A 118,937-nucleotide genomic window follows, 5' to 3' on the forward strand; every position below is an offset into this window, starting at 1 on the left:
ACTTTTATAGATTAGCTTTCACTCCCAATCAAATATTTTAGTATATATATTTTTCCTAATTTTTGTTTTCTTTTGAAATGTCTTCTGCTGTATATTTTATTTGTTGTTGTAAAGCACTTTGTAATGAAAATTTGAAAAGGTGCTATATAAATAAAGTTGTATTATTATTATTACTTCTCTCTGATTAAAAACAAATGTGCCGTGGCCTCAAGGCCTTCTTTATGGGGAACTATGAGACTCACTATATGAGACTTGAGACTCACTATACACCCAGTGAAAATGTCAGTCACTTGAATATTTTAAACTTAATTCAATTTATTTAAGAAATCTATGATGTCTTTCAGGAAAGAAGGCACATTTGATACCGGCGGCTTTGATATGTAAATAATATATCGTTGGAGGAAACCACCTACCGGTAACTCCATTTTTGGGGTTTTACCCCAAACACCCTTTACGTGTGTGTGTTGTTTCGTAAATATTGAACCAATGGAAAGAAGTAAAAACGCATTGGACAAAACCTCTTAACGCCATTGGAGCCTCAAACTGCCTGCTAAAACAGCTAACTCCACCACCTCTCTCCTTCTAAAACAGCTAACTCCACCACCTCTCTCCTTCTCATGCAAGTAATAGAGCGTCGCAGTCCCGCCCCCTTTCATGACGACGCCAGGCCCAGGAAATAATTCCCAATGCATTTTTCCCATAGACATTTCAAAAAGTATTTATTTAAAGACCTTTTAAGCGTCTTACTCGAGTCGTGACAAATCATGACAATAAACACAATATTTTGGACCAAACAAATAATTACAAAGAGAAAAAAAAGTGTTGTAACCTGCCGTTTTCTTCTTCTTTCTAATTGTTCGGCCCGAAAAATTGTGTTTGTTGTCATGAACAACTCGAGTTGGCTTTGTACGACGCTTAAAAGGTCTTGAACGGGGAATCATTTCCTGGGCCCTGGTAGGGGGCGGGACTGCGACGCTCTATTGACAATATCTAATGTCACAACACCAACTTTGATGAGGCAGTATTGCATCGTTTAAAAAATATAAGGTTTTATTAATTTCCTGAAAAATGAACATTTTGGAGTTATGAGGTTTCCTACGGACAGCAGAGATATATTAAAAAGGGTATCTTTGAAAAACAAAGACCTACTGTCTTCACTTATAGGCCTAGCAGTGGTTTATTAGGCTATTGGAGTTAGCTACGTTTGGGTCTATTACGACCTTCATCAGGTATATCTGGGTTACAAAAGCAACAGGTAGGCTTATAGTATGCACGCCATTACACGCCAGTCTGTTACCATGGAGAGAGGACAGCCCATACAGGTAGTAAGGGTGGTAATTTTTCGAAACTAAATAATAATAAAAATAAATGACAAAAAAATAGATATTAGAAAATACATTGAAAAATGTTAAATATGTAACAACTTCTACAAACTTCTTAAAAGTTACAATAATCAACAGTACCATGTCAATTCTCCAAATAAAAAAGAATTGAAATATCAGCCTGTAGACCTATTTCCAAAATAATTAATTGTGTTATTTTGTTTATGGGCAATTGTATTAGCCTTGACAGAAATGTGAACCTCTATGGGGACCTACAACAGGTCACAGACAATTTCAGAGAGAGAAGGATGACTCTGGCAGGGCACTGCGTCAGGCACCCAGAACTTGAGGCAAGTAAATTGAGCCAACCCAGGGCAAAGCCAGGAGGGGAAAGAAACGCGCCACCTACGCAGACGCACTGTGGCGCGACAGTTTAGCTAACAACACTGTAGAGCTCAAGGGGAGTCCAGGAGTCCCGAGTTGGTGTTGGCTAGACCTCACTCTCAGTATTGACAGACAACATCAATGTGGTGCACAATTTGACAACTATTGCAGGATATTTGACATGCATTGATGATTGTATACATAACTTGACTGAGAAGCCATAACTCACCTGAAGACGAGGAAAAGGAGACCTGATGATCAGACAATCACCTGATCGTGGTGGTCGTGGTCCTTCAACTCTGTTTGGATTGCAGGGAGAAGCTATCAGTGGATAGAAGTGTGATAAGCAATTTAGTGCGTAATAGTAACAACAACTCACATTTAGGTTTCATTAAAGGACTAGACTTCCAGACTAGAAGGCTTTCTTACCTTTAGTGAGTAATAGTAATAACATTTAGGTTTCATTAAAGGACTAGACTTCCATACTAGAAGGCTTTCTTACCTTTAGTGAGTAATAGTAATAACATTTAGGTTTCATTAAAGGACTAGACTTCCATACTAGAAGGCTTTCTTACCTTTAGTGAGTAATAGTAATAACATTTAGGTTTCATTAAAGGACTAGACTTCCAGACTAGAAGGCTTTCTTACCTTTAGTGAGTAATAGTAATAACATTTAGGTTTCATTAAAGGACTAGACTTCCATACTAGAAGGCTTTCTTACCTTTCTTACCTTTACTTGTAGTCTGAAGACCCACCTTTTCAGACTCCATCATGGCCCACAGCACTTATCCTACCCCCTTAGATAGCACTTTTTAGACTTAGATAGCATTTGAAACAGACTTATAGCATGTCATGTAGACAGCACAATAATTGCATTGTATGTAGTCATAGCACATCATAGTACATATGTATAGCATAGTATAGTATATATGTATAGTTAATATGTATAGTGTCATTATATAGATATGTTCTAGTTACGTTCTTAGCTTACGCATGTTTCTTGATAAATGCATTTTATATATGTGATGTATTCCCATACTTTTGTTCTTGCCTAATGTAAGTCGCTCTGGATTAAGAGCGTCTGCTAAATGCCTAAATTGTAAATTGTAAATTGTAGTTGTTACTGTACTTCCCCACCAAAGAGGTCCAGGTGTTATTTTGTGCAAAAGTGCATTATTGGCTATTTCCCCTATACCATAAGCCCTCAATGAGGGTTGGGTTTTTGTGCTAATTCGCTTATTTCCATCAAAATAAGTAGTAAAGTGTGCTGCTTGGGATACTATTTACATTATGAAGAGAGGATATATAAAAGAAAATAACACCCCATAGCCCCATTCAATTCAATGCAATGCAATTCATTGAGGGCTTATGGTAGGGGAAATAGCCAATAATGCGCTTTTGCACAAAATAACACCATGGACCTCTTTGGTGGGGACGTAACCACTACAAATAAAGGTAAGAAAGCCTTCTAGTATGGAATTCTACTTTAAGGCAGCACCATCGGATTGTTTTTTTGTGGAAATAAATATCTATCTTGTGTTTGGAATAGTTATTTACTGGGTGTCTACTATGGACAATACCTGAACAGAGTACAACTACATCACATGGGTTCCCACATTTTTAATAATATAGAATATCTTTGATTATTATTGTTCCCGCCCTTTTTAGTATAATGGCCTATCTCAAGAGTGTGACTTAGGCCATTTGTTTTGTCCTAACTCACATTGGTCTTGTGACTTAGGTACAAAACAACTGCCTACGTCTGGAGTAAGTTTACTCTACAAATTATTTTAAAGTCGGGTTTATAATTACCTCAAAATAGAAATTGGCCTAATATGTAAATTTTAATCTTATGTTACATAACTGAGTGAATAGTAATCTATTGTTGGGCTATAAACCTTTTGGGTGAAATGATTAAGAAATATATAGTTTTTTTTCTGTTTTCTGAAAAACATTATTTTTAGAAGTTGATGATACATTGGTTGTCATATAGCATTGATAGCAATCAAAGTAATGGTTGAATTCGGGAACCCCTTTTGGTGTTTTAAACATTATGTTGTAATTTAGCTATTGAAAAATAGCAGATCTACAAGCTCATAGTGCGCCACCGAGTGGCGCGCTATGAGCTTGTAGGTCTGCTATTTTTGAAAAATCGTGAAAATATTTATTTCAGAAAACTGGAGGATTTAGAAGATTTTTTTAAGATTTTGAGGTCAGGCCTAAATGGGTTAAAACGGTTTTCGTCCCAAGGAGCCCTACCGGTGTGGGCTTTAGGTCAGTACCATGCAGCTCTAAAATATCTATAGATGTGTGATCTAATCATTATTTCTATAAGAAGGCAAAGTTAAGTAAAGCATAGGAATTTTACCACACAGGTGATACAACACACCCATGTCTACATTTGTCCCTAGTCTGTAGGATGTGAGTTTTCTTTCCTCTCCACAAAAGCAATGTGTGGACAAATGAAATTAGATCATTTAATTTAGATACGTGTAACAGTAACTTAGTCAGCAAACATTTTAAGGGACTAATTAATCAAATCATTGTCAATATATCAGTGAAAATAAAGACATTACAAATTCAAGACAATACATTTTTCAAACATTTCAGGCAAAGTTATTTTACACTTCCAAACTGAAGCTCTGTCTATAATGCATATACATAATACATATGATATATAATCTGTTTATAACGCTATACTGGAAGTATTAGCACTCATAAACACTTTATAAAGCATTTAGTGTTATGTCATAATTGCAGGACACTATATATATATTATATATATATATATATATATATATTTTTTTAAGGCACCCATCCACCACTTATAGAGACTTGTAATCTGCAAAGCATTATAAGCGTGAATATAATGCATTGTGCAATCATTATTACAGCTATGATAATAATTATAATACACTATATCGTCCAAAGGAAAAAGTCTGTAAGTGCAGGTCAGTAATTAATTATGAAGTATTATGGTACTATATGTGACATTCTAAATGATGTGTTATGTTATTATTGTTAGAAAGCATTATAAGTATTTCTTACTAGTAGTTCTTGTACAGTGTCATAAGCATATAAATATATTATAAAGTATGTTTACTGTATAAGGTATTATAGACATTAGGTTCAAATGAAGTGAAGAGTCACCGCCGGTTAGGTCACACTTCGCCATCTACAAGTCACCAGTGGTGGTAAAGTACTCAATTGTTTTACTTAAGTAAAAGTATCAATACTGCAATGTGACCTACTTCGTTACAAGTAGAAGTACGGAATTGAAAATGTACTTGAGTAAAAGTACAAAAGTATCAGCATCAAAATGTACTTAAAGTACTAAAAGTAAAAGTACTCATATTGCAGAATGTCCCATTTCTCAAGTTCAAAATGTGTACAAAATCTATTGAAAATAGCCGATCTACAAGCTCACAATGCTCTAGAGACCCAAAAGGTCTCTAGAGCAGACCTGGGCATTACACGACCCGGGGGCCAAATACGGCCCTTTGGGAAATGGAAAATAAAACCTACTTTCTAATTTTGCCTTATGCATGGACTAAAACGGCATTGCTTATCAGAGGTAATAATAACATCTTACCATCTTGTCAAAACAATGTAATTTACTGCTTTTTATATAGAAATACAATTAATATTATGCAGAATTGAGTTCAGCCTTTTGGTCTGGTCCCTCCACAATATTTTTTGTTTCTCATTTGGCCCCTACCCTTGGGAAAATTAATTGCCCACCCAGTTTCTTATGGAGTGCATCTGGGTCACTTTCTATTAGGTGGTTGATCATTTTATTTAGGCTAAATTATCTCTTTTTTACTTTGATTATGAGCGGGTATTGTCCTAATTCTGCCCAGTTTGGTGTTTATCCCCTTTTTCAAGATCGTTGGTTCGCTAATGGTCCCCAGATCTCACAACCATAGAGTGCAATTGGTTCTATTACGTCCAGCATTTTAAGCCAGGTTTTAATTGGGATGACTATTTTGATGTTTCTTTCGATGGCATAGAAGGCACTTCTTGCCTTGTCTCTCTCAGGCCCTTTACAGCTTGGGTGAAATGTCCTGTGCTGCTGATGTTTGGGCTGAGATGTTCTTTTTTTTTTTTTTTTTTTTTTCTAATAGGATTGTATTTAGGAAGAATTTCTGGTTTTGGCGGCTGGATCTTTTTTTTTAAATACATGCACGTCTATCTATCTCTATTATTTATAGGAACTCAGGAAGTGATATGAGACCATTCATATAAATGCTGTGAAGTGATCATGTGACCTGATTAAGCAAAGTTCCATCTGCACCACAGAGAGAAGACGGCAACAGCAGGAAAGGAGAGATATCTGCTACAGAGGAATAACACAATCAATGATTGATCTAATCAATGTTAGGATTTAACTACCTTCATCATTCCATTTGTTTGGAATCATTAATTAATAGGTTCTTTTTTATATAATAGTAGGCCTAGGTCTATGTTTCATGGTAAAATTCTATAGTCAATAATAACAAGTAATGTATTTTAATTGTATTGCACTTTTCATTCACAGGGAATCTCAGAGTGATAAGGTAAAACATTATAATCAATCATAAGGGTTAAAAGCAGGGTTCATAAAAGTCAGGCACAAGCCGCACAAAGGGATATTGCTGACAGTAGCTATAGTAGCTACACAACAATTTAAAATTAAAAGGCCTTCCTGAACAACAACAACAACATATCTCATAACAACAACAGCTAACTCCAAAATGTAAATTTGTCAGGAATTTAAAAATCAGATTTTTCAGGAAATGAAGAAACCTCCTTTATTGTTTTTTTATGTTGGGCATCACAGTTCATTACGTAATTGTTACACACTAATTGTTGCATTTCAACTACTTACACTCATTATGTTACAGATCATACAGTCCTAAGAGAGTAAGGGTCCCATATTAGGGTGGTTTCAGTCTGTTCACTCCAAATGGCAGAGTCCATTTTTGGTTTCGTTTTTAAACGGCAACAACAATACAAACGTATGTATAAGTAATAAGTATGTATTGTAAATATTGTCAGATACTTGCATGAGAGGGGGAGAGGTAGCCTGGCTCCATGCAGCCCTGAATCGCTAGCCACGTTCATTCAAATATATGTTCTGGCGAGATAATAAGCCTAGAACCTTGGCAGAGTACTTATCAATAGTCTGTGGAAGTGTGGAGGCAAGTGGAGTGCTGGTCGAGCTCGACCCTAGCAACCAGACACCACCACGTCGACCCTATTCTGATTCTGGTAGTGGGATTTAATAAAATGCTCTGAACCCAGCAAGTGGCAGTGTGCGGGTGTCCCTCCTTTCACATTGTATATGCCTCGTCGTCATCATCGCACCTGCTCCAAACCTACCGGGTGTGCAGAAGTCATCTCTCTATAGGTAGTGGGATTTATGAAAGAATTACAAAACCTGAAAAATGGAGTTGGCTGGTTTCTGTCGGACAGCGACGACATTTCATTTAACTCATTGTATACTGCATTGCCCATCACGGCGCAGTCGTTCTAGAAGCTCTCTTAAGCGAGCCTCTCCTTCTTCCATCTCTCTCCGTCTCTCTTCCGTCTCTCTAGCTTCCAGAGCCTCTCTCGTATAGTCAGTTTGTCTTTTCATTTCTTCTATCTCACGTCTCATGTCGTCATTCTCTTTAGCAATTCGTGCTTGTTGTTCCCGTCGTTCTTTCATCATTTCCCTCTCTGCTTTTTGCAGAGCCTCTCTCTCGATTCTTCTCTGCAGTTGTTCCATCTCTTTACGTCTCTTCTCTCGATTCTCTTTAAGAACTCTCTGTTTGTCTTCCTCTATGGCTCTCTTTGCTGCCTGCAACATCGCAGTGGTGTAGTGCCTTCCTCCATTCATCTCCACCATCGACATGATTTTCGCCAGCAGCTCAGTGACCTGAGAGGGATCCTGTTTTTTGTTGTTGAAGACGTGATAGCGACCATCACATGTGTTGATTACTCCTTGCAGTACTGGATCATCGTTCAACATTTCTTCAATTGTTTCATCCTCAAGTCGGTCACCATGAGTGAACAGAATCATGGAGTATGCATGTGACCTTTGGCCAAACATTTCCTGAATCATTTCCACAGATCTCTGCTCCTCTTCTGTGAATCTATCCAGTTTGATCACAATCAGGAACACATGTGGACCAGGAGAAGCAAAACTAACACACTGTGTGATCTCTCTAGTGGTTTCTTCTTTGCTAAACCTGGTGTCGAACAAGCCTGGCGTGTCAACAACGGCAACCTTTCTACCAGCCATTACACCTCTGACTTTCTGACAGTTGACTGTCACAGATCTACATCTAGATCTAGAGTCAAAAGCTTTAAACCCCAGGATGGTGTTTCCAGTGGCGCTCTTTCCAGCTCCAGTCTTCCCAACCATCACAATGCGAAGTTCTTCGTCATTTCTGACGAGATCTGGTGGATTAAATTGATACTGGTTAATGATGCTAAACATCTGAGGTTTCCAAAAACATTGTTTAATAACTCTATGATGACAATTAGTTTTCATTAGAGAACTTATTTTTGCTTGTCTTGTTTAACCACCTAAACACTATAGTCCTATAGCCTTTCACTATTTTAAATTCTTTATCATTTATGATGAGAGCTGGTGAAATACAATCAAAATGGTTATGCTAAACATTTGATGTTTCCAAAAACGTTTAATGACTATTTGCTTTGCTTGTATTGATTAACAACTTGCCCTGAGTCCCTCTCTATAGGCACCCTATTTTTTGACCACCAAAAATAACTTCTAAGCTCACAGAAAAATAAGTTGTGAGTTTGTAGTTCTGCCCAGAATAGGGCCGCTATAGGGCTGTAAAAAAAAACCTGTATCATAACAACATTCTGTGCTTACCATTTCCCTTCTGTCGTATCGAAGCTGCACTCATGTCTGTTTTGAGGATGGTGTCTAGAGGGAGAGAGAGAGAGAGAGTGTGTCATTATAACAGATGAGGCTCGGTCACAAGTTCATAACACAATTTTCAGCAACTGTTTTACATTACATAACACGGGAAATGTGTTCTCTGCAGAACACATATATCTCCACCCAGGGGCGCTGACTTCTTATCACTTCTTTTCTTTGCTGGGTACTTTTATTTTTTACAGTTTGCTAACAGCACAGACAGTGGTACGATTTTGCAACACAATAGCATGTGCTGCATGTCTGACTTATTTTCCACCTGGCGAAATAACTTATTTTTGTACGATTTATTTATTTTTGTTACATATTTTTTGGTCAAATTGGTCAAAGGTTTTTTATTGAGAACAGATTATAAATTGTTACACAAACATTATGATATGAAATAATTTATTTTATAGAAACAAAAAAAAAAGGAAAGAAAAAAGAGAGAAAACCCTGCTCAGTGACACTGCATACTATAGAATAGTAAGATGATGAAATGCTCATGGAAAACATCTGAAAAGAAAATGGCGTACAGTCAACCATATCAGTGGTATCCTGTCTTAATTGTTTCTATTCAAGTAATAGACAAGGGGCAGCCAAACCTTATCAAATTGTCTCTCTTTGTTTCTCAGGAAATACCTTATTCTCTCAAGATGAAGTGTACTAGTCATTTAATTTAGCCAATGCTTAAATGCAGGAGCCTCCTCCTTTTTCCAAAGCGACAAAATTTGTTATTTTTGCTGTAATCAGACCATATGAGAAGAGTTGTTTCTGTGCTCTCATCAACATACGCATGGAGTCTGACAAACCCAGAATAATTAGTACAGGATCGGGGTCAATATGAATATTCAAAATATCATAAAGATATTTGGAGTTTAGAGTGTCTCAAATATCTTAATCCAATATCTTTGTATCCGAGGGCAAAGGGCGAAGCTGTGAAGAAGATTTGCATCTATTGCATTACATTTGTCACAGTGCGAAGAAATATCTGGGAATATGTTATGTAATTTTAATTTGGAATAAAGTCCAAGTCTATATAACTCGAAACTGGATAAGGCAATGTCTGGAGTTGATAGCACGCATTAACTTCAACTAAGGCTGTCTTCCCAGAGCTAGTCTGAAATTGAAGTCCCCAGCTCATTTTCCCATGCCAACTTAGTAGCTGATGTAGTAGGTAGCTTTGCCACTTGAAATGATTCATAAAGATGTGACACCCTCACGTCTGGTTTTAGTTACATATTTTAATAAATATTTTAGAATCCTGTTACAGACAGACATGCCTACTTGATTTAACTGTATGTAAGTCCAGTATACATGTCTTTGGTAAGGTGGAAAAGAAAGTCTATTGAAGGGGTGGGAAGTAATATTGGACCAAGGAGTATACTGTAGATACTGTGAATGACTCAAGTGTGGTTGAGTACACTGCAGATTAGTATATCACAAGTATACAGTATACAACACGCAGGTGATTATTTCAATTTTAGAGGGTCTAATGGAGGGTACAATTCATTTTCCTTTCAATATAGTGGGGACACATCCTTCACACAGTACACCTATGTCTACAAATTTGTCCCCAGGCTGCTGATTTCTATTCCTTTTCACAAAAAAAAAAAATTAGATAATTTAACTTAGACACAGATCTGAGAGCAACAAAATTATAGATTATTATTATTTGTATTATATTTAAGTTCAATATTTGTTCTTTTTTGTTTTCTTTTCAACAGTTTAATATTAATTTCATTTGGAAAATTACTACAAAAAAAATGTCAGCTGCTGAAAAATGAATCAATAGAGGTTAAACTTAAATCACACTTGCAGCATGCATCTATTCTCTTCATGTCACTAAAAGACAAGCCGTCTCAGGGTCTTACCTGCTTCAGTGTTGAAATCTCCGTCCGAGATCAACAAGGACCAAGTTCACACAGAGAGAGTTCTCGGGTTTTCTCCCTTACACAGTCTGAAATGGCTTCAATAGGGGGCGCCAGAGATCTGTCTCTCTCGTTTACAATAAGCGGGACCATTTCTTGTAAATGGGGTAGGGGGGGGGGGGGGGATAACACACAGCACCCTAGAGTAGTAGGACGCAGAACGGAAATATGTGTCTAGCTCCTAATGTAGACTGTGGGGGACTCCAGTCAACAAAGTATAGGGTTTAAGACTTAAACCCTATACTTTATGTATATTGATGTGATTATATAATTAGTTAATAAATCAAACTGTCATGCAATCAGAATCTATTAAATATCCCATTGCCAGGCTTGGCAGCACAAACCTGTTTGATACTTCCAACTGTTCTGAGGCATAGAAACAGTGTTGCAGACAGAGGCCCAACTACCGATGGAAATTAATGATTAACCACTTTGTTGTTGGTTGCCAGTTCCACTGCCGATGAGAGAGCAGGGTGCAGACAGTGGACACATTTACCCAAACAGGACCCGTACGGGCACACTCTCTACGGGTACACTCTGAGTTAAATTAATTAATCTATAGCCTATTGAATATTGAACCGAGAAACGTGTTAATGTCAATATCATTCTAATGAAAATGATGTTGTCACAGTGAGTCAAAGGGTAGGACCCTAATGCAGGACAAGAGCAGGAATGTTCAAATTCAATTATTTGTTAAAGCAGAATGCCGTCAAGCTATACAAACAAAACAAATGAGTAGGAGCAGCATGCAGAAAATGCCAAAAATGCAAAGGTTATTCAAAGCACAATGCAGTAAACCGAAAGTTCAAACATGCAAACCTTTCGAAGCAGTAAAGTCCAAAAATGCAGCCTTTCAGAATTGCTAAAACAGAGAACCAGAAACTCGGGTACAACACAGGCCTGGAGGCCGAAACGAGGGAGAGGACACCAAAGCCAGGAAAACCGCAGGCGGAGGCAGGGGAGCCGCAGGGTATGCTAGGGAAGCCATCAGCGGAGGCGATGCCAGGGTAGCTACAGGCAGAGGCGATGCCAGGGTAGCTACAGGCAGAGGCGGGGCCAGAAGAGCTGCAGGTAGAGGCGGCGAGCTACAGGCAGAGGCGGGGCCAGGAGAGCTGCAGGTAGAGGCGGCGCCAGGGGAGCTGCAGGTAGAGGCGGCACCAGGGGAGCTGCAGGTAGAGGCGGCACCAGGGGAGCTGCAGGTAGAGGCGGCACCAGGGGAGCTGCAGGTAGAGGCGGCGCCAGGGGAGCTGCAGGTAGAGGCGGCGCCAGGGGAGCTGCAGGTAGAGGCGGGGCCAGGAGAGCTGCAGGTAGAGGCGGCACCAGGGGAGCTGCAGGTAGAGGCGGCGCCAGGAGAGCTGCAGGTAGAGGCGGCGCCAGGGGAGCTGCAGGTAGAGGCGGCGCCAGGGGAGCTGCAGGTAGAGGCGGCGCCAGGAGAGCTGCAGGTAGAGGCGGCGCCAGGGGAGCTGCAGGTAGAGGCGGGGCCAGGGGAGCTGCAGGTAGAGGCGGCGCCAGGGGAGCTGCAGGTAGAGGCGGCGCCAGGAGAGCTGCAGGTAGAGGCGGCGCCAGGGGAGCTGCAGGTAGAGGCGGCACCAGGGGAGCTGCAGGTAGAGGCGGCGCCAGGGGAGCTGCAGGTAGAGGCGGCGCCAGGGGAGCTGCAGGTAGAGGCGGCGCCAGGGGAGCCGCAAGCACAGCAGGCCGGTCTGCAGGCGGAACTGCAGTCACAGGAGGCGGGTCTGCAGGCAGAACTGCAGTCACAGGAGGCAGGTCTGCAGGCGGAACTGCAGGAGGATCTCTCTGGACGCCAGGCAGGCTGGGCAGCGAAGAGCTGGACAGGCTAGGCAGCAGAGAGCTGGACAGGCTAGGCAGCGGAGGGCTGGGCAGGCTGGGCAGCAGAGAGCTGGACAGGCAGGCAGTGGAGAGCTGGGCTGGAGAACTGGTGAGGAAGTGGGCTGAAGGGCAGGAGTGACCGGAGCGACCTCTTCAGAAGGTAACTGAGGAAAAGGTGCACCCCTACTCTCCCACCGGAAGAAAGCCACATACTGAGCAAATTCAGGATCCTGCCTCCAATATTTTGCCAGTTGCTCCAAGAAATGGGGATCTTCATTAAAGACATCCCTGGTAACTCCAAAGTCTTTAAACGATAGGCTGGGCTAGTGGCTACTGGCCATGTTTAACAGCCTCAGCAGCTCACTGACTCAACACTGGCAAAAAAAATCCAAAATAAAAAAATAAAAAAAATAAAAAAAACTTGTCCGCTGGGTCCAGAAGGGTCAGAACATTCTGTCACTGTGAGTCAAAGGGTAGGACCCAAATGCAGGACAAGAGCAGGAATGTTCAAATTAAATGATTTGTTAAAGCAGAATGCCGTCAAGCTAGAAACAAAACAAATGAGTAGGAGCAGCATGCAGAAAATGCCAAAAATGCAAAGGTTCTTCAAAGCACAATGCAGTAAATCGAAAGTTCAAACATGCAAACCTTTCGAAGCAGTAAAGTCCAAAAATGCAGCCTTTCAGAATTGCAAAAACAGAGAACAAGAAACTCAGGTACAACACAGGGGACAAGGAAGTATGTTCTTCTGACAGTGGGAGTCTTATAGGGAGCAGGGTAATTGCCGAAGTGTTCACAGGTGTGGAAGGGGCACTGTTTAGTCCATGGGCCAGACCAGAAGTGAGGGACATTTTTGGTGGCAAAATCTATTTGCTATCATTTTGTTTGTTGGGTCCATATTAGTACTTTGAGACATAGCATTTTCAAATGAGTAGCTTTAATACTTTTTTGGAACAATCATTGTTTCCCCATTAACTCCCATTATATGCAGAGTAGGATTTTGTGCAGTTTACTGTTGATGTTATGTTACAATTAAGTTTATTCACACTTATAATTATACACACACACAAATGCTATGACATATAAAAGTATGTTATAAAAGTATATAAACATGTAGGCCTATAGTAGTAATACATTAGCATTGGCTAAATATTCCCCAACACAAGAAATTACTATAACTTTGCTTTACTTAACTTAGAAAGGTGAGAATATGTTTGATGTATAGAAATTCATCTGTTACCATGGTGCAATCATGCCACCTTTTTAATTTGCATAATTTGCAAAAGTCGAAATAAGGACATTTCTACATTTTTTACATTGAGTCAATGATTATTTTAGTCTCTCTTAGACTCTGAGTCTATACATGTCCTGAAATTCGTATCTTGCCATGACTAAATTATTCAACCTTTTGTCATTTAGCATATTTGCATAAATGATGAAATAATTAGGCTGAAACCCATAAATAGCTATTATGTTTTGCTTTACATTTATTGAGAAGGATCTTACAGTCTAAAGTCTGTTTTGATGTCCGTAAAATAATGTCTTGTCATAATTAAGTTAAATGTAACCGTGATGACTTTAATCCTGGGGCAAGCCTTGGTTTGGCTACTTTCAATAATAATAATAATGAATTGCATTTTTATAGCGCTTTTCCAAGTGCTCAAAGTGCTTTACAATGGTAAAGCTTACGTATTTCCTGTAGGCGGACTCGACATAGCTGCAGGGTTTAAACCCTCACCAGGCGCACCTCTTCTACTACAGTGAACGGTAGAGTGACTGATGTTAATCTGCCTCAAGTCAAACGTTACTCTTTTACCTGCTTTTTACTAACACTAACATTACAAAGATGCCCAGAACATCGAGATGAACCTGTTTAGTTTATGGCTGCTCCAACAGTAGTGGCAACTGGCAACATTCCAAAAAAAAAACAACGGAATGTCAAAATATCCACCACGGGGTCTGAGACCAGAGCCATTGAGTAATGGTTGAGATGAAGCAGTGAAAGGTCCTGAAAGATACATAACGTCAGTCTTACCCAATACCCAATCTTTCTGTTTTATGAACACATGGCTGCTGTACTTTATACCTCATACTAAGCATTTAAAGTAACCACTTGCACCATCATTCTCTAACCGTCACCCATTTTCAACCTATGTTCTCACTAATGCTCATTATAATATGGACGGTATCATTTTTGTCTACTCTGTCTGTGTCTCAGAGGAGGACTGTGGACAGTTCAGAAACTCGCCTACCACCAGTGACATCATCAATAAAAAGGGCAGGCTTTCTATTCCTGGAAATGCCAGGAAGTATATATGCTTATCTCTGTACAAGCCGTTGGTGGTTGGTTTGTACTTAGACATGCATGGCTTCATCTTTGAGACAAGCATATAATATGCTACTGGCAAATGCTATAATGGAAGCCATTGTTCTCGTGTTAACTAAAATAAAATAAAAAAACATTAAATAACTGCCTAACGATGCACTAGAAGGCGGGTTTCCATAGTGTCCATAGCCTTCTTACGCCAAAGATCCACCCACTGTGTTGCGTTGCGTTGCATTCTGCGTGCAAATGGATAAACTGGTACTTTAACAAAAGTGGCCTTTCGAGCACATATTGATGATGGTGATAATATCATAATCACAATTATGTTGGAAATGTTCATATCGTCCCTGCCATCCCCTAATTTAGACAAGCTTTTATCGGCCTGTTTCCATTGTAGCCTCCCAGACCCATGCAAGGCAGATGGCTGCATGTGAACACCTGTTGTTGGAAGACAGTGTGGACAAGATTTACAGCTGTATTTTATTTTTCCTTCGCACCACCAAACCTTCCTGCCCTCTATGGGGTCAACCTGGCTGTTGTCCCATTACAACAGTGGTTCTGAAACCTTTACATGTCAAATACGTCCTAAATAATAATTACATGGCAACATACCCCCATCTGAAAATCCTTTGTACAATATAAATTAGGGTCTCAGAGATAGAAATGCCATTAAATGGGGGTCCGTAGACTAAGATTCAGCACAAACGAGGGACTACATTAATTTCGCTCCTATGCCACCAAAATGTGGAACGCCTACCAACAGTCATTAAGACATCCTTCAAAACTGCTCTCAAAGGGCACCTACGGACGGCTGCAATTTGAAACTGGCTCCCGTAAAATCTGAATCCCCCACCCACCCCTTTCCCCCCTCACTGTATATTTTTCTTTTCCCTTTTTACCTCTATGATGATTTCCTGTTTTGACTATATAGCTGTGTATATTCGTACGTCTCTAAATGTTTTGATGAATTGAAAATGGTGGGCCCTATTGTAAACAAGTGTAATGCTTTATGGTGTCATCCACTCAAAGTTAACAGTTTTTGTATTGAGTTGTACTTGAAATGTACTGTAATTCTGCAAACTGTTAATAAATCAATCAATCAATCAATCAATCAATCAATCAATCAATGCAGGTCAAACTGGGGGTCCTTGAAATTAAACAGGTTTAAAATCACTGCTAGAGCCGTAATAATCTTCGGGGTCCCTGGCATACCTTTTTCACATGGGAGTCCGTGGGCTAATAAGTGTCAATTTAGGGGTCCCTTTGAAGGACCCCCTATGATATGGGGACCCCAAGTTAGCTCTTGAAATCGACCCCAGAGTCTTAAGGCAGCCCCTGCCTGGTGTACACAGTTTAATGTGCCAGTGTATAGGAACGCATGTGAAAGAGGCTGCTGGTATTCCCCCAACCTGAGAACTGTCAGATCTAACGTTGTCAGTACAGAGCTGGGTTTGGGCATTCTGGGTGAGGAAAGGCAAAAGGAAAGGAATTCACATTGGGCCTCATGCGCCAACCGTTCTTAAGAAGTTCTTAAGAGGAAATTTGTTCTTAGACCCACTTAGGAAGTTTTTAAGAAGGTTTTGGGATCCCTCAATCTTTTCTTAGCTGTGATTTGTTCGTAGGTAAGAACAGAATCTACGCACACTGTGGAGCACTCTTAGGGTGCCTTTTTCGTTCTTAAGTGCAATCTGAAAACATAAAGGGAAAACAGCGCCATCTGCATGATGCTCAAAGTTTGGTCTGAGGACCTCAAGGGGTCCTTGAGGAAGTTCCAGGCAGTCCACAGAAAAATATGGAATATTTTACCACTTTAATCCCATTTTATACTTTGAAAATAGCCAATATACAAGCTCACAAACGCGTCCCATTACTGCCCATTTTGAGCTTGTAGATCGGCTATTTTCAAAACATTTTGATAAATCTTCAAAACATTACCCTAGCAGAAAATATTTTCATATGGGGGTCTGCAGAATGCATGTCAATTTGGGGGTCCTTGACATGAAAATGTTTGAGAACCACTGGTTTAGAGTTCACAACCCAACCCAAACAAACGCACCATACCCACCACATAACCCCCCCGCCATCAACCCCCCCCCCCCCCCCCTCCACAGTATTATTGAGTTTTGGAGTCTGGTGTTCCACCATATTTAGACTTTAGTTTAGGGATTCTTGACTTCACTCAACTTTATTTCTATGTGTGAGGTCCTGTGAGCTGCAATCACACACAGGTGTGACTGCAGGCAAGGCCATGGAGTCATGCAAAACTACACCCACCTGGGTGAACACAGGTAGGAAAGTGAATTCCCAATGCCTTATATGGGATTGGTGGGGCGGTTCCCTATGGTAATTAGGATGCTAATTAGGATATGTGGGGCGTCTACCTATGATAATTTGAATGAACTGGCACACCCCTTCAAGTTACGAGGATTTGGATTCATGATCATAAGAACATGCTTACGAACAATTCTGCCTACTTAAGAACGTTTCATGAATCTGACTGGACTTCTCTTAGGAATTCACTTAGGAAGAAATGTAAGAGGAAAAGTTAGGAACTTATTGGCGCATGAGGCCCAGTGACTTTAAGTAAAGCATCCTCTAATTGCTAACTGGTGAGACCCAACTGAAATTATGAATAACATAAAAAAGGTTATTTTTACTTTATTAGGGCGCACGCACGGCACGCGCACACAGACAAAGCATGTGGCAGGTGAGGTAGCATGCCAATCTATATATCTAATTATGAGACATTGAGAGGTTTGAGGAGTCAGTGTCATGGCTTCTTATACAATACAATTGATACATGAATTGATATAAATCTATTGATACATGTTCACATATCATCTGTTTTTTGGCATCAAAACATGTTTGATCATTAGCTGGCGAGTATAATAATAATCTTTATTGTCCCGAAGGATATTCGGGATGGATGGTCATCAATATTGAGATCAACACCTAGATTGTAAACAAAAGTAATTTGTATAATTAGTTTACATAATATTGACTGTTATATCACATTTTCTTACATTACATTATTTTATTTTGACATTCACACAAATTGATGAACAATCATGCATGGGTTTAAAATACATGACTCCAAAAGCACAGCTGCAGTGGTCAAACCTTTCATTACATTTTATTACACAATTACAGTAGAAGTCATTTTTAGCTTGATCTTGAACAAATATAATTTGTGTTTTTAAAATATACAAATCGTGAAAAATCGTATCGTGAACCTAATATCGTGATTCAAATCATATTGTGAGTTGAGTGAATCGTTACATGCCTAGTAGGGTCCTTTTAATTATCTAATATGTGAGGGATGCATGTACTTTTTTATTATATTTTTTGTTTTGTTTTTTTTGTCGAAAATGAAAGCATTCAAATAAAATAATAAAATAGAATAAACTAGATGAAAAAAGCCATTGGAAAAACACGCCCCCTTCACAAAATTACAAGGGGTTTGTATAGGATCAAATTAATATCTAAATACTAAATCAACCAACTTAAAAACTGTCTGGGGCGCTCACAAAAGCTAAACCTTTTTTAGTGAAATATCCCGTTGTCTTAACCGTTGTAATAGCTAATAATAATAATAGCTCAAATTTATATAGCACTTTTCTAAATACCCAAAGCGCTTTACATAAGAACACTAGGAACAGACTTTATTAGGAAAAAAACAAAGCAAAACATAGCAGATACAACAACAGTACAAGGTTAAAAAGATAAAAGGATAAACGAGGGAAGGGGGGGATATCCTAACCAGACCTCAGCTGGGGAAAACTATCCTGAAGAGGTGAGTTTTGATTGAGGTTTTGAATGAGAGGAGAGAGGGAGCAACTCTGAGATGGTTCGGGAGTTCATTCCAGAGTTTGGGGGCCGAAACGTAGAAGGCCCTGTCCCCCCAGGCGAGGTACTTGGCCTTGCGGACCTTCAGGAGGTTGGCTTCACTGGACCTGAGGGAGCGGAGGGGGACATATGGTTCAAGAAGATCGGAGAGGTAGGGGGAGCCAGGTTATTGAGAGCTTTGTAGGTGGTGAGCAGGATTTTGTAGTGAATTCTTTGTTTGACGGGGAGCCAGTGTAGGTCGTGGAGGACGGGTGTAATGTGGTCTCTGGAGCGTGTACTGGTGAGCAGGAGTCTCTGGAGTGTGTACTGGTGAGCAGGCGGGCAGCTGAGTTTTGAACTTGTTGTAGTTTATTGAGGACTTTGGAGGTGGTGCCGTTGAGGATGCTGTTGCAGTAGTCAATCCGGGATGTGATGAATGCGTGGATGAGGGTTTCGGCAGCAGGGAAAGTCAGAGAGGGCCGGAGGCGGGCGATATTCCTGAGGTGGAAGAAGGCGGTTTTGGTGATCTGGTTTATGTGGGGGAGGAATGAGAGGGTTGAGTCAAATGTGACACCAAGGTTACGGATGTGGGGGGAGGTTGTAACAGTGGAGCCATCGATGTTGAGGGTGAAGTTCTGGGTGGAGCTAGTGAGAGAGTTAGGGCCGATGAGAAGGATTTCTGATTTGTTGCAGTTGAGTTTTAAAAAGTTCTTTTGCATCCATATTTTAATATCAGTGAGGCAGGTGGTGAGGGTGGAGTGGGTGGCAGCAGTGATGGTCTTGGTGGAGAGGTACAGTTGTGTGTCATCGGCGTAGCAGTGGAACTGGAGGTTGTGGTGACGGAGGATCTACCCAAGTGGTAGAATGTAGATAATGAAGAGGAGAGGACCAAGTACAGAGTTGGGGGACGCCGTGGGTGACTGGGGCACTGGAGGAGTGACAATTGTTGATGGAGATGAACTGGTGGCAGTCAGAAAGGTATGATTTCAGCCAGGAGAGGGCAGTGTGTGTTATTCCAAGGGAGGACTGAAGGCGTGAGATGAGGGTGGAGTGATTGATGGTGTCAAAAGCGGCAGAGAGGTCGAGGAGGATGAGGATGGAGAGGGAACCAGAGTCAGCGGAGAGTAAGATGTCGTTGGTGACTTTGAGGAGGGCTGTTTCTGTGCTGTGCATTGAGCGGAAACCAGATTGGAATGTTTCATAGAGGTTGTTTAAGTCCAGGTGGGATTTAAGTTGGGAGGCGACTGCTCTTTCTAGGATTTTGGAGATGAAAGGGAGATTGGAGATTGGGCGGTAGTTGTCCGGGGTGTCAGGGTCAGGGTCCGGGTTTTTTGAGAATGGGGGTGACAGCAGCCAGTTTAAGGGCAGGTGGGATGAAACCAGTGATGTTGGTGATGGTTGGGGAGAGAGCAGGGAGGCAAGCCATAACTAGGGAGGAGGGCATGGGGTCCAGGATGCAAGTGGATGCCTTCATGCCAGAGGTTATGGTGGATAGGTCAGATATGGTGATCTCGGTGAAGATAGTGAGTGGTTGACCAGAGAACGGAGGTTCAGGATCCGGGGGGGGGGTGGTGGAGGAGGGGATGGCTAGTTCAGAGTGAATGTTGTCTATTTTGGTTTGAAAAAAATGTGAGAAATGATTTGCATTTAGTGGTAGTGAAGGAGGAGGTGGTGGTGTCCATGGGTTTGAGCAGGTTGCTGACAGTGGAGAAGAGCGTTTTGGGGTTATTGCTGCCAGATTGGATAATGGAGGAGTAGTGGGAGGTGCGTGCACTGTTGAGGGCATTCCTTGTATTGCTGCTGGTGTGAGTTGTAGGCCTCAGAGTGAACAGTTAGACCGGTTCTTTTGACTAACCGTTCGAGCTTGCGGCCCTCAGCCTTAAGGTGGCAGAGGTGGTCTGTGTACCAGGGGGCAGAGTGGGTGTAAGAGACAGGTTTTGTTTTTGTAGGAGCAAGCTGATTTAGGCAGGTGGAGAGGGCATTATTGTAGTTGTTAACTAGTTCAGTCGGGGAGGCATTCTGGGTGAGTGAGTGGTCAGAAATTGTGTCAGTCAGGAGGGAGGAGAGAACGGGGGGCTGGATGGATTTGAGGTTTGCGAAATGTGATGAGGCGTTTGTGCTTGATGGCAGGGGTGGGGATGTCAATGTCCACGGTGAGGGCCAGGTGGTCAGAGAAGGTGGAGAGGGCATGGAGCCGGAGTTGGAAAGGTTGCTGATGGAGGTTCCGGTAGTGCAGATCAGGTCTGTCACGTCTGTGTGACCTTTTCTGTGTGTGGGAAATCTACATGCTGGGTGATATTAAAACAGTTTAGAATGTCCAGGAATTCAATGGCAGGTGGGGAGTTGAGTGAGTCCACGTGAAAGTTGAGATCACCAAGTAGTAAGACAGATGGAGAGATGGCACAGAGCTGAGTGAGGAATGTGGAAAAGTCAGAGGTAAATGAAGGGTTGGGTTTGGGGGGATGACTGCAGTAACCAGGGGTTTGGGGCCAGGTAGTTTAAAAAACAGGTGTTCAAATGAGGAGGAGGTTGGAATTGTGACTGGGCTGTTTTTTATTTGTTGTCGGTGTATTATGGCTAAACCATGCACCTTCATTGGATACTGCAGTTGTCTTTAACAGTTGATACAACGGTATCAACTGTGTCCCCTATAGCGGCCCCTATTTTTGCACCAGTTTCTCCTGCAAGTTTCTCTCCGAAATTACGTCCAATTTTCGTGAACGTTCTCTCCGCAGTATCTCTTGCTTCTCTCTGGTGTCGATCTTGCATCTCCTTCATTTCTTTTTCGTGAGCCTCTCTCTGTTCTTCCATCTCTTTACGTTTCCTCTCTTCCATCTCTCTGGCAATTCTTGCTTGTTCTTCCAGTTGTTCTTTCTTATATTTCTCTTCTTTTTCCAGAGCCTCTCTGTCATATTGTCTCTTCAGTTCTTCTGCCTCTTTGCGTCTCGTCTCTTCGTCCTCCTTAGCTTTCAGAGCCTCTCTCATGAGGTCATAATTTCTCTTGATTTCTTCCATCTCTTTGCGTCTCCTCTCCTCATTCTCTCTAGCAGCTTTTTCTGCTTGTTTTTGTTGTTCTTTCATCATTTTCTCTGCTTTTTTCTTAGCCTCTTTTTCATATTTCTGCTCCAGTTCTGCCATCTCTTTGTGTCTCTTCTCTTCATTCTCTCTGAGAATTCTCTGTTTCTCCTCCTCCAGTGCTCTCTCCGCTGCCTGGAACATTGCAGTGGTGTAGTGGCTTCCTCCATTCATCTGCACCATCGAATTGATTTTCGCCAGCAGCTCAGTGACCTGAGAGGGGTCCTGTTTTTTGTTGTCGAAGACGTGATAGCGACCATCACATGTGTAGGTTATTCCTTGTAGTACTGGATCATCGTTCAACATTTCTTCAATCGTTTCATCCTCAAGTCGATCACCATAAGTGAACAGAATCATGGAGTATGCATGTGACCTTTGGCCAAACATTTCCTGAATCATTTGCACAGATCTCTGCTCCTCTTCTGTGAATCTATCCAGTTTGATCACAATCAGGAACACATGTGGACCAGGAGAAGCAAAACTAATACACTGTGTGATCTCTCTAATGGTATCTGCTTTGCTAAACGTGGTGTCGAACAAGCCTGGCGTGTCAATAACGGCGACCTTTCTACCAGCCATTACACCTCTGACTTTCTGACAGTTGACTGTCACAGATCTAGTTTTAAACTTGGAGTCAAAAGCTTTAAAACCCAGCATGGTGTTTCCAGTGGCGCTCTTTCCATTTCCAGTCTTCCCAACCATCACAATGCGAAGTTCTTCATCATTTATGATATCTGGTGGATTAAAAGGATCTGGTTAATGAGGCTAAACATTTGTGGTTTCCAAAACTGCTTTTTGCTTGTCTTCATTAACCACCTAAACACTATAGCCTATTTGACAGGAGTCCAGCTAGGGGCCTCTTTCCTTTCTCTTTCTAAAATAGATCTAGCGCAACACTTTGTGAGCTTGTAGATGGTTTTGCCAAATGTTCCCCCAGAGTAGAGATGCTACGGTTCATGTGGTTAAAGATGGAGTGACGTGATTTTTTCTGTTTTGTATGTGTCTATTGAGTTAACATTACTCTAATAGACCCCCAGGTGTGGTTAGAATATTGAAATATGTCTTCCCTGTGTATTTTTGTTTTCTTCGATTTGAAAGCTGAAAGCCTTGAGTGAAAAGGTTCAATCGAAATACAGATATAGTGACATCACAATATCATTATTTATCATCCCCTCCCCTAACCCCTCCCCCTTTATCAAACAACAACAGCTGTGGGTGTGGCTTCAGTTCAGGTGGATCACCAACCATCACCATAAAAACATAATTTTAACACTTTCTCTAATAATAGTACCTGATGACCATGTTTTAGGGGTTAAAAGATCACGGCATTCCCTCTTTCAAAAATAGAACAAAATGCATCTCCTGCCAGGATACATACCATCAAGTCCCCTGTTGCTCCCTGAAGCCATGTCTGTTTTGAGGGTGTTTTTCTTACTAGAGAGAGAGAGAGAGAGAGAGAGAGAGACACAGAGACATTTGTACCATTAGCCCCTTTCTCATATGAACACTGGCACATGTCCGGGGAATCAGGTTGGGTCGGACATTGTCTGATGTTGCCCTTTCACTATAGCATGCAATGTAGAATGTCCATTTCAGATGCATTCACACAAAAAGGTAAATAGCCAGTTTGATAAGGTGGAGTGAAGAACACATTCATTACTCCCACTGAAATATAACGCACGCACGCACGCACGCACGCACGCACGCACGCGACAGCATGTGGCAGGTGAAGTAGTATGCCAATCTATAAGGGTTTGATGAGTCAGTGTCATGGCTTCTTATGAATACAATTGATTAATGAATTGATATAAATCTATTGATAAATTATATCATCTGTCTTTAGGCATCAAAACATGTTTGATCATTAGCTGGTGAGTGGTCATCAATACGCACGCACGCACGCACGCACGCACACACACACACACACACACACACACACACACACACACACACACACACACACACACACACACACAACGTTTGAGCTTGTAGATCAGCTATCTTGCTTTTTGAATTGAAATCCTGAAGTAACATTTTTATTTAATTTCAAATGCCTTCAATTATAGTTATGTTATAACTTTATAAACTAGATATATACATTGGACATAAAAAAAGACAACATTTTATTACTACTCATTAAACTACTAATTTAGACGTAATTAAAGCGGGTCATGTTTTAACCCGAGGGCCACATTAAGTGAAGGTGGGGGCCGCATGTGGCCCCCGTGCCACCAGTTGCCCATGTATGGTCTAACTCTAAAGAGTTGGTTAACAGTGGCTGGTGGATTCATGAACTAATTATATTACAGGTGACATTTGCAAGGTAAATGCTGAATATGCATAATTATGACTGACAACACTATAAAGTTTCGCCATTAAGCAAGTGAATAGAATAGAATACAATTTGAAAAATAGAGTATATTGTGGGTTAATAAATAGGCCTACATTAAAGAGGTTATTTCAATCGGTGATCACTCCGCTGCACGTGCACGCGAAATAATAAAATAAATACAAAATATTAAAAACCTCAAAAATGGAGTTATGAGGTTTCCTCCGGACAGCAACATGTTGCCTGAGATGCTGTCACTCACCTGAAGACGGGGAAACGAGACCCAAGGTGACGAGGCGTTCCCCTGGATCTGGACCTTGTGGTGGTTCTTTGACTGTGTTCTGAGAGCAGAGAAGGGGAATAAGTAAGGAAGTTAGTAATACATAGATAAATAGATAAATACACCAACACACAGACATAAGTGTTCAATAGCGTTGATTGATCTATGAAGAAATATACAAAAGATTTAAAAAAAATTGTTATCTGGTTTCTGCCTGACAGCATCGATATATTAATTATTCTAATATGATATTATCATTAACTGAAATGACATCACGCTAAACACATAATACAACTTCACTGCAGGAAATTATGCTATTGTTTATTACCACACAAAAATCATCATCATTATTTATTTTTTAATACATACATGAATCGTTGCTTTATTATTACCGTGAAATATTTGGATTTCTGCTAAATTACTCCTGTGGATATTATTTTCTATTTCTGCTACTTTTTGGTACTTCGTACTCATTTGTATGACTTTCACTCCACTATACATTTCAAATTTGACTTTTGACTCCAATTAATTTCTAGGATGCGAAAAAGTACAATTTGAAGCCCCATTTCAAATATAGCAGATGTAAGCTCACAACACGTCTTGTATGTAGACTATTATCGATATTTACTTTATGGAAAGCCTTTGATTTTTGTGGGGTAAAATGCACTTTTGAATAATCGGGTACTAAAAAAAGCATGTTCATGTTTGAATACGTAGCCTACTTTAACTCAAGTGAGAATGTGACAGAGCAACCTTCACTTGTAGTTGAGTAATAATATTTGACCTGGAGTATCTATACTAAAGTTCTGGGGTTGTTTGTCCACCAGTGCAGAATAGTAAAATAAACAAGTGAGTAAACTGCAGAGGGTCTAATGTATAGGGAATTCGGGGACCCGTCCTCCACACACCTATGTGTATGTCTACATTTGTCCCCATTGTATGACACACAATTCTCCAAACATGCAATTATCATTTCATGTAGACAGAGGTGTGACCAAAACTTGGTCAGCAAACCTTTAAGTGACTAAATTAATCAAATTATATTCATGAACAGTTTCAGATTAATTAAAAATCTCCTTTGGAATTGGAAAATGATTGCAAAATGTTTGTTGCTGAATAGCCTACTGATCAAGGCTGTCATTAACATCCATGTAAAGAGGTTAAGTGTCTTACCTGCTTCGATGCTGAAAATTTGAAATCCTTATGTACAACAGTGTAGGTCTGCAGGATATAAGCCGAGGAAGTATAAAGTAAAGCTATGAAGCTCCTTCAACAAGGACGACCAGCTCACTGACACATCTCTGGTTGTCTCTGTTATTTTATAACCTCACGTCCCCTTCAGGTGGGGGGAGTCAGAGATCTGCCGTTTATAAGAAGAGGGCCATTTATTGTAAATGCTGCGGCGGGATCTTTTCTTTTTTTTTGTTCTTTATTTATCCAGGGCAGCTGAGGACAAGTGCTCACAGCAACGCCCTGCATGCATGCATGCGTGTGTGTGTACACGCGCGCGCGCACACACACGCACGCACGCACGCACGCACGCACACGCGCGCGCGCGCGGTGGCCGAACGGATTGCAGAGCGGTCTTGATACCGGAAGGTCGCCAGTTCGAATCAGCGGTCCGACACTTTACAATTACCACCGCTGAAGTGCCCTTGAACAAGGCATTGAACCACTACGATGAAATGTTCTATGAGCAGGGCCTGGCTGGAAACAAGTTCTTGAGCTTAGCCCAGATACCCTGGGTAAATATAGTAATCATTTCACACACACACACACACACACACACACACACACACACACATGGCTCGGCAAGGCTACTTACTACTACTACCATGGGCCATACTGTACACTGTACAAAATAAAATTAACAAAAAACGAACATTCAAAAGAGCACATTGCTGTCCAGAGGGCAAAAGGGCAGGTGCTCTAGCACCACCTAGTGTCTATGTGCACGCCACTTCCTGTCGGTTAACAGCATTTATGTTCAGATGGGTTCAATTTCTCTAAAGATGCTGCCCACCCAATCAGAACTGATAAATGGTACTGATATTTTGTGGTATGTTGTATATGGGCTACAAATAAATATTCTCCATAACTTTTGATTGGGTGGGCAGGACAGGACACAGCGTCACGCCCATTTGGGTGGGGTCTGCACACACCCGTCCCCTTAGAACCATCCCTGGTGGAGGTGGAGAGACTGGGAAGCCCCTGCTACTGAAATAAACACACTATGGAAATGATTACCGGAATATTGGAATACAGAGATATTTAGCATTGATTAAATTAAAGTAAGAAATCATAAATGAATGGAGAAAAAAGAAGAAAAAGGAAAGAATATACTGTGTATGAATTGAATTGTGAGTCTGTCCAGCGGCTCAGTGAGGTGCATAAAGTTAATGCGAGGCCAAAACAAATGTATTATGGAATACTGTAATCAAGTAATTGTTCATTTGTATTGACTGTCCACGTCAAACGGTGAATATCAGCAGTCAAAGGGCTTTTATTGCAGATGATTAAAGTACAGTGTCCTTTGTCCTTTTGATAATTATGCTTGTATATTGTTTATGCAGTATCTGTCCAACAGCAACACAGTTACCTAAAAGATGATGGTCCGTGCCAACTTCATTCCATTCACTGCAATAAAAGTCTTGCTTCACTGCCGTCCTTTGACCATGCACTGATATTCAGTTTGACGTAGGACAGTTAATAAAATTAACAATTACTTAAGTTTGGCCATATATACACACACACACACGCACGCACGCACGCACGCACGCACGCGCGCGGTGGCTCAGGGGTAGAGTGGCTGGATGGTAACCGTAAGGTTGCCAGTTCGAACCCGGACTCCCCCAGAGTTAGTGTCGAAGTGTCCTTGAGCAAGTCACTGAACCCCTAAATGCTTCCGATGTGCTGGTTGGTGCCTTGCATGGTTTCCGCTGCCATCAGTGTATAAATGTGTGTGTGTGAATGGGTGAATGTAATGCATGTAAAGCGCCTTGGATAAAGGCGCTATATAAATGCACCATTTACCATTTAACCTTTGATTGGGTGGGCAGGACGCACGTTTGGGTGGACTATGCCAACCCTTGCCCCCCCTTAGAACATTTAAGGAAAGAAACATGCGCAGTTGAGACCAGGAAGTTGTACATGCCCAAATTTGTGCATGTACAACTTCCTGGTCTCAACTGCGCATGTTTCTTTCCTTCCATGGAGCACCATGGAGCAACATGGCGTCGCCCGTACGGTCTTCGCGTCTCGTCCTCTTTAGACAGTCCTTGGGAAATGCCAGGAAGTATGCTTATCTCGGTACAAGCCATTTGTACTTAGACATGCATGGCTTAATCTTTGAGACAAGCATATATGCTACTGGCAAATGCTATAATGGAAGCCATTGTTCTCGTGTTAACTAAAATAAAATAAAAAAACATTAAATAACTGCCTAACGATGCACTAGAAGGCGGGTTTCCATAGTGTCCATAGCCTTCTTACGCCAAAGATCCACCCACTGTGTTGCGTTGCGTTGCATTCTGCGTGCAAATGGATAAACTGGTACTTTAACAAAAGTGGCCTTTCGAGCACATATTGATGATGGTGATAATATCATAATCACAATTATGTTGGAAATGTTCATATCGTCCCTGCCATCCCCTAATTTAGACAAGCTTTTATCGGCCTGTTTCCATTGTAGCCTCCCAGACCCATGCAAGGCAGATGGCTGCATGTGAACACCTGTTGTTGGAAGACAGTGTGGACAAGATTTACAGCTGTATTTTATTTTTCCTTCGCACCACCAAACCTTCCTGCCCTCTATGGGGTCAACCTGGCTGTTGTCCCATTACAACAGTGGTTCTGAAACCTTTACATGTCAAATACGTCCTAAATAATAATTACATGGCAACATACCCCCATCTGAAAATCCTTTGTACAATATAAATTAGGGTCTCAGAGATAGAAATGCCATTAAATGGGGGTCCGTAGACTAAGATTCAGCACAAACGAGGGACTACATTAATTTCGCTCCTATGCCACCAAAATGTGGAACGCCCTACCAACAGTCATTAAGACATCCTTCAAAACTGCTCTCAAAGGGCACCTACGGACGGCTGCAATTTGAAACTGGCTCCCGTAAAATCTGAATCCCCCACCCACCCCTTTCCCCCCCTCACTGTATATTTTTCTTTTCCCTTTTTACCTATATGATGATTTCCTGTTTTGACTATATAGCTGTGTATATTCGTACGTCTCTAAATGTTTTGATGAATTGAAAATGGTGGGCCCTATTGTAAACAAGTGTAATGCTTTATGGTGTCATCCACTCAAAGTTAACAGTTTTTGTATTAAGTTGTACTTGAAATGTACTGTAATTCTGAAAACTGTTAATAAATCAATCAATCAATCAATCAATCAATGCAGGTCAAACTGGGGGTCCTTGAAATTAAACAGGTTTAAAATCACTGCTAGAGCCGTAATAATCTTCGGGGTCCCTGGCATACCTTTTTCACATGGGGGTCCGTGGGCTAATAAGTGTCAATTTAGGGGTCCCTTTGAAGGACCCCCTATGATATGGGGACCCCAAGTTAGCTCTTGAAATCGACCCCAGAGTCTTAAGGCAGCCCCTGCCTGGTGTACACAGTTTAATGTGCCAGTGTATAGGAACGCATGTGAAAGAGGCTGCTGGTATTCCCCCAACCTGAGAACTGTCAGATCTAACGTTGTCAGTACAGAGCTGGGTTTGGGCATTCTGGGTGAGGAAAGGCAAAAGGAAAGGAATTCACATTGACTTTAAGTAAAGCATCCTCTAATTGCTAACTGGTGAGACCCAACTGAAATTATGAATAACATAAAAAAGGTTATTTTTACTTTATTAGGGCGCACGCACGGCACGCGCACACAGACAAAGCATGTGGCAGGTGAGGTAGCATGCCAATCTATATATCTAATTATGAGACATTGAGAGGTTTGAGGAGTCAGTGTCATGGCTTCTTATACAATACAATTGATACATTAATTGATATAAATCTATTGATACATGTTCACATATCATCTGTTTTTTGGCATCAAAACATGTTTGATCATTAGCTGGCGAGTATAATAATAATCTTTATTGTCCCGAAGGATATTCGGGATGGATGGTCATCAATATTGAGATCAACACCTAGATTGTAAACAAAAGTAATTTGTATAATTAGTTTACATAATATTGACTGTTATATCACATTTTCTTACATTACATTATTTTATTTTGACATTCACACAAATTGATGAACAATCATGCATGGGTTTAAAATACATGACTCCAAAAGCACAGCTGCAGTGGTCAAACCTTTCATTACATTTTATTACACAATTACAGTAGAAGTCATTTTTAGCTTGATCTTGAACAAATATAATTTGTGTTTTTAAAATATACAAATCGTGAAAAATCGTATCGTGAACCTAATATCGTGATTCAAATCATATTGTGAGTTGAGTGAATCGTTACATGCCTAGTAGGGTCCTTTTAATTATCTAATATGTGAGGGAGGCATGTACTTTTTTATTATATTTTTTGTTTTGGTTTTTTTGTCGAAAATGAAAGCATTCAAATAAAATAATAAAATAGAATAAACTAGATGAAAAAAGCCATTGAAAAAACACGCCCCCTTCACGAAATTACAAGGGGTTTGTATAGGATCAAATTAATATATATCTAAATACTAAATCAACCAACTTAAAAACTGTCTGGGGCGCTCACAAAAGCTAAACCTTTGTAATATTGTCTTAACCGTTGTAATAGCTAATAATAATAATAGCTCAAATTTATATTGCGCTTTTCTAAATACCCAAAGCGCTTTACATAAGAACACTAGGAACAGACTTTATTAGGAAAAAAACAAAGCAAAACATAGCAGATACAACAACAGTACAAGGTTAAAAAGATAAAAGGATAAACGAGGGAAGGGGGGGATATCCTAACCAGACCTTAGCTGGGGAAAGCTATCCTGAAGAGGTGGGTTTTGATTGAGGTTTTGAATGAGAGGAGAGAGAGAGCAACTCTGAGATGGTTCGGGAGTTCATTCCAGAGTTTGGTTGCCGAAACGTAGAAGGCCCTGTCCCCCCAGGCGCGGTACTTGGCCTTGCGGACCTTCAGGAGGTTGGCTTCACTGGACCTGAGGGAGCGGAGGGGGACATATGGTTCAAGAAGATCGGAGAGGTAGGGGGGAGCCAGGTTATTGAGAGCTTTGTAGGTGGTGAGCAGGATTTTGTAGTGAATTCTTTGTTTGACGGGGAGCCAGTGTAGGTCGTGGAAGACGGGTGTAATGTGGTCTCTGGACTTTGGAGGTGGTGCCGTTGAGGATGCTGTTGCAGTAGTCAATCCGGGATGTGATGAATGCGTGGATGAGGGTTTCGGCAGCAGGGAAAGTCAGAGAGGGCCGGAGGCGGGCGATATTCCTGAGGTGGAAGAAGGCGGTTTTGGTGATCTGGTTTATGTGGGGGAGGAATGAGAGGGTTGAGTCAAATGTGACACCAAGGTTACGGATGTGGGGGGAGGTTGTAACAGTGGAGCCATCGATGTTGAGGGTGAAGTTCTGGGTGGAGCTAGTGAGAGAGTTAGGGCCGATGAGAAGGATTTCTGATTTGTTGCAGTTGAGTTTTAAAAGGTTATTTTGCATCCATATTTTAATATCAGTGAGGCAGGTGGTGAGGGTGGAGTGGGTGGCAGCAGTGATTGTCTTGGTGGAGAGGTACAGTTGTGTGTCATCGGCGTAGCAGTGGAACTGGAGGTTGTGGTGACGGAGGATCTGCCCAAGTGGTAGAATGTAGATAATGAAGAGGAGAGGACCAAGTACAGAGTTGGGGGACGCCGTGGGTGACTGGGGCAGTGGAGGAGTGACAATTGTTGATGGAGATGAACTGGTGGCGGTCGAAAAGGTATGATTTCAGCCAAGAGAGGGCAGTGTGTGTTATTCCAAGGGAGGACTGAAGGCGTGAGATGAGGGTGGAGTGATTGATGGTGTCAAAAGCGGCAGAGAGGTCGATGAGGATGGAGAGGGAACCAGAGTCAGCGGAGAGTAAGATGTCATTGGTGACTTTGAAAAGGGCTGTTTCTGTGCTGTGCATTGAGCGGAAACCAGATTGGAATGTTTCATAGAGGTTGTTTAAGTCCAGGTGTGATTTAAGTTGGGAGGCGACTAGGATTTTGGAGATGAAAGGGAGATTGGAGATGGGGCGGTAGTTGTTGGGGGTGTCAGGGTCTAGTCCGGGTTTTTTGAGAATGGTGGTGACAGCAGCCAGTTTAAGGGCAGGTGGGATGAAACCAGTGGACAAGGAGGTGTTAATGATGTTGGTGATGTTTGGGGAGAGAGCTGGTAGGCAGGCCATAACTAGGGAGGAGGGCATGGGGTCCAGGATGCAAGTGGATGCCTTCATGCCAGAGGTTATGGCGGATAGGTCAGATATGGTGATCTCGGTGAAGATAGTGGTTGACCAGAGAATGGAGGGGTCCAGGATCCGGGGTGGTGGTGAAGGAGGGGATGGCTAGTTCAGAGTGAATGTTTGTCTATTTTGGTTTGAAAAAAATGTGAGAAATGATTCACATTTAGTGGTAGTGAAGGAGGAGGTGGTGGTGTCCATGGGTTTGAGCAGGTTGCTGACAGTGGAGAAGAGCGTTTTGGGGTTATTGCTGCCAGATTGGATAATGGAGGAGTAGTGGGAGGTGTGTGCACTGTTGAGGGCTTCCTTGTATTGCTGCTGGTGTGAGTTGTAGACCTCAGAGTGAACAGTTAGACCGGTTCTTTTGACTAGCCGTTCGAGCTTGCGGCCCTCAGCCTTAAGGTGGCGGAGGTGGTCTGTGTACCAGGGGGCAGAGTGGGTGTAAGAGACAGGTTTTGTTTTAGTAGGAGCAAGCTGATTTAGGCAGGTGGAGAGGGCATTATTGTAGTTGTTAACTAGTTCAGTCGGGGAGGCATTCTGGGTGAGTGAGTGGTCAGAAATTGTGTCAGTCAGGAGGGAGGAGAGAGCGGGGGGCTGGATGGATTTGAGGTTGCGAAATGTGATGAGGCGTTTGTGCTTGATGGCAGGGGTGGGGATGTCAATGTCCACGGTGAGGGCCAGGTGGTCAGAGAAGGTGGAGAGGGCATGGAGCCGGAGTTGGAAAGGTTGCTGATGGAGGTTCCGGTAGTGCAGATCAGGTCTGTCACGTCTGTGTGACCTTTTCTGTGTGTGGGAAAACTACATGCTGGGTGATATTAAAACAGTTTAGAATGTCCAGGAATTCAATGGCAGGTGGGGAGTTGAGTGAGTCCACGTGACAGTTGAGATCACCAAGTAGTAAGACAGATGGAGAGATGGCACAGAGCTGGGTGAGGAATGTGTAAAAGTCAGAGGTAAATGAAGGGTTGGGTTTGGGGGGGCGGTAGATGACTGCAGTAACCAGGGGTTTGGGGCCAGGTAGTTTAAAAAATCACACCCGTGTGAACTGAGTGGTGTAAGGTCTTATATAGCCTGTCTGACGTAATGAAATCATGTCTGACGTAATGAAATCACACCCGGGGTGAACAGGGTGAACATAGCAACCATGCTCATTTTTTCTGCACAGACTAACAAAGCCAGTTGTAGGAGTGGTTTACACCACTCAAAAACAGGTGTTCAAATGAGGAGGAGGTTGGAATTGTGACTGGGCTGGTTTTTATTTTTTGTCGATGTATTATGGCTAAACCATGCACCTTCATTGGATACTGCAGTTGTCTTTAACTTTGTCAATAGCTTTGTCAACAAGCTCTAAAACAGCAACAATAGGCGCTACAACGGTATCAACTGTTTCTCCTATAGCGGCCCCTATTTTTGCACCAGTTTCTCCTGCAATTTGCTCTCCGAGATTACGTCCAATTTTCGTGAACGTTCTCTCCGCAGTATCTCTTGCTTCTCTCTGGTGTCGATCTTGCATCTCTTTCATTTCTCTTTCGTGAGCCTCTCTCTGTTCTTCCATCTCCTTACGTTTCCTCTCTTCCATCTCTCTGGCAATTCTTGCTTGTTCTTCCAGTTGTTCTTTCTTAAATTGCTCTTCTTTTTCCAGAGCCTTTCTGTCATATTGTCTCTTCAGTTCTTCTGCCTCTTTGCGTCTCGTCTCTTCGTCCTCCTTAGCTTTCAGAGCCTCTCTCATGAGGTCATAATTTCTCTTAATTTCTTCCATCTCTTTGCGTCTCCTCTCCTCATTCTCTCTAGCAGCTCGGTCTGCTTGTTTTTGTTGTTCTTTCATCATTTTCTCTGCTTTTTTCTTAGCCTCTTTTTCATATTTCCTCTCCAGTTCTGCCATCTCTTTGTGTCTCTTCTCTTCATTCTCTCTGAGAATTCTCTGTTTCTCCTCCTCCAGTGCTCTCTCCGCTGCCTGGAACATTGCAGTGGTGTAGTGGCTTCCTCCATTCATCTCCACCATCGACATGATTTTCGCCAGCAGCTCAGTGACCTGAGAGGGGTCCGTTTTTTTGTTGTCGAGGACGTGATAGCGACCATCACATGTGTTGGTTATTCCTTGTAGTACTGGATCATCGTTCAACATTTCTTCAATCGTTTCATCCTCAAGTCGGTCACCATGAGTGAACAGAATCATGGAGTATGCATGTGATCTTTGGCCAAACATTTCCTGAATCATTTGCACAGATCTCTGCTCCTCTTCTGTGAATCTATCCAGTTTGATCACAATCAGGAACACATGTGGACCAGGAGAAGCAAAACTAACACACTGTGTGATCTCTCTAATGGTTTCTGCTTTGCTAAACGTGGTGTCGAACAAGCCTGGCGTGTCAACAACGGCGACCTTTCTACCAGCCATTACACCTCTGACTTTCTGACAGTTGACTGTCACAGATCTAGTTTTAAACTTGGAGTCAAAAGCTTTAAAACCCAGGATGGTGTTTCCAGTGGCGCTCTTTCCATTTCCAGTCTTCCCAACCATCACAATGCGAAGTTCTTCATCATTTATGATATCTGGTGGATTAAAAGGATCTGGTTAATGAGGCTAAACATTTGTGGTTTCCAAAACTGCTTTTTGCTTGTCTTCATTAACCACCTAAACACTATAGCCTATTTGACAGGAGTCCAGCTAGGGGTCTCTTTCCTTTCTCTTTCTAAAATAGATCTAGCGCAACACTTTGGCCCCTTTTCCACCGGTTGGTTCCCAATGGGAACCGGTTAAGTTCTTTTAGGTTCTTAGTCCCTGAGCCAGAGCTCCAAAATTGGAACGTTAATTATGAATTGAGTGGGCAAAACCATACCTATATTAAATTGTTATCACCATGAAACTTCCCCAATTGAGTACTTACACAAAGACAATGATTTTACAAATTTTATATTTTTAAATATGCAAATGAGGCATGATGTAGGAAAATATGCGAAATAATCGAAAATATGAAAAAGATACTACTGTGTATTCATTTACTTGTATTGATCATATAAACATTTTAACATATTTAATATAGGTCTAGTTTTTCCCACCAAAACCAAAAAGAACTGAACCGGTTCCCATTGGGAACCAACCGGTGGAAAGGTCGTCTTTGTGAGCTTGTATGGTTTTGCCAAATGTTCCCCCAGAGTAGAGATGCTACGGTTCATGTGGTTAAAGATGGAGTTCCGTGATTTTTTCTGTTTTGTATGTGTCTATTGAGTTACCATTACTCTAATTATTAGAGTAATAGTTAGAGTCTATTAGAGTCTAATAGACCCCCAGGTGTGGTTAGAATATTTAAATATGTCTTCCCTGTGTATTTTTGTTTTCTTCGATCTGAAAGCTGAAAGCCTTGAGTGAAAAGGTTCAATCGAAATACAGATATAGTGACACAATATCATTATTTATCATCCCCTCCCCTAACCCCTCCCCCTTTATCAAACAACAGCTGTGGGTGTGGCTTCAGTTCAGGTGGATCACCAACCATCACCACCCACCTGAAAACCAGGCATACTTAATGAGCTGGTGGGTGTGGCCACATAAAAACATAATTTTAACACTTTCTCTAATCATAGTACCTGATGACCATGTTTTAGGGGTTAAAAGATCACGCCATTCCCTCTTTCAAAAATAAAACAAAATGCATCTCCTGCCAAGATACATACCATCAAGTCCCCTGTTGCTCCCTGAAGCCATGTCTGTTTTGAGGGTGTTTTTCTTACTAGAGAGAGAGACATTTGTACCATTAGCCCCTTTCTCATATGAACACTGGCACATGTCCGGGGAATCAGGTCGGGTCGGACATTGTCTGATGTTGCCCTTTCACTATAGCATGCAATGTAGAATGTCCATTTCAGATGCATTCACACAAAAAGGTAAATAGCCAGTTTGATAAGGTGGAGTGAAGAACACATTCATTACTCCCACTGAAATATAACGCACGCACGCACGCACGCACGCACGCGACAGCATGTGGCAGGTGAAGTAGCATGCCAATCTATAAGGGTTTGAGGAGTCAGTGTCACGGCTTCTTATGAATACAATTGATTAATGAATTGATATAAATCTATTGATAAATTATCACATATCATCTGTCTTTAGGCATCAAAACATGTTTGATCATTAGCTGGTGAGTGGTCATCAATACGCACGCACGCACTCACGCACGCACGCACGCACGCACGCACACACACAAACACACACTTAACGTTTGAGCTTTTATATCAGCTATTTTGCTATTTGAATTGAAATCCTGAAGTAACATTTTTATTTAATTTCAAATGCCTTCAATTATATAGTTATGTTATAACTTTATAAACTAGATATATATACATTGGACATAAAAAAAAGACTAACATTTTATTACTACTCATTAAACTACTAATTTAGACTGAAGTAATTAAAGCGGGTCATGTTTTAACCCGAGGGCCACATTAAGTGAAGGTGGGGGCCGCATGTGGCCCCCGTGCCGCCAGTTGCCCATGTATGGTCTAACTCTAAAGAGTTGGATAACAGTGGCTGGTGGATTCATGAACTAATTATATTACAGAGGTGACATTTGCAAGGTAAATGCTGAATATGCATAATTATGACTGACAACACTATAAAGTTTCTCCATTATGCAAGTGAATAGAATAGAATAGAATTTGAAAAATAGAGTAGGCTATATTGTGGGTTAATAAATAGGCCTACATTAAAGAGGTTATTTCAATCGGTGATCAATCCACTGCACGTGCACGCAAAATAATACAAAGTCCACATGAGCACATCCCTGTGAATGACTCGGTACATGTTGCCTGGAATGCTCCCTGTGAATGAGTATATCTCTGCTGTCCGGAGGAAACCTCATAACTCCAAAATGTTCATTTTTCAGGAAATGAAAAATATATATTTTTAAGGAAAACCTTATATTTTTTTGAACGATCCAATACTGCCTCATCAAAGTTGGTGTTGTGACTTTAGATATTGTCAATTACTTGCATGAGACGGAGAGGTGGTGGAGTTAGCTGTTTTAGCAGACAGTTTGAGGGTCCAATGGAGTTAAGAGGTTTTCTCCAATGAGTTGTTTTTACTACTTTCCATTCGTTCAATATTTTCGAAAACAACACACAGATGTAAAGGGTGATTTATGGAATAAAATCAAAAACCTCAAAAATGGAGTTATGAGGTTTCCTCCGGACAGCAACATGTTGCCTGAGATGCTGTCACTCACCTGAAGACGGGGAAACGAGACCCAAGGTGACGAGGCGTTCCTCCTGCACCTTGTGGTGGTTCTTTGACTGTGTTCTGAGAGCAGAGAAGGGGAATAAGTAAGGAAGTTAGTAATACATAGATAAATAGATAAATACACCAACACACAGACATAAGTGTTCAATAGCGTTGATTGATCTATGAAGAAATATACAAAAGATTTCAATTTTTTTGTTATCTGGTTTCTGCCTGACAGCATCGATATATTAATTATTCTAATATGATATTATCATTAACTGAAATGACATCACGCTAAACACATAATACAACTTCACTGCAGGAAATTATGCTATTGTTTATTACCACACAAAAATCATCATCATTATTTATTTTTTAATACATACATGAATCGTTGCTTTATTATTACCGTGAAATATTTGGATTTCTGCTAAATTACTCCTGTGGATATTATTTTCTATTTCTGCTACTTTTTGGTACTTCGTACTCATTTGTATGACTTTCACTCCACTATACATTTCAAATTTTACTTTTGACTCCAATTAATTTCTAGGATGCGAAAAAGTACAATTTGAAGCCCCATTTCAAATATAGCAGATGTAAGCTCACAACACGTCTTGTATGTAGACTATTATCGATATTTCCTTTATGGAAAGCCTTTGATTTTTGTGGGGTAAAATGCACTTTTGAATAATCGGGTACTTTAAAAAACAAAAAAGCATGTTCATGTTTGAATACGTAGCCTACTTTAACTCAAGTGAGAATGTGACAGAGCAACCTTCACTTGTAGTTGAGTAATAATATTTGACCTGGAGTATCTTTACTAAAGTTCTGGGGTTGTTTGTCCACCAGTGCAGAATAGTAAAATAAACAAGTGAGTAAACTGCATAGGGTCTAATGTATAGGGAATTCGGGGACCCGTCCTCCACACACCTATGTGTATGTCTACATTTGTCCCCATTGTATGACACACAATTCTCCAAACATGCAAGTATCATTTCATGTAGACAGAGGTGTGACCAAAACTTGGTCAGCAAACCTTTAAGTGACTAAATTAATCAAATTATATTCATGAACAGTTTCAGATTAATTAAAAATCTCATTTGGAATTGGAAAATGATTGCAAAATGTTTGTTGCTGAATAGCCTACTGATCAATGCTGTCATTAACATCCATGTAAAGAGGTTAAGTGTCTTACCTGCTTCGATGCTGAAAATTTGAAATCCTTATGTACAACAGTGGTCTGCAGGATATAAGCCGAGGAAGTATAAAGTAAAGCTATGAAGCTCCTTCAACAAGGACGACCAGCTCACTGACACATCTCTGGTTATCTCTGTTATTTTATAACCTCACGTGCCCTTCAGGTGGGGGGAGTCAGAGATCTGCCGTTTATAAGAAGAGGGCCATTTATTGTAAATGCTGCGGCGGGATCTTTTCTTTTTTTTTGTTCTTTATTTATCCAGGGCAGCTGAGGACAAGTGCTCACAGCAACGCCCTGCATGCATGCATGCGTGTGTGTACACGCGCACGCACGCACGCACGCACACACACACACACACACACGCGCGCGCGGTGGCCGAACGGATTGCAGAGCGGTCTTGATACCGGAAGGTCGCCAGTTCGAATCAGCGGTCCGACACGTTACAATTACCACCGCTGAAGTGCCCTTGAACAAGGCATTGAACCACTACGATGAAATGTTCTATGAGCAGGGCCTGGCTGGAAACAAGTTCTTGAGCTTAGCCCAGATACCCTGGGTAAATATAGTAATCATTTCACACACACACACACACACACACACACACACACACACACACGGCTCGGCAAGGCTACTTTCTACTACTACCATGGGCCATACTGTACACTGTACAAAATAAAATTAACAAAAAACGAACATTCAAAAGAGCACATTGCTGTCCAGAGGGCAAAAGGGCAGGTGCTCTAGCACCACCTAGTGTCTATGTGCACGCCACTTCCTGTCGGTTAACAGCATTTATGTTCAGATGGGTTCAATTTCTCTAAAAATGCTGCCCACCCAATCAGAACTGATAAATGGTACTGATATTTTGTGGTATGTTGTATATGGGCTACAAATAAATATTCTCCATAACTTTTGATTGGGTGGGCAGGACAGGACACAGCGTCACGCCCATTTGGGTGGGGTCTGCACACACCCGTCCCCTTAGAACCATCCCTGGTGGAGGTGGAGAGACTGGGAGGCCCCTGCTACTGAAATAAACACACTATGGCAATGATTACCGGAATATTGGAATACAGAGATATTTAGCATTGATTAAATTAAAGTAAGAAATCATAAATGAATGGAGAAAAAAGAAGAAAAAGGAAAGAATATACTGTGTATGAATTGAATTGTGAGTCTGTCCAGCGGCTCAGTGAGGTGCATAAAGTTAATGCGAGGCCAAAACAAATGTATTATGGAATACTGTAATCAAGTAATTGTTCATTTGTATTGACTGTCCACGTCAAACGGTGAATATCAGCAGTCAAAGGGCTTTTATTGCAGATGATTAAAGTACAGTGTCCTTTGTCCTTTTGATAATTATGCTTGTATATTGTTTATGCAGTATCTGTCCAACAGCAACACAGTTACCTAAAAGATGATGGTCCGTGCCAACTTCATTCCATTCACTGCAATAAAAGTCTTGCTTCACTGCCGTCCTTTGACCATGCACTGATATTCAGTTTGACGTAGGACAGTTAATAAAATTAACAATTACTTAAGTTTGGCCATATATACACACACACACACGCACGCACGCACGCGCGCACGCACGCACGCACGCGCGCGGTGGCTCAGGGGTAGAGTGGCTGGATGGTAACCGTAAGGTTGCCAGTTCGAACCCGGGCTCCCCCAGAGTTAGTGTCGAAGTGTCCTTGAGCAAGTCACTGAACCCCTAATTGCTTCCGATGTGCTGGTTGGTGCCTTGCATGGTTTCCGCTGCCATCAGTGTATGAATGTGTGTGTGAATGGGTGAATGTAATGCATGTAAAGCGCCTTGGATAAAGGCGCTATATAAATGCACCATTTACCATTTAACCTTTGATTGGGTGGGCAGGACGCACGTTTGGGTGGACTATGCCAACCCTTGCCCCCCCTTAGAACATTTAAGGAAAGAAACATGCGCAGTTGAGACCAGGAAGTTGTACATGCCCAAATTTGTGCATGTACAACTTCCTGGTCTCAACTGCGCATGTTTCTTTCCTTCCATGGAGCACCATGGAGCAACATGGCGTCGCCCGTACGGTCTTCGCGTCTCGTCCTCTTTAGACAGTCCTTGGGAAATGCCAGGAAGTATGCTTATCTCGGTACAAGCCATTTGTACTTAGACATGCATGGCTTAATCTTTGAGACAAGCATATATGCTACTGGCAAATGCTATAATGGAAGCCATTGTTCTCGTGTTAACTAAAATAAAATAAAAAAACATTAAATAACTGCCTAACGATGCACTAGAAGGCGGGTTTCCATAGTGTCCATAGCCTTCTTACGCCAAAGATCCACCCACTGTGTTGCGTTGCGTTGCATTCTGCGTGCAAATGGATAAACTGGTACTTTAACAAAAGTGGCCTTTCGAGCACATATTGATGATGGTGATAATATCGTTAATCACAATTATGTTGGAAATGTTCATATCGTCCCTGCCATCCCCTAATTTAGACAAGCTTTTATCAGCCTGTTTCCATTGTAGCCTCCCAGACCCATGCAAGGCAGATGGCTGCATGTGAACACCTGTTGTTGGAAGACAGTGTGGACAAGATTTACAGCGACAGTGCTGTATTTTATTTTTCCTTCGCACCACCAAACCTTCCTGCCCTCTATGGGGTCAACCTGGCTGTTGTCCCATTACAACAGTGGTTCTGAAACCTTTACATGTCAAATACCCCCTAATTAATAATTACATGGCCACATACCCCCATCTGAAAATCCTTTGTACAATATAAATTAGGGTCTCAGAGATAGAAATGCCATTAAATGGGGGTCCGTAGACAAAAAAGGGACTAAATTAATTTCGCTCCTATGCCACGAAAATGTGGAACGCCCTACCAACAGTCATTAAGACATCCTTCAAAACTGCTCTCAAAGGGCACCTACGGATGGCTGCAATTTGAAACTGGCTCCCGTAAAATCTGAATCCTCCACCCACCCCTTTTCCCCCTTACTGTATATTTTTCTTTCCCTTTTTACCTCCTCTATGATGATTTCCTGTTTTGATGAATTGAAAATGGTGGGCCCTATTGTAAACAAGTGTAATGCTTTATGGTGTCGTCCACTCACAGTTAACAGTTTTTGTATTGAGTTGTACTTGAAATGTACTGTAATTCTGCAAACTGTTAATAAATCAATCAATCAATCAATCAATCAATCAATCAATCAATCAATCAATCAATGCGGGTCAAACTGGGGGTCCTTGAAATTAAACAGGTTTAAAATCACTGCTAGAGCCGTAAAAATATTCGGGGTCCCTGGCATACCTTTTTCACATGGGGGTCCGTGGGCTAATAAGTGTCAATTTGGGGGTCCCTTTGAAGGACCCCCTATGATATGGGTACCCCAAGTTAGCTCTTGAAATGGACCCCAGAGTCTTAAGGCCGCGGCCGCCCCTGCCTGGTGTACACAGTTTAATGTGCCAGTGTATAGGAACGCTCCTGCCTGGTGTACACAGTTTAATGTGCCAGTGTATAGGAACGCTCCTGCCTGGTGTACACAGTTTAATGTGCCAGTGTATAGGAACGCTCCTGCCTGGTGTACACAGTTTAATGTGCCAGTGTATAGGAACGCATGTGAAAGAGGCTGCTGGTATTCCCCCAACCTGAGCACTGTCAGATCTAACGTTGTCAGTACAGAGCTGGGTTTGGGCATTCTGGGTGAGGAAAGGCAAAAGTAAAGGAATTCACATTGACTTTTGTAGGCTTAAATTCTTAACACGTACTGTACTCTCTGGATAGAAACATTTATTTTCAGAAAACCAGTCTCCTCTAGTGATGAAGTAAAGCATCCTCTAATTGCTAACTGGTGAGACCCAACTGAAATTATGAATAACAAGATGTGTAAAAACTAAAAAAGGTTATTTTTACTTTATTAGGGCGCACGCACGGCACGGCGCACACCGTGTCAGTGTCATGGCTTCTTATGAATACAATTGATACATGAATTGATATAAATCTATTGATACAAGATCACATATCATCTGTCTTTATGCATCAAAACATGTTTGATCATTAGCTGGTGAGTGGTCATCAATATTAACACCTAGATTGTAAACAAGTCATTTGTATAATTAGTTTACATAATAGGCTATTGACTGTGTTATATCACATTGTATTACATTACATTGACTGTGTTGTATCACATTGTATTACATTACATTGACTGTGTTATATCACATTGTATTACATTACATTGACTGTGTTGTATCACATTGTATTACATTACATTGACTGTGTTATATCACAGTGTATTACATTACATTGACTGTGTTATATCACATTGTATTATATTACATTATTTTATTTTGACATTCACACAAATTGATGAACAATCATGGGTTTAAAATTCATGACTCCAAAAGCACAGCTGCAGTGGTCAAACCTTTCATTGCATTTTATTACACAATTAGAAGTAATTTTTAGCGTGATCTTGAACAAAATGATCATTGTCTTTTCTCCGAGACGCACAAGCAATATTGTAAAAGAAAAACAAGAAAATATTGGATTTGTGTAAAAGTAATGGTAATTGTGTGGAAAATATACAAATCGTGAAAAATCGTATCGTGAACCTAATAGTGATTCAAATCATATTGTGAGTTGAGTGAATCGTTACATGCCTAGTAGGGCCCTTTTAATTATCTAATATGTGAGGGAGGAATGTACTTTATTATATTTTTGATTATTATTTTTTTTGTTGAAAATGAAAGCATTCAAATCAAATAATCAAATAGAATAAACTAGTTGAAAAAAGCCATTGGAAAAACACGCCCCCCTCACGTAGTAGAAGTTGTTACAAGGGGTTTGTATAGGATCAAATTAATATCATAATCTAAATACTGAATCAAGCAACTTAAAAACTGTCTGGGGCGCTCACAAAAGCCTGAGAAATATCCCGTTGTCTTAACCGTTGTCTTTCATTGGATACTGCACTTCTCTACAACTGTATCAACTGCTTCCCCTATAGCGGCCCCTATTTTTGCACCAGTTTCTCCTGCAATTTGCTCTCCGAGATTACGTCCAATTTTCGTGAACGTTCTCTCCGCAGTATCTCTTGCTTCTCTCTGGTGTCGATCTTGCATCTCTTTCATTTCTCTTTCGAGAGCCTCTCTCTGTTCTTCCATCTCTATACGTTTCCTCTCTTCCATCTCTCTGGCAATTCTTGCTTGTTCTTCCAGTTGTTCTTTCTTATATTTCTCTTCTTTTTCCAGAGCCTCTCTGTCATATTGTCTCTTCAGTTCTTCTGCCTCTTTGCGTCTCGTCTCTTCGTCCTCCTTAGCTTTCAGAGCCTCTCTCATGAGGTCATAATTTCTCTTCATTTCTTCCATCTCTTTGCGTCTCCTCTCCTCATTCTCTCTAGCAGCTCGGTCTGCTTGTTTTTGTTGTTCTTTCATCATTTTCTCTGCTTTTTTCTTAGCCTCTTTTTCATATTTCTGCTCCAGTTCTGCCATCTCTTTGTGTCTCTTCTCTTCATTCTCTCTGAGAATTCTCTGTTTCTCCTCCTCCAGTGCTCTCTCCGCTGCCTGGAACATTGCAGTGGTGTAGTGGCTTCCTCCGTTCATCTGCACCATCAAATTGATTTTCACCAGCAGCTCAGTGACCTGAGAGGGGTCCTGTTTTTTGTTGTTGAAGACGTGATAGCGACCATCACATGTGTTGAGTATTCCTTGTAGTACTGGATCATCGTTCAACATTTCTTCAATCGTTTCATCCTCAAGTCGGTCACCATAAGTGAACAGAATCATGGAGTATGCATGTGACCTTTGGCCAAACATTTCCTGAATCATTTGCACAGATCTCTGCTCCTCTTCTGTGAATCTATCCAGTTTGATCATAATCAGGAACACATGTGGACCAGGAGAAGCAAAACTAACACACTGTGTGATCTCTCTAATGGTATCTTCTTTGCTGTACGTGGTGTCGAACAAGCCTGGCGTGTCAATAACAGCGACCTTTCTACCAGCCATTACACCTCTGACTTTCTGACAGTTGACTGTCACAGATCTAGTTTTAAACTTGGAGTCAAAAGCTTTAAAACCCAGCATGGTGTTTCCAGTGGCGCTCTTTCCATTTCCAGTCTTCCCAACCATCACAATGCGAAGTTCTTCATCATTTATGATATCTGGTGGATTAAAAGGATCTGGTTAATGAGGCTAAACATTTGTGGTTTCCAAAACTGCTTTTTGCTTGTCTTCATTAACCACCTAAACACTATAGCCTATTTGACAGGAGTCCAGCTAGGGGCCTCTTTCCTTTCTCTTTCTAAAATAGATCTAGCGCAACACTTTGTGAGCTTGTAGATGGTTTTGCCAAATGTTCCCCCAGAGTAGAGATGCTACGGTTCATGTGGTTAAAGATGGAGTGCCGTGATTTTTTTCTGTTTTGTATGTGTCTATTGAGTTAACATTACTCTAATAGACCCCCAGGTGTGGTTAGAATATTGAAATATGTCTTCCCTGTGTATTTTTGTTTTCTTCGATTTGAAAGCTGAAAGCCTTGAGTGAAAAGGTTCAATCGAAATACAGATATAGTGACATCACAATATCATTATTTATCATCCCCTCCCCTAACCCCTCCCCCTTTATCAAACAACAACAGCTGTGGGTGTGGCTTCAGTTCAGGTGGATCACCAACCATCACCATAAAAACATAATTTTAACACTTTCTCTAATAATAGTACCTGATGACCATGTTTTAGGGGTTAAAAGATCACGGCATTCCCTCTTTCAAAAATAGAACAAAATGCATCTCCTGCCAGGATACATACCATCAAGTCCCCTGTTGCTCCCTGAAGCCATGTCTGTTTTGAGGGTGTTTTTCTTACTAGAGAGAGAGAGAGAGAGAGAGAGAGAGACAGAGACATTTGTACCATTAGCCCCTTTCTCATATGAACACTGGCACATGTCCGGGGAATCAGGTTGGGTCGGACATTGTCTGATGTTGCCCTTTCACTATAGCATGCAATGTAGAATGTCCATTTCAGATGCATTCACACAAAAAGGTAAATAGCCAGTTTGATAAGGTGGAGTGAAGAACACATTCATTACTCCCACTGAAATATAACGCACGCACGCACGCACGCACACACGCACGCACGCACGCACGCACGCACGCACGCACGCGACAGCATGTGGCAGGTGAAGTATAGCATGCCAATCTATAAGGGTTTGATGAGTCAGTGTCATGGCTTCTTATGAATACAATTGATTAATGAATTGATATAAATCTATTGATAAATTATATCATCTGTCTTTAGGCATCAAAACATGTTTGATCATTAGCTGGTGAGTGGTCATCAATACGCACGCACGCACACACACACACACACACACACACACACACACACACACACACACACACACACACACACACACACACACACACACACACACACACACACACACACACACACACACACACACACACACAACGTTTGAGCTTGTAGATCAGCTATCTTGCTTTTTGAATTGAAATCCTGAAGTAACATTTTTATTTAATTTCAAATGCCTTCAATTATAGTTATGTTATAACTTTATAAACTAGATATATACATTGGACATAAAAAAAGACAACATTTTATTACTACTCATTAAACTACTAATTTAGACGTAATTAAAGCGGGTCATGTTTTAACCCGAGGGCCACATTAAGTGAAGGTGGGGGCCGCATGTGGCCCCTGTGCCGCCATTTGCCCATGTATGGTCTAACTCTAAAGAGTTGGTTAACAGTGGCTGGTGGATTCATGAACTAATTATATTACAGGTGACATTTGCAAGGTAAATGCTGAATATGCATAATTATGACTGACAACACTATAAAGTTTCGCCATTATGCAAGTGAATAGAATAGAATACAATTTGAAAAATAGAGTATATTGTGGGTTAATAAATAGGCCTACATTAAAGAGGTTATTTCAATCGGTGATCACTCCGCTGCACGTGCACGCAAAATAATAAAATAAATACAAAATATTAAAAACCTCAAAAATGGAGTTATGAGGTTTCCTCCGGACAGCAACATGTTGCCTGAGATGCTGTCACTCACCTGAAGACGGGGAAACGAGACCCAAGGTGACGAGGCGTTCCCCTGGATCTGGACCTTGTGGTGGTTCTTTGACTGTGTTCTGAGAGCAGAGAAGGGGAATAAGTAAGGAAGTTAGTAATACATAGATAAATAGATAAATACACCAACACACAGACATAAGTGTTCAATAGCGTTGATTGATCTATGAAGAAATATACAAAAGATTTCAATTTTTTTGTTATCTGGTTTCTGCCTGCAGCATCGATATATTAATTATTCTAATATGATATTATCATTAACTGAAATGACATCACGCTAAACACATAATACAACTTCACTGCAGGAAATTATGCTATTGTTTATTACCACACAAAAATCATCATCATTATTTATTTTTTAATACATACATGAATCGTTGCTTTATTATTACCGTGAAATATTTGGATTTCTGCTAAATTACTCCTGTGGATATTATTTCTGCTACTTTTTGGTACTTCGTACTCATTTGTATGACTTTCACTCCACTATACATTTCAAATTTGACTTTTGACTCCAATTAATTTCTAGGATGCGAAAAAGTACAATTTGAAGCCCCATTTCAAATATAGCAGATGTAAGCTCACAGCACGTCTTGTATGTAGACTATTATCGATATTTCCTTTATGGAAAGCCTTTGATTTTTGTGGGGTAAAATGCACTTTTGAATAATCGGGTACTTTAAAAAACAAAAAAGCATGTTCATGTTTGAATACGTAGCCTACTTTAACTCAAGTGAGAATGTGACAGAGCAACCTTCACTTGTAGTTGAGTAATAATATTTGACCTGGAGTATCTTTACTAAAGTTCTGGGGTTGTTTGTCCACCAGTGCAGAATAGTAAAATAAACAAGTGAGTAAACTGCATAGGGTCTAATGTATAGGGAATTCGGGGACCCGTCCTCCACACACCTATGTGTATGTCTACATTTGTCCCCATTGTATGACACACAATTCTCCAAACATGCAAGTATCATTTCATGTAGACAGAGGTGTGACCAAAACTTGGTCAGCAAACCTTTAAGTGACTAAATTAATCAAATTATATTCATGAACAGTTTCAGATTAATTAAAAATCTCATTTGGAATTGGAAAATGATTGCAAAATGTTTGTTGCTGAATAGCCTACTGATCAATGCTGTCATTAACATCCATGTAAAGAGGTTAAGTGTCTTACCTGCTTCGATGCTGAAAATTTGAAATCCTTATGTACAACAGTGGTCTGCAGGATATAAGCCGAGGAAGTATAAAGTAAAGCTATGAAGCTCCTTCAACAAGGACGACCAGCTCACTGACACATCTCTGGTTGTCTCTGTTATTTTATAACCTCACGTCCCCTTCAGGTGGGGGGAGTCAGAGATCTGCCGTTTATAAGAAGAGGGCCATTTATTGTAAATGCTGCGGCGGGATCTTTTCTTTTTTTTTGTTCTTTATTTATCCAGGGCAGCTGAGGACAAGTGCTCACAGCAACGCCCTGCATGCATGCATGCGTGTGTGTACACGCGCGCACGCACGCACGCACACACACACACGCGCGCGCGCGGTGGCCGAACGGATTGCAGAGCGGTCTTGATACCGGAAGGTCGCCAGTTCGAATCAGCGGTCCGACACGTTACAATTACCACCGCTGAAGTGCCCTTGAACAAGGCATTGAACCACTACGATGAAATGTTCTATGAGCAGGGCCTGGCTGGAAACAAGTTCTTGAGCTTAGCCCAGATACCCTGGGTAAGTAATCATTTCACACACACACACACACACACACACACACACACACACACACACACACACACACACACACACACACACACACACGGCTCGGCAAGGCTACTTTCTACTACTACCATGGGCCATACTGTACACTGTACAAAATAAAATTAACAAAAAACGAACATTCAAAAGAGCACATTGCTGTCCAGAGGGCAAAAGGGCAGGTGCTCTAGCACCACCTAGTGTCTATGTGCACGCCACTTCCTGTCAGTTAACAGCATTTATGTTCAGATGGGTTCAATTTCTCTAAAAATGCTGCCCACCCAATCAGAACTGATAAATGGTACTGATATTTTGTGGTATGTTGTATATGGGCTACAAATAAATATTCTCCATAACTTTTGATTGGGTGGGCAGGACAGGACACAGCGTCACGCCCATTTGGGTGGGGTCTGCACACACCCGTCCCCTTAGAACCATCCCTGGTGGAGGTGGAGAGACTGGGAAGCCCCTGCTACTGAAATAAACACACTATGGAAATGATTACCGGAATATTGGAATACAGAGATATTTAGCATTGATTAAATTAAAGTAAGAAATCATAAATGAATGGAGAAAAAAGAAGAAAAAGGAAAGAATATACTGTGTATGAATTGAATTGTGAGTCTGTCCAGCGGCTCAGTGAGGTGCATAAAGTTAATGCGAGGCCAAAACAAATGTATTATGGAATACTGTAATCAAGTAATTGTTCATTTGTATTGACTGTCCACGTCAAACGGTGAATATCAGCAGTCAAAGGGCTTTTATTGCAGATGATTAAAGTACAGTGTCCTTTGTCCTTTTGATAATTATGCTTGTATATTGTTGCAGTATCTGTCCAACAGCAACACAGTTACCTAAAAGATGATGGTCCGTGCCAACTTCATTCCATTCACTGCAATAAAAGTCTTGCTTCACTGCCGTCCTTTGACCATGCACTGATATTCAGTTTGACGTAGGACAGTTAATAAAATTAACAATTACTTAAGTTTGGCCATATATACACACACACACACACGCACGCACGCACGCGCGCACGCACGCGCGCGGTGGCTCAGGGGTAGAGTGGCTGGATGGTAACCGTAAGGTTGCCAGTTCGAACCCGGGCTCCCCCAGAGTTAGTGTCGAAGTGTCCTTGAGCAAGTCACTGAACCCCTAATTGCTTCCGATGTGCTGGTTGGTGCCTTGCATGGTTTCCGCTGCCATCAGTGTATAAATGTGTGTGTGAATGGGTGAATGTAATGCATGTAAAGCGCCTTGGATAAAGGCGCTATATAAATGCACCATTTACCATTTAACCTTTGATTGGGTGGGCAGGACGCACGTTTGGGTGGACTATGCCAACCCTTGCCCCCCCTTAGAACATTTAAGGAAAGAAACATGCGCAGTTGAGACCAGGAAGTTGTACATGCCCAAATTTGTGCATGTACAACTTCCTGGTCTCAACTGCGCATGTTTCTTTCCTTCCATGGAGCAACATGGCGTCGCCCGTACGGTCTTCGCGTCTCGTCCTCTTTAGACAGTCCTTGGGAAATGCCAGGAAGTATGCTTATCTCGGTACAAGCCATTTGTACTTAGACATGCATGGCTTAATCTTTGAGACAAGCATATATGCTACTGGCAAATGCTATAATGGAAGCCATTGTTCTCGTGTTAACTAAAATAAAATAAAAAAACATTAAATAACTGCCTAACGATGCACTAGAAGGCGGGTTTCCATAGTGTCCATAGCCTTCTTACGCCAAAGATCCACCCACTGTGTTGCGTTGCGTTGCATTCTGCGTGCAAATGGATAAACTGGTACTTTAACAAAAGTGGCCTTTCGAGCACATATTGATGATGGTGATAATATCGTTAATCACAATTATGTTGGAAATGTTCATATCGTCCCTGCCATTCCCTAATTTAGACAAGCTTTTATCAGCCTGTTTCCATTGTAGCCTCCCAGACCCATGCAAGGCAGATGGCTGCATGTGAACACCTGTTGTTGGAAGACAGTGTGGACAAGATTTACAGCGACAGTGCTGTATTTTATTTTTCCTTCGCACCACCAAACCTTCCTGCCCTCTATGGGGTCAACCTGGCTGTTGTCCCATTACAACAGTGGTTCTGAAACCTTTACATGTCAAATACCCCCTAATTAATAATTACATGGCCACATACCCCCATCTGAAAATCCTTTGTACAATATAAATTAGGGTCTCAGAGATAGAAATGCCATTAAATGGGGGTCCGTAGACAAAAAAGGGACTAAATTAATTTCGCTCCTATGCCACGAAAATGTGGAACGCCCTACCAACAGTCATTAAGACATCCTTCAAAACTGCTCTCAAAGGGCACCTACGGATGGCTGCAATTTGAAACTGGCTCCCGTAAAATCTGAATCCTCCACCCACCCCTTTTCCCCCTTACTGTATATTTTTCTTTCCCTTTTTACCTCCTCTATGATGATTTCCTGTTTTGATGAATTGAAAATGGTGGGCCCTATTGTAAACAAGTGTAATGCTTTATAGTGTCGTCCACTCACAGTTAACAGTTTTTGTATTGAGTTGTACTTGAAATGTACTGTAATTCTGCAAACTGTTAATAAATCAATCAATCAATCAATCAATCAATCAATCAATGCGGGTCAAACTGGGGGTCCTTGAAATTAAACAGGTTTAAAATCACTGCTAGAGCCGTAAAAATATTCGGGGTCCCTGGCATACCTTTTTCACATGGGGGTCCGTGGGCTAATAAGTGTCAATTTGGGGGTCCCTTTGAAGGACCCCCTATGATATGGGTACCCCAAGTTAGCTCTTGAAATGGACCCCAGAGTCTTAAGGCCGCGGCCGCCCCTGCCTGGTGTACACAGTTTAATGTGCCAGTGTATAGGAACGCTCCTGCCTGGTGTACACAGTTTAATGTGCCAGTGTATAGGAACGCATGTGAAAGAGGCTGCTGGTATTCCCCCAACCTGAGCACTGTCAGATCTAACGTTGTCAGTACAGAGCTGGGTTTGGGCATTCTGGGTGAGGAAAGGCAAAAGTAAAGGAATTCACATTGACTTTTGTAGGCTTAAATTCTTAACACGTACTGTACTCTCTGGATAGAAACATTTATTTTCAGAAAACCAGTCTCCTCTAGTGATGAAGTAAAGCATCCTCTAATTGCTAACTGGTGAGACCCAACTGAAATTATGAATAACAAGATGTGTAAAAACTAAAAAAGGTTATTTTTACTTTATTAGGGCGCACGCACGGCACGGCGCACACCGTGTCAGTGTCATGGCTTCTTATGAATACAATTGATACATGAATTGATATAAATCTATTGATACAAGATCACATATCATCTGTCTTTTGGCATCAAAACATGTTTGATCATTAGCTGGTGAGTGGTCATCAATATTAACACCTAGATTGTAAACAAGTCATTTGTATAATTAGTTTACATAATAGGCTATTGACTGTGTTATATCACATTGTATTACATTACATTGACTGTGTTGTATCACATTGTATTACATTACATTGACTGTGTTATATCACATTGTATTACATTACATTGACTGTGTTGTATCACATTGTATTACATTACATTGACTGTGTTATATCACATTGTATTACATTACATTGACTGTGTTGTATCACATTGTATTACATTACATTGACTGTGTTGTATCACATTGTATTACATTACATTGACTGTGTTATATCACAGTGTATTACATTACATTGACTGTGTTATATCACATTGTATTATATTACATTATTTTATTTTGACATTCACACAAATTGATGAACAATCATGGGTTTAAAATTCATGACTCCAAAAGCACAGCTGCAGTGGTCAAACCTTTCATTGCATTTTATTACACAATTAGAAGTAATTTTTAGCTTGATCTTGAACAAAATGATCATTGTCTTTTCTCCGAGACGCACAAGCAATATTGTAAACGAAAAACAAGAAAATATTGGATTTGTGTAAAAGTAATGGTAATTGTGTGGAAAATATACAAATCGTGAAAAATCGTATCGTGAACCTAATAGTGATTCAAATCATATTGTGAGTTGAGTGAATCGTTACATGCCTAGTAGGGCCCTTTTAATTATCTAATATGTGAGGGAGGAATGTACTTTATTATATTTTTGATTATTATTTTTTTTGTTGAAAATGAAAGCATTCAAATCAAATAATAAAATAGAATAAACTAGTTGAAAAAAGCCATTGGAAAAACACGCCCCCCTCACGTAGTAGAAGTTGTTACAAGGGGTTTGTATAGGATCAAATTAATATCATAATCTAAATACTGAATCAAGCAACTTAAAAACTGTCTGGGGCGCTCACAAAAGCCTGAGAAATATCCCGTTGTCTTAACCGTTGTCTTTCATTGGATACTGCACTTCTCTACAACTGTATCAACTGCTTCCCCTATAGCGGCCCCTATTTTTGCACCAGTTTCTCCTGCAATTTGCTCTCCGAGATTACGTCCAATTTTCGTGAACGTTCTCTCCGCAGTATCTCTTGCTTCTCTCTGGTGTCGATCTTGCATCTCCTTCATTTCTCTTTCGAGAGCCTCTCTCTGTTCTTCCATCTCTATACGTTTCCTCTCTTCCATCTCTCTGGCAATTCTTGCTTGTTCTTCCAGTTGTTCTTTCTTATATTTCTCTTCTTTTTCCAGAGCCTCTCTGTCATATTGTCTCTTCAGTTCTTCTGCCTCTTTGCGTCTCGTCTCTTCGTCCTCCTTAGCTTTCAGAGCCTCTCTCATGAGGTCATAATTTCTCTTCATTTCTTCCATCTCTTTGCGTCTCCTCTCCTCATTCTCTCTAGCAGCTCGGTCTGCTTGTTTTTGTTGTTCTTTCATCATTTTCTCTGCTTTTTTCTTAGCCTCTTTTTCATATTTCCTCTCCAGTTCTGCCATCTCTTTGTGTCTCTTCTCTTCATTCTCTCTGAGAATTCTCTGTTTCTCCTCCTCCAGTGCTCTCTCCGCTGCCTGGAACATTGCAGTGGTGTAGTGGCTTCCTCCGTTCATCTGCACCATCAAATTGATTTTCACCAGCAGCTCAGTGACCTGAGAGGGGTCCTGTTTTTTGTTGTTGAAGACGTGATAGCGACCATCACATGTGTTGAGTATTCCTTGTAGTACTGGATCATCGTTCAACATTTCTTCAATCGTTTCATCCTCAAGTCGGTCACCATAAGTGAACAGAATCATGGAGTATGCATGTGACCTTTGGCCAAACATTTCCTGAATCATTTGCACAGATCTCTGCTCCTCTTCTGTGAATCTATCCAGTTTGATCATAATCAGGAACACATGTGGACCAGGAGAAGCAAAACTAACACACTGTGTGATCTCTCTAATGGTATCTTCTTTGCTGTACGTGGTGTCGAACAAGCCTGGCGTGTCAATAACAGCGACCTTTCTACCAGCCATTACACCTGTGACTTTCTGACAGTTGATTGTCACAGATCTAGTTTTAAACTTGGAGTCAAAAGCTTTAAAACCCAGCATGGTGTTTCCAGTGGCGCTCTTTCCAGCTCCAGTCTTCCCAACCATCACAATGCGAAGTTCTTCATCATTTATGATATCTGGTGGATTAAAAGGATCTGGTTAATGAGGCTAAACATTTGTGGTTTCCAAAACTGCTTTTTGCTTGTCTTCATTAACCACCTAAACACTATAGCCTATTTTACAGGAGTCCAGCTCTTTCCTTTCTCTTTCTAAAATAGATCTAGTGCAACACTGTGTGAGCTTGTAGATGGTTTTGCCAAATGTTCCCCCAGAATAGAGATGCTAGGGTTCATGTGGTTAAACACCTTAAGGGCTCGGGCCTATTTAATCCATTAATAAAATGTGCCCATCGTTTATAGCGCCCGGACCACTTTTACCGACGGACCGGATGTTGTTGTGAATGTCTGTGTAGCAGCTAACAATAGCCACCACACTAAAGATGCGATCGACAACAACGGGAGGTAAGAATAAATCTATCGCGACTAGCGACTGGACCACGGAGGGCCGTCAAACACAGGATGGAGCGATGCGACCGGTCTAATTTGACGGAGATTAATCAATCTCCGTCTCGGGCACATGACCGTGACCTTGAACTTGACGGTGATCTACGTCATGGGCCCCGAAACTGTTTTAAAGATGGAGTGCCGTGATTTTTGTATTTTTTTCTGTTTTGTATGTGTCTATTGAGTTAACATTACTCTAATAGACAGACCCCTATGTGTGGTTAGAATATTGAAATATGTCTTCCCTGGGTATTTTTGTTTTTTTCGATCTGAAAGCTGAAAGCCTTGAGTGACATCACAATATCATTATCGTCCCCTCCCCCTTTATCAAACAACAGCTGTGGGTGCGGCTTCAGTTCGGGTGGATCCCCAACCATCACCACCCACCTGAAAATGAGCTGGTGGGTGTGGCCACATAAAAACATAATTTTAACACTTTCTGTACACTTTTTATTTATTTTTTATCTCTAATCATAGTACCTGATCATGTTTTAGGGGTTAAAAGATCACTGCATTCCCTCTTTCAAAAATAAAACAAAATGCATCTCCTGCCAAGATACATACCATCAAGTCCCCTGTTGCTCCTTGAAGCCATGTCTGTTTTGAGGGTGTTTTTCTTACTAGAGAGACAGAGACAGAGACAGAGACAGAGACAGAGACAGAGACAGAGAGACAGAGAGACAGAGAGACAGAGACATTTGTACCATTAGCCCCTTTCTCATATGAACACTGGCACATGTCACACAATCAGGTCGGGTCGGACATTGTCTGATGTTGGCCTTTCACACTTGTAGCATGCAATGTAGAATGTCCATTTCAGATGCATTCACACAAAAAGGTAAATAGCCAGTTTGATAAGGCGAGGGGTGGAGTCTGGACACACACATTAATTACTCCCACTTAAATATAACGCACGCACGCACGCACGCACGCACGCGACAGCATATGGCAGGTGAAGTAGCATGCCAATCTCTACTATAAGGGTTTGAGGAGTCAGTGTCCTTCACCCTTTTTGCAAAAATATATATGTTAATGATGTTTAGAAGATTTAGAACACTTTCCTGGGGGTCTTTATGTGTGTATGTGGTTTTAGATATTTTAGATTTTAGCAGTGAGCCTAGTGTCTCTGATGTCATCAAAAGTGGGCTCACTTCCTTCCTGAACTAGAATTCCCATAATGCTTTGGTGCACTGCTCCTCCTTGTGGAGGGCTGTCTTACTGAGACAACATGTAGTCCAAGGACAGTCTAAGAAGGACGAGACGCGAAGACCGTACGGGCGACGCCATGTTGCTTTGGAAGGAAAGAAACATGCGCAGTTGAGACCAAGGAAGCTGAACGCGGAAGTGTTGGCTGCATATAGCCCATTGCGCATGTTTCTTTCCTTCCATGGAGCACCATAAGCAACATGGCGTCGCCCGTACGGTCTTCGCGTCTCATCCTTCTTAGACTGTCCTTGATGTAGTCCAGGAAGTAAGTGAGCCCAGTGTTGATGACATCAGAGACACTGGGCTCACTGCTAACATCTAAAATATCTAAAAAAAACACATATTACACACAAAAAGACACCCAGGAAAGTGTTCTAAATCTTCTAAACGTCTTTAACATATATTTTTTGCAAAAAGGGTGAAGTTTCCCTTTAATGAATTGATATAAATCTATTGATAAATGATCACATATCATCTGTCTTTAGGCATCAAAACATGTTTGATCATTAGCTGGTGAGTGGTCATCAATACGCACGCACGCACGCATGCACACACACACACACACACACACACACACACACACACACACACACACACACACACACACACACACACACACACACACTCAACGTTTGAGCTTGTAGATCAGTTATCTTGCTTTTTTAATTGAAATCCTGAAGTAACATTTTTATTTTATTTCAAATAAACTAGATATATACATTGGACATAAAAAAAGACAATAACATTTTATTACTACTCATTAAACTACTAATTTAGACGTAATTAAAGCGGGTCATGTTTTAACCCGAGGGCCACATTAAGTGAAGGTGGGGGCCGCATGTGGCCCCCGTGCCGCCAGTTGCCCATGTATGGTCTAACTCTAGTCTAAAGAGTTGGATAACATTAACAGTGCGGCTGGTGGATTCAAGAACTAATTATATTACAGAGGTAATTATATTACATTATTCAAGGTAAATGCTGAATAATGAATATGCATAATTATGACTGACAACATGCACTAAAGTTTCCCCATTATGCAAGTGAAAAATAGACCATATTGTGGGTTAATCAATATAGGCCTACATTAAAGAGGTTATTTCAATTGGTGATCACTCCGCTGCACGTGCACGCAAAATAATACAAAATCCACATGCAGCACATCCAGGGCCAAATTAGCCATTGGGCCAGTGGGGCCGTGGCCCAGGGGCCCTTGGCTCTCAGGGGCCCTTCAAGGAAACTGGATCGCGCAGAACTGGGTTTGAGGCCCTGAAATTTGGCCATTGATTTAGTTAAATTTAGGTCAAAAAGATGATAAAAACACGAAAAGACACAAAAATGTTGCGTGCTCACGCGCTATGGGGGCCCCAAAAACATTATCGGCCCAGGGGCCCTCGTGGGGGTTAATCCGTCCCTGAGCACATCCCTGTGAATGAGTACATGTTGCCTGGAATGCTCAAGGTTCAAGGTTCAAGGTTCTTTATTATTTGTCTCCCGAGGAAGAAATGTGTCTTAGACAAAGGGCCCGCATGCAAGTGTAGCCCTTATGCCCATGTCGCCCATGTCTTAGAAAAAGGGCCCGCATGCAAGCGTAGCCCTTATGCCCATGTCGCCCATGTCTTAGACAAAGGGCCCGCATGCAAGTGTAGCCCTTATGCCCATGTCGCCCATGTCTTAGACAAAGGGCCCGCATGCAAGTGTAGCCCTTATGCCCATGTCGCCCATGTCTTAGACAAAGGGCCCGCATGCAAGCGTAGCCCTTATGCCCATGTCGCCCATGTCTTAGACAAAGGGCCCGCATGCAAGCGTAGCCCTTATGCCCATGTCGCCCATGTCTTAGACAAAGGGCCCGCATGCAAGCGTAGCCCTTATGCCCATGTCGCCGCAGTGCAGCACCAATACATCTTTCTTGCATCAAAGAAAAAGAAAACAAGAGGCAAGAAGTAGATTTTCTACACATTTTGAACTTGTGAAGTGGGACATTCTGCACAATGAGTACTTTTACTTTTAGTACTTTAAGTACATCTTGATGCCGATACTTTTGTACTTTTACTCAAGTAAATTTCAATTCCGTACTTTTACTTGTAATGGAGTAGTTCTTTATTGCAGTATGGTACTTTTACTTAAGTAAAACAATTGAGTACTTTTTCCACCACTGTGAATGAGTAGGCCTCTAAGGTAGGCCTACATGTTGCCTGAGATGCTGTCACTCACCTGAAGACGGGGAAACGAGACGCGAGGTGACGAGACGTTCCTCCTGGACCTTGTGGTGGTTCTTTGACTGTGTTCTGAGAGCAGAGAAGTGGAAGTGGAATAAGTGAGGATGTTAGTAATGCATAGATAAATAGATAAATACACCAACACACAGACACAGTGTTCAATAGCGTTGATTGATCTATGAAGAAATATACAAAATATTTCTGGTTTCTGTCGATATATTAATTATTCTAATATTAATATGATATTATCATTAACTGAAATGACATCACGCTAAACACATAATACAACTTCACTGCAGGAAATTATGCTATTGTTAATTACCACACAAATGCACCCACTCATTATTTATTTTTTAATATGAATCGTTGCTTTATTATTACCGGGAAATATTTTCATTTCTGCTAAATTACTCCCGTGGATATTATTTTTCTATTTTCTAATTTTTTGTACTTTTTTGTATGACTTTCAACATACAATATGAATTAACCACTTACAGTAAGCACCATTTCAAATATAGCAGATGCAAGCTCACAACACGCCTTGATGCAATGCACAGCAAGCTTGTATGTTTGTAGACTATTATTGATATTTCTTTGAAACTTTATGGAAAGCCTTTGATTTGTGTGGGGTAAAATGCACTTTTGAATAATCAGGTACTTATTTTTTAAAAGCATGTTCATGTTTGAATACGTAGCCTACTTTAACTCAAGTGAGAATGTGACAGAGCAACCTTCACTTGTAGTTGAGTAATAATATTTTACCTGGAGTATCTATACTAAAGTTCTGGGGTTGTTTGTCCACAGTAAAGTAAACAAGTGAGTAAACTGCAGAGGGTCTAATAATGTATATAGTGAATTCATGTTCAATTCAAGATAGTGGGGACCCGTCCTCCACACACCTATTTGTCTACATTTGTCCCCATTGTATGACACACAATTCTCCAAAAATGAAATTATCATTTCATGTGGACAGAGGTGTGACAGCAACTTGGTCAGCAAACTTTTTAAGTGACTAAGTTAGTCAAATTATATTCAGTTTCAGATGAATAAAAAAAATCTCATTTGGAAAATGATTGCAAAATGTTTGTTGCTGAATACTGATCAATGCTGTCATTAACATCCATGTAGGTTAAGTGTCTTACCTGCTTCGATGCTGAAATCCTTATGTACAACAGTGTAGGTCTGCAGGATATAAGCCGAGGAAGTATAAAGTAAGGCTATGAAGCTCCTTCAACAAGGACGACCAGCTCACTGACACATCTCTGGTTGTCTCTGTTATTTTATAACCTCACGTCCCCTTCAGTGGGGGGAGTCAGAGATCTGCCGTTTATAAGAAGAGGGCCATTTATTGTAAATGCTGTGGCAGGATCTTTTTTTTTAGTTCTTTATTTATCCAGGGCAGCTGAGCACAAGTGCTCACAGCAACGCCCTGCACGCACGCACGCACGCACGCACACACACCTGCATGGGAGCTGACCAGTACAACCACATATAGTCACAGTCTTATAGAAGTTTTTATTCCATAGCAATATTGTATATTAGTTTGATGCTCCCGGTCAGAAGAACACCCCCAGGCCTCTTGAGAATCTAATGAGTGAATGAATGAATGGATGAATGGATGAATGAATGAATGAATGAATGAATGAATGAATGAATGCATGAATGAATGAATGAATTAATCTAATGAATGAATGAATGAATGAATGAATGAATGAATCTAATGAATGAATGAATCTAATGAATGAATAAATGAATGAATCTAATGAATGAATGAATGAATGAATTAATCTAATGAATGAATGAATCTAATGAATTAATGGATGAATGAATGCATGAATGCATGAATGAATGAATTAATGAATCTAATGAATGAATGAATGAATGAATGAATCTAATGAATCTAATGAATTAATCTAATGAGTGAATGAATGAATGAATGAATGAATGGATCTAATGAATGAATCTAATGAATGAATGAATGAATGAATCTAATGAATGAATGAATGAATGAATGAATCTAATGAATGAATGAATGAATCTAATGAATGAATGAATGAATGAATGAATGAATGAATCTAATGAGTGCATGAATGAATGAATGAATGGATCTAATGAATGAATGGATGAATGAATGCATGAATGAATGAATGCATCTAATGAATGAATTAATTAATCTAATGAATGAATGAATGAATCTAATGAATCTAATTAATTAATTAATTAATTAATCGAATGAATGAATGAATGAATGAATGAATGAATGAATGAATGAATCTAATGAATGAATTAATGAATGAATGAATCTAATGAATGAATGAATGAATGAATGAATGAATCTAATGAATGAATTAATTAATGAATGAATGAATTAATTCATTGTTTATTTCTGTACTTTACAGTTACATGTTTAAAAGACAGTTGTGTTACATAATCAGGTTTATGTTTGAAACGATTGCTTTGTCGCTGCAGAAAGGAGGTCAAACAGACCTGCAGAAGAGGGAAATTCCCACAGCTGCAGGGTTCAAGGAGGCTGTTATTGTTACAATCTCATGTGTGTGTGTGTGTGTCCGCATATACATGGGATGTTGCGTAGCCTACCTAAGGGTGGTACTGTAGAAACACGTGCTTTACAGCAGATCAGGCCATTTCCAAGAAACAACCCACCGACACAACCGAAAGTGAAAGTATGCAGCTGTCTGCCTTGCTATGGTAACACAAGCCCACTTGAGTCAAAGTACAGGCATGTACTGCTCATGCTGCTCAGTCAAATTTATACTTATAGGGAGATTTGACTTTCAAACATATTTGAGGTTCAAACACCCTTCCTCCAGATTGACAAGATGGTTTCACCCCATTGGTCTGGTGTGGGCCTGTGGGGTCTGCTGTTGGTCAGTGTTGGGCAATATTACTTAGGAACATAATGTGTTACTTTACTTATTACGTATTACTCCTTTAAAAAACTATATATCACACGATTATTGGCGCAAGGATGTGACGAGTACATGCACTGTGAAAAACATAGGTTGGGGTGCTGTAAAAACTACATAAATAATACTAAATGAATAACAGCACTAAAGCCATTTCTTTTTTTTGTGAGGGTACCTACCCTAGGGGACACGGGGAGAACATGCAAACTCCACACAGAAAGGCCCTTTCGCCAACTGAAGCCATTTATAAAATAAGGTTAAAGACATCCCTGTCCTTAGACTCCTTATACAGGAGGAGGAGTTCTAAACATATGGAACATAGCCGATCTACAAGCTCAAATGCATTGCGTCCGCGACATTGTTGTGAGTTTGTAGATAGAATTTGGTTTTACATGTCAGTTCAATACTTCACCGTGGTTGAAAGCTGTCATGGTTGTTATCAGAAGTGTAGCCAGTGCTGGCTGGACGACGCGGGCATCTGCCTGCCCAGTTGAGCCCTTGCCCCGCTGCTGAATTATAATAATCACCCGAATTAATACTTATTAATACATTATCCATGGGTTCCCAAAGTGGGGTCCGGGGACCCCTGGGGGTACTTGAGGGAGTTCCAGGGTGTACCTAGCTCAATTAGAGATAGTTAGGAACCAAATGGACCCGTTAGGCCTCATTCACACGTACCAAACACCAATCAAGCAATGTTTGGTCGTTTTTTGGTTTTTTTGGGGCACCACAATGCTTTTCCAATGGGAGTCACATGGTTTGATCAAACATTTGTGTTTGATCGCTGATTGCTGATTGCTCCCCCCTCATCAAACAAAAATGTTTGGTCAAACCATGTGACTCCCATTGAAAATGAATTGGAGCAGCACTCAAAAAGCAATCAGGCATCACACACGGACCGAACATTTGTTGTGTAGGTGTGAACTAGGCCTTAGGGTACACTCTGAGGCCTAGTTCACACCTACACAACAAATGTTCGGTCCGTGTGTGATGCCTGATTGCTTTTTGATTGCTGCTCCAATTCATTTTCAATGGGAGTCACATGGTTTGACCAAACATTTTTGTTTGATGAGGGGGGAGGAATCAGCAATCAGCGATCAAACACAAATGTTTGATCAAACCATGTGACTCCCATTGGAAAAGCATTGTGGTGGCCCAAAAAAACAAAAAAACTACCAAACATTGCTTGATTGGTGTTTGGTACGTGTGAATGAGGCCTCAGGGAGTCACATGGTTTGATCAAACATTTGTGTTTGATGGCTGATTGCTGATTGCTCCCCCCTCATCAAACAAAAATGTTTGGTCAAACCATGTGACTCCCATTGAAAATGAATTGGAGCAGCAATCAAAAAGCAATCAGGCATCACACACGGACCGAACATTTGTTGTGTAGGTGTGAACTAGGCCTCAGGCTGCGTACACACCTAAAGAACAAATGTTTGGTCCGTGTGCGATGCCTGATTGCTATTTGATTGCTGCTCCAATTCATTTTCAATGGGAGTCACGTCGTTTGATCGGACAAACCTGTCCAATGTGGGGGCGGAGGGCACAACAAACACATCGGACACCTTGTAGTCAAAACAGCCAACGAACAGGGTGGGACTTCAAATCGGACAGAAGGGTGGTTTTTAACCGCCAACTAATAGGAGAGAACTTCCGTTCTTGACAGCACTGGGTGGGGTTTAGGCTGTAGTCTTCTGAGTTACGTGACACAGACTATTATATCGCTTGTTTGTATGTCTTCTTTTGGCTACGGCCGTGCGTAACTTGGAGAGTCCAAGTTGCGCACGGCTGTCTCGACACGAGGTTCACATGCGCAAATATAACAGATGTACAAGTTATCGACACGAATGGTACTTACAGTCTGGTACACGATGTAAGCTTGTAGATCTGTTTATTTTAAGCATGCGCCACCGCCACCACGCAAAGTTATGACGCGCGCACATGTGGGGGGAGAGACCCGATATATTTTATAGCTCTATGGGAGAGACGCAGACAGAGAAATATTTAAAATCATCCTGTCTCGCTCTAGCGCAAGGCCGCACGCATAAAGAGCCAATGGAGCAAATGTTAAATAAGCTACACAGGTGGTCCTAAATGATTAATTGATTACATCACTATAGCAAAAGACGTGATATAGGTCAACTCAACTGCAGCGGAGCTGTTCTGACTTGAAGCTTAACTGACCAGCACGGCTTCAAGTTTAAACCATAAGATGACATGGAAATGCCCGTCGATTTGATGCGCAGAAATAACATAGGCCTATATCGAATCAGGTTAAGGTGCACACATGGAAGAAAAGTCCTTTTTATCGGGATTCGGGGATATTTTGTTGTAGGCTATACGTCTCCGGTGAATTGTATGCACCAGCAGCAAGCACATTATTGTTCAAACACATGCTCCTCTGTTCATCTGTTGTCTTATTTGGCTAATAAAATACTTATTAAGAATTCATGCAATTTCAAGTTGTTGCTGCAATCATGATTCATGTTGCTGTTCTCTTCTCTCTGTGTGACTGAAGTTTGCGCCCAAAAATTGTACAGTGATTTCCCGCACCCCCTCATGTTATTTTTCCCTCCGTAGCAAAATGACCTCTTTTCTTTTTTCCACTATTTGGTTCGCTTAACATGTCCACGTGTCATTTGTTTACATATTTGGTACGCTTTACAAAGTCCAGTGTGAACACCAAACGGACCAAAATCAAAATGCAAATATTTGGTCCTTGGTCCGGACCTTCTAAGTGAACTTTGAGTGTGAAAAACGGCCTCGACAAACTACTGCTAGCTGCTGCTGCAGTCAAGAAAACTACACTGAACATATGTGCATCTATTTCCGCGTGTCGTAGCACCGCCCAAATCGCGCAAAGCATTGTGGGACATGGAGGCATCAAATCATAAAAATGTAATCAGTGGTCGGTCGGACAGATCTGTGTGTCCGAAAGGTGTGTACGAAGCCTCAGGCTGCGTACACACCTAAAGAACAAATGTTTGGTCCGTGTGCGATGCCTGATTGCTATTTGATTGCTGCTCCAATTCATTTTCAATGGGAGTCACGTCGTTTGATCGGACAAACCTGTCCGATGTGGGGGCGGAGGGCACAACAAACACATCGGACACCTTGTAGTCAAAACAGCCAACGAACAGGGTGGGACTTCAGATCGGACAGAAGGGTGGTTTTTAACCGCCAACTAATAGGAGAGAACTTCCGTTCTTGACAGCACTGGGTGGAGTTTAGGCTGTAGTCTTCTTGAGTTACGTGACACAGACTATTATATCGCTTGTTTGTATGTCTTCTTTTGGCTACGGCCGTGCGTAACTTGGAGAGTCCAAGTTGCGCACGGCTGTCTCCAGTGAGTGAGTCCAGCTGGTACTAAGTGCTATTCTATATACAGAAATACAGGACGATAGCCAAAATAGCCGTCAGGCCTCGGCAGTTGTGAGGCTGCATTAATAATTAGTTCTAAAAGCATGTCTTTTTTACGGGGATCACTATTGATTTTAATAGTAGACGCGGCATATATGTCTATGAGTAGCCTAGAGTAGAAATGTAATGGCAGCGTACGAGGTTCACATGCGCAAATATAACAGATGTACAAGTTATCGACACGAATGGTACTTACGGTATGGTACACGATGTAAGCTTGTAAATCTGTTTATTTTAAGCATGCGCCACCGCCACCACGCAAAGTTATGACGCGCGCACATGTGGGGGGAGAGACCCGATATATTTTATAGCTCTTATGGGAGAGACGCAGACAGAGAAATATTTAAAATCATCCTGTCTCGCTCTAGCGCACGGCCGCACGCATAAAGAGCCAATGGAGCAAATGTTAAATAAGCTACACAGGTGGTCCTAAATGATTAATTGATTACATCACTATAGCAAAAGACGTGATATAGGTCAACTGCAGCGGAGCTGTTCTGACTTGAAGCTTAACTGACCAGCACGGCTTCAAGTTTAAACCATAATATGACATGGAAATGCCCGTCGATTTGATGCGCAGAAATAACATAGGCCTATATCGAATCAGGTTAAGGTGCACACATGGAAGAAAAGTCCCTTTTATCGGGATTCGGGGATACTTTGTTGTAGGCTATACGTCTCCGTGAATTGTATGCACCAGCAGCAAGCACATTATTGTTCAAACACCTGCTCCTCTGTTCATTAAGAATTAATGCAATTTCAAGTTGTTGCTGCAATCATGATTCATGTTGCTGTTCTCTTCTCTGTGTGACTGAAGGTTGCGCCCAAAAATTGTAGACAGTGATTTCCCGCACCCCCTCATGTTATTTTTCCCTCCGTCGTAAAATGACCTCTTTTCTTTTTTTCACCATTTGGTTCGCTTAACATGTCCACGTGTCATTTGTTTACATATTTGGTACGCTTTACAAAGTCCAGTGTGAACACCAAACGGACCAAAATCTAAATGCAAATATTTGGTCCTTGGTCCTTGATCCGGACCTTCTAAACTTTGAGTGTGAAAAACGGCCTCGACAAACTACCGCTAGCTGCTGCTGCAGTCAAGAAAACTACACTGAACATATGTGCATCTATTTCCGCGTATGTAGCACCGCCCAAATCGCGCAAAGCATTGTGGGACATGGAGGCATCAAATCATAAAAATGTAATCAGTCGTCGGTCGGACAGATCTGTGTGTCCGAAAGGTGTGCATGGCTGAGGGAAGTAGGGGTGCTGGGGGGGCTGTAGCACCCCCTCCCCCAGGCACAGCCCCCCCTCGAACAGGAGGGGAAGAAGGAAAAAAATAAATAAAATATGCTGTATCACAGTATTGGCACCTTATCCTGGTTAATTGCCTGTGTCAGTTCGTTCATATAACTTGCGTGTGGAGAGGGAAAGTAAAGGCCACGTTTGCGCGTGAAAATGCGCAAAAATGCGCGTGCATGATGCGCGTGCACGCGCATTGTTGCGGCGCGCGCTACGCGCGCACACCCCCTACTAGACGCTCAGCCCCTGCGAGTGTAAAGTACTTCCCGCGGGCCTGAAGGTGTGTACGAAGCCTCAGAGTTAAATTAACATTGATTTTACAATATAAATTGGGGTATCAGAGATAGAAATGCCATTAAACCAGCGGTCCGTAGCATAATGCGTGTGAAACTGGGGGGGGGAGGGGAGGTCCATGAAATTAATATGTTTCGGAATCACTGCTAGGGACTAAAAATCCTCCCTTATCGGGGTCACTGGCATATGTTTTCAAATGGGGGGTCCGTGGCCTAATTCATGTTGATTTGGGGGTCCTTGACACGAAAAGGTTTGGGAACCACTCATAGAGTATATATATAATAGAGACTGAACTGGCGCGAAGCTCCGCCCCCCCAGCTATTCATGTCAGTGGAAGTTGCTCAGTGGCGTTTTGAAGCACCCAGAAGACTGCCGGAAGTCCCTCCCAGGACCTCAACTTTGAGGTCCTGAGTGACGTAGGGCAACCGAGCGCTCAACGTTAAAGCCCAGCTGCACGGGGTTTCCCGGTCATGAATCCACGGGTCCGCCTGTAGTCCCTCCTCCTACCACTAGGACCCAGAGCTTCAACGTTGGAAAGCCTGCCTGCCCCCTTGGAACCACTGCATGAATCCACAGATCAATGTGTGTGTAAGTGTATGGGAGCGAGTGTGAAAGAGGCTGCTGGAATCCCCCCCAACCTGAGGCCTGCATCAGCCATCGGCAAAACAAGTAAAAACAGCTCACTCTTTTCTTGAATCTGTTGTTGAGTGATTAGCAGCCATCTAATGGCGCTGCTGCTCACCAGAAAGGCAAACGATAAGTGTTTCTTTAATCAGTATACTACAGTCCTTCCTGGGTTCTGGTATGCTGGGTGAGGAAAAGCAAAAAATGGCAAATGGTGCATTTATGTGTGTGTGTGTGTGTGTGTGTGTGTGTGTGTGTGTGTGTGTGTGTGTGTGTGTGTGTGTGTGTGTGTGTGTGTGTGTGTGTGTGTGTGTGTGTGTGTGTGTGTGTGTGTGTGTGTGTGTGTGTGTGTGTGTGTGTACACTTTAAAAAGTTCATGTGGGGCTGGGCCGGCTAACGGCTTAGTGGTCCAGGCACCTTGGCTGGTAATCCAGCATGACAGTGTCGTGGGTTCGAGCCCCGATCCTGACGAACTTTGCCGTGTGTCTTCCCCCCATCTCTCTCCCCATTTCCTGTCTAGCTACTGTACAACTATAAAAAAGCCCCCAAAAAGTTAATGTGGCCAGCCTGCGACGTCAGTCATCTTTGATGTCAGTCAACTATGACATATCTATGACTTATGACCCCAAATTCGGGCAAGGTTTCAGCCCAAGCCGAGCTCTGTTTATTTCCATTATAAAGTTAAATACTGTACATTATAGAAAACTATTATACATACACACATACTTAATGCCAATCAACTACTTGGAGGCCAGTGTATGACATCAGTACACACCAGTGTCGTACACAACATAAAATGGATACAAAGACAAACAGAGAGACATTTGTGAATTTGTTGAAAGACACACAGTCAGACAGACAGTTAAAGACATTTGTGAATGTATTTTATGTCTGGAGAACCGCTGATCCAACTAAATTCACAATGGCATCGCCCTCGGGTGAAGTTTAATGGAAAAGTGCATACCGACTGTTATGTATATGGAGAACATGAAGTAGGAACATACTGATGGACAGATGCTCATATAGATGGCTGCCATCAAAGAAACAAACACAAAGTACACAAAGAACTGGCTCATGTCTGTACAGTGAGCCATATAGGTCGGTTTACATCATCTCTATTCAGACAAAACTCAAAAAATATAATATTTGAAATATTTGAACCGCATGGATCCTAATGTCTCTATTCTGGGCATTCCATAACAGGCGAATGATCCACGAAAACAGATTTGTGTTACAACGCCATTTTAGGTGAAGAGATTTGGTTTATAAAAATCCCACCCGTGAAGTGAAGTGAGGGGCGCTCTAATGACTAATACCAACCTTAAAAATGAGTTATGTAATGTTACCAAGAATGCATTCCACTGACATACCGACAGCCCATTTGCTCAGACACATATGATGTCAATTCTCCATTCATTGTCAATGGCATTTAATGTTTGTGTTAAGACAGAATCTACATTCTACACTATAGCTGTTTATAGGAGGGGCCCTCAAAAAGTACAAATTGATGTCATTGGGTGGTGGGGGTAGACATATACACATTACACACAAACCCATATGTTGGCTTTGTTTGTATGTATTGGGGGAATAGACATACACACCGCTCAAAAAAGGAGGGGACCAAGTATAGAGCCTGGGGGATCCGAGTCAACAAATGATATAGTGTTAGTATAGGGGTTAAGAAACAGGCTGATCCCTGACATTGTCTAATGCACTGGTTCTCAACATTGGGTCTGGTGACCCCCAGGCACAGCTCAGTGACCTTGTGGTTAGAGTGTCCACCCCGAGACTGGGAGGTCGGGGTTCAATCCCCAGCCGGGTCATACCAAAGACTAAAAATGGGACCCAATGCATCCCTGCTTGACACTCAGCATCATGGGTTGGATTGGGGGTGTACTTGTACATCAAGCTGCCTCACGCTACAGAAACAGGAGATAGGCTCCTGCCCTATGGGCCCTAAGGCTACTTACTTACTTGCAGTCCCAGAGATTTAAAAAAAACATATGAAATGATGATACCCTAATATATGATGATAGCCTATAATGGCCTAATCCTGGGGGATCCTTGACATTAAAAGGCTTGAGAATCATTGGCCTAGTGGGTCCTTGGCATCACAGCGTGAAAGTTCCCACCCCATAACAATGGTAGAACAGACACACATGCCGCTTAAACGGGTCCACAATCATGTAGGCAAAGGTTTGCTCCTGGTCTCGTCTCGCCGGGTAACAGCGGCCGGACGCGTCATAAGCGCAGACTTTGAGCACCGTGGAGACGACGCTGATCTCCTTCGTCTCCGGGTCCTTCTTTACGCTCACGAGGTCCTTGTAGATGAGCTTTGTGGTGTCGATGTAGGGAGAGACGACGTCTTCGTACTGGCAGAGCTCTCCTCCCAGACTCAGGTGCTTGAAGAGGCGGAAGAGGAACTCCGCGCGCTCCTCTCGTCCGACGACGTGATAGTTCTCGCTGTCCTCGTCCTGAAGCATGCGCCGGAGCTCGTCATAGTCGGGGTAGGCCTCGTGGTAGCATTTGAGCACGTGTCCGGAGGACCTCACGATCTCGCAGGTGTAGATCGGGTCGAAAAGATCCATGGACACTTTGGTGCACGGCACCGGCTCCACCTCCACGGACACCACCGGGCTGTCGAGGGGAACCCAGGCCCCCGCCGCCTCCATCTTTCTCAGGCTGGCCCCCACGTCGGGGTCTTTGAAGAAACTCTGTGCAAAGTCCTTGCCGCTGTACGGGTAGAACTTCTGGTCAAAGCAGTAGCATTGGGCCGATATCCTCCCCAACATGGACCATTTCAGGAGTAATTGTAATGTGTCCTTGTCTTGCAGGAAGGAAAATGTCTTTTCTAGAGGCGTGAAAGAAAAGGTTTGCTCAAACGAGCACGTCACTTCGGCCATTTGTAGTGTTTTTATTTTTCAAAAAGTATGTAAATGTGAACAAAAATGTCTGAAGTAGGTCTATAGCTACGCTGAAATAAAATATAATTGTGAACAAGAATCCACAAAGTTTACAATGGTCATGGCTTCCTTTGTATTTCAACAGCACAATGTATCACCATGGCAACGAATGCCCAAGACTGATGACATCATCTGTAAACATTGCAGGTCACGTGACCTACAGCAGTCCAATCAGTGGGAGGCCACCTCCCTCACAAAAGCTGTGATGTGTCGGGGGATCAAGTGGCACTGCAACAGAAGCCAGTGGTGGAAAGTACAATTACTTAAGTACTGTACTTACAAATATTGTACTTTTTGAAAAACTTAGTTACTAGTTACTTTGTAGATTTTGATTATTATTACAAAACATACATTAATCACTTCAGCCCTATATACATTTCGGCCATTTGAAAATAGCCGATCTACAAGCTCACGATGCGAGGTATTGTGAGCTTGTAGATCTGCTATTTTCAAACTATAACTAAAAAATACATTGCATGTATGCACCTGGGACGTATCCTCAGTGATGTATCCTACGGTCAACAGGGTTTCGGGTCTACCAACATCATACCCCTCACTCAGGTGGGGTTGATCAAATCCCGAGTTACGTCCCAGTAGCTACCCTCGATCAGTCCATCAGGGAATGAGCAAGGCCACACAATCCGTTGCTCCAGAACTACTCTGCCGGAACTGGGAGAACCAAATTCTGGCGCGTGGAAGGACTAGGCTCTGTGGGTTGACTCCTGTCCGGGCCCCTCCTACGTCTCACCAGGTCCACTCCTGCTCTCACCAGGCCCAGGACCTGTGCGTTGCACCAGACTCCCAGCACCAGGCACTACAGGAGTGGTGGATTATAATGGCCCTCCTAAAGGCCTCACCGAGGTTTGGGTTTCCCCCACACGGAGGACACAGGCTGGGGCGCTAACCCATACTGCTCACCCAGGTGCCGTCTACATTTCGGCTGTCACCCGTCTCTTCGGTGGTCACCAGACTATACCTGGTCAAAGATTATTATACATTTGAAAACTTTAAATGGGACATTCTGCACAATTAGTACTTTTACTTTTGGTACTTTAAAGGGATATTTCACTTTCAAAAAAACTTTTGGTCATACATTTCATCGTCTACTCAGGCTTATGTGAAGTTTGTGAACACCCCAGACAGTTTTTAAGTTGCTCGATTCAGTAGATATTATTCTTTTTAGGTGCCCTGCCCCCTTCCTATACAAACCCATTGTGACTTCAAAGTAACTCCATTTTAACCATGATAGATTCATCGAAAATACCTGTCCTTTTTTCTGGTGACTGATACTGTCCTTCTAATAGGCGAGGAGCCACGTTTTTTCAATTAAAAATGGTGCATTTATATAGCGCCTTTATCCAAGGCGCTTTACATAGATTGTGGATTACATTCACCCATTCACACACACATTCATACACCGATTGTGGCGGAAGCCATGCAAGGTACCAACCAGCACATCGGGAGCAATTTGGGGTTCAGTGTCTTGCCCAAGGACACTTCGACATGTAGACAGGAGGAGCCGGGATTCGAACCACCGACCCATGGATCATTGGACGACCTGCTCGCCACAGTCGCCCATTACTGTTTTCATTTTATGTTTAATAATTATTTTAGATTTTTGTATCTCCTCTGTCATCCTGCTGGCGGCACTTATTTTCCAAAACAATTGTTAATTATTACCAAAAGTTTATATCATAAAAAATATCATAATGAAGCCAATACATAATGTAGTACATAATGAAGCCAATACTTTTGTACTTTAGTCCTGAATTCCAGACTTTTACTTGTAACAGAGTATTCTTACATTGTATTGAATTCATACTTTTACTTGAGTAAAACAAAGTGGGACAAGATGTGGGGACATCTTGTGTGGGACAGTCCTTCATTTCCAAGACTTTTCAGGTGTCCCACAAATTGAGACCCTTTCCCACATTGTGACTACCAGTGCCAGGCATCAGTCTTCAAATGGCTTTCTGTTGTAAAGCTCTCTCATTGTCTCTTTTCTTGCAGTGTGTTTTTAAGCCTGTTATAATAACATGAGAATATGATATCCCCCCTAGCCCATAGGCTACAGTACCAAGTCGGCCCATGACCAATTAGCATTTTAAAACAAAGTGTGGGAGAGGCCAGATAACAAAAAAATAAAAGAAAGGCAATACTAGGCCTGTCCCGTCCCACTTGTCCCACACAAGCTATACTTCTGTTCTGTGCATCAAATGACAGTTTGGATGGTTCTGGTCACTAACTATCATGTGAGTTACAGTGAGTACTTTTCCCCTGACAGAAGCAAACTGTGTCACACACTCGAGCATCTGTTTGCTGCTCCTCCTCCTCCTGAACAGTAGATGGCAGTGTTGACCGGAGGAAGGAGGACGAGGAGATTCGTCGCCATCATCATCATCATCAATGTGTTTCCGTACAGACATCACATCAACACAAAGCTGAGTTCTGTGTTTATTGACCCGAATGCGATCCGATCCAGGATCCTCTTCTTCATCACTTCGACAAGCGGCTCTAGAAGTCTGCAGCGGCGTCATCGCCGCTCTTTAATGCTTTTTTCCGTCAACGTGTTCGCCGCGGTGGGGACCAAACAACAACAACAATGACCTCGTCTTCGGTGGCTGCTGCTGCCGCTGCCGTGGACTTCCACACGCAGATCGCGTCCATCATGGAGGTCCTGGCCAACGCGGCCGTCGCGGAGCTCTGCAAGGTGGTGGACGACGGCTACGCCGAGGTGAGCCTGGCGGTGAACCAGAGCAGCAAGGAGAACGCCTTCCTCCGCAGGAAGATCAAGCTGCTGGAGCTGCAGATGGCCAGGTACCGAGCGGAGAGGTGCGGAAAGAGCACCGGCGGCGGCCCGGGGGGGTTCCTGGGTGTCCGTGTGGCGAGCAGACCGCACACCGAAGCATTGGCAGCAGGTAAACTAAACGCACTGATTCACTGAAGCCCTGGTACTCTATGGTTGAAACACACGCCGAAGCACTGGCAGGTATTAAAATAGCCTAAGATTTTAGACTCTCGTAGATGTGTTTATATAGATGGCAGAATATTCGATAAATACAACTACGAGAGTTAGGCTAAGGTAAACACACTGAGACACACAGTGGGACAGACTGAGACACACACTGAATCACTGGCAGATACACAAGCACTGGCGGGTAAACACATTGATCACACTGAAACACACTAATGTAATGTAACCATGGTGCTGAGTCTGTTAATTATGACCATGGGACTGACAATGTTAAGGATGCTATGGTGCCACCGTGCCACTGCTGACTATGGTTACTGGCAAATTGTGCCAATGACTAGGATGCTAGTCTATGGCGCTCAGTGCTGACTGATTATGACTATGACTGACTATGTTAATGATGTGGTACTGTGATGCTGAAAGCATACAATTTAATATGTGATGCTAAAAGCATACAATACATTCACTACTAACTAGTAAGACACCCTAAGGGCGAGGTCACGCTGAAACAACAGAGCTTTAATACGGCACAGTTGAGAAGCAGGAGTTTTAACTATTAATCTTGTGGTGTCAATGAGGTCAGATGTAGAGTTGCTGGCCGGCCCCATATATGCAGATCTAGTATGTCAAACCATGTATGGCTATCCAGGGTTTGATGAGGATAAGGTCAGTGTTGTGATCATCATATATGGACAGGAGATCCATGTGATGATAGTTAGGGATGCACCGAAAGGGAAATTCTTGGCCGAAACCGAATATAGGAAACAGTTGGCCGAATATGATTAATATTATATCCTTTTTCCTACCATTGCTTTCATGGCCGTACCTTAAAGCTACCTGATTTATGGCAAAATAAATGGTTTATGGCAAAACTTTTAACTTAAATAATCATCACTATTATTTATGGGTCCATAAAACATTTATTCAGCTCTCATTAATTGCATACACTTCGGTGATATATTTTCTGCCTATTCGGGCCGAAACCGAATAGGCCGAAAATGCATTTTTAGCCATTTTCGGCCGAATATTTTCTGCGGCCAAATATTCGGTGCATCACTAATGATAGTCAGCCTACCAGTTGTACCAACTTATTAGGGCATCGTCTGGGAATGCCCATATATGGACCTTTTCTATTCTTTTTTCCCCCCTTTTTTTAAATTGACATTTCAGGCCTGAAACAACAGAGCAGTTGAGAACCGCAAAACCGGCATTGCAATCTATGGGAAAGTCATCAGTAAATAGAAATTGTGGTCGAAAACACACAATTGGTGACCGTGCTCATAAACTGAACTATTCACAGACTGGCGATATTTAAGGAAAAACAGAAGTGCAACTCTTGTCAGTTCAGGATGTGATCGGACTGTGTGAGGAAGCACAGAGAGGGATGTTATTGTAGGGTTGCAAACAGTGCATGAACCACTATATTTCAAAGAAAGAAAACATGCACATTTGAGAGTAACCATAGGCATTGGTCTACAGACACTAGAGATGTGAAGAAAGTCACATCTTATGGTCAAAATGAGTCACTATTCACCATATTCTTCCACACATGGTTTAATTTACCGGTAAATGCATTTGTGGCATACACCACGAGAACAGTACACGCCTGAATGTTTGACCCCGCCAGTGTGTTGTGCATAGTTTGGATTCCCTTGTCCCTGGAAGGGTCTGTACTAGCAACTCTCTGGTATTACGTTATGCTATGCGCTCATTTTATTATTACATTATGAGCTGATTATTACATTATTACTTTTTATTACATTTACATTATTACATTATGAGCAGTTATTACATTATGAGTTGCTACAGGGTCACTGAAAATTGGTGCAAAGTTATTCTCCCCGCCATATATTTTTGTCAGACAAAATAGAGATAAAACTGTTTTTCATATATCATACAACATAAAACAAATATATCAAAAATGTGTTAATGGTGTCTCAGTGTACAGTTAACGACAGTACAGTACTGTTTAGTGTTTACAAGTACAATCAACATGTGGGAGAGTTAAGGTGTCCAATAGTTGGGCTCCCAGATACTCTGGAATGTTTCTGAATCACCTACTGTATGGGTGTTCTTCAAAATGTCAATGATACAAACTCACTATTACCATCTGGACAAACAGAACGGTAGAGGCCTTCCACTCTGCAGTAAGAATGATTGTCTTTGCTGCCTACAAGGATACCACACATAAGGGTCTACTGAACAGCGTATGGTAGTGCAAGAAAAACTTCAGAACAACCAAACAAGGCAATTAGTGCATCAAGTTAGTCTGTAGATCGATATAGGATGTTCTGCCAAAAAGAACAAGAATCTTAGAACAAGACCAGAAAGTGTAACCTAGCATGCCCTTTGAGAGGTTACATCTGTCACAAATATATCAAGAAACATTGACATTATACATGTTATTAATATTTATTCAATCTGCATAATTTTGAACTGATTTAGCCTCAACCTGGCTGTAGACTTAAGGGCCCTGCAATCGGGGAGCGATAAAACGCGCCTATAGTTCATTTTCAATGAGACCTGCGTTTTTGCTCGGAGAAGTTGCGGTGCGACAACGCAAACGTATTGCGTAAGCGTGCTCGTTACGTGCACACGCCCCGCGACTCACCAGACCTGGATTCTGTTTAGCTTTTTTTTACGCTTGCGTTGCCGCGCCCCTCTTCAACAGACCTGGAGGAGACCTGTGTTGATCCGGGCCACAACGCCTGCGTTCTTCGCTTCACGTTTGCAAGGCCCTTAATTGCATCCTCTCCAGTCCCTCACTCCACATCTCCTCAGTCAACTCGACACCATGATCTGCCTCCCAGGCAGATTTGATGTATTTTGCTGATGGAGGTGCAGTCGTAGAGAAAAAAGGGATCCCGCACACTGTCTTCACTTGCAGAATTAGATTTATTGAGCAACGTTTGGGTCGTTCAGACCTTCATCAGGCAGTCGTAGTATTGGTCGTTCAGACCTTCATCAGGCAGTCGTAGTATTGGAACGTTTGGGTCGTTCAGACCTTCATCAGGCAGTCGTAGTAACGTAGCAACGTTTGGGTCGTTCAGACCTTCATCAGGCAGTCGTTCAGACCTTCATCAGGCAGTCGTTCAGACCTTCATCAGGCAGTCGTAGTATTGGAAAAACAATGAGACACTCAAACGGTGTCAGTGTCCTTAGAGTGTCAGGATGTTATACAATGTTATTCTGAGTGAACATCTTCGTCCCAAGATGAAACATTAAAGGTATATTCAGTGATTTGACTTAATTCAAATATCACTTATTTTTTTTTATTTTTTTTGGATAATTCTCCCTACTATAAAGTGTGCTGACCATATAAGGAGTTCCTCCCTGTCCCCAGTGAGCCCCTGGGGTCAAAAAACCCTAGTTTCGGTTTGGGCTTTGGGTGGCAAAGCCTTCATCCAATCAGGATGAGAGGGGCCTTCCTCCAATCATGATCGAGTGGGGCGGGCCTTGGTGCACGTGCTGTTGGTCTGTTGTACTTCCCCCACCGTAGAGCGTGTGCATGTGCACATCTTGTTACCGGGTGGACCAGGTTTTTTTTCCAAATCACCCAAATCACTGAATGCTCCTTTAAAATAATTATGCTGTCGCCTTCACAGTCATCAGATGATCTCAATCCAATTGAACACCTATGGGAGAATTTGGACATTGCGGACATTTAGTGCCTGCATAATGCCTATTTAAGCTTAACTATTATTATATTTATATACTTAATTGCGCACCGGACATATCTACAAGCTCACAACACCTCGCAGCAACGTTGCGTTGTGAGCTTGGTCCGGAGATGAGCTGTTTTTCTCCTGTGTACTGTGTTAACTGTTAACTCTATGTCGCTGACACCTGAATTTTCCGTAAATACACCGGATTTAGCAAAGATGCTAGTTTACATCTGCAGTCCCCACACAATACATAAAAACACAAAGAAAAGAAAACGAGGCAATGCAAGAAGTTGATCTTATCTTGTATAGAACTGTTTAGACTAAGCAGCTTTGTACTTACTGACCTTGGAAATAAATAAAGAATAATTCAAATGGATTCACTGTGTTCGCCCTGTTCCTTCATAGGCCTGTCGCTGCAGGGACGGACCAGGTTTCTCAACAGAGGACCAGGGCTCAACCAGCCTATGAAGATCAAACCTATGAACCTGGACCAGGACCCAGATCAGGATGTGGTCACCACCACCAAGACTGAGGTACAACACACTTCTACCCAATAACTAACTAGCTGCTGGACAGCAAAACAATAGAACAAGAGAGAATTTAAGTCCACATATTAGGAAATAAAACACCCATAAAATACAAGTGGGACATTGTCACGATTTTTAGAACAATTGTGAAAATGTGGCCCAAATGTTTGAATATATGCTTTCAGAGCGAACGTTTTTAACTCAAATCTTGCTTCTGGGGGGGTCCCCGGAACAACATATTTTCAGATGGGTAATTACTGGTAGCATCATGCATTTGCATCCAGTTCATAGCTAATTATTGCTGTCCAACGATATTTTAATAATGATTAATTGCATGATTTATCTAGTTAATTTGCACGATTAATTACAAATAAGTCATACGTTTTTATCTGTTCCTGTACCTTAGAGAGGGATCTATACAGCTCCTTCTAAAAGTTTTTTAATATTGTGCAAAAGTTCATTTTCTTCCATAGTATAATTCAAAAAGTGAAACGTTCATAGCTAACTAAGCATTATGTTATACTTTAGCTATTGAAAAATAGCAGATCTACAAGCTCATAGCGCGCCACCAAGTGGCGCGCTACGAGCTTGTAGGTCTGCTATTTTTTTTAAATTGTAAAAATGCGACACAAATCTTTGAATATATATTCTTTCGGAGCGAGCGTTTTTTTTAATTTCGACGTCAGGCCTAAATGGGTTAAACCGATTTTTGTTTTAATCTAGATGATTATGGCATGACAAACCAGAGTACAAAAATGTCAGCAATCAGCATGTTCCCTTTTTATGGCTGTAGTTGTATTGGTAGAGGTGTGACAATGTGCCCACACATAGACAACAGTTGTATTGGTAGAGGTGTGACAATGTGCCCACACATAGACAACAGTTGTATTGGTAGAGGTGTGACAATGTGCCCACACATAGACAACAGTTGTATTGGTAGAGGTGTGACGATGTGCCCACACATAGACAACAGTTGTATTGGTAGAGGTGTGACAATGTGCCCACACATAGACAACAGTTGTATTGGTAGAGGTGTGACAATGTGCCCACACATAGACAACAGTTGTATTGGTAGAGGTGTGACAATGTGCCCACACATAGACAACAGTTGTATTGGTAGAGGTGTGACAATGTGCCCACACATAGACAACAGTTGTATTGGTAGAGGTGTGACAATGTGCCCACACATAGACAACAGTTGTATTGGTAGAGGTGTGACAATGTGCCCACACATAGACAACAGTTGTATTGGTAGAGGTGTGACAATGTGCCCACACATAGACAACAGTTGTATTGGTAGAGGTGTGACAATGTGCCCACACATAGACAACAGTTGTATTGGTAGAGGTGTGACGATGTGCCCACACATAGACAACAGTTGTATTGGTAGAGGTGTGACAATGTGCCCACACATAGACAACAGTTGTATTGGTAGAGGTGTGACAATGTGCCCACACATAGACAACAGTTGTATTGGTAGAGGTGTGACAATGTGCCCACACATAGACAACAGTTGTATTGGTAGAGGTGTGACAATGTGCCCACACATAGACAACTGCTTCAAGTTGTTCCTGCGGATATTAGTGAGCTGACGATGGGAGAGAATAGATGGCAATCTAAGTGGTGATGACAGTTTATTAATTAATGCTTCTAGGGCTAGGCTAAAGGTTTGTTAAAACAGTGAAACATTGCTCTATGTTTTTTGTTTAGTTTTCTGTATCTTAAGTGCTTTAAAAAAGTATAAGGCCTGGTTTATACTTTGTCTGCAGAATCGTGCACCGGAAATAGCCGATCTACAAGCTCACAATGCAACGTTGCGTGACCCGTTGTGAACTTATAGAACTGCTGTTGTTTTGGTATTGTATAAATCAGATGGGCCACGTGGCTCGGCAATGCTTACTATTTATAACTCAGGCTTAACAGTACAAAGACAAAGGCTCCAATTGGGCCCACAGTGAGCCCCGTCTCCCCCCAGTACAATTTCCAAATGGTTTCACCAGAAGTAATACTGATATCTTGGGAGATCATTTATTCTTATAACAATCTATTCTTCCTCCAAAAATAATGGTAGAGTGGACTATTTACACATCTACACTTCATTTTCTAAAACAGATGATCTAAACATGGTGCAATACTTATTCCTCGGTATGTAACGCCCCCTGGTGTTCAGTGAAATGTATGACTTCTAAATGTTTTCTGTTGGTGTCATATTGTTGCTGTTGGGTAAAGACCTTGTACAGTATGGCCATCACTGTTGCTCTTCTTCGGGAAATGGAAAAAAAGTGTTCAATAAATCCAGGGTAGTTATTATTTAGTCACAGGCTTTTGTTAATACTTAGTTTTGGTTAGATATTTATAAAAGCCCATTCAGATACTCTGATAGACTTAACCACTTTCACCTAGCGCAGATCTACAACCTCCAAACGTGTCACTTTGTGAAATAACGTTTCTGCCAAACGATTAGATTTTTCTAAATGTATCTTGTATCTCCAAATTGCTTTATTTCACTATATAGACATGATATTATTGATAATGATATTTATCATGTTCTGGGTGCATTCCATGTCTAATGAGTCTCTCTTATGATCAGTCAGCAGATGCCGAGATTGACGGGGAGAAACGACTGCTGATCGTGAAGGTGGAGGGAGCCGCAGAGAGCAGAGAGCCTGCTGGCCAGGAGACGTTCACGGGGCCTTGCATCAGCACCGGAGCTGGAGGAGGAGAAGATGTCGTTGCATCTCCCCCCGGAGGCCCGGACGATCACGGTGACTGCAATGCGGCTGGACATCCCGGCGAAACGGAGGTCAGTGGATCTGATGTCATCTCCTTCGTTGTCGTCCCGTCTGACACAGACCGTACCCTCAGTGACACTGCCCACAGTTCCCGGACAGAGTTAACGGGAAGTGATGTCAGAGCGGCCAAGACCGAGCCGGCAGGCGAGGACGGGGGGGTCAGTGGCGAGGAGGGGGGACACTGGGGTATGGCGGGGGATACTCTGCCTCAGGTGTGCGAGAGTGTGTCGGCGAGTGTTGATAACGCGTCGGTAGCACCTCCCAGTGCCGTCGCAATGGAGACTGCATTGTCGCATACCGACCAACAACCGACCGAGCCTGCACTGAAAAATGGCGCCGGCCACAACAGCGGCGTCACCAGCCTCGCTCCCGGATCTTCCGTTTTAGAAGTGATCGTGATCGACGGCGAGGCAGCTCCAGGCGAGGACAACGGGGCACTTCGGTGGTGCAATGCGGGACAGTCGACGACGGATCAGACGAGATTGGGAGACGCAATGCTTACCTCGCCTCAGAAACAGCCCGCTTGGACAGAACCGGCAGGGAAGGGCTCCTGGTTCTACCCTCCCGGCAACGCTCCAGGTACCTTTACTGGTGTGACTACCTCCCACGCCATCACCGGAGACACGCAGTGGTCCAGTAGACAGAACATTAACACCACGGCAGGCCAATCCAAGCACTCTGAACAAACAGTCATGGTGCAGCGCCCGTACATATCGCATGTTAACCATCTAAGCCAAAGACCGTCTCCCAATGCCGGCCCTCAAACCTACCAAAAACCTTCAGCACATCCCAGCCAAAGACCCGCCCATCATGTCGGAGACCAGACCCACATTAACCCCGCCTCCATGTACCGGCCCTACAGCTGCACCAGCTGCAGCAAGTGCTTCTTCGTGCAGGCGGACCTGCAGAGGCACATGGCGCGCCACACCAAGGAGAAGCCCTTCGTGTGTACGGTATGCGGCAAGACCTTTGTGTGCCAGAGCCAGCTGCAGATGCACGTGAACGTGCACACGGGCGCCCGGCCGTTCTGCTGTTCGACCTGCGGCCGGCGCTTCTCCCACTCTAGCAACTTGAGGCGGCATCAGAAGATCCAGCACTGAATGCACTGAACCTTTCCCCCCCCCCCCCCCCCCACATTTTAAACATTATCAAAGACCTTTCGGAAATTACAAGCAATGTCTACAGCAGTGGTTCTCCACGGGTCCATTTGGTTCACCCCACGTTGAGAACCACCTGGTCTACTGTACAATCTTGCAGATCGGCTATCTTATAAAATGTCTTTGGATATTTTCTAAATAATTTGGCCTATAATGGCATGTACAAAATAGGGATATCAGGGTTAAACAGTGTTTAAAAGAGGAAAATGATGTATTCTCCTGCCACTGTCACCAACTAGGGCCGTTCTGTGTGGAGTTTACATGTTGCTCTCACGTTGGTTTCTTTCCTCTGGGTGCTCTAAAATGGTAAATGGTGCATTTATATAGCGCCTTTATCCAAGGCGCTTTACATAGATTGTGCATTACATTCACCCATTCACACACACATTCATACACCGATTGCGGCGGAAGCCATGCAAGGTACCAACCAGCACATCGGGAGCAATTTGGGGTTCAGTGTCTTGCCCAAGGACACTTCGACATGTAGCCAGGAGGAGCCGGGATTCGAACCGCCGACCCATGGATCATTGGACGACCTGCTCTACCTCTTGAGCCACAGTCGCTCTGGTTTTAGACATGCATGTTAAGGACTGGATGTTACTGCAAAAGGCCTAATCCTGAATAAATAAATACAGGATTAATGGATTCATAGACGAATAAATATAATTGTAACCGGGGTGAATGTATGATTATAGGACACTGTACTGTTCTGTTACTCAAATAGCAACAGCTGTCCCATACATTTTCAAAATCACAATGCTCCCCTTCATACTGTGTGTAGGTATCTTTAAAAAAAAAAATTAAACACCATTAAGGGATCAGTTTTATACAACGTTGAAACATGGTTGTTTTTATTGGTATTTATGTTTTTAGTAAACATTATGTAGTTTGAGTGAGAATAGATGCAAAAGTGTGAGCGAGTGATCAAGGCTGTGATTAGTTTTTTTTACAATCAGCAAAACATTTGTATAGCACAAAAGATTAAGAGCATTAAGACAAAGTGCAAAAGAAATATTTGTATTATAAAAGACATTTTGAATAGAATAAAAAAAGAGTGTCTATATTAAGAAATAATGGTGAGCTAAAAATAACTGCAATGTTCTGGTAGTTTGTTCCAGATATGTAAGTGGTGCATACAAACGCTGCTTCTCCATGTTTAGTATTGTGTCTGGGTTCAGAAAGCGGAACTGTCAGACACCTCCTGAGAGGACTGGATGGTTCATATACGTAGCAGAAGCACAGAAATGTAGTTTGACCCAAAACCATTTAGTGCTGCATTTTGAAATGGGTTCTTTGACAGGCAGGGGTGGCAGTGTAAAGACCTGAGAACTGAAGTGATGTGATCAAATGTCTTGGTATTAGTAAGGACTTGAGCAGCAGAGTTCTGAATCAATGGAGTCTGTGCCTGATTAGCCTCGCGTTTTGTTTTCACAAGGGAAAAGAGTCTGGTAGTTTTTCCCCCCCAGGGACACCTGTAAAGAGACACTGTTTACAGTAGTCGATGAATGCTTGGGCAACCTTTCCCTAAACCTTCTGAGACATAACTGTTAATCCATGATACATTCTTAAGGTAATAATAGGCTGACTTTGTAATTGTGTTAAATGTGACTGTTGAAATTCAGGACTACACCAAGATTTCTGTCTTGGTTTTCTGGGCTGGAACCCCTTTTGGTGCTTTAACTAAGCATTATGTTATACTTTAGCTATTGAAAAATAGCAGATCTACTGAGCTTGTAGGTCAGCTATTTTTGAAAAATCTTAAAAATACGGCACAAATCTTTGAATATATATTCTTTCGAAGCGAACGTTTCTTTTTTATTTGCGACGTCAGGCCTAAATGGGTTAACCTGGCAGATTGAGCACGGCCACGGACCTTTTATTATTCTTACTTGGGTCAATAAATAAATATATCACTTTATTTTTGTAGACCAAACTTCCAATTTTCATTGATTTCATTGATCATTAATTTGAATTATTTTGATATGGTGGTGCTTGACATGGACATGAGATTCTGAGAGTAGAGTAGGGGTAGGTACACAAAGCAGAATTCCATGAGTTTAACCACTGATAACCATATATACTTTGTTGACTGGGGTCCCCCAGGGGTCTGTACTTGGCCCCTCCTTTTTCCCTCTACACTATATCACTTCGCTGGAAACAGCTGATCTACAAACGCAGAACTTTTTCTCTGAATATCTGACATACCCAGAATAGGGATGCTAGGGTTCATGTGGTCAACTCATGATAATGTTTTGAGATATTGGAGTTTGCAAACTGCATTTTTATAATCGTTAATTTAAGGGCCATTCACACTGAGCACTATAACTAACGTGAAGTGAGGGGTGCTCTTATTTGTGCAGACACTGACGTAACATTGTCAATGGGAATTTAATGTTTGTGTAGGACAAAGTTTGTGCACACACAGCAAAAGCTGGATATAGGGGGGGCTAGCGCCCCTCAAACTATATAGTTTTAAAAATCATTCTAATCATGCTTTCACACGGGCAGATGCAAAGATGCAGTCTACCATTCATTGTCAATGGAAGCCAGTGAAATGAAGATGCAAAGATGCATCCGACGATTGCGAAAACATATAATGATGAACTATATAGTTATTATGCTCGGTGTGAATGGACCTTTAAAGGATGACTTCCCCCTTTTTCAACCTATCTATGATATAATTGGTCCTCACTAATAGTCATGATACAATCCTACCTTTTTTTTTTTCTTGGTCTTTTTTTACTTTCCAGGAATAGATGGCATCCAGCTTCTATTAGCTTTGTATTCTCGGTTGATGATGTCACTCACTGGTAGGCGGGATTCTGAACTGTCCACAGCCCTCCTCTGAGACACAGACAGAGTATACATTTGACCATATCACAAGCATTAGTGAGGACCTATTATATGGAGATAGTTTTAAAATATTTGAAGTTTTCCTTTAAACTCGTACTTTTGAGCCTGGCGACGATACCAAATTTGTAGCTTAAACAAATAATGTTTTATGGGAGTTTTTCTTTCTGGTTTTTGTAAGACTTTTCTACAAGTCCATATATTGGTTACAATGTAATATGATACCACCAATAAATATTCTATATTTTTACAAGAATATCATTGTATTGTAATTTTGTTGCCCTGAAGGTGTGGACACTTATTCTGATTGAATGAAGCCAGTATTTGCAGTTGGTGTGAAAATGTACTTCAGACAAAGATGCACACAAAGAAGCTCGCCGCATCATTGGCAGGGGACCGATGATCACATCATTGGCAGGGGACCGATGGGGGGACCGATGGGGGGACCGATGATCACAGGGGACCGATGATCACATCATTGGCAGGGGACCGATGGGGGGACCGATGGGGGGACCGATGATCACATCATTGGCAGGGGACCGATGATCACATCATTGGCAGGGGACCGATGGGGGGACCGATGATCACAGGGGACCGATGATCACAGGGGACCGATGATCACATCATTGGCAGGGGACCGATGGGGGGACCGATGGGGGGACCGATGATCACATCATTGGCAGGGGACCGATGATCACATCATTGGCAGGGGACCGATGGGGGGACCGATGATCACAGGGGACCGATGATCACATCATTGGCAGGGGACCGATGGGGGGACCGATGGGGGGACCGATGATCACATCATTGGCAGGGGACCGATGATCACATCATTGGCAGGGGACCGATGGGGGGACCGATGATCACAGGGGACCGATGATCACATCATTGGCAGGGGACCGATGGGGGGACCGATGGGGGGACCGATGATCACATCATTGGCAGGGGACCGATGATCACATCATTGGCAGGGGACCGATGATCACAGGGGACCGATGATCACAGGGGACCGATGATCACATCATTGGCAGGGGACCGATGATCACAGGGGACCGATGATCACATCATTGGCAGGGGACCGATGATCACAGGGGACCGATGATCACAGGGGACCGATGATCACATCATTGGCAGGGGACCGATGATCACAGGGGACCGATGATCACATCATTGGCAGGGGACCGATGATCACAGGGGACCGATGATCACAGGGGACCGATGATCACATCATTGGCAGGGGACCGATGATCACAGGGGACCGATGATCACAGGGGACCGATGATCACAGGGGACCGATGATCACATCATTGGCAGGGGACCGATGATCACATCATTGGCAGGGGACCGATGATCACATCATTGGCAGGGGACCGATGATCACATCATTGGCAGGGGACCGATGATCACAGGGGACCGATGATCACATCATTGGCAGGGGACCGATGATCACATCATTGGCAGGGGACCGATGATCACATCATTGGCAGGGGACCGATGATCACATCATTGGCAGGGGACCGATGATCATCATTGGCAGGGGACCGATGATCACATTTGCTCATTTCAGCAGGCTTTTTTTCCCCAGCTGTCCTCACCATGTCATTTTGAATGACCTGATACTGTGTGAGGGTTACAGGTGTGAGTGTCTGTCCCGGGGCCTCCCAGGTGAATGAAACCTTGCTTTAGGCTAAATAAATAAGTGCCTCGTGTTTTTGAACCAGGCCCCAAAACAGACACACAAAATTAAATAATTCCCATTTTTAAAGCTAACATCAATGATTCTTTGAACTCTTTTGAAACTTGCCAGGGTTGTTATGGAGCAGTGGTTCCCAAAGTGGGGTCTGGGGAACCCCAGGGGTACTTGAGAGGGTTGCCAGGGAGCCCCCAGCTAAACAAGTGATAGTTAGGAACCAAATGGACCCTTACAGTAGGTCTGTAAGAGTTATGGGTGTCTGTGGCCTACTATTGCATGCCAAACGGGGGGGGGGGGGGGGGTCCTTGAAATGAAAACATTTGAGAACCACTATTTTGCGAGTATGGAGGCTGACCTGCTCAATGCCTTCCTTGTCCCTGCAGAGCCAGCATACCTGTCGGAAGATGGAGTGCAAGCGTCAGGCAAAAGACGAGGGCCTGGATGACATGCCAGGTAGCCTGTTGAGTTCCTTAACCTTCTGGGCGGGAACCCCTTTTGGTGTTTTAAGCATCATGTATACTTAACTATTGAAAAATAGCAGATCTACAAGCTTGTAGATCTGCTATTTTCGAAAAATCGTGAAAATGTAGCTCAAATCTTTGAATATATTCTTTCAGAGCGAACGTTTTTAACTCAACTCTTTGCTTCTGGAGGCTGTCCCTGGAACAACATATTTTCAGATGGGGGTCGGTGGCCTATTGGATATAATGTTAGGGGGCCTTGACATGAAATATTGAGCACCACTGATATAGAAAGTTTTTCAGAAAACTGACATTTTTTTAATTTCGATGTGTATATATCATTTTTATTTGTAGTGCAAGCAATATGGGCGCGTTCGGAAATAGTGCACTGTGCAATGCATACTAATAGGCGAGTGCGGTATTTCCGAACGTGCCCCTTGACAGCTTCAGTGGTGAACATTCAGTTTCCAATGCACCTTTTTTTTCCCCTGACGAACTGAAATAACAAAAAAATAAATAATAATGTAAATAAGGATAATCATAATATATGATATACAAAATAATTAAACAATATATAATCTATAGTAACTAATAAGTAGAGGATTAAAAAAAAGTAAAATATTAATACATCAAACATATTGCATGGAGGTACTGTAAGCAAGTATTTCCTTGCTTATGGTAATGAAAGGGTAACAAGACAACTCACCCCTAAAGCCACTTTTGGTGAGTTGTCCAGACAACTCACCCCTAAACGTGAAGACATCTCACCCCTGCTTTTTTAGGGGTGAGATGTCTTCACTTTCCGGGGTGAGATGTCTTCACTTTTGGCCACTTTCGGGGTGAGATGTCTTCACGTTTAGGGGTGAGTTGTCAGGACAACTCACCAAAAGTCTGACTGAATATGTAGCCTTTGAGCTATACTTTACTGAATATTTCACAAGAATATAACACAAGAGTCAAATGTACGGTCAAATGTAATGTAGTTTATTTAAATATAGAAACTACAGGCTACAGATGTAAATATATTTATGACAGTAAAATGTCGAATTCGCCTTTAAGTATGTCACGGTCAAATGCATAATAAACCTTACAAATACAAACATTATTGTTTGTATGTAGGCTACCCAGTAGCCTACCCATATGATTAGATGAATGTGCAACATTGTTTCCATCTTCCAAGCATATTCCTGCCAAAATGGAGATCTTAAATTGTTGAAAATGTCTTTAAACAAAAGATCACCATGAATTCAAGGCTTGTGTGTGTGTGTGTGTGTGTGTGTGTGTGTGTGTGTGTGTGTGTGTGTGTGTGTGTGTGTGTGTGTGTGTGTGTGCAAACTTCTGAAGAAATGTGAACTGAACCACTCTCAATTTGGTTACTCCAGATGGCTGTCACTTTTCTCACATGCTAATGTGACTAGCTGTAGCAAGATCATCATCGATATTGCTTTGCTATTCAGATGTAAATCAGTCAGTATAGGCCAATTAGAACTGTGATTGATTGATCATGCGTCCGTTGTGCGTCTAATTAGCAACTTTGTACAGCCGTCAGACTCTGCCTTTGAAGCGCAAACATTATCCACAAACGACCCCCCCCCCCCCCCTCAATGCTGCATAGAGAGAGAGAGAGAGAGAGAGAGAGAGAGGGACGCTCTACTCCTTACAAGTGTTTCACCGGATTTTACTGTTAAATAAATAAATAATTAGCCGTGACTGCGCACGTCTGTAGGAACCGATAGTTAGATCCGAAATTGAATTATGCCTACTGTAATGGGTGCCACGGAAAGTACAGACAACTCACCCCGCAATGTCAGAAAGTGAAGACAGCTTACCCCGGAAAGTAAAGACATCTCACCGGGGTGAGATGTCTTCACTTTCCGGGGTGAGCTGTCTTCACTTTCCGGGGTGAGCTGTCCGGGGTGAGCTGTCCGGACATCTCACCCCGACATGTCAAAAAGTGAAGACAACTCACCGGGGTGAGATGTCTCGTATTCAATGAAAGTATTCCTTAAGTCTTGTGCTGGGCGGATAACCCAACTCTCCAGCTCTTTAGTAGAGCTCTGGAGTGAGAACTCATACAGAACTAGAACTGCACTCTGTCGAGTGCCTACTTGCTTGTTGCACACAAGTAGGCCATAAATGGCCTACTAGTGCGCAAGCAGAGCGTGCAAGTACTGGTGACGTATATTTGTCGATCAGTGTCGGGTGGATTAAAGGAAATGCCTCTATGTATATGTAATTTGTAAGTTGATTAGCGGTATACTGTGGTTACTTTGCGTATGTGTATGTATCGTAGCAGCATATGACGTCAGGGTATAACTGGTATAACTAGCTCTCAATGATGACGTAATAAAGATGTGGATTAAAGGACCCAATGCCAGGGTGTAATTGGTTTTCGATGGTGACGTAATGACGATATGTTTTAGTGTCGGGAGGATTAAAGGTAATGCCCCATGTATACATGTATGTAATCTGACACCACTGCCATATCAAGCACAAGTAGTCATTACGCCATACGCTGGCACGGCGCATGCGCATCAAACATCGCCCTGGACGAAAACTATTACTTGCGCGCTCTGTTTGCGCAAGTAATAAACAGGCGAAAATGGAACTGATTAATGGTGGGGTTCTCTCTCCCAAAACATTTCTGTTTACTAAAGAGAGCCGGGAGAGACCCTGTTACTGAACAAACACTCTGTAACTAGAATTATTATTGCATTATAGTTTAAACAAAACAAAAAATCACGTTCATGGCCTTTAATGCATCCTTTTCCTCTCCTACATGCTATGTATGACAGTCAGGGAAGTGATGGAGATACAGAGTCCCTCTCAAACACTCCCAGAATGGCTGGAGGACGTGGAGACTGAAGACATGCAGCAGCCATCTTGTTCCATGTTCATCCCAGACACTCTTCCAGGAAACTCATCATCACCTCCCTTCACCCATATAAGGACAAACCTCACTTCCAGTTTGCCCACGGTTTCCCGAACGCCTAAAAGTACCATCGACCACCAGGCAAGTTCCAAGAATAAGTTTGATGTCATGGACTCGTTTTCTGATCAGATGGAGCACAGTGGCGATGCCTTGTGGATGCGAGACGGCAACATGGGAGTGGCGTTTCACAAAGGAGTCGGCGAACGAGGAGCAATCGTGGGAGGCGTAAGACACCTGGGGAACCGGGACACTCGGGACAACAGCTACCAGCCCCCTCCCCTGCCATGTATCCAGCTAACAGGGACACAGAACCCATCCAAAGACCTGATGTTTGACAACGACATTTACAACAATCGCCTCGCCGCCTACAAGAATCCTCCAGTTACTTTGTCTATCGCCGCGGGAACATCAGAGCCCCACCAGCTGCAGACCTCGTCGCTTTGGTCGGGTGTGCAGCAGATACCCGATTCGGCCCTAGTACTCCCCCACCTGAAGGCCAAACTTGGATCGCCCGCCGATCAGAATCCGAACGCTCGGCGAATGACGGGCGAGGACCATGGGGCAGCCGGCGCGGCAGTAGGGCCCCAGCAGCCACAGCAGTACCTGCCCAGTCTCCCGTACGCGTGTGCCTTCTGCACGCGTCGCTACGCCCACCTGTGCCAGCTGAGGATCCACGAGCGCGTGCACACCGGGGAGAAACCGTACCAGTGCGCCCAGTGCGGGAAGCGGTTCGGCCAGTTCTGTAGCCTGAAACGCCACCAGATGGTGCACACGGGGGAGAGGCCATATCGCTGCGCCCAGTGCGGGAAGCAGTTCTCCACCTCCAACAACCTGAAGGTCCACCAGAGCGTGCACACTGGCGAGAAGAGGTTTCATTGCTCACAGTGTGGAAAGAAGTTCTCGTTCCTGAGTAATCTCATCCGCCACCAGGCCATACACACTGCCAAGTAAAACAGAATAGAGAGGGATTTTAGCTATATTTAACAACTGAATGGCAGTCCAATTGATATTTCTTTGTTGTTGTTTTTTTTTTTTTACAAAGTATGTTTATTGATTTTGATATGTCTTTGTTAAGTGTTTAATAGCTCTATATTCTAGATGGAGTGTTTGTTCAGTAATAGGGCTCTCCCCGAAAATGCATTTTCAGATCGGGTAAAGTCATGGCACAAAAACTATGAGGAACTGGAACACTACAATTGAAGCTGATATATTTTTACTTTGCAACTCTTCTGATTGAATCAAATTGAAAATGTATTTTCTGATTACTAAAGCGCCGCAGAGATGGGGAGACCTCTGTTACTGAACAGAACTTTTCTTTAACCAAAAATATAATCAAATAAAATCTCTACAAAAACATATCTCTTGCCCAACCTTTAATCCCTGTAATTCAATATTGCTTTATAGCAGATCTACAATCTCACAACGTGCTGCACCGTGACACATTGTGACCTTGTAGATCTTCTATTTGACATACTGTATAATGATTTATATGACATGCCCAAAATAGGAACATCAGAGAGTTAAAGTGGTACAAGTCACTGCACTACTGCAACTGAGATGAAATTCATCAGTTTCTAATAAAAGGCATATATACTGTACATTTGAAAGACAAAGGAATATTCACATTCTCACAGTGTCAGATGGTAGACATTTTGCATAACTTGAAATGTTTATGACTTTATTTGTAAAAGGTTGTCAACTTGAAGGCGTGTCACTTAAGAGGTTTTAAATAATGTTTGGTTGTTTGGCACAAAAACATGTTTTATTAGTACATGTATCTCGAAGAGCAATTCCATGTTTTATTAGTACATGTATCTCAAAGAGCAATTCCATGTTCCTGGACTTGCACATCATTTACTGTATGCATCCAGCCTAGTAAGAAATGTTGATACTTCAAAACATTGTTTTGTTGATAATGAAGCCAAAAGTTACATTTTACAGATGATTTATAACAAATTATTTTGTTTTTAACTGCTATTTGTAGATATTGTTTATTTACCACTGTATTCCTAATTTGTTAGTTTGTGCTTTGTGCAGTTTCCCGCTTATGTCTACTGTAGCTATTGACAGTTTACATTTCTCAATAACTTTAAAAAAAATATATTATTATTTTATCCCACGATTTTGCAACCCAGTACACCCAGTGCCAATTATCTAATGTAATCCTGGGCGCTACACTTCCTCTGCCAACCTGGGGGGGCAGCGGACTGACCTCATGCCTCCTTCTATGCATGAGGAGTCCAAGCTGCTTCTTTTCACCTGACGGGGAATTTCCCTGGCCGGACATAGCGCGTGGAAGGAACACGTTTTTCCGACCAGTTCCTTTCCCCTCCATCAGGTGCCCAGGCTGGCCAGGGGGAGGTTCAATAACTATTTTTGTTGTACCTATTGTAGCCTATATTCTATTTACCAAAGTCATTTATCTTTGACAAATTACTTTGAAGTTTAATTCAAAAATGTATTTATGTATTCCACTCAGTGACCGGTATATGACTTTAGCAATGCATGTTACAAATACATTAATACGATAACATTAATTGAACATACATCAACATATTAGGTATATACAATTGTTTGATTGTGTTATGTAAGACAGTATAGCCTATTTTCAAAGTTTTTCATTAATTTCACACCGCTTTTATGTCCATTAATGAGACTCAAAACTGTTTTAGGTTGTAACAGTTAAGGCATACAATTGTGATAGAGAATAGAAATAAATATGTTAATTCAGCCAAATGAAATAACGCAAATCACACTCACAGACATAAAGGACCTTCTGACCTTGTCAGAAAGGGACAGGGCATAAAGGACCTTCTGACCTTGTCAGAAAGGGACAGGGCATCTCCCACAACCATATAATGAAGTGCCATGTTTTCATTTTCTTGATAGTGAGTCAGTGTGCCATATCGTTTAAGTATGACACCACATAGGCTATAAAAAATATATATATTTCAAAGTGATTTTGATTGTCCATATGCTATGCATAAGCATAACTACCTATAACTACCTTACTCATAATCCACCTATCTCCCAGACTCCCTCCCCTGTCAGAGTTGGGAGTTTAAATGAATGTAGAATTCTGTGCAAGATGTAAAAACTAATGGTTAACTAAATTTAACCCGTGCCGTGCCTAAGGTTGCCTACCCCTGAGCTAGAGGCCTTACTGACTGTGACCTGCCATTTGCCATCAACAACCATTGTTCTAGTTCTTGGCAGGGAGCAGGAGGAGAATTCAAGGTCCAGGACTAGGAGCCTTGGGCAAGTTCTCCTAAGTTTTCTGCCATGGCTTCAGAAATCAGTGAAATAAATGCACTGTGTTGAACACTAGAGGGCATATTGCGCCTATGAAATGGAATTTTAGGACGTCACACCCATAGAGTATATGGTCACACCTTATATATAACTATGGGCAAGATCCTCGCACATGTTGCGGTTCCGGTCTAGAGCGGATACGGAAACGGTCTGTGTGCGCGCAAGAATGTGTACTTGGAACTTACCGGATTCAGTAGGCGGGTGGTAGAGTCGGGATCTGAGCACTGACCGCTAAATGGAATTAAAAAAACAAGCATATAAATATTATGCCCACTTTACTTTTATTTATGTAGATTAGAAAGAAAGAAACATATGTTACGCCCAAGTTTATGTAGAATGAATGAATGAATGAATTAAGGAATGCATGAATGAAAGGAATGCATGAATGATTGAATGCATATTTGGGCCAAGTTGTTCACATGGTTGGTGTTCTTGTTTCTCTCGCGATACGTGCAGTGCCAGCCCCGGCTTTTGAAGCAACACAAGGTCATTAAACACGTGTGCGACACAGCAGAGGAGCTTGAGTCACAACACAAGAACATACTTTCTAGAAGCGACGAGACGCGCTCAGTCTGCCTGCCTGCTGTCATTTATTATAGATAAACCGTGAACATGGCGAGAGGAGGCCGCAGCGCCAGCCGTCCCTCGGCTCCAAGGTAAATGTTGTCACTTTACAGCAAGTTTAACTCAACGTGTCACACGGCTGTCTGTCTGTCTGACTGATGATTATGATATAACTCCATAGTAGTGCGACATCGCCGCGGCTTGCCGACTGGTCTTCGTGACGCGCTGCAGTGCAGACTCTTCGGCAAGCTGATAGATATAGCTATAGAGTAACGGAGGGAGACCGAGGTGGCGAGGTTCCATATGGGGATATCTATAGCTGTAGAGTAGAGAGACAGTACAGAAATGTTGGTTTTTGGTGGAACATTTAATATTGTAGAGATTAAAAAAGGCAACTTAAATGAACTAAATAAGACTCAGTGGGTGTCAGTGCGACGCGTTGTGAGTGAGCGCGTAGCAGAACTTTCTCCATGGATTATGAAATGATGGGAGTATCCAACAATCCTAGGAATGGTAGACAGATGATTATCATTATAGTCAGTGTAGGCTATAAATTAAGTAGCCTATAGGTTAAGCTTCCAGGCAGGTGGGTGGGTGGCATAGAGTATAGGTGGGTGGGTGTGCGTCATTAGTTTGGAGTTGGACCAAACATATCTGTCTGACTCCCCCTGTGTGTTAACAAGGTCACCAGGTAAAAGGTCAGCATGTCTAGTGTGTGGGAAATATGAAAGTTGGAGCCAGTGGTTAAATTACATGGCAACATTTGGGGATATTTCATGCTTTAATGACTAAATTAATGTTTAGTGGTAGTTGGCATCCTGTATGATATTCAGGTATAACTTCCAAAGTAAAATAAACTCCTAAATTAAAAAAAGTCGAATGCTTTTATAAAGCAATAGGTTCATGTGGTTCTTTTTAGTTGAATATTACCCTGACTAGGTGTATCTAAATTTGTAGTAAAGCTTTAGCAATGCATCATTGTGATCATCCTTTGAGTGCCCTACAGATCTTGTTGCTTTGATTGATTGATTGATTGAACATTTTATTAACAGTTTGCAGAATTACAGTACATTTCAAGCACAAACTCAATACAAAGGCTGTTAACTGTGAGTGGACGACCCAATTAAGCATTACACTTGTTTACAACAGGGTCCACCATGTTCAATTCATCAAAACATTTAGAGACGTACAAATAGACACTTCTATATAGACAAAGAACAGTACAGGAATTCATCATAATGGAGGTAAAAAGGGAAAAGAAACATATACAGTGAGGGGAAAAAAGGGGGGGCGGTGGGGGGGGATTCAGATTTTACGGGGGCCAGTTTCGAATTGCAGCCATCCGTAGGTGCCCTTTGAGAGCGGTTTTGAAGGAGTCAAGGGATTCGCATGTCTTAATGACTGTTGGTAGGGCGTTCCACATTTTGGTGGCATAGGAGCGAAAAGAATTTAGTCCCTTGTTTGTGCCGAATCTGGGTTGAACATGATTCGTTGCACTCCCTCTGGTGTTGTGGGTGTGGACTTCGTTAACATTAAGGAAGTATCTACACAGGTAATGGGTATCTTGGTGGAGTATCGAATCTTGTGGACCAGACCCATTGCAAGATGCTGTACTCTGTCGCCGACCCTAAGCCATGCCAGTCTGTCAAAGTGGGCAGGGGTGAGGTGGGTTCGGGGGGTGAGGCCAAGTAGGAGCCTGACCAGTTTGTTTTGGGAGGTCTGGAGCCTAGTTTTAAGGGCCTTTGAGGTGCTGTGGTACCAGGAGGTGCATGCATAGTCAAAGAAGCCTTGTACAAGGGCTCCTGTTAAGGTCTTCAAGGTGTTTTTGTCGACCAGTGAGGAGATCCTGTAAAGGAATCTTGTTCTTTGGTTGACTTTTTTGATTACGTTGGTGGCCATTTTATCACCGGAAAGATTAGCCTCCAGGATGGAACCTAGGTAGGTAATTTCATCTTTACGTGTGATAAAATTGTCACCCACTCTGCTCAGTCATTAATAGTTCATTCACAGACTTCACAGTGCACCCCTGCTTAGGAGTTAGAACATCTGACTGGTTTGCTTCCTCTTCTAGGCAAACTTTCTCTCAGAATAGCCAAGGAGGTCTTGTCTTCTGCTCTGTAGCAATGTCAAGCAAAGCAGGTTTCTTATTTGTGCCACAACAACTGAAATGAGATGTATCGCTTGATCACTTCATTCCATTGTCCATGTTTTGGAGCCAGAGAACGGATGCTTTCACACAGGCTTAGAAAAAGTTGACTTCTGACTGCCATATTATTTGTAACTTATTACAATAGTCAGGGAATATTATCAGTATTACCAGTCAAATCTGGGAATACATTTCTTACCAAGAATTTTCTTCACCAATGTGTTTGTAAAGGTGTCTACTAACATATCCCACATTGGTTTATATTCAACCACCCTAGGGGAATTTTTGACAGCTGCTGAAAGTTGGGGTACCATCAACAGCCAATATATGGCAAAATGTTTTAAATTTCATTATGCTTTAAATAGCATGTGACGTGTCAAACTAGGGGGTTTTCATCATTCTGAATCCATTCCAAGCATTTGTTTTGCACGAAAAACACTCCCAAATGTGCTGACATCATCATATTTGTGATGACGTCTATGGCCTTTTTACCCCAACTTTCAGCAGCTGTCAAAAATTCCCCTAGGGTGGTTGAATATAAACCAATGTGGGATATGTTACACCTTTACAAACACATTGGTGAAGAGAATTCTTGGTAGGAAATTTATTCCCAGGTTTTATTAATATCCCCTGACTACAAGCCTGTCCTTTGCTTGCCTTTCTGCTGTTTACTGCAGTGCAAGGTTAAATTTAAAGGGACATTTTCTGTGTGCTGATTGTTTTCCAAGTTTAATAAATGAAGTATTCAGAGTGTACACTTATGATCTTAAATTGAGGACATCGGTTATTTTAAGATGGTTTCTACAAGGGTCACGTTGCTATCTTTTGCAGCTAAAAGGACAAAATTCCTTGATGGGATTTAATATCAAAATCAAATGGCCTCAAAATCTGAAATACACAACAATATATGGGTGGCTTGGAACCAGGGGTAGACATTAAGGGACATTTTCCACAGATTTTCGTGATCACTGGCCCCACCATTATAACCACTGGTGCAGACATTTTATCCTGACTCCTTCCCTAAAATAAAACGATCTACTTTTCCCAAAAAATGAACAAGCAAAAACTTCACGCTCACATGACACTATGTTTTAAAAATGGTAATTACAGAGACAATTGAAACTGAAATCAGTACAAAACTCAGTACTACAGGGAAATAATGCGAAATTATTAGATACCCATGTATTTTCAAGGATTTTTTTAAAAAGTGCTTGGTGCATTCTGGTTTATACTGGGAAGGGCCAAATCGGACCGAAAAAGAGGGGACATGCCCAGAGCTCATATGACACGTTTTCATTCAGGTGTTCATTTGCATCCACGTTACATTAAAGGACCACTTCACCACTTTTCAACTTCTCTTCCTATAATTGGTCCTCACTAATGTTCATGATAAAACACCACCATTTTTTCCTACTCAGTCTGTGTCTCATAGGAGGGTTTTGGGCAGTTCGGACACCTGTCCACCAGTGACATCATCATTAGGCAGATTTTTTTTTAAACAAGATTTGTTTTAAAATATATTTAGATTTTTAATATCATGAGAATGATGGCTTCAACTTTTGCATTGCAACTTTTCAGGAAAAGAAAGCCTGCCGTTTCTATTAGCTTGGATTCACCATCGATGATGTCACTGGTGGACGGGTTTCTGAACTGCCCACAGCCTTCCTATGAGACACAGACTGAGTAGAAAAAAATTGTGGTATTTTATCATGAACATTAGTTAGGACCAATTATAGGAAGATAAGTTGAAAAGTGGTGAAGTGGTCCTTTAAGGGTGAGCTTGTAAATCCACTCTGAGGGTGTCTGAGCCCACTGTCACTTGAAAATGCAGTGTGTTGCCGTTTGGAAATTCTGAGCTTTGGGAGCACGCAGCTTTAGAGTAATGACATTTTGTATGTACCCTTCTCATTGTTTGAAGTTTACACAATGTGAGGACAAAATGTCATTACAAGTAGTAACATTGTTATTTGCATATACCTCCTGGTTGCAGCCTAGAATTCCACTGCCAGAAGTGTTATACTGTTGTATTTTGTTATGCATGTGACAATACAAAACTTGAAAATCCTCATTATTTTCTATCACAGCATATGAGCATAATACTGTTTGGCTAACTAATTCTCATTTGTGATGAGATTGAATTACGATTACGAACGCACCCTAATTCATGGATTTAATCAAAGCAATGTGGGTGCAATGTCAGAATGGACATTTGAGCGTGACTTGTCTTTCAGGCCCAGGCTATCCTCCGTGGTGAGTGTTGTAGCTTGACATTCTGTGATGACCAAGACCTTTTTCTGTGTTCACAGCCCATCTCCATCCTATGCTCCAGCCCCTGCTCATCATCCACCCCCGGCTGCTCTGGCCCCAGCCCCCGCCCCATCTCAGGGGCCCGGTCTCATGGCCCAGATGGCAGTCACCGCTGGTGGGGTGGCGATTGGCTCAGCCGTAGGCCATGTTGTGGGATCAGCACTCACTGGAGCTTTTAGTGGAGGCAGCAGCAGCAGCAGCCCAGAGCCAGCCAAGCCTGCATACCAGGTGAGTGGGGTTAGGAAATCATTTAAGCCCTATTTAAAAGATAGAAAGAATAGCCGATCTATAAGTAGAACTTGTAGATTGTCTATTTTATTTTTGTATCTTTTTGAAATTGTGGTTCTTTAATTAATAATTATACTAATTGAGTTTTTGTACGTCTCTAAATGTTCTGATGAATTGAAAAAGGGTGGACCCTGAGTTGTGCTTGAAATGGGTAACAGGTCATCTCGCCCCTTTGCCAACTCGCCCCAGCTTTTTTCCGCCGACCTCACGCCGACAGCTCGGAGCGGCGGTTCTTGTATTCTTTATTTTGTTTTACTGAGAATAAGGTTAGAAATAAGTTTAGGGTTAGGCATAGTTTTACTGGGGTTAAGTTTAGGAATAGGGTTAGGTTTAGGCATCGTTTTACTGAGGTTGAGGTTAGGAATAAGGTTAGGTTTAACCGTTTAAGCATAATTTACTTAGATTACTTTAGGAATACCAGGCCGCGCTGTTCCGCCGGCTGTACGCCCGGGGCGAGTTGGTAAAGGGGCGAGCAGTCTCGTATTCCTTGAAATGTACTGTAATTCTCCAAACTGTTAATAAATACTTCAATCAATCAGTAAACGATCAGGGAAGCGATGATCATATAAAATTCTAATCAAATCAGTATAGCATAATGACCATGTGGTTGGATAGTGTAAGTGGCTATACACCACTTACCAACCATATTTTATACATCGTTGTATGATGGTGTCACACAGTGAATAGCCAATCTAAGCTCACAAGCGTATCCCAACACGTTGTGAGCTTGCAGATCGCTCTTTTGAGATTGTTAATTTGTGGCTACAATTACATACCCAAAACTGGGATTCCTGGTTGAAGATGGTTAAAATTGTTGTTGGGGTTATTATGTGTGGATAGTGAGCTGTGTACTGTATGTACTGTATTTACTGTAGGTAAATGTAGACCCTGTCATTCCAGGAGGCCCCTAGGCCCGCCCCTGCCCCAGCTCAGTCTGGCCCATGTCACTTTGAGGTTAAACAGTTCCTGGACTGTGCCACCAACCAACAGGACCTCAGTCTGTGTGAGGGCTTCAATGAGGCCCTCAAACAGTGCAAATATGCTCACGGTAAGTCTGTTAAGGGATCGACTCCATTCATTCAAATACATTGTGCAAATCAAATGTGCATTGTGCATTCAACTATTATTAATGATTCTCACCTTCACATCTCAAATTTTGTAATTTGGGTATTATGTATGTTGGAGGTTTTATATTTAAAGCACAACACTTTGTTTTGGATTGTGAGATTACCCTGCCATTATTTAACACCATGTTTTGCAAGGTCTTCAATAGTTGTTATCTATATTTGACTGGATAATGCACAATAAATACAGTATATTGTACTAGAGATGGCTAAAAGAAAATATGTAGTCCCTGCGTGTGCATCGTCAGCAGCACATACATTCTCAACAGATTCAAAATCAATGGAAGATAATGGAATGGAACTGAATATATTATGATCCAATTTATGCTCCCTGTTGAGTGTTGCATGGTGAAACGGGTAACAAAGTCACACTTTTAGCACACAAAGCAGATTCTGACAATGATAATGAATTTATTTATATTTCAAGACCTAGTCACAAAGTGCTTTACATAACTACATTATAATAATAATAATATAACTTTATTTGTATAACACCTTTCATGACATGAAATGCAGCTCAAAGTGCTTTACAGAGCAATGGAGAGAGAAAAAAGAAAAAGAAAAGAAAAGCAAGGGTGTAGAAGTGGGTCTTGAGCTGTGCTTTAAAAATGTCTACAGAGGCTGCCTGTCGAAGGTACAGTGGGAGTTTGTTCCACGCCGTCGGCCCGTAGAAGCAAAAAGCTGCATTATGAAAGGGCCTTTCTGTGTGGAGTTTGCATGTTCTCCCCGTGTCCCCTAGGGTAGGTACCCTCACATGTTCTCCCCGTGTCCCCTAGGATAGGTACCCTCACATGTTCTCCCCGTGTCCCCTAGGGTAGGTACCCTCACATGTTCTCCCCGTGTCCCCTAGGGTAGGTACCCTCACATGTTCTCCCCGGGTCCCCTAGGGTAGGTACCCTCACATGTTCTCCCCGTGTCCCCTAGGGTAGGTACCCTCACATGTTCTCCCCGTGTCCCCCAGGGTAGGTACCCTCACATGTTCTCCCCGTGTCCCCCAGGGTAGGTACCCTCACATGTTCTCCCCGTGTCCCCTAGGGTAGGTACCCTGGCTCACATGTTCTCCCCGTGTCCCCTAGGGTAGGTACCCTCACATGTTCTCCCCGTGTCCCCTAGGGTAGGTACCCTCACAAAAACATGCAGTAATCCTGGTCTCTAAACTGCCTCCCCCTGGCCAGCCGGGGCGCCTGATGGGGGGGTAAGGAACTGGTTGGATTAACGTGTTCCTTACACGCGCTACGTCCAACCAGGGAAACTCCCCCCTGCCAGGTGTAAAGGAGTGACTTGGACACTCATGCATGAAGGAAGCATGAGTTCAAGTCCGTTGCTCTCCCCAGGTTGGCGGAAGGTGTGTAGAGCCCAGGATCACATTAGATAATTGACACGGGTGAAAAATGGGTTACAAAATCGTGGGATAAAAAAAAAAAGAAAAAACATAACTACATAACATAATAACCACTACAATGGACATATCTTGATATATGATATCTATCATATATGGACAATGTATCAAATTGCTTTGATACATTGCTATTTTTTGCTAGTCGTTTCTTACTTGCCCAGTAACAGATGCAGTGATTGGGTCTCGGAAGCATACCTTCCGGAAGTTCTTCCTATCCTAATAAAATAGGAAAATCAGCAGGAAGTTGGCATTTTTATTTGGACAGAATGCTAATCAATTTTTTCTGTTACTTGTTTGTGTGCAAAGAGTGACATTGAAACCTGTTTCAACTTGCAATGTAAGTCGAAGCGGATAATATTTTGGATCATCAGTTTATAATCTACGGAGCAACTATTGTAAATATCTGACCAATATTTAGAGTTGCATCATGACAAGGTAACTACATACAGTAACCTAAACCTCTCAAATAAATACAGTACATCTATAATTTCTAATTGTCTGTTATTTTTTTGTGTTTATCTGCCTAGGTGTGTCGTCATTGGTGTAAAGAACAAAGACACATTTCAATATCATATACAAATACATCTTGTAGTCAAATTAAACAGTTATTAACTCCACTACAGTCAGTACAGATTCAGTTTGATCTTTGTTTGTAAGTTGATGTTTTTTTGATTGATATGAAAACATTTCTGCTTGGATTGTACAGTATGTCATGACATTGAATAAATAGTTGGTGTCCATGCACCTTCAGCTGCTACCTGTCTGGTGTTGTCTCTTTAATAGTTGGTCTCCATGCACCTTCAGCTGCTACCTGTCTGGTGTTGGTGTCCATGCACCTTCAGCTGCTACCTGTCTGGTGTTGTCTATAGTTGGTGTCCATGCACCTTCAGCTGCTACCTGTCTGGTGTTGTCTCTATAAATAGTTGGTGTCCATGCACCTTCAGCTGCTACCTGTCTGGTGTTGTCTCTATAAATAGTTGGTGTCCATGCACCTTCAGCTGCTACCTGTCTGGTGTTGTCTCTTTAAATAGTTGGTGTCCATGCACCTTCAGCTGCTACCTGTCTGGTGTTGTCTCCATGCACCTTCAGCTGCTACCTGTCTGGTGTTGTCTCTAGTTGGTGTCCATGCACCTTCAGCTGCTACCTGTCTGGTGTTGTCTCCATGCACCTTCAGCTGCTACCTGTCTGGTGTTGTCTCCATGCACCTTCAGCTGCTACCTGTCTGGTGTCTCTTTTCTGTTTCAGTCAGTGAGGAGATTGTTATGTGACTATTTGTCATCTCATCTTCTTAACCACATTCAACCTGTACATTTATTTTGTCATTATAGGTGAGAATTGTATACAAACTAAGTCACTTTAAAAAAAAATGTAAAGGGTGAAAATGTCTTTAATTGTTCACTTGTGGCTTGTCTGGGAATCGGAAGGCCTGCGGGTTGCTGTATTAAGGTGCCCACTGGTAAATGCAGAGGACGACATTTAACGTGGCAGCGGTGGCCGAACGGAGTGGCACCGGTGGCCGAACGGATTGCGGAGCGGTCTTGATACCGGAAGGTCGCCAGTTCGAATCAGCGGTCCGACACGTTAAAAGTACCACCGCTAAAGTGCCCTTGAACAAGGCATTGAACCACTACGATGAAATGTTCTATGAGCAGGGCCTGGCTGGAAACATGTTCTTGAGTTTAGCACAGATACCCTGGGTAAATATAGTCATAATAATCATTTCATTTCAACGTATATACATGTGCAAATGCATTTTCACAAAAATCTGCCTGTTCATTCTGCAGATATTTTGTTCATTTATTGTATATTATGTATATGGAAATGAAGTTATTCTGAAGCTGGCAGGGGAATAATATTTCATTTATTGTATATTATGTATAGGGAAATGAAGTTATTCTGAAGCTGGCAGGGGAATAATATTTCATTTATTGTATATTATGTATAGGGAAATTAAGTTATTCTGAAGCTGGCAGGGGAATAATATTGAATTTATTTTATTTTGAGTCTCATCTTGTATTTTACCATTGTCTGCCACGCATTTTATTTTGCAATGTGGAGGATTGAATCTGGATGAACAGTAAGTATGTTATCTGTTAGGAGTACAGAGATCATACATTGACCTTCTTCACATCCTGTGCTGAGTGAGAATGAAGACATACAGAGACACAATCTCCTCGGGTCTGTACGGTAAGCGAATGAGAACATGATAAGGATAATTTTACAATAAGCATTCTTCCACAGTTCCACTAGCATTGTGTCTATGCCGTTTCTATTAAACCGGCTGTTTCCCAGTCATGTGCCACTGAAAGACAGATTGTTGGAGGGGGTGTGGTACTGGTTAGATTATATGGGCTATGTGTTGTGCTTTCTGAAATAAATTATAAGCTGTAAAATCATAGACCGTAAAGGTTGCAAATTGCACTGTGTGGCCGTGCAGACTCCACAGATGAGTAAACAACTCTGTCCACGTGGGGGCAGTATACGTATTTGTTATTGCAAAGTCTGTCACGCAGACTCACAAATGACGAACCTGACCACAAGGGGCGCTCGTAAGCCCTTTCTCTTTCCCATTCCCCAAGCAAGAAGCGGATCTGTTGGCTTTCAAGCAGGCTTCCATTCTCTCTCGTCTCACTCCACGTACAACACAGTAATAATAACAAGCCACAATGCCTTTCATTGACTTGGAAACTAATTTGCCTGCGAGCAGGTTCTCTGAGGACTTTCTGAAGAAGCTGTGTTCGACCACTGCTGCTGTTCTGGGCAAACCAGAGGACGTAAGTTGATTGTGTGAATGAACACGAGTGAATGAAACGATTACCTAGCCCCATATGTGCCCTCTCCCTACGCTCATTCTGTAGCTCCGAGATGAGGTCACAGAAAGGGCCCCTCCCACCCCGTTCAGAGACGGCGCATGTTTCCACAATTCCCCATTTCTTACCCTTTTCTAAACAATATATCAAAAACGTGAAGTGGCTTTCAGGGTTTACACTAATTCAACGTCAACAACGCCAAAGACAATCCAACTTGAAACGGTTACGAGCGTTACAGCGGTTGGTTTAGTCAGCCGCTTCCATGTTTATCAAGGGATTGGTGCGTGTGCGCGGGCATGTCGAGTGAACTGAAGTCAGTTGGACATTTTCGACCAGGGGAGGCGCCGGGGAGGCGCTAAAGCTTTTCAACTTCCTTGAAAAACATGCTAAACAACCGCTAGACGCTCGTGTAATCGTTTAAAGTTGGATTTTCTTTGGCGTTGTTGACGTTGAATTAGTGTAAACCCTGAAAGCCACTTCACGTTTTTGATATATTGTTTAGAAAAGGGTAAGAAATGGGGAATTGTGGAAACATGCGCCGTCTCTGTGACCTCATCTCGGAGCTACAGAATGAGCGTAGGGAGAGGGCACATATGGGGCTAACGATTACCCTGCTGCTGTGCTTGCCTTGCATAATAGTCAATGTCATGTGCGTGCGTATCCGAAAATGGCAGATCCACAAGCTCACATCGTGTAGCATCGCGACGCGCTGTGAGATTGTAGCTCGGTTATATTTTCGGCGTGCGACACAGTCGTACGGCAAAGTATAAATGATAGTTACAGGCTGCTTATGCATTATGATCTGATGATGATTAGAACTTGAAGTAGTAGGCCTACTCTGATTTATTTGTTTAGGCTACTATGTAGCAAATTAGAAATCCCATAATGTAGAATTCTACTATTTTTATTACAAGTAAAAGTTGTATAACAGTAGCATGCATGAATAGGCTGATCCTTCTCAATTCAAAGGAGCTTTATTGGCATGAGAAAACAAACGTTTACATTGCCAAAGCAAGTGTCACAATACAATAAAAAACAGTTTAAAATGGGGAAAGTATATATATACAGTTGGAGGGGGTACAGCATTTTCTAAACAGAGCTGTCACATTCCATCGTATATGGACTGTTATAACAGGGTATAAAGCTTTTTTTTAAACAAATAGCAGCACTTTTTTGCAGTCACTTTGGGTCAAATGGCAGCATTTTTGTCAGGACTTTTTAAATAGTATACAGAAAAACTCAGATTTAAGATCTGTTTAAAGGTAGCATCTCTGTTGACCTCACACACTCTACGCACTAAACTATTACTAGCCTATTCATTATGCAGTTTGTGTCCATTAACGTATCATAAATTACATGGATGGATTGTAAATTATAAATGTGTTTCATTACTTTTGTGTTGCAGCTGGTCAAAGGATAGGTGGGGCTGATTTGAATTACTTGCTTATGTGTGAAAAGTAATTAGTAACCAAAGCTGTGAAATTATTTCCTTGAGATATGGTGGAGTTTTAAAACATGGAAATACTCCAAAGTAAAGTAAAAGTACTTCGCACATCACTCAAATTGTAGTACTGTAGTGTAGGCCTGCCACAATTATTACATACCGTAATCGTCTAATCGCGATTATTTGAGAATTATTTTTTCATAATCGTTTCGAAAATTGTACAGTTTTTGAATTACAAAGCCAAAAAGGCAAACAGAAATTGTATTTGTATTTGCATTACTTTGTATTTTTTGAGTAGTGAATTTAGTATGAAGGACCCCAATGTAAACATGCAAATAGGCTTTCTTCGATCAATCAATTCATATGTTCCAATGTAACCATGACAGTCGTACTTGAGTGAAGGCACTGGCATTTATCCGCTCTCAAAGAGGTCTTTTTCATATTAGGACACATGACAACTGAGTTAACGAGTGACTATTTCTTTTTTTTTTTTTTGCAGAGGATGAACTTAGTGGTGAAAGCAGGGCTGCCAATGCTGATCGCTGGCTCGTGCTCTCCGTGTGTGATGCTGTCTGTGTCCGCGATTGGCGTCACCGACACCGCTGAGAAGAATAAAGAGCATAGCGCCAATATCTTCCAGTTTCTCACAGGAGAGCTTGGTCTAACTGAAGACAGGTTAGTAGTTTTTACACCTAACATTTCTTTTCTGGAGGTAACATTTGCTGAAAATAGCCGATCTACAAGCACACAACGCATCGCACTGCTGTGTGTTGTGAACATGTAGATCGGCAAAGAGGTTTGGTATAGAGGGGGAAAAGAGCAGACCAGGTCCAAAGTCAAGTTGACTAAGTACTGAGAGTTTAATTCAACAAAGAATCCAATCCAACATAGAAAAGATGAATAGAGAGTATGCGCATGCTTAAAGTGAATGGCACATCGAGTGGCAAATCGAGTGGCAAAGCAACAGGCAAAGTGAGTTTAACATTGTTTAATGTTGTTTAATGCAATCAGATAAGACTTTTCTGTGTGGATGTATGGGCTGTCAAGGCCAGAAAGTAGTTTTTTGCCACTCAGTAGGCGTTCCTGCATAACTTCCTGGTTTGATGATGATGTCACACGCATACCCTCTATAGAAAAGATCATAGGTTTTTAATTTACATAACACTGATGACAGTGCTGTCAAACAAGTCTATAGCTATGTATGAAATCCATGAAAAAGTTTAATATGTGACACAATTTTCTACAATATGTAGTGGGGGTACCTGCTTCATGTCTCTCAGCTAATGGGTACTTGGCCTGAAAAACCCAGACCCCTGATTTATGATTAGTTAACCCCCATATGGTACCAGTTTGTTTGGTCTGTCCTCCACACATTCAAGCGGTTTCCAGTTGTGTTATGCAACAAGCTGATTTATATGCAGCTGTGGAACTGTGTGGAATTATGTAACCACAATACATAAAACCAGATGCTCTAGTCTAATATGTGCTCTTGATTCTGTAATAATGAGTGCAAAGTACACATGGTGCATACCTCTTGATTCTGTAGAGAAAAAAAAGATTACTTCCTTGACTTAATAAAATTACTTTAAATAGGAGTTTTGTGTACAAATGGAACCAAATGGACCTCTAAAGGTTCATTTGGTTCCAACTCTTTATAGTTGGCTGTACCATATCTTGGTAAAAGAAATGTCAAGATTGCTAAGATATTGTACAAAGAAAATATGTATTTATTGATTTATTTAAAGTCATAAGGATAATAATAAAATCATATTGGTATCTTAATATCTGTTTTAACTTAGGCCTGAGGGTGTTTTGATATTTCATTCTTAACTGCGTTTGATTTTATTTTATTTTATTACACGTCAAGCAAGAAAAACAAGTTACATCATGTTGATCTGAGAAGCGTCAAGGATAAAAAAAACAAAACAATACAGTCTTCCGACTTATTTTCATTGTGGTCCTTGGTCTGGGTGGGACAAACAACATTATTATAACAAAATACATACAGGCAAACATTAAATGATTAAATAACACAATCAAGAGCTACACTGCCTACATCATGTGATCTCATTGCTAATATAGTTAAACATGATACTATTCTGCAACTGCGTTAGGGATAGTTGAGCCTTTTAGCTACACAGCACAGAGAGCCCATGGTACTATGAAAAGAGGAAAATAAGCATAATCAAGTCAAATTTTATTATAGCCCAATATTGCAAATAATTTCTAAAAGAGCTGCAAATAAAAACAAAACAATAGTAAAAGCAACAATAAGCAAGGAGTGTAAATTTCATACATACGTAATATGTGCACATAATCATTTGTAATAATGAGTGCAAAGTACACATGGTGCATACCTCTTGATTCTGTAGAGAAAAAAAAGATTACTTCCTTGACTTAATAAAATTACTTTAAATAGGAGTTTTGTGTACAAATGGAACCAAATGGACCTCTAAAGGTTCATTTGGTTCCAACTCTTTATAGTTGGCTGTACCATATCTTGGTAAAAGAAATGTCAAGATTGCTAAGATATTGTACAAAGAAAATATGTATTTATTGATTTATTTAAAGTCATAAGGATAATAATAAAATCATATTGGTATCTTAATATCTGTTTTAACTTAGGCCTGAGGGTGTTTTGATATTTCATTCTTAACTGCGTTTGATTTTATTTTATTTTATTACACGTCAAGCAAGAAAAACAAGTTACATCATGTTGATCTGAGAAGCGTCAAGGATAAAAAAAACAAAACAATACAGTCTTCCGACTTATTTTCATTGTGGTCCTTGGTCTGGGTGGGACAAACAACATTATTATAACAAAATACATACAGGCAAACATTAAATGATTAAATAACACAATCAAGAGCTACACTGCCTACATCATGTGATCTCATTGCTAATATAGTTAAACATGATACTATTCTGCAACTGCGTTAGGGATAGTTGAGCCTTTTAGCTACACAGCACAGAGAGCCCATGGTACTATGAAAAGAGGAAAATAAGCATAATCAAGTCAAATTTTATTATAGCCCAATATTGCAAATAATTTCTAAAAGAGCTGCAAATAAAAACAAAACAATAGTAAAAGCAACAATAAGCAAGGAGTGTAAATTTCATACATACGTAATATGTGCACATAATCATTTGTAATAATGAGTGCAAAGTACACATCATGTTGATCTGAGAAGCGTCAAGGATAAAAAAAAAAAAACAATACAGTCTTCCGACTTATTTTCATTGTGGTCCTTGGTCTGGGTGGGACAAACAACATTATTATAACAAAATACATACAGGCAAACATTAAATGATTAAATAACACAATCAAGAGCTACACTGCCTACATCATGTGATCTCATTGCTAATATAGTTAAACATGATACTATTCTGCAACTGCGTTAGGGATAGTTGAGCCTTTTAGCTACACAGCACAGAGAGCCCATGGTACTATGAAAAGAGGAAAATAAGCATAATCAAGTCAAATTTTATTATAGCCCAATATTGCAAATAATTTCTAAAAGAGCTGCAAATAAAAACAAAACAATAGTAAAAGCAACAATAAGCAAGGAGTGTAAATTTCATACATACGTAATATGTGCACATAATCATTTGTAATAATGAGTGCAAAGTACACATGGTGCATGCATACAATCAGTAGGTCTGTCTGTATCTCACAGAAATATACCCAATGTTGAGGAGTTTCACTATTGTGGAACTGCTCTTCATGTGACCACCGCGCTCTGACTTTAGGTGTGTTACCCGTTCAAAACATATCAAATAAATAACGGTAGTGGGTCGCACACACCAAGACTTCAGTTAAAAACATTTATTTCATTTTTGAACAGGGACAATTATTGTGGAACTGTAAAGTAATACTTGCATACAACAATTGCATTGTTATGGCTGATCAGTCTGCAAGTTCAAGAATGTTTGAACAAAAACGTCCAAAGGTTCAAGCATGTTTGTTTGTTTTTATTTTGCCACCAAAAGTATTAAACGTTTTCCAACAATGTGTTCATCAGATCGATCTTTTCCCCCAGATTGAGAACGTGTGTAACTAATTAACCAGAGATTTTTTATGTGATAAACTGAAGGGACTTTATACTCTGGAAGGGTGGCCTTGATTGACTGAATTGACCAGATGGCTGAATGTTATTATATGTTTCATGCTCAAAACGGGTTCAAATCCCGGCCTGGTACATATAAGTTAAGAATTGCACCATTAGCCTGAGGTTTTTAATGTGTAGGTTAATTTAATGAAGGGTTCATCCTTGAAAAATCAAGTGGAACAAACACTGAAGCACAAACACTAAAACAAAATCTTCAAAGAAACAACAGGATATTTCCATGAATACAAAATAATAATAAAAAAACACATAAACAATGTCCCCATCACAGTTCCTTACCACCACCCAACAGCTGACAACTCAAGTTAACCACTATACATCCAAAGCCTCACCTTGCTTAATGAAGTCCAAGAATCTCTCCCATATCTTATAGAATACAGCAGGTTTCTTCCTAATTGTATGTTATGTTGTATGTTAGTTTCTCATGTGCCAAACTGGACGTTAAATTCCCCAACCAAAAGCCGATCGTAGGGGCCTTATTTTCTTTTTTTATGCCTAAGTTTTATTACTATTACCTCGCTGTTGCATGCTCTTATAGGACGCACCAACATATCACTGTTTGTACTTGGATAAGTAAGTGACATTTAAGACCCTTCTATTATTGTCACCCTCCTCAGGATTGTCCTCCGGTTCTACGCGCTGGAAGCTCACCAGGTTGGGAAGAAAGCAACCGTCATGAGCTTCTTGTGAAGGATCCTTCTGGCTACCAACGCTGTACACTTTAACCTTGAAGTCCATTCCAAGAAGACAAGACCCTTTCTGAACTGAAAACCAGTAGTTAATTTAAAGATTCAAACATTTAAAGATTTAGTTGTATGTGTGATGGCTAATTTATCAATTTGGATACAATAGTATACAATCTGAACCAAATTGGTTCCATTTATTTTGTATACTCTTGGAGTTAAATTAACATTGAGTATTTTACTGTGTACTATCTGAAGCACATGGACCCATGTTTGACTGAATTTGAAAGGACTTGTAATGGATGATTAAAAACATGTTCCAATATTTTTAATTAGTTGTCTAATTAAAATCTTTATACTTAATAGGCCTACAGTAAAATCTGGAGTATCAATGCAACTGTATCTGTGTTTTCATCTTAATTCCCCACGTGATCAGTAAAGATCTATCGATATATCAATAAATGGACACAGTTACAATTGTACACTGACTCAAATTACCACTGTATTTTACTATGTATATTAATTCATATTTTCTACTTAGCCTATTCCACATGCAATCTGATGATTTAAGTGTATATTTAAATGTGATACCGTTAATATTGCCTTGTGGCCTTATGTTCAAACTGTCATTAAATGAAGAGACTATAGATTTGGGGTAAACTGTATCAGTTATTGATTAAATGCTCCTGGAAATTCAATGTATGGTGTATGGCATTCTTAATTAATAAATTAAAAGTTGATTTTACAATCAGTACCGGGGACGAGGGTTGTACATAATCAAAGTATTTTGTAGTCATATAGCTTAGTTCCATGGTTTTCAAAGTGTGGTCCTTGTGTGTGGTGCCCACAGCCAAATCAGTAGCTTGTTACTACAATTATATTCAATAGAGCATAGCAGCTGTGGGCATGTTTTTTCTGGACCCACTGAAAAATCTAAAATAATTATTTCAATTATTTTAAGCCTAGAATCAAGCCATCCAGGATCCTGGTGAGTCATGACCATAAAACTTTTGATTCTGTGAAAAAATTAAAATGAAAGATGCTAAACAAAGGGTATAAAATGTAGTATATCTATAATTAAATATGGCTTTAGGCATATAGGTTTAGAATAATTGCTATACATATTTTTGTAAATCTCTATGGGGGAAAATGAATTGGAGTTTTCAGTGGGTCCAGAAAACCGCACTCACTGCTATGCTCTGTTGAAATTATGTAGTACCTACTGTACGCATGTACAATTATGACATTTAATATAATTAATCTAAAGCAAAACAAACATGTACACACATTGCTTACCTACTTGTGGGCAGTACTGCTTGTCAACCAGTAGGTGTCCTACTACACCAGGGTCTACTACAGCAGTTTGTTTGTTTATTTGGATCCCCATTAGCTACTACCTTAGTAGCAGCTACTCTTCCTGGGGTCCACACATAAAATACATTACAATCAATACAGTCATATGAAATACATTTTACAAGACTAAGAAACAGTTAAAAAAATAAAATACAACTAAGTATAAAACAAGTGATTAATAACAGTGATTCTCAAAGTAGGGTCCAGGGACCCCCAGGGGTCATTGAGGGAGTTCCTCCAGTTCCCAGCTAAATTATAGTTTGGAACCAAATGGACCCTTATGGGTCTTTAACTCTGAGAGAGTACAAATGGATTTGGTTCCATTTGTACACTCAGAGTACACGAAGAATAAATAGTTACATTTATATTGATTTTATACTACACTACACTAATTAGTGTCAATTTGGGGGTCCTTGACATGAAAAGGTTTGGGAACACTACACGAGCACTAATGGAATGTCTTCGATTTTATTTATTTTAATATGAAATGTAAAAAGGTAGGAACAAAATGTAGGAATTCTAGGAAACAAAAAAGGGACCCGGACCCACACATGGGTCGGTCCCGACCCGACCTGGTCCCGACCCACTGTTTCGGAACCAGTGATCTAACTCATTACAGGCCGTTCTTGTGTCGTGCAGAGTGTAGAGCCAATCAGACCCTCTGTCTGAATCAGACGTGTCTATGGTCTATCCCTCGTCGAGCAGTGGTGGTGACTGCATAATCGCTCTGATTCCAGAAAGCTGCAACCGTCTCAAACAGTCACTGAGGGACCGTAGAAGTTTTCTATCAAATATCCTCCCAGACCTCCACCGCCGTCAGTCAGCCAGCCAGTCATCATCATGTCTGTGCAGCTGTATGTGGATATGTTCTCGCAGCCCTGCAGATCCGTGTACATATTCTGCAAGAAGAACAACATTCCCTTTGAATTTAAAGACGTCGCGCTTTTTGACGGTACGTGCAAGTTCAAAGTAAGCCCTGGTCCAGCGCGTTAGCGAGTCTCTCACAGCACTCGCTATAATAAGCACTGGACCAGGGCTATAGCCTATAGTTCACTTCAAACTTCAAACTAAGTAAACATCACTGCTTGGCTTGAGGGCTACGCTACTTTGTTGTTATTAGCCCTAGAATATGTTTCTGATGTTACATCAGAGAGTAGACATTTACTACTTTGTTGTCAGACTTTGTAGGCTACAAGCACGTACGGATCACCATCATAACTGCATAGAGTTTGCAGGCTTTTGAAACAAAGTTTATTTGGAGAGAAAGCCATATTGGTCAAATTGACCCTATAAGATTATATAACTAACATTCGTATTGTTGGAAAACGCAGATCATTGTGAGTCAATTGAGGCTGATTGTCATACATTGTTTTAATAGGCAGGCATTGTTTAATCATCAGTCAAACATAACATTTTTATGAATGAAACTATCTAATATCACCAAAACAACAAACAAACCAGGAACAATAATTTCTCTGACTTTGAAATGTTCAGTTAGCTCTTAATAATGCCAGACCGTGGCCAAATGTGTTTATTTAGCACCCAAATGAGTTACATTGTTAAAGGACCACTTCATCCATTTTCATCCTATCTCCATATAATCTGTCTGTCCAGAGTAGACTAATGCTCGTTATTATTGGCTACCAACCATAATGTCACCATTTCTGTCTGTGTCTCAGAGGAGGGCTGCGAGCACGTTTGTTCATTTCAAACAAGATGTAACACTTGTGTTTTGTATTAATGCAAGAACAATGGCTTTTATTATAGCATGCTAACTTTCCAGGAATAGAAAACCAGCACCAGGAATAGAAAACTGGCAGCACAAGCAAACTGTTAAATAGTATCCTGAACTTTAGCCTACATTTTCAACTTGTCGCTTTTGTGTAAATAATTAGAATAATGTGGGCTTCTAGATTAGGGCAGTTTTCAGAGGTCAGATATGTCATGTTACACTGATAATCCCCATTTGGTTCTTCTGTTTGTCAATCCCTAACATGTTCCTGGGCTTTTAGGTGAACACTTTGGTGATGAATTTGGGAAGATAAATCTGATAAGAAAAGTCCCTGCAATTAAAGATGGAGACTTCTGTTTGGCTGAAAGGTGAGTACTGTATATACAATAATATAATTAATTTACAAGTGGCAAATGCAATAGCAAATGAATACATTGATAATTAATTACCCGAACACAGGTCTACATTTCTCAATGGAAGAGTAGGGAAACCACTTCCAATCCCTATGTGCTAGTTTGATCAAAATATAATTCTGGGCGGGAACCCCTTTTGGTGTTTTAACTAAGCATTATGTTATACTTTAGCTATTGAAAAATAGCAGATCTACAAGCTCATAGCGCGCCACCGAGTGGCGCGCTACAAGCTTGTAGGTCTGCTATTTTTGAAAAATCGTGAAAATGCGGCACAATCTTTGAATATATATTCTTTCAGAAGACATTGTTTTTAAATTTTGACGTCAGGCCTAAATGGGTTAAAAGAAAATCTGCATTGCCACTTTAATACAACTGGACAGTTTTAAAGAAAACCAACATGCTTTCTCTCTCATGGCTTTGGTATTATTTATTCACCACTGCAGCATTGCAATACTTCAGTACCTGGCCGAGAAGTACAAGACCCCTGACTTCTGGTACCCAGCTGACCTGCAGAAGAGGGCCCGTGTCAATGAGTACATGTCCTGGCAGCACATGGCCATACGATGGCATGGCTCCAAGATGTTCTGGCTCAGGGTGGGTTCACTTCACACATCCCTTTGTTGCACATTGCCTACACAACTAAACTAAACACTAAAGCCAAATTCCAATACCCCAAATCTCGGCCACTCGCTCACTCACACTCGGTCACTCCAGCATGGTGGTGTTAGGCACGATTCATACTCATATTTTAGAGCCGAATAAAAGTCGGTTCGGCTCTGTAGAGCCGACAATGTGACGCCATTTGAGGTTCGGGGGGGGGGGGGGGCGGGTACCGTCCTAAAGTCGGCTCTAGGAGTATGAATCGGCCCTTACAGTCACAAAATTGGTGACCTGCTGAAATATGTGACAATCGCGTAGACATCACATGTAAATGTAAATCTTTGCAGTTTGTTCATTAGCAGAGTTCAACCTATAGCTGGTATTCAGGCCACATATTTAAAGACCTCCATGTAAGTTGTATGAAGTCTACAATATGGTCACATATTTCAGCAGGTCACCAATTTCACCATCATTTGCTGGAGTGACCGAGTGTGAGTGCATCGAGTGGCAGAGATTTTCGGTATTGGAATTTGGCTTAAGCAAGTTAACAATTTAACCACTTGAACCCTAGCATCCCTATTCTGAAGGAAACATTTGCTGAAAATGGCTCATCTAGAGATTGCAATGTTATCTTGTAGATCTGCTGTTTTCGGCAAAGATGTTTGGTGTAGAGGCAGATGTTTGGTGTAGAGGCAGAGGGCTCTGTGTAATTGTTCTGTCTGTGTCCCTTTTATCTCTCTATACATTAGACATGGTTCTGTTACAGCCATGACCAAATATGTAGTCTATGTCATCATATTGCTGACATCAGACTCAGAGGGCTCCATAAAGGGTATCCACACTGTGAGCTAGCTTGTAATTATATCTCAGAGCGATGGTGACATCAGCGACATTTATACGTATGTTTGAGTGCCAGAATTGTCTCCATATATGGTCATGTTATGTTTGTTATTCCCACTGTCCACCCACAAGGCAATTTTAATATAGAATACGGATAACAAGACGGGGTCTAATAACGCAAAGCAAAGTTACTATATTTACCCAGGGTAACTGGACTAAGCATCAGATACTTGTTTACAGCCAGGCCCTGCTCATAGAACATTTCATGGTAGTGGTTCAATGCCTTGCTCAAGGGCACTTCAGCGGTGGTAATTTTTAACGTGCCGGTCCGGGGATACGAACTGGCGACCTTCCGGTATCAAGACTGCTCCGCAAACCGTTCGGCCACCGCTGCATGGTTTCAACGTGGATCTCGGGCAACATGTGGTCAGTCTATGACATCAGCACCATGACCTCAGTTATCTTCAGATTTGGGCAAAGTTTCTGCCTATCCGACCTCCATTGACTTCCAGTATTCATGTTTTATCAAGTTAAAAACTTCAACAGCTATAAAACATGTGAGAAATTGTCAGGGATTTACTTCTCTGGCCTACAGTACAATAGAGGGTATGCGCGTGACATCATCATCAAACCTTGACAACCCATGCATCCAAACGTCCTATCTGATTGCATTAAACAACATTAAACAATGTTAAACTCACTTTGCATGTTGCTTTGCCACTCGATTTGCCACTCGATGTGCCATTCACTTTAAGCATGTGCATACCCTCTATACATTTGGCGCTGAGTGAGCGATTCAGTGGTTTGTGAGATCACACACACACACACACACACACACACACACACACACACACACACACACACACACACACACACACACACTTCTAGACGGCACGTCCCCTACAGTATAGGCGTGGGATTCAACAATTCCCAAGCCATGTGGCCCATAGGTCAGGAGGCCTGTTACTGTAACTGTGTAACGTGAGTCAGCTTCATCCCCCAGCCATGATGTACAGGTTCAACCCCTGGATGCTAGTATGTTGTTGCAGGGTCTTCTATATCCCCATCCAACCCTTGATGGCTGACTACCAAGCAGGGAGGCACCATGGGTACCATATAAGGCCTTTTTAATCTTTATTCAAAGGTCACTTCACCGTGACCTTTGACTTGTTTGATTGTGCAAACCCTGGCCTTTATTTATTTTTATTTTATAGGCCTAACTGTGATGCTGTTTATTCCCCCCTTTCTATTTCTGCATTTATTTGTTTTGCCTCTTATGTCTTCTTGTCTTAATCTGTAATCTTAACCTTTGTCTGTATTTTATTTTTCTTATATAGCACTTTGGGCGACCTTTGGTCGTTGCAAATGTGCTCTATAAATACAATAAAGGGAATATCTTACTCTGTCAGGGATTGAATCCCAACCTCCCAATCTGAGGACAGACACTGAGCTGCCCCCTTAAGCGCCACACCATAAAAGCACCATTATTTCACTGTGTAGATGATTAGTGATGTTACCAAAGCACTGTTAACACATTATTTCACTGTGTAGATGATTAGTGATGTTACCAAAGCACTGTTAACACATTATTTCACTGTGTAGATGATTAGTGATGTTACCAAAGCACTGTTAACACATTATTTCACTGTGTAGATGATTAGTGATGTTACCAAAGCACTGTTAACACATTATTTCACTGTGTAGATGATTAGTGATGTTACCAAAGCACTGTTAACACATTATTTCACTGTGTAGATGATTAGTGATGTTACCAAAGTAACCAAAAGAAAGCATTCCAAGGGTCAAAGCTATAGCACCCACACAATGGGTGTGACACACATTCCTGTGTCATATCTTTCGTAAAACCTTATTTCGGAGTGTACAGTACACGTGATATTTACTCCTGTGAATGTTTGATCCTTGATCAGCATCAGTTCATAGCTTTTTGAAGGCAAACTTCACTGATTGTTCAACCTAAATCCCATTGTTTTGATCTGGAGATCATAGTATGGCAAACAACATACCTATGTTTTCTGTGTAATTATTTTAGTTCAGCAAAACAGAGGGTTTCTTTTAGTGTTTACCATTACTTTACTTAGAAATATAAGTCACTTTGTTGCTATAGCCACAAACTAGTAGGCCCAATCTTTTTCTTCTTTGTATTGCCTTTGTATTGCATTTCCAGCTATTTTCAGATAGTTTTTCAAGGAAAGAAAGCACCTGACTCATGAAAAAAGAAATAAACACCTTAATTTACAGTCGTATAGTTTCTGTGATTCACATTCAGGAGTTTCACTGCTGAAGAGTCATTATAAATGTGTGCATGGACTAGTATGGAGGTGATCTTTTGTTAATTAGTGTTGCTAAAAGGGTGTTATCACTCCCTCAGCTCTTGTCCCAAAAACGAGTCAGTTGTTCTGCATACGGCTGGATTTATTCAAACCAACATGGAACTTACTGGCTGCTCTACAAGCATAAGGGAATGAAATCACTAGTGCCCATGCCATGGCCATGAACACAGCGATGCACAAACTTGGAACTCCTGCATCACGCTGTCAATCAGACGTGTGCAACCATGTCCATGTCCTTTTTCACATGAAGTGCCATGTTTTCATTTTCGTGATAGTTAGTGTGCCATATATAATTATGACACCACATCAAAATTAAATATTCCCAATTGATTTTGATTCTCCATAGGTTATAGGATATACATTGTAATGATCATTAAACTCAGAGCAATAACCCACCTAATCCCTCCCCAGTCATGAGTCACTACACTTTTTTGGAATATTGAATTTTAAAAGAAAAACCTTGTCTCTCTCACACTAATGCCAGTGTGCCAGTGATCACCCTCCCCTGTGCCTCCCCTAATGTCAGTGTGCCAGTGATCACCCTCCCCTGTGCCTCCCCTAATGTCAGTGTGCCAGTGATCACCCTCCCCTGTGCCTCCCCTAATGCCAGTGTGCCAGTGATCACCCTCCCCTGTGCCTCCCCTAATGCCAGTGTGCCAGTGATCACCCTCCCCTGTGCCTCCCCTAATGTCAGTGTGCCAGTGATCACCCTCCCCTGTGACTCCCCTAATGCCAGTGTGCCAGTGATCACCCTCCCCTGTGCCTCCCCTAATGTCAGTGTGCCAGTGATCACCCTCCCCTGTGACTCCCCTAATGCCAGTGTGCCAGTGATCACCCTCCCCTGTGACTCCCCTAATGCCAGTGTGCCAGTGATCACCCTCCCCTGTGCCTCCCCTAATGTCAGTGTGCCAGTGATCACCCTCCCCTGTGACTCCCCTAATGCCAGTGTGCCAGTGATCACCCTCCCCTGTGACTCCCCTAATGCCAGTGTGCCAGTGATCACCCTCCCCTGTGCCTCCCCTAATGCCAGTGTGCCAGTGATCACCCTCCCCTGTGCCTCCCCTAATGCCAGTGTGCCAGTGATCACCCTCCCCTGTGCCTCCCCTAATGCCAGTGTGCCAGTGATCACCCTCCCCTAATGTCAGTGTGCCAGTGATCACCCTCCCCTGTGCCTCCCCTAATGCCAGTGTGCCAGTGATCACCCTCCCCTGTGCCTCCCCTAATGCCTGTGTGCCAGTGATCACCCTCCCCTGTGCCTCCCCTAATGCCAGTGTGCCAGTGATCACCCTCCCCTGTGCCAATGTTGGCACCTGTGCCTAAGGTTGCCTACGCCTGTTGTAGACCTTCTATACCTGTCTGTCTGACACCAGACGGCCATATAAAGGGTTCTTTAGCCAAAACAATGGCACTTCCGGCCCAATTTAGACATGAAATGAATGAATAAATAAATAAAATTAAATATAAAACAAAATAATAGGAATAATTACGGCAGGTGTTTTTTTTTGTTTCACAGGTTTTGATTCCAAAGATTCTGGGGAAGGCGGTCCCCCAAGACAAGCTGGATGCGGCCTTGGAGGATCTGAACGGCTCTCTCAAACTGCTTGAAGAGAAGTTCATACAGGACAAGCCCTTTATCGCAGGAGACCAGATCTCTTTAGCCGATCTGGTGGCCATCGTTGAGGTCATGCAGGTGAGCAGGAGGAATACTATAATGTATAGCAGTGGTTCCCAAACACTGGGTCGGGACCCATTTGTGGGTCGCAGACCCACTTTTATGGGTCGCAAGTATATATCCAACCATTGTACAACCATCCATTTAGTAGACAGTAGAATCTGTAGTGTCAATTTAACTCTTGAACATGAAAAGGTTTGGTTGTGTTTGTTCACTGAGTTCAAATAACACTGAGGATTTTACTGTGCTGACAGTCCTGACATATACGCATAGCTCCACAACTGTAAGGAGCGGACTAATGGCTAACGTAAGTATATATATGGAAATAATGATAATATATTTAACGAACCATAATCAGAAAATAACAATAATAAAGGGCTCGCCCTTACAGAGGGTGAATAAGAATGTAGGCAAGGCAACTTTTTGTTTTTTGTATAGCACATTTCAACAACAAGGCAATTCACTGTGCTTTACACAGAACATCAAGCAAAGGAAACACAAATATAGCATTTCTTTTCAGCATCAATAAAGAATGACCCAGAGACTTATTTGTCAGGGTACACAGTGAAATCCACATTGTTGACTTAAAGCGGAATACCATGTCTTTTCTTCCTGTTTACTCTAAATCGCTCTGGAGTAAGAGCATCTGTTAAAGGCCTAATCTTTCAGAGTGTAATAATGTATTGAACACTGCATTTAGCTTTGTACTTAGCCCGCAGCACTTGTTGTAGCACTTGCACTAGCCTCAACGACCTTACAGGCGTATGCAAAGGCTAAACTTATGTAATTTAGATAGCATATTATGTAGACAAGCACTCTAGTGTATACTCATAGTTTTATTTAATTGTATGGATATTCTACTGTTTGACAGATGTTCTTGATGACTATTTCTATGTACATGTATCTGATGTATTTATTTACCATGTGTTCTTGCTTACTCTAAGTCAACCCTAAATGCCTAAATTGTACTTGTGCGTGTCTTTGACAGCCTGTGGCGTCTGGTATGGACGTGTTCGAGGGGAGACCGAAGCTCAGCGCCTGGCGGGACAGGGTCCAGGAGACCATCGGGAAGGAGCTGTTCGATGAAGCTCATGAAAAGATCTTCGCTGCCAAGGAGACGGTGGCGACCATGGACGACAGCAAGCTGCAGGTCTTCAAACCCAAGGTCATGAGATTGTTTCTGTGATGACCAAAGTCTTGATCAACGTTCACTGCTTGAGGTTGACAATACAACACAGATAATCCACGTTATATCTTTCATACTTCATTGTTGAAATAATTGTATTCTAGTATACTTTATGCAGCTACAGTATGGTCAACTTGTAATCCTGTTTGTCTTAAAAATGATGCACTGTAACCTAATGGCCTTAACATTTGAAAGCATACTTTTTTTTAATGTGCTGCTTTGTGCCTTTGGACACAATAAAGCGTTGTTGCTTAATGTTCTGGACTGGAGGAATGTGAAACGTGAGAGCATGCGATCCCCCGGCAGCAGGATTGGCTGAATGATATCTCTGCAAGCCACAGTCTCTGTGTCCACACACAACCTCCAGAGATCATTTTCATTGTAAGCAATGAAGTCAACGCCAGACTTTTCCTCATTTCATGCAGTCAGACAGTCAGCTGTTCCCACGATCTGAACAGTGGTGCAAAGCCAGATGTCTGCAGACTCTGCACAGCTGTAATTATGTCATTTAAATTATTGTATTGATAACTGAATTAAGATCATTGTATTATTAACTAGAAAAAGTGCCCTTCTGGGCACAGGTCTCCACCAGGAGGATAGGACTGTGTGAGATGTTTGGCAAAATGTTTAGGAGTAATATAAACATGTTTTTTTGTTTGTTCGTTTTTTGCAACAATTTTCTTCATTTTGTTGAGGAAATGCAGCCA

General features: G+C 41.7%; 9 protein-coding genes across 11 annotated transcripts; 4 read left to right on the forward strand and 5 right to left on the reverse strand.

Moving 5' to 3' along the window:
* Nucleotides 1-6,946: 6,946 nt before the first annotated feature.
* On the reverse strand, nucleotides 6,947-35,365 carry LOC306922206 (GTPase IMAP family member 9-like). Of its 2 annotated transcripts, none has more exons than XM_079499610.1 (2): nucleotides 35,301-35,365; nucleotides 6,947-8,129 (listed from the first exon to the last, which is right to left on the reverse strand). In XM_079499610.1, exons 1-2 carry the CDS (start codon nucleotides 35,329-35,331, stop codon nucleotides 7,180-7,182), a joined length of 981 nt encoding a protein of 326 aa, XP_079355736.1. In that variant the 5' UTR covers nucleotides 35,332-35,365; the 3' UTR covers nucleotides 6,947-7,179. The 2 variants fall into 2 exon arrangements, with proteins under 2 accessions (XP_079355736.1, XP_079355735.1); XM_079499609.1 differs by lacking the exon at nucleotides 35,301-35,365 and adding an exon at nucleotides 8,572-8,692.
* On the reverse strand, nucleotides 21,118-22,242 carry LOC306922074 (uncharacterized protein; the record flags this gene model as incomplete). Its single annotated transcript, XM_079499463.1, has 1 exon — nucleotides 21,118-22,242. The coding sequence occupies exon 1, from the start codon at nucleotides 22,177-22,179 to the stop codon at nucleotides 21,118-21,120; it is 1,062 nt and encodes a 353-aa protein (XP_079355589.1). The 5' UTR covers nucleotides 22,180-22,242.
* Nucleotides 24,072-34,802, reverse strand: LOC306922075 (uncharacterized protein; the record flags this gene model as incomplete). The annotated part of the gene is made up of 5 exons (XM_079499464.1): nucleotides 24,072-24,079; nucleotides 24,192-24,270; nucleotides 31,848-32,041; nucleotides 33,189-34,178; nucleotides 34,796-34,802. 5 exons carry the CDS (start codon nucleotides 34,800-34,802, stop codon nucleotides 24,072-24,074), a joined length of 1,278 nt encoding a protein of 425 aa, XP_079355590.1.
* Nucleotides 35,366-42,731: 7,366 nt separating the features above from the next.
* LOC306922189 (GTPase IMAP family member 8-like) lies at nucleotides 42,732-58,556 on the reverse strand. The gene is made up of 6 exons (XM_079499585.1): nucleotides 58,441-58,556; nucleotides 57,294-57,367; nucleotides 54,441-54,496; nucleotides 52,257-53,450; nucleotides 46,114-46,185; nucleotides 42,732-44,191 (listed from the first exon to the last, which is right to left on the reverse strand). The coding sequence occupies exons 3-6, from the start codon at nucleotides 54,469-54,471 to the stop codon at nucleotides 42,987-42,989; spliced, it is 2,502 nt and encodes an 833-aa protein (XP_079355711.1). The 5' UTR covers nucleotides 54,472-54,496; nucleotides 57,294-57,367; nucleotides 58,441-58,556; the 3' UTR covers nucleotides 42,732-42,986.
* Nucleotides 58,557-67,979: 9,423 nt separating this feature from the next.
* LOC306922190 (cilia- and flagella-associated protein 300-like) lies at nucleotides 67,980-68,771 on the reverse strand (the record flags this gene model as incomplete). Its single annotated transcript, XM_079499586.1, has 1 exon — nucleotides 67,980-68,771. One exon carries the CDS (start codon nucleotides 68,769-68,771, stop codon nucleotides 67,980-67,982), a length of 792 nt encoding a protein of 263 aa, XP_079355712.1.
* Nucleotides 68,772-70,844: 2,073 nt separating this feature from the next.
* On the forward strand, nucleotides 70,845-89,918 carry LOC306922200 (uncharacterized protein). 2 transcript variants are annotated; one of them, XM_079499597.1, is made up of 5 exons: nucleotides 70,845-71,749; nucleotides 75,873-76,000; nucleotides 78,585-78,797; nucleotides 84,870-84,946; nucleotides 87,747-89,918. In XM_079499597.1, the coding sequence occupies exons 1-5, from the start codon at nucleotides 71,434-71,436 to the stop codon at nucleotides 88,828-88,830; spliced, it is 1,818 nt and encodes a 605-aa protein (XP_079355723.1). In that variant the 5' UTR covers nucleotides 70,845-71,433; the 3' UTR covers nucleotides 88,831-89,918. The 2 variants fall into 2 exon arrangements, with proteins under 2 accessions (XP_079355723.1, XP_079355724.1); XM_079499598.1 differs by having other exon boundaries at nucleotides 84,870-84,939; nucleotides 87,743-89,918.
* A 1,751-nt stretch (nucleotides 89,919-91,669) lies between these two features.
* Nucleotides 91,670-99,776, forward strand: chchd10 (coiled-coil-helix-coiled-coil-helix domain containing 10). Its single transcript, XM_079499617.1, has 4 exons — nucleotides 91,670-91,847; nucleotides 96,208-96,436; nucleotides 97,397-97,544; nucleotides 99,547-99,776. Exons 1-4 carry the CDS (start codon nucleotides 91,804-91,806, stop codon nucleotides 99,564-99,566), a joined length of 441 nt encoding a protein of 146 aa, XP_079355743.1. The 5' UTR covers nucleotides 91,670-91,803; the 3' UTR covers nucleotides 99,567-99,776.
* A 1,817-nt stretch (nucleotides 99,777-101,593) lies between these two features.
* On the forward strand, nucleotides 101,594-108,781 carry ddt (D-dopachrome tautomerase). The gene is made up of 3 exons (XM_079499620.1): nucleotides 101,594-101,793; nucleotides 103,773-103,948; nucleotides 108,018-108,781. Exons 1-3 carry the CDS (start codon nucleotides 101,686-101,688, stop codon nucleotides 108,088-108,090), a joined length of 357 nt encoding a protein of 118 aa, XP_079355746.1. The 5' UTR covers nucleotides 101,594-101,685; the 3' UTR covers nucleotides 108,091-108,781.
* Nucleotides 108,782-110,089: 1,308 nt separating this feature from the next.
* On the forward strand, nucleotides 110,090-118,489 carry gstt1b (glutathione S-transferase theta 1b). The gene is made up of 5 exons (XM_079499614.1): nucleotides 110,090-110,388; nucleotides 111,449-111,536; nucleotides 112,025-112,175; nucleotides 116,886-117,062; nucleotides 118,033-118,489. The coding sequence occupies exons 1-5, from the start codon at nucleotides 110,277-110,279 to the stop codon at nucleotides 118,228-118,230; spliced, it is 726 nt and encodes a 241-aa protein (XP_079355740.1). The 5' UTR covers nucleotides 110,090-110,276; the 3' UTR covers nucleotides 118,231-118,489.
* The last annotated feature ends 448 nt before the right edge of the window (nucleotides 118,490-118,937 follow it).

The sequence above is a fragment of the Electrona antarctica genome (genome assembly GCF_951216825.1).
Source record: "Electrona antarctica genome assembly, chromosome: 4".
Lineage (NCBI taxonomy): Eukaryota > Metazoa > Chordata > Actinopteri > Myctophiformes > Myctophidae > Electrona > Electrona antarctica.

Excerpts from the sequence above, each read along its gene's own strand:
- LOC306922206 (XM_079499609.1), bottom strand. The coding sequence starts at position 8,605 with ATGAGTGCAGCTTCGATACGACAGAAGGGAAATG. Across the intron at positions 8,130-8,571 it reads GATACGACAGAAGGGAAATG|ATCTCGTCAGAAATGACGAA; the intron begins GTAAGCACAGAA and ends TTAATCCACCAG.
- chchd10 (XM_079499617.1), top strand. The coding sequence starts at position 91,804 with ATGGCGAGAGGAGGCCGCAGCGCCAGCCGTCCCTCGGCTCCAAG. Across the intron at positions 91,848-96,207 it reads AGCCGTCCCTCGGCTCCAAG|CCCATCTCCATCCTATGCTC; the intron begins GTAAATGTTGTC and ends CTGTGTTCACAG. Across the intron at positions 96,437-97,396 it reads CAGCCAAGCCTGCATACCAG|GAGGCCCCTAGGCCCGCCCC; the intron begins GTGAGTGGGGTT and ends CTGTCATTCCAG.
- gstt1b (XM_079499614.1), top strand. The coding sequence starts at position 110,277 with ATGTCTGTGCAGCTGTATGTGGATATGTTCTCGCAGCCCTGCAGATCC. Across the intron at positions 111,537-112,024 it reads GACTTCTGTTTGGCTGAAAG|CATTGCAATACTTCAGTACC; the intron begins GTGAGTACTGTA and ends TCACCACTGCAG. Across the intron at positions 117,063-118,032 it reads CCATCGTTGAGGTCATGCAG|CCTGTGGCGTCTGGTATGGA; the intron begins GTGAGCAGGAGG and ends TGTCTTTGACAG.
- LOC306922189 (XM_079499585.1), bottom strand. The coding sequence starts at position 54,471 with ATGGCTTCAAGGAGCAACAGGGGACTTGATG. Across the intron at positions 46,186-52,256 it reads TACAGTTGTAGAGAAGTGCA|TCAAAGAACCACCACAAGGT; the intron begins GTATCCAATGAA and ends CTCAGAACACAG. Across the intron at positions 44,192-46,113 it reads TCTCGTTTCCCCGTCTTCAG|ATATCATAAATGATGAAGAA; the intron begins GTGAGTGACAGC and ends TTAATCCACCAG.
- LOC306922200 (XM_079499597.1), top strand. The coding sequence starts at position 71,434 with ATGACCTCGTCTTCGGTGGCTGCTGCTGCCGCTGCCGTGGACTTCCAC. Across the intron at positions 76,001-78,584 it reads TCACCACCACCAAGACTGAG|TCAGCAGATGCCGAGATTGA; the intron begins GTACAACACACT and ends TCTTATGATCAG. Across the intron at positions 84,947-87,746 it reads GATGACATGCCAGGTAGCCT|GGAAGTGATGGAGATACAGA; the intron begins GTTGAGTTCCTT and ends TATGACAGTCAG.
- ddt (XM_079499620.1), top strand. The coding sequence starts at position 101,686 with ATGCCTTTCATTGACTTGGAAACTAATTTGCCTGCGAGCAGGTTCTCT. Across the intron at positions 101,794-103,772 it reads TTCTGGGCAAACCAGAGGAC|AGGATGAACTTAGTGGTGAA; the intron begins GTAAGTTGATTG and ends TTTTTTTTGCAG. Across the intron at positions 103,949-108,017 it reads CTTGGTCTAACTGAAGACAG|GATTGTCCTCCGGTTCTACG; the intron begins GTTAGTAGTTTT and ends CACCCTCCTCAG.